General features: G+C 41.4%; 2 protein-coding genes and 1 pseudogene across 5 annotated transcripts; 2 read left to right on the top strand and 1 right to left on the bottom strand.

Moving 5' to 3' along the window:
• Positions 1–18,214: 18,214 nt before the first annotated feature.
• On the top strand, positions 18,215–57,625 carry SLC25A15 (solute carrier family 25 member 15). 2 transcript variants are annotated; one of them, XR_010936852.1, is made up of 8 exons: positions 18,215–18,349; positions 21,240–21,364; positions 24,551–24,809; positions 34,393–34,530; positions 36,740–36,909; positions 53,261–53,419; positions 55,063–57,138; positions 57,515–57,625. XR_010936852.1 is itself a non-coding variant. In XM_067713150.1 (7 exons), exons 2-7 carry the CDS (start codon positions 21,310–21,312, stop codon positions 55,185–55,187), a joined length of 906 nt encoding a protein of 301 aa, XP_067569251.1. In that variant the 5' UTR covers positions 18,215–18,349; positions 21,240–21,309; the 3' UTR covers positions 55,188–57,625. The 2 variants fall into 2 exon arrangements, 1 of the variants encoding a protein (XP_067569251.1); XM_067713150.1 differs by having other exon boundaries at positions 55,063–57,625.
• Positions 57,626–59,092: 1,467 nt separating this feature from the next.
• Positions 59,093–118,366, bottom strand: LOC137211014 (phosphatidylinositol 3,4,5-trisphosphate 3-phosphatase TPTE2-like). Of its 3 annotated transcripts, XM_067713147.1 has the most exons (19): positions 116,654–118,366; positions 113,702–114,694; positions 112,950–113,012; positions 103,315–103,365; positions 101,969–102,130; positions 100,040–100,159; positions 98,472–98,571; positions 98,266–98,329; positions 97,453–97,517; positions 91,184–91,244; positions 90,108–90,189; positions 89,914–90,002; positions 86,227–86,288; positions 84,467–84,547; positions 81,091–81,196; positions 75,247–75,338; positions 64,353–64,448; positions 63,003–63,073; positions 59,093–59,349 (listed from the first exon to the last, which is right to left on the bottom strand). In XM_067713147.1, exons 2-19 carry the CDS (start codon positions 113,767–113,769, stop codon positions 59,241–59,243), a joined length of 1,542 nt encoding a protein of 513 aa, XP_067569248.1. In that variant the 5' UTR covers positions 113,770–114,694; positions 116,654–118,366; the 3' UTR covers positions 59,093–59,240. The 3 variants fall into 3 exon arrangements, with proteins under 3 accessions (XP_067569248.1, XP_067569249.1, XP_067569250.1); XM_067713148.1 differs by lacking the exons at positions 97,453–97,517; positions 98,472–98,571; positions 100,040–100,159; ... (3 more) ...; positions 113,702–114,694; positions 116,654–118,366 and having other exon boundaries at positions 98,266–98,325; XM_067713149.1 differs by lacking the exons at positions 89,914–90,002; positions 90,108–90,189; positions 91,184–91,244; ... (7 more) ...; positions 113,702–114,694; positions 116,654–118,366 and adding an exon at positions 89,687–89,756.
• LOC137211449 (serine/threonine-protein phosphatase 4 regulatory subunit 2 pseudogene) lies at positions 93,446–94,554 on the top strand (annotated as a pseudogene).
• Positions 118,367–122,224: the final 3,858 nt, after the last annotated feature.

Raw genomic sequence — 122,224 nt, 5'->3', positions numbered from 1 at the left:
CCACAACTAGAGAAGAGAAAAACCGCACACCACAACTAGAGAGGAAGCCCGCACACCACAACGAACATCCCACGCACCTCAACGAAGATTGCACATGCCGCAACTAAGACCTGATGCAGCCATAAATAAATTAATAAATAAATCTTTAAAAAACCCCACAAATTCCAGGAGGAGTGGCGCATTGGGACCATCTTTAGAGACTTGCTACCATCACATCTTTTTCTTTTTTTTTTTTAATGTTCTTAGCAGCATTGTTCTTAATAGCCCAAACTGGAAACAACCCAAAAGTCCACCAACAGTAGAATGGATAAATAAAATGTGGTATACACAATAGAGTATTATGTAGCAATGAGAATAAGTAAACTGCAATTATACACAGTAACATAAATCATTACAGTAAATGAAAAAAAACAAGCTACTAAAATTCCTATAGTGTGATTACACTTACATAAAAGTCCAAAACAGATAAGATCAAATAATACTGTTTAGATATGCACACATAGTGGTAAAACTCTAAAGAAAAAGGAAACGAATTGGGGAGTTGGAGCGGTTATAAGTGGGGTGGGACACGCAGGAGAGCGGGTAGTGTTCTTTTTCTTGAGCTGGAGCTGACTGCATGGATTTGTGTTTATAGTAATTATCTAAACCATAATTTCCGCTTCATGGACTCTCCTGGTCACATGTTATGTTTCATAATGAAAACAATATTTAAAAAGAAGAGGAACAAGGAGTAATAGGAAGAGGGAAGAAGAGAAGAAAGAAGAAGGAGAAGAAGGAGGTGGAAGTAGAGGTAGAGGTGAAAGAGGAGAAGGAGGTCTACCACCACATCTTGGAAAACTTTTAATTAAGCCCATTCACTTTATCAGTCTATTCTGCCGGGGTTCTTTTTTTCCATTTCCAACCACCTTGATGGTCTTTTAAGAAGTTCACATTTCGATTTATATAAAATTTTGCACCCTCCCAGCACATAGATGTGTTCGCCAACTCCAAAGCTCCTGCAGAAGACAATTTTGGTTGATGCTAAATTATCGAGAAGGCTAGTAAACACTGTCCTTTATAAGAATGTCTTATGATTTCAAATGGGGCACACCTGGAGAGCACCAAAGCCAATTTTTTTCAGCAATTACTACTTCTGGACCGAACAGTGAACTTTCATCAGTCAACCCTTATCAGAGAGTCCAGGGAGAATATATTGCTGTTGTTTTTAAGAACTGTAATATATTTCTACATGCAGGTGCTAAAGAAAATGAAATGAAAGAATTTTTTTAAATCAGGAGAATATTGATTCCAGTCAATTCATGGTGCGGCAGACCTCTGGAATCTATGATTCAAAGGCGGAAATCGAAGTAAAAGGAATATTGATATTGCATCAGTTGTGTTATAAAGCAATATGTGCACGTAGCATTCAATATTGAGAAGAGTTTTTCAAATGTTCTGATGATAGTACATCCTTGGGTGAGGCGAGCCTGAGAGTTTAGGAGGGGTCATATCCTGACACATAGATAGGCATTCTTGGCTCTCTGCAGCACGATGGGCAGACAGGAAGGACCAGCTCTGAGAATTAGACCTGCCCTCGGGTGTCACCAGATACAAAGGGAAAGGGTTGGGCCAGCTGCCAGAATACAGTGGTTGAAGCCTGTGCTGATAGCCACCTAGAGTCCAGTGTGATAGTTATATTTATTGCCATGTAACACACACACACACTCCACTCAAATGATATATACTACTCTAATTCCAAAGCACTCCATGAATAAATGATCATTTGAAATTTGTTAGCTAATGGGTTAGAAGTGGGATTCAATAACTGGTGGTTCACTAAACTGTAAAACTCTTATGCATAGTATTAATAATTATATAGAAATATTGAAAACAGGCTAAATTATACACTGTTACAAAAGAGCAACAAAGATATTAAAATAGCAGCTTAGCTTAATGGTACAAGCAATTTCACTTCATCTTCATGAATTTCCTTCCCATACTATCTAATCTACCCCAGATTCATTTCCTACATTATTTAATTACTATGCTAGGGACTTCCCTGGTGGTCCAGTGGTCCAGTGGACTCTGCACTTCCACTGCAGGGGGCCCGGGTTCGATCCCTGGTAGGGGAAATAAGATCCCACAAGCCACAAAGCACGGCCAAAAAAAAAAGTTTTAAACAAAAATTACTCTGCTAATTCTATGAAACACCCTACATCTGAGTAAATAATACATCTGGGAAGTATCTAAATGAATAACACACCTAGAAAGATACAGGAAAATTTAGAAATATCCTGGTAATCTGACATTTGCTGCCAATCTGCTCATGCTAGGGGACCACAATAGGACAAATAGAGAGGCCACTTCTCCCCAGTGCCAGGAGAGTGGAACACAAATGTCACAGCACAGATGAGTTTTACGGGCACTGTGACTACTTGCTCATGCATCCATCAAAATGTTTGCTGCTTGTCTTATTCTACCTTACATTAGACTTGCTCTGTCTGCATATACTTCATTTGCAATCAGATTTAATCTATATTATGAATTGCTTTTCAATCACTAGCATCGCCTGTATATGTGACTTCATTTTCCAATAAATATGTTGCTTTGTTGTCTATTATATACTAGCTTACATTGCTACCAATATACTTATTTTTAGCTATACAATTTTCTATTTTATTTTCAGGGTTGGTAGACATTGTTTTTTTTTCCGTTATGGTTTATTACAAGATATTGCATATAGCTCCCTGTGCTATAAAGTAGGACTTTGTTGTTTTCCTATTTTATATATAGGTAGACGTTGTTGAATATCCAGGATTTATGATTTAATATTTCCATTTCATAGAATCAGTATACTTTATTTGACGTGCAAAATAATCCTTTTTCCCTAAAATCAACTTTAAATCAATTTTCAATGCTTCTATGTAAAAGAGTACAAAAAAGTAAAACCTTTCCAACAGAATTGGGAGGTGCTATATATATCTGCAGCGTAGTAATTAATGATAATAACAACATTAACTGCCGTGTTGAGCACTAAACAATTTATATCTGTTACCTCACTTAATTTTCTTTTCTAAAAAAATTATTGTATTGAAGTATAGTTGATTTACAACATTGTGTTAATTTCTGCTGTACAGCAAAGTGATTCAGTTATAGGTTTATACACATTCTTTTTCATATTCTCCTCCATTACGGTTTATCACAGGATATTGAATATAGTTCCCTGTGCTCTACAGTAAGACCTTGTTGTTTATCCATCCTGTATACAGTTTGCATCTGCTAATCCCAGACTCCCAATGCATCCCTCCCTCATCCCTACCTCCCTCGTGAAAACCACAAGTCTGTTCTCTATGTCTCTCAAATTTCTGAATAACATCTGGATGATCCGAGACAGGGTAATTGTGTGTCACAGCAGATGATGACATCGTGTAACAAGGAGTCCAAGAATTTGAAATATTTGAAAATCCAACTAGCCAGGTCGCCAGAGGCACTGAGGTTTGTTCTTTGTGAAGTAAGCCTGCAGAATAAACCCACTTATGCAGCAGTTTTAGCTAACCATTTCAATACACTTGTGACCCCACTCGCAAAAGTGTTAAATTACCAGGTACCAATGTACCAGGTAAAGACACGGAAAGAGGTAGAGAATGAGGTAGGACGGTTCACCTTGGGGTGAAGCCTGTCCCGAGGTTTTCTGGTCTGGGTGGGGCATGGCTGTGTGGGGCAGAGCGTTAGATGCAGAATTTGTATTCTTTTTTCAGAGGTGGAGTAAGAGGAGTTTTGTCTCCACACCTTCCACAGTGGGAAATTTTTTATCTTTCTCCCTGTATATACATATATTTCCAGCTAATCTAGTTTATAAACCAGGGCAAACTAGAGTATCAAACACAGCCTAAAATAGATGAATAGATGCGTGTACCTATATAAAAGAAATAGAGATATATGGGATCAGCATAAACATGTAGTACTTGTTATGTGAAAATAAGGTTTTAGTCCCCTTGGAATACAAAAATGAGTAAGAATTCATTCCTGCTTCAAGGGGCTGGTGATCTGGGCGTGGTCACAGGTAGGTTAGCAGGTGGTGTGACAAGACACAGAAGGCAGCGGCGCAAAGTGACACAGGCACAGGCTCCTGGGGGGCCCAGGTGGCGGAGCCTGCCCGATGACGTGAGTCTTTTCACAAGGTCTTCAGTGCTCAAAGCCAAGGACAAGGTAAGGGCGGAGGGGGCTTTGAGACAGGCCGTGGCAGCGTTTATGCAAGATGCGATGGAAAAGGAAGTGGTTTTGTGCCCTTCAAATTAGACGTCTAGATGCTTGCCTTTTCCCTCTCTGTGTAAAATGACTCATTCTCAGTATATTTATATATAAAATTGCTTTGGACTTTTAAGTTTATCAAAGACCAGGATCATATGCTAACGTGTATTGCCCAGCAGAAGACAGAGAATTATGGTGAAACAGCGCTTAGCAAGTGATCTCTGGAGATGACAGAGATGTTTCCAGGCAAAACTGTCCTCGGGCCCTGTTCTGAAGTGTCTGAAAGTTCCCCGGTCGCCCCATCCCCACGCCTTTTCATACTCATCCTCTCCAGGCGCCCTTCTCTCTGCTGCCCTCGGGCTTCTCCGAACCACCCTGTTTTGGGCCTCAGCTGGGCCTGGCACCCTGGCCAAAGGCTCCTCTGCAAACGAGCCTTCCCTTCCCAGCTCCTGTCTATCAGACGCCCTCTCTCCCATCCATCCACTGGGAGGACTGGCTGTATCATTTAACTAACTAACAGTAATACATGAAAGCCCAAATTACTGGCTTATTATACGAGCTATCGCAAGAAAATATAATTTTTAAAAGAAGGCGTTTTAAGCTCCAATAAGCAAAGGCTGTAGCTTCAGCTGAGATTGTTTTCTCTTTGCTTTTCTTGCCCTCTCAACTGATGCCCTGCGGGAAACTGCTTCTCTGCCTGAGTTAATGTGCTCTGACCCTTGGAGACATTTGTAACGTTCAGGTGCCCTCTGGCGGCGAGAATAATCTCATGTTACGTAAAACATGTATACCGTGTGTGTGTGTGTGTGTGTGTGTGTGTGTGTGTGTGTCTGTGTGCACGCACATGCGCACACTTCCACCAAAAGACTACAGTGATCAGAGCCTGTGCTGGGGGTCCCATCATCCCTCTTCCCACCATCTAGACCCCAAGTCCAGGCCTTCATTGTCTTGGGCCTTGATTGCTCCACTAGTCACCTGCCTGGTCCCCTTCCCCTCATTCTCAGTCTCCTACAATTTCTTCTCTACCCAACCAGCAAAGTGATCCTTAATAACTTAATTTAGGCCATTTTTCCCACCAATTTAAAATCTTGAAGTCTCCCCCTTGCACTTGGAATTTTTTTCCCCCAGAGGGCAAGATTTCACTTTGTCACTACATCAAATCTCACAAAATAAACCCAACACAGCCAGAAACACTGAGCAGATAAAGTGCCAATCAAAAGATATTTCTATTACACAAGAGTGAGAGCAGCCAACTTAAGAAGCAATCTATTCCACAGACACTGTGAAGTAAGGAAGAGAAAATCTTACCAGGTGGGGTCTGTGCAGGGCAAGCAAATAGGCATAAATGTGGTAAATGACCAGCCTTAGCCTCCTGCTCTGACCTCCTTCCCTACCTCTCTGTACCCCTTGCTCACTGCACCCCAGTAACTTGGGCCCTCTTCCTGTTCTCTGCAGAGCCTTGCTTCAGGACTGTTAGCTTTGGCATGAAATACTCTTGTGCCTGGAATATCCTTCTCAAAGAGTGTCCCATGATTGGCTCCTTCACACCTTGACTTAGCTCGCCAGTCCCTTTGTCAGTCACTTTCACATCTAGTGAAGCCAACCTGCCGGCTTCATCACGTGGCCCTAGCACTCATCACTACCTGAAATGATTTTTCATTCACTCACCACATTCATTGAATGCCTGCAGGGGGCGCTATCTCATGCACTCGAGATACATCAGGGTACAAACAGACCAGCTCCCTGCCTCGTACAGTTTACAGATCTTGTCAATCCTGTTTTTTACTTATTTCCATTAGCCTCCCCGGCTAGGATATGGAAGCAGGGACCTTGGTCAGCCTTGTTCACTGCTTTATCCCCAGAGCCTAGAACAGTGCCTGGTACACCGTTTATGGCCAATCACTATTTGTTGAATGAATAAGCAAACGTTTCTATTTTTTATTAGGGTACACAAAACAACATGTTCAATTCTTATCATTGTGATAAAATTAATTCATTTACTGTAAAAATGAGGCAAACAAGATACCTAATTATCAATTATTCCAGTGATTGATAACAATAGTTAGCATTTATGGACCACTTACTATGTGTCAGTCACTGTACTAAGTGCTCTATATGTATTATCTCATCTTCAGAAAATTCCGTGACACAGGTAGGGCCATTCTCCCCGGTTTTTTGTTTTTTTTTAAATTTTATTTATTTATTTAGGCTGCATTGGATCTTTGTTGCTGCGCGCGGGCTTCCTCTAGTTGCAGAGAGCGGGGGCTACTCTTGGTTGCGGTGCGTGGGCTTCTCATTGCGGTGGCTTCTCTTGTTGCAGAGCACGGGCTCTAGGTGCGCAGGCTTCAGTAGTTGTGGCTCACCGGCTCTAGAACGCAGACACAGTAGTGTGGCACACGGGCTTAGTTGCTCTGCAGCACGTGGGATCTTCTCGGACCAGGGCTCGAACCCGTATCCCCTGCATTGGCAGGCAGGTTCTTAACCACTGTGCCACTAGGGAAGCCCCATTCTCCCCTCTTTAAGATGAGGAATTTCAGGCTTAAAGAAGTTGCCCACCATCAAATGGGAGGACAGGACAGTCCAATTCCAGAGTCCATGCTTTCAACCTCCTCTGTGTGCTACCTCTACACACATCCACATTCACATGAAGAAGGTCTACTTTACTCAATGGCTCCCTCTCCCACCCTCTGAATAAACTCAACACTCTTAGCTGGGCACGTGGGACCCTTACTGAGCAGCCCTGCTCCTGTTTCCCTCACCTCCTACTCTGCACTGAAGCTTCAAGGCTCCCAGACTTCCATGCTGCATTTCTCTCCTTGCAATTGTATGGTTTGTTCCCTCCTTTGAAACTCCTACTCATACTTCAAAACTCAGCTCTCACTTTCTCCAGATGCCCTTCCTGGTTTCCTGGGCTGGGTTATGTGCCTTTTCTCTGTTGCCCCCCAGCACCTTTGACATGTCTCTATAATTCTCAGTAAACTGTCTTCCCTCCCTGCAGTAGAAGCTACTTGGGAGATGAGGCTTTGCTTTTCATCTCCAGATTTCCAGAGCTTAGCACAAAGCTTGGAAGAGAGGTGTTGAATAATGCTTTGAATAATGGATTTTTATTTGGGGATTAGTTGAATGCCATGCTTTAGTATTTTACACACAGTGAGGAAAGGATCCTATGATAAAGAGAGGGTTAGAATGTGGCACGTGGAATTCTTCATTGATGAGACCACATGGAGTGTAAAAATGGGGGGCTGAGAGGCACAGGCATGGGCGGAGTGGTACTTAACGCAACAGTTGGTAGAACTGAATCATTCTCTTTATTCTCACCCCAGTGGAAGAAGAGATACTGGGATTTTCCCCTCAGGCCTCTGACTCCAGAGCCTGTGCTAATCTCTAGGCCAGGTTGCCTCAAATATACTGGGCCTTCCAAAGAATGGGTGTATCCCTTTATTTGTGTATCCTTTCAGTGGTTATATCTGTCTGTGTTTGCAAAGAATAATCAATTTTCTAGAAGCACATTTTTTTTTTTTGGCTGCACCACGTGGCTGGTGGGATCTTAGTTCCCACAGGGATTGAACTTGTGCCCCCTGCAGTGGAAGCACGAAGTCCTAACCACTGGAGCGCCAGGGAATTCCCTAAAAGCACTTTTAAAATGTTCATAAATAGGGCTTCCCTGGTGGCGCAGTGGTTGAGAGTCCGCCTGCTGATGCAGGGGACACGGGTTCATGCCCGGGTCCGGGAAGATCCCACATGCCGCAGAGCGGCTGGGCCCGTGAGCCATGGCCGCTGAGCCTGCGCGTCCGGAGCCTGTGCTCCGCAACCGGAGAGGCCACAACAGTGAGAGGCCCGCGTACCACAAAAAAAAAAAAAAAAAGTTCATAAATAGCTAATTGCCTAACGATGGGTGCACTCTCTTAATTTACTCAAGTTTACACAACGACTAATAGTAGAGCAATTTGCCTCTAGATACTCTTCTCTTAACCACTGGCCTATCTTGTCTTAAAACAACTCAGCCATTCAATCATTTGTTCTACAAATACGTATTGAGCTCTACAACATGCCAGCTGTTGTTCTAGGTCAGCAACGTTCAATAAAATTTTGGTGGTGATGAAATAGCCTGTATCTGTCCTGACCAATACGGTAGCCGCTAGCCACAGACGGCTCTTTAGCACCTCCATGTGGCTAGTACAACTGAAGCACTGAGTTTTAAATTTTACTTCATTGCAATTAAGTTAAACTAAGTAGTCACATGTAACAAGGGGCTACCAAAATGGACAGTATAATTCTAGATGCTAGGGAAACATCAGTTAGAAACAAAGATCCCTCCTCTTGAGGAGTTTACATTTTGGGGATGAAGGTAGAGGTGAGAAAGGAAGAGAAACACAGTAAATAAAACATAATAAATAAGTGAAATATATAGCACATGATGTGCTACAGAAAATGAAGTGTGCAGCAGAGGAAGGAGGGCCTAAGTTGCATTTTAAAATAGGGGGGTCAGGGCTTCCCTGGTGGCACAGTGGTTAAGAACCTGCCTGCCAATGCAGAGTACATGGGTTCGAGCCCTGGTCTGGGAAGATCCCACAGGCTGCGGAGCAACCAAGCCCACGCGCCACAACTACTGAGTCTGCACTCTAGAGCCCGTGAGCCATAACTACTGAGCCCGTGAGCCACAACTACGGAAGCCTGCGTGCCTAGAGCCTGTGCTCCACAACGAGAGAAGCCACCACGATGAGAAGCGCGCACACCCCAACGAAGAGTAGCCCCCGCTCGCGGCAACTAGAGAAAGCCTGCACGCAGCAACAAAGACCCAACGCAGCCAAAAATAAATAAAAATTTAAAAAAATAAAATAGGGTGGTCAAGTTAATGTCAGAACTTTTGGATCCTTTGGTTACGATAATTCAGTCCAATCCAATTTCAACCCCAATTTCTCTTCTCCTCTCCCTCCTCTCAAGCCCCTCAAGGATGGGGCAGGAAGGGGATAGAAACGGCAGTCTTGCCTTTTTTGTTGTTTGTGCTCTTAATTCTAATTCATTTGTGATTGTATTTACATTTAACTATTTAGACACATAGTTAGTATATGAAGCAAAGCAATGCTTCCTAAGGGATGGTGTTCAGGGTCACCGCAGCCCTCTCCACGGTGAAGCACCTCCTCAGAGAAGGGCAGCCAGGCTTCCTTCTGCTGCTGTTAGCTCACCCCCAAATGCCCTCTTCTGGTGGGGTATCACCTCCTTTGGCTCCCTGGGCAGCCCTACGTCTCCCCTTCCTGTACTATTCTCCTTCATGGGGAATCATGGGAACCACTGAGAACCCTGCTACCCTTCCCCAGGCCACTGTTCCTTCGAACCAGCTGGCCAAGCCTCCCCACCTTCAGAATCTCTCTGTGAGAAATAGACACCAGTCCTCATGTTCATGAGACCCCTGTACACCAGCTGTCCCAAGACAAGCTCTTCCAAGACCCCCTCATCATGCTCAGCTCTGCTTGGACAGTAAGTGCACTAGTGGCCAGCTGGGAGAGAGCTAAGTGGATTCCTTTCAATGTCCTGGTGACCCAAATGATTTTGTGAAGGGAAGGAATAGGCGTCTCGACACAAGCCCTGCACCCTCCCTGCCCCCTCTCCCCCAGGTGGCCTACGATTCATGACTAACCTCTCCCCTCACACACTTAATCAATTCCTCTCCCAGTGATGGAACAGGAGGCTGGGATGGCGGAGCTTGGGCAAGGAGGGTCGGGCTGATGGATGAGGAAGCAGCAGGTGTGACACCTCGTGGTTAACCCTACAAGGAGGCGTTATTAGCCACTTGTGGTGGCTCTCTCTAGAATGCCCTTCCCCTAAGCACTGAATCTTAGCATCAGTTTGGACAAGAAAAATCCTACCCAGCACCCCATCATATTTTTGGTGTTAAATCACACGTGTAATTTTTAACCCTGTATTAAATGATCAAGGGGGGGTGGTGGGATGAATTGGGAGATTGGGATTGACGTATATATACCACTATGTATAAAATAGGTAACTAATGAGAATCTGCTGTTTAGCACAGGGAACTCTACTCAGTGATCTCTGGTGACCTAAACTGGAAGGAAATCTAAAAAAGAGTAGATAGGGACTTCCCTGGTGGTCAGTGGTTAAGACTCTGCACTCCCAACGCAGGGGGCCCAGGTTTGATTCCTGGTCAGGGAACTAGATCCCACACACCACAACTAAAGATCCTGCATGAGGCAAAGAAGATCCCGTGTGCTGCAACTAAGACCGGGCACAGCCAAATAAATAAATATTTTTTAAAAAAATAAAGAAATAAAAAACAGTGAAAATATGAAAATAAATAAATAAGTAATCAATATACACAACCTTCTGGGCATACAATATACAGCTTTCCTTCTTGGGTTGTCTTGTTTGGCTCATAGAAGGGGATTCTCCACAAGAGAATAGAGACAAACTTCAAACCTGCCACTGACCACAGTGAACAAAATATTGGGTGGGCCAAAAAGTGCCTTCGGTTTTTTACATAAAAGACATATTTTTCATTTTCACCAAGAACTTTATTGAACAACGTATTCACCCTTTTGTTCCACTACCTTCTGCCATTCTTCAGGCAACTTCATAATTCCATCTTCTGAAAACTTTTTATCTTTTTGAGCAAAGAACTGTTCCAGGTGCCTTTTACAGTCTTCCAGGGAGTTGAAATTTTTTCCATTAAGAGAATTTTGTAAAGGCTGAAATAAATGGAAATCTGAAGGTGCAGCGTCTGGTGAATACAGAGAATGAATCAGAACTTCCCAGCCAGCCAAGCTGTAACAGTTTTGCCTGCTCATCAAAGAAACATGCATTCTTGCGTTATCCTGATGGAAGATTATGCCGTTTTCTGTTGACTAATTCCGGATGCTTTTCGTGCTTTCAGTAGGTCTAATCGGGAGCAGTACTTGTTGGAATTAATCGTTTGGTTTTCTGGAAGAAACTCATAATGGAGGACTCCCTTCCAATCCCACCATGTACACAGCATCACCTTCTTTGGATGAAAACCAGCCTTTGGTGTGGTTGGTGGTAGTTCATTTCGCTTGCCCCACGATCTCTTCCATTCCACATTGTTGTACAGTATCAACTTTTCATCGCCCGTCACAATTTGTTTTAAAACTGGTACATTTTCCTTACGTTTGAGAAGAGAATCGCATGCAGAAATACGATTAAGAAGGTTTTTGTCGCCAAACTTATTGGAACCCAAACATCAAAGCGATTCATATAACCAAGCCGGTGCAAATGATTTTCAACGCTTGATTTGTATATTTTGAGTATGTCAGCTATCTCCCACGTGGTATAACGTTGATTGTTCTCAATTATTGTTTCAATTTGATCGCTATCAACTGCAATTGGTCTACCCAACCATGGAGCATCGTCCAACGACAAATCTCCAAGCACAAAACTTCGCAAACCACTTTTGACACGTTCGATCAGTCACAGCACCTTCTCCGTACACTACGCAAATCTTTTTGTGTGTTTCAGTTGCGTTTTCGCCTTTCTTGAAATAATAAAGCATAATATGCCGAAAATGTGGCTTTTTTCCTTTCCATGTCCAATATTAAAATGGCTACACAACAATTCACCGATTTTGATGTCTTTTTTTTTAAATACACACTGATATGACAGCTGTCACATACAATCTAACAAAATTGTTTCGAATGAAGTTAAAGACATCTAAGTGCTACTAGAGTCATCTTACGGAAAAAGACGAAGGAAACTTTTGGCCCACCCAATACGTGAGAGAAGAAGAAAGATTTAAGAACTGTGAGCTTGATGCAGAGCATGATGGGTACCAAGGCAACTCTTCTGCCATCATTTGTGTCACCTGCCCTGCTCTGGTTAATAGTGACCAAACTAGGAACTGTTCCCCCAGATCTGACCGTGAAGATACTATATATTAAGTCCCCGAGCTGATGGCGGTACTTCTTTGATAGTTCAAGCTGAATTTAATGCTTGTTGCCTCGGAAAACTTGAAGGCATATACCTGATTGCTGTAGATGTGAAGATGAGAAAGGACAAGGGGAGCCTACAGGAGAAAATGTATTCATCAGATACTTTTGATATATTTGTATTTTGAAGATAATAGAACCAATAATAAGTAGATTTTGCAGATTTTAATAATCGAAATAGAAAAAAATAAAGGCAAAAAGAAATGGCCTTTACAGTTACTTTGTTTGAAAAATATATAAAATGCTTGCACTGCCTACTTTGGCTCATTAATTTGGTATAAGTGTAAACGATCGGCAAGTTTGATAATGTTTTCCATTTATTTTACGATGAGATGGATTCTTGTTCATTCTATTTCTCAAGCCATATTTTATGACTTTTTAAAAATGGTTTTGATCTTACATTCAAATGGAGGCATCATCAGAGAATACGGACGCGGCTCTGAAAGTTAGTAATTGAATACTTCTCATACTGAAAGCAGATTAGCCTTTAGAAGAGTATCCGTTGGAGATAGGCCCAGTTGTGGGGAAAGACACATGTGTACACAAGCACACACACACACAAGAGAACTGTATACACCGGCAACTTTCATACTGGTAAATTTTACAACAATGATGCAATCCAACAGATTTATTATAATGATTCATATCAACAGATAGTGACTAAAACCCTCCATGGCCAAAGCCCTGGGCCAGGCAAGGTGTAAATCACAGCTTCTGTGCCTTAGCTGGGGACACTGAGTAGATTAGAGAACAGCGGCCCTGAGAACTCTGCAGGTGGCTCCTTCCACCTCCGAGCCCCACCTGCCAGCACTCCCTGCTTTATACTCCAGCAGAGCCAAACTGCTATAGTTCCCCAAACGTGCTGTCCTGTTTCATACCTCTGTGCCTTCAGACGTGCCGTTTCCCCAGACAGGAATGCTTGGCCCATCTGGAGTGGGCATGTGTCATGTTTTCTGGCTGCTTAAACTTGTCTGAAAACACTACCTACATTCAGGGAACTTCCTAACAAGCGAGTCCTTCCTCTCCAAGACAGAAGCCAGAAACCCCACACTCCCAGCCCTCCCTTTACAGATCAGGGTCCAGGCACGTGACCCGGACTCCAACCATCAGCTGTATCTACAGGAGACATCAACTTGGAATGAGAAACACAAGGCAGTGAACATGGCGTGGCAGTGATTTACTGGGCAGAGCTGGGAACCAAGGTGCCCAGCTTTGGAAGAGCAGTAGCTACAAGGCTGAGGCCCTGGCACAAATGGGACAGTGGTACAAACGATAACATCTACAGCTCGGAAGGAGCTGCAGCATGGGTTCCACGGATGACCAGCTCTGCAGTGGGTTTGAGGACTTGTTTCAAGTTCTTCAGGAAGTACCATCTCCCTACTCAGCAGTGGTGAGAGTCATCCAGCATCCTTTTAACCAGCTGCTTTTGTGCTCCACCAGCCAGAGATAGCTTCTGTTGATTGCAGCTAAGAGCCCTGGGTGGTACATCAACAGACTTTCATCCTCTTAAAAAAGGGCCACTTTTTCTTTCAGAACCCACCCTGATACGGGGGTCTCCTAGGGGCCTCCCCTGAAACCCTCTTTTCCATCTTTTATTCATGCCCTTCTCCGAGATGCTACACTACCCATACCCCTCTTGCTGCACGCTCTCCCTGAATTATAATTATTTGTTTCTTCCTCCTCTGCTTGGACTGAGGTCTCTTTAAGGCTAGCCATTGTCTCTTTCATTCTGTATTTCCAGCACTCAGTTTGGGTTGACAAAGAGCCTAGCACATGATCGGTGCTAAATTTGTTAGGAAAGTTTGATAGGAAGCAGTGATCTAATTTGTTTAGGAGGACCAGGGACCAGGAAAGGCATTTGAGGAGCCATGTCTAATACAGGTCTTGGTGAAGAGCGGGGGTTTCAACGGGCAGGATTAGTTGGGATCATCCAGTCCATATTGACATGTAATCTGCCTTCTAAAATTTATATCCTGAGCATTCTTCCATATCCTAAATACACGGTAGGGGACCTTCTTGATTGCCTAATAGAACCCTGCTTTATTTTATTTTGCTTTTTTAAGGTCTGCAGTGGTGATGTCTCCGGGAAGGTGGGTCTCTCCTTCTTCCCAAGAGGATAAACCAGAGGTTGACAAATCATGGCCTGCTAGCCAAATCTAGACCGCCACTTACTTCTTTACGGTCACGAACCATACAAAATGGTTTTCATTGCTTGTTTCTGTTTTTTACAGTTTTAAATGGTTGACAGAAGTTAAAAGAAGAAGAATGTTTCGTGACAGGTAAAAAGTATATGAAATTCAAATTTCAGTGTTCATAAAGTTTTATTAGAACACAACCACACTTACCTGTTGGCAGCGTCTATGGCTGTTGCTTTACAACAGCAGAGTTGAATAGAGGCAAGAGATTGTATGCCCTGCAAAACCTAAAATATTTCCTAGCTGGTCCTTTTCAGAACAAGTTTGCTGACCCCTGTTCTAAACCAATCATGTTAACTTCATTCTCTTCCCAATGTTTATGTTTGGGGGAGCATGAGACCCAGTTCTGGGCCAATGAAGTATAAGGAGAAGTTTGACAGAGGGCTTCTAGGAAAATATTTTTCTCTGATAAAAAGTTAGTATGGGAGAATGCTTCCTGCCTTTGGATGTCTCATGTGAGAATGTGATCAGTAGAGCTGTGGCAGCCATTTTGTGGTCATGAGGAAAAGCGAAGAGAATCACAGAGAAGGGGGCCCAGATACTTTTGAGCTGCTAACTTAATCAACCCTGGAACTTCCTACTTCTAGATATATTTTTATATTCAAAATAAATATACTGACAGTTGGACATTCTATTACTTGCAGCCAAATATGTACTACAACATATGAGAATATTATTTTTAAAATTATGGCATAGTATTTCCTCTTATTGATAACCCATTAAGGTTTAACCATTTATGGGCATTTCTCCTAATTCTTTGTGTTATCTTATTTTTAACACATATTTTACAAATTCAAACTTAAGGCTCATAAAACGTGCACATTTGCTGACTTCCTTTTTCTTATTTTTGCTTGTACCATTAAAAAGCTGACAAGGAAAAGACAAAAGAAATTGTCCCCCTTTAAAATATGGCCCTAACAACTCTTTCATGAGACACGAATTACCCCCTTATTCCACATTGAAAGACAGAAATCCAAACCCATGTTTATTTCAAATACATACTCTACCTGATTCCAAAAAATTTTGAGGGAGTTTTCAATAAGTTACATCAGCAGCCAGGAATGTTCAATGGGAGTTGAAATTGTGTAATCAAAGCATTTTTTTCTTCTTTCTCATTAACTAAAAGTACCCTTGAATCAGAGATAATTTATATTTTTGAATTATTTGCAACTCCAATTAACACTTTGTTAAAACACACCCACATGGTTTCAGGGTCCAAAGCCTTCAAGTGGTGAAATGATTTCTCCTTTTAGTATCATTAACCAGCACATTGTGAAATTCTGTTGAAACAGCAAAAGGTCCCTTTTCCATGTAACCACTCTGTCTGTCCCCTCACCTCTGACCTGCGTCATACCTGCCCTCTCATCCCAGAGCCAGCCCCACTGATGTTCCTGGATTGTGCAATCCCAAATTCAGCAAACAGATGCCTGGAGCAAAGAGGTCAGTGCATTGACTTATTTGCTGTTTTGAACCTGGATCTGAAATACCATTGGGTTGACTAACCTCTATGGAGAGCAGTGATGCATGACTCTAAAACTCTGTTCTCAAGAGGCCATTGGGTTGCTGGGGAATTACCCTTAGGACAAAGCTTGCATGGACACTTTCATGATTTAATGCCAACCAGGTGGTTTGCCAATCCATTCCCTGAGCTCCTGTGAGATGTTAAGCTTTTCTACATCTACATATTTCTCTATTCCTAAAGCAAAGATAGCAGATAGGGCCACTGCTGTGAAGGATTTTAAGCAGTTGAGGTTATTTTATAAAATATTATGGAGGGAGATCTATTCCAGGAGAAAGGACTTCTGGTTCCTGCAACCCTCTTGCTTTTAAGAGGAGGCCTTCTGGGAGGTATTAATGTACAGTGTAGCAGTTAACAACGCGAACTTGGTTGAGTCCCAGCTCCCCCCTTAGTAATTTGTTTTCGAATTATCTGCCACTCCAATTAACACTTTGTTAAAACACACCCACATTGTATCAGGGCCCAAAAGCTTCAAGTGGTGAAATTATTTCTCCTTTTAGTATCATTAACCAGCACATCGGGCAAGTCACTTGACCTCTTTAAGCCTCAGTTTCTTCACCAGCATCATTGCCAGCCGTGGGGTACAGCAAGCAGGACAGCAGGCAGAGAAGAGTTTGTGCAAAAAGGCAACTTTGCAGATTAGGGGTTAAAGAGTTGCACAGAAGCTTCCTAATTGCTTCTTAGTTTACAGAACTGAGGCTGAGGGTTGTTTAGGGGAGGCGAGGGAGAGAAGAAATGTAAAAGGCTTGGGGAGAGTGATGAGAGTTTGGGACAGCCCTTATGAGGGTAGGAGAGGAAGGTGCTAAAGCCAGAAAGGACAAAGTATCAGGGGGGAGCTGATAGCTCAGGGAGACCCAGATCTGGAGTAGCAGTGCCCTCCCCTGCCCCCATGCTGGATTGCCCCCAAGGCTCCCACAGCAGGGGGTTGCAGAGGAAGCCAAGATACTGTTACGTGATGGCTGGGGTTTAAAAGGGTTAAATGACTCACTAAAGTTCACAGAGATTTTAACACAAGTGGCCTGGCTCCAAGTCCAGCTCTTTCTAATCTGTAATAGGAGATCTAAGCCTGTCCTAATTAGCTCCTTTGGGCCTCATCTTTCTGGTTTGCAAAAGCCAGGTGATACTGAAAGTCCTAGTCCTATAGGACGTTATACCATAGGTTCTGTCCTGATCTGCTTCCCACTTGTTATGTTACATGTCACTTTGGGCAAGTCACTCAAACGCCCTGGCTTGCTTCTGTAATTAAATTTTGTTCCGGAAGCTTGAGTTCTAAAGCGCAGCAGAAGACGGTCTTGGGCTGGGTTGAGGAGGGCCCTTGTTTATCAGGAGCTCTGAACCTTCACAGCACCTCCCCCTTTCCCTCCTTCCCCAAGGTCTATTCAGCTCGGCACCGGTGTTTAAGGACTAACACAAGTCACCTCAAATATTTGTCACTGGCCCTCACCCGAAATCACTTAAGTTACATTGGCCGTAGTCTAACACCACATCCAAACAGGGCAGAAAATTGTAAAAGAAAACGATAGCACGGTTTAAGGAAGAAAACACGGTGTAGAAAAGGAAAATAAATCCATGAGGTTTGAACCAAAGCACTCCGAAGGCCGCGGCTGTTAACATCGAGCAGCTGTCAGTAATAGACCAAGACACTTCCAGCTGTGCGGGTCTTTGCCTGGGCCACTAGAGAAAATTCCTTTACTCCCGGTGCACAACAGACTCCTGCTTTCTAATAAAATTCCAGAGAACCATAGAACTAGCCTATAATTCACTGGAAACTAAAAGGACATTTAGAGTTACAGTTTTCATCGGTGGGTGTGCTTTCCGAAATGTCATCGGTGGAGATGGATGTCCTCGCGGAGGGCGGACTGGGAAATGTTTGGGGTTTTGTTTTTACCAGCAATAAGCAAATTTATTTTTCATCACTACCTTTCCAGTACTTTCGCACTCAATTATAACATAAAATTAAAGCCTTGAGCCCCGAGTCCCTGCAAAGCTAATCAGCCTGAAGACTTCAGTCCCTCGTCCTCACTCCGACACCCCCCGCCCCCGCCCCGCCTGAGGTCGAACTAGAGACGAGCTCACCGAGGGCCTCCGGGAACCGAACGGCAGGAAAGCGACGTGGAGGCCGCGGCTCCCAGCCCTCCCCCCGGCCCCGCCAGCCCCTCCCGCTCCCGGCGCGCCCCCCGGCCCGAGCGCGCCGCCGCACCGCGCCGACTTCCGCTTCCCCGGCAGGCGGGAGGCGCCCCGGCCCCGGCCCCGGCCCCAGCGCAGCCCGTCCCGGCCGCAGGGGTCGCTCCTGAGCCCGCGGGGCGCCTGCCGGCGGCAGTCTGGCGCGGGAGGCGGGGCGGAGGGCCGGCCGGTAGCCCACGTGGGTGTTAAGCGGCCGCCCCCGCCGCCGAGCCGGAGTCGAGAGCTGGCGGCGGAGCGCGAGTAGGACGTGGCCAGTCGGCACGGCGGTGAGCGCAACTCAGCCGGGCGCTCGCGGGCTGCAGGCAACCGGCCGGGAGGAGAGGGAGGGAGAGGGAGCGGGCGGGCCGGCCGGCCGGCCGGCCTCCGCGCCTGGGCGGTGTGACCCTCCCGGGAGGCGGGGTGGAGATCCGGGGTCCCGGGCCCGCCGCGCCGCACACGTGCCCGAGGGCCCGCGGGCGCCGCCTTCCCGCGCTTTGCCTGGGATTCCATGGAGACTCGGGCCCCGCCGCCTCCTGCGCGCAGTGGTCACGTCCCGGGAAAGGTTGCCCTCATTTGCCCGGTCGTAGTGTCATGCCGGCACCGCGCCGGGCAGGGAGGGCGGAGGCGCTTATGAATGGGAGACCCTCGCAGGTTGCTGTGGCAGAGTCAGCGAACGTTTAGGGCCGGGAAGACAACAAAGTTGGAAGTTGTCTCCTTAAGCTGACCCTTGTGCGGATCGGGATCCCGAGCCCCGGAGCAGGAGCTCCCGAGCCAGCTGCTGAGCGGCGAGACTGGTTTGCATCCCAGCGCCCGTGGGTCCCACCAGCTCTGGGCGCTCGGATGGCGGGCGCCAGCTTCGGCCTTGAAGCTGGAATCTTCCCGGAGCAATTCGTGTTACCTAGTGGGGAATGCGGCCTCCTCGGATTCTCCCACACGATAAGTTAATTTCCCGAAGGAATGAAAAAGATACATGGTCTGCGTTGTTTCGTTTGGAGTTTGACTCCGGTGTAGTTTGAAGGAAGGGTAAAGGGACGCTGAAAGGATTCCGTTTTTCTCTTCCAGTTGGTACGAAGGCTCACGAATCAGTTTAATTAACTCAACTTGATCAGTCTGGCTGCCTCCACGCCCCATTGCCTCCTTCAAGCCAAAGCTACGCGTAATTTGAAACAGATGCCCCTTCTGAGTTAATCTGTTAAGACTGTTTGTTAACTGTTCTAATAATTCTACAAGTAGTTATTTGTAGGAGTTGATGTGTTTGTTTGACTTGCCTAAAAGGGTCGAATCTAAAAGGGTTGAATTCGCATTGATGACACAGTACCATCTGCTGTGCCTCTTCTAAGAAAGAAATGTCCACCCCCGCCAAGGGAATGGGCTGCATTGGATGTGACCTGTCTGTGACTCCTTTCCCCCCTTGTCTCCATTTTCCTCTAAAATGCAGGGTTGGGTGTTTTGTTTTCTCTTTTTGGCCAGGTGGGAATACTCTGCTTGATAGAACAGACCCAAAAGGCAAGACTTGAGTTGAATCCTGTCTCTGCCACGGACTTGTTGTATGACCTTGGACAAGTCCTTGTCTTCCTCTGGACTCAGTTTTCCATCTGGAAAAGGAAGAGATTGGGTTAGGACCCTGATATCCTTCTCTAGATACTCGATGGTCGCCGTCTTATCAACCTTAGTAATTGGTACTGCCTCTCCAGGTCTATCAGTAACATAAAGTCAGTGTTTTGTACATCTAATTGTATGTCTAATTTTAGTTGCTTTATTAAGTAGTGTTCTTGTGCTGTTGCTGGTTTTAACATTTTTTGTAAAGATTCTTGGTGTCTAGTCATTGACAACATGCTTCAAGTGGTTAAAAAACTTCTTGGTGGCTAAAATTATTCTCCGCTGCTGCTGATTAGGAAGATGTTGGTATTCATTGGTCATCCAGCCTGCCCACCCCCTCCTCTGAGAGGTGTCCTGACTGGGATCACACAGGTCTTCAGTGTGATGGATAAAAAGCATTCCTTGTTATTCAGGCGTTAAGTCAGTGACATAGCTTGAAAATCATACAGAATTGGTTTCTGTATTGGTTATTTTAATATTCTGTGTGAATGAAACACCTCTCCTTTTCTAGTCAATATTAATTAAGTCCATGCCTTGCCAATGGTTGATTTTTGTCTAAAGTAGAGGAGTAGACCCTGGTTTTCCCAAACTTCTAGGCTCCAGCTCAAACCTACTGAATCAACATTTCCAGGAGAGCAGCCTGGTTATTGGAATGTTTAACAAGTGTCCCAGGTGATTCTTATCAAGCAAATTAGGGGCGCAATGGACCCAGGGGTTGCTTCTCAAAGTATGGTTAATAGCCAGGCATTATCAACTTCACCTGGGAGCAGGTGAAGGCAGGCAGCATTTCTGGTCCCACTTGAAGCCAATCACATCAGAATCGGCCTTTTAACAAGGTCCCCAGGTGATTCGTGTGCATGTTTATGGTTGAGAAGTTCTGGAAGGCCTATGATGATAGTAATGTTTGGTGCTGTGCTTTGTAGTTGTTCTAAGACCTCCTGGTGTGTGTTCACAGTTCATCGTATTTGTCCGATGTGGCTGTTTGATTGCCCTCGTATTATAATGATAGTACTTTTATTTTTCACCTTGTATAGACGGGAACCTCCAGCTTTAGGGGCCCAAAGGGTCACCATACCAGTGGCAGAGCAAGCATTCAGACCCAGGCGTGTGTCACTTGGCCGAGCTCCTAACCCATTCCTTTCCAGGCTACTGTTTTGTGACCTTCTCTTAGGGTCTCAGGCCGCTGTCTGAATTTGGAACAGAACCCAGTGGATTGATGGTTTAACTTAGGCCTCTGAAAAACTGGTTTGATGGGGCTTGGGATGTGCGGTTGGCTTGCTTATTGGCATTCGTTTCTTGAGGGTTTCAGAAAGGTTGGTTGAAGTGCCCTCACCTGTGGCTGTAGCAGTGCTACGTGAGCAAGGTTTTTGGTCTGCGTGCTTTTCATGGGGAGGTGGTGGGCAGGGAGAAGGGGAGGCGGATCACTAAGCTGCTCTGACAGCTCGAGCCCCCTCCTTTGGAGCAACGTAGAGACAGTTTCCCGGTTCCCTGAAGTTCAAGTCCAGTAGCTAGGCAGCAGGCCTAGAGAAAGGGGGGCTGCGGAGGCCTGACTGATGGTGAACTCTTGCCTCCTTCTAGGAATATGAGGTGCCCATTGTAAGCTCGTGAGAGTTGCCCTCCGCGGAACCCAGCAGAGGAGTGGGCAAACATGAAATCCAATCCTGCCATCCAAGCTGCCATTGACCTTACGGCGGGGGCCGCAGGTAATCCCAGAGAAAACCCCTCCTTTGTTCCTCAAATACCTTCTGCAAGTGAGCTCTGGTGAAGACATTGCCTTTGTACCTCCAGAAACGACATGCTTTAACCCTGGAATGAATCCACTTAATACAGGTGTGATACTGTGTTGCAAACACAGCAGAAGGTAGAGTAGTTCCCGCTGTATTAGAGCTATGAGTCAGGGTATGGTGTGGGAGTGTCCCCGGGTGACAGCTGGAACATATCACAGCTCAGAGCTGAAGCCGCTCGTCCATTGCCATGTGGCTGGGATATGCAGGATTCCACCCCAAGCCTGGCAGCCTTCAGAGGCCTTAGAGTGCAAAAATAACACTGTGTCATCTCTCCAGGGAAAATCCTAGTTACTGTCCTTACAACTGCTGGGGGAGAGAAAGGATACCCTTAGAAATGTCATTGGTAAATCAGGCTGACTTTTTACTGTGTCTTAAAGCCCTGAAAGGAGGGGCCCCAGGATTGGCCGAGGAGTGGTGGGCGGGGCGAGTGCTGGGGCGGACTCTGGCCCCACTAGGCACCATCGAGTTCTGGACAGCACCTGCCACCGCAGGCCACTCTTTAGAAAGGTCACCTTTTTTCAGCCTGAGGCAAGTGACAGACTTGGAAGTGCCTGGGTGGTTACTTGGTTCTCCAGATTCCTGGATGATTCTAGGGCTGGAGGAGCGCTGGAATGCCCATACTTCCCAGATGCAGACCCTGGCTTACCTTTGCCTCCCTCACCGATTCTTATATTGGGTCACCGCTCCTTGGAGTGAAGAGGCCAGGGGAGCCGGTTGCCCATTGTCCTTTTATCTGGTGGGACCTCCTGAGTCAACAGATCAAGAGCAGTCAGAGCCGCCTTCTCTCATCCTGTCGTCGTCTTTTTTTTTTTTAATATTTATTTATTTGGTTGCATCGGGTCTTAGTTGCGGCTCACGGGCTCCTTAGTTGTGGCATGCGAACTCTTAGTTGCAGCGTGTATGTGGGATCTAATTCCCGGACCAGGGATCGAACCCGGGCTCCCTGCGTTGGGAGTGTGGAGTCTTTTTTTTTTTTTTTTTTTTGCGGTATGCGGGCCTGTCACTGTTGCGGCCTCTCCCGCTGCGGAGCACAGGCTCCGGACACGCAGGCTCAGCGGCCATGGCTCACGGGCCCAGCCGCTCCGCGGCATGTGGGATCTTCCCGGACCGGGGCACGAACGTGTGTCCCGTGCATCGGCAGGCGGACTCTCAACCACTGCGCCACCAGGGAAGCCCGGGAGCGTGGAGTCTTAATCACTGTGCCACCAGGGAAGTCCCCTGTCGTCTTCTTAATTGTAAAAAAGAAATCATGGGTTCAGGGAAGATCGAAGTATTTTTCCATGAACCAGAAATCGGCCAAAGTAGGCTCATGAGGAAGTCTGCAGACACTGATAAGTTCAGGCGAGGGCGCTCCCAGGTCAGAGACGACAAGGAGCAGGGGAACCAAGGGCTGCCTGGATTCCACCCCACGGCCTCTTACGCGCTGAGTGCCTTTGGGTCAGCCCCTCACCCTGCCGTGGAATCAAGCCCCCCACGCCCTGTGCACCATCCCCGACCCCTTCACCACTCCCCGCTCCCCCAATGCCATACTGCGGAGGATGCTGACTTTGGCAACAGTGGACCCACTTGCTTGCCCTCGGCATCCTCTTACCCTCCCGTGAATGCCTGGGCTCAGTCTGTGTCTCTGCAATAGAAGGGCATTTTACCCCATGAGGGATGCTCAGCTTTTGGAATTTTATATCCTTCAGTCACTCTATCAAAGATAGACTGTAGGATCTGTTGTGATAGAATTAAAATGCATCTAGGTTGTCAAAATTATGAACCCACTTTAAAAATTCTGACATTCACCTCTTTTGGAATGTTTTTTTTTTTTTTTTTTTTTTTTCTGCGGTACGCGGGCCTCTCGCTGTTGTGGCCTCTCCCGTTGCGGAGCACAGGCTCCAGACGCGCAGGCTCAGCGGCCATGGCTCACGGGCCCAGCCGCTCCGCGGCATGTGGGATCTTCCCCCGACCGGGGGCATCGGCAGGCGGACTCTCAACCACTGCGCCACCAGGGAAGCCCGGGAGTTATTCTTAACAGCCCTCCCTCCATCTCTACTTTCCACAACTTCATTGGAGTAACTGTGTATTATGTCTAAGTTATGAAATTGCATTTCTGAAATATGTAAGCCTTCTCTTCAATTTTGCTGAGGTTTTAGTCACCTCATCCAGTGACTGTTTCCTGACGCAAGCACGGGACGTCCCAGGCCCAAGGGGAGGTGGAAGCATTCACCAGTGACAGACAGTTCCCCAAATGCTGACCCAGTTCAGGGTCTGGAGATATTACAGGGTTTAATAGTTCATTCTTCTCCTTACATTCAGAATTTTTATCGAAGTAATTGAATGCAATTCAATGCTTTTGTCGTATAAAAGCATATAAATATATGATTTATACTAAACAGGGGTAAGTTTCAATCCATTTCCTGTCTGAATACAAATCATTTATTGGTAGAGTCCAAATAAGATGTTTTCCCATAGGGTCAAACATTTAGCTCTTCAGGGACTAATTAGACCCTTTGTTTTCTTTATCTGTGGCCTATTCCTCTGTTATTTCCCTGATAGTCATTAGGACCACTGGGCATCAGGCAAAAGCGTGATTAACACCAGACTCTTCCCTTCCCCTTCCTTTTATGTGGACGCACACACAGGCACAGTTAACCGCTGTAAATGAGCCACTTGTGGTGTAGCAGCCAGTATGTTAGAGCCTTATCCTAATCCTCACGTTAACCCGATAGGGAATCGAGGCTCGGAGGTCACGTCGCTTAGCCAGGATTTCACAGCAGAGTCGGGCTTTGAGCCCAGGTCCCTCTGACCAATGCTCCTGAACACACGTCACACCTTCACATCCGGTGGCTTTGACTGTCAGACACACGTCCTCTCCTCTACCGAGTTGAGCTCTTTCAGGGCTGGAGCGGGGTGCCAGACTCATGAAGGACCCCTAGAAGTTTTATTGGACTGAGCTAGGAGGGTTGGCGGGGGAGGGGGGAGGAGGTCAAAATGAAGTGACCCAGAGGTAAGCCCTGCGGTGGGCTGCCTGTCCCTCATCTCCATGGGTCCTCGACGCCGCACTCTACCACGTGGCTGTAGACTGGTGCTGGACGAGGATTCCTGTCCTGGTTGCAGGGGGCACAGCATGTGTACTCACCGGGCAGCCCTTCGACACCATGAAGGTGAAGATGCAGACGTTCCCCGACCTGTACAGGGGCCTCACCGACTGCTGCCTGAAGACCTACTCCCAGGTGGGCTTCCGGGGCTTCTACAAGGGGACCAGCCCAGCGCTGATTGCCAACATCGCCGAGAACTCCGTCCTCTTCATGTGCTACGGATTCTGCCAGCAGGTGGTACGGAAAGTGGTTGGATTGGAAAAGCAGGCGAAGCTGAGGTGAGTTGAGGTCACTGAGACCTCTTTGTCTGAGAAACAACACTTGTGTAGTCAAGCTTTTTATGAGACCTTATGGAGAAGAACATTTCCGTTTTTATAATAACTACTTTCTTTGATTATGAAGTCGTATATTGCCATCGTAGAAAACTGGGAAAACGCACATGTGTTATGCAAAAGGAGAGTTGCCCATAATCCACCGTGTAGAAACAACCACCCCCACGTTCCTTCCATTCTTCAGGAAGATGCTTTTCTTTCTTTCTTTAAAAAATTATTATTATTTTTTTATTATTTTTCTTTTTTTAATTGGAGTATAGTTGATTTACAATGTTGTGTTAGTTTCAGGTGTACAGCAAAGTGAATCAGTTATGCATATATATATATATATATATACACATTCTTTTTCAGATTCTTTTCCCATAGAGGTTATTACAGAATATTGAGTAGAGTTCCCTGTGCTATACAGTAGGTCCTTGTTGGTTATCTGCTTTATTTAGAGTAGTGTGTTTATGTTCATCCCAATCTCCTAATTTATCCCCTCCCCCCATGTTTCCCCTTTGGTAACCTGAAATTTGGTTTCGAGATCTGTGAGTCTGTTTCTGTTTTGTAAATAAGCTCACTTGTGCCATTTTTAAAAATTAAATTCTAAATATAAGTGATATCATATGATATTTGGGGAAGATGCTTTTCAAATTCTGCTGTTGGTGCCACTTCTCTGGGCAGAAGTGCAGAACTTAAACCATAGATGCAACTTGTGACCCGAGTTTTGGGTTTCACGTCATCAGCAGAATGCAGGGTATTGGAAGAGCCAAATAGGTTTGAGGAAGAACTTGGAATTTTAGGAAGGGTCAGAGCATCTGAGAAGATGCAGGTGAACCTACTGTTTCATTGGTCGAGTCTGCCCCAAACATCAGACTTGGGTGTGTATTTGGTCATTCCTTGGGTATTTATTATACCGAGACTAAAAGGAATTCGGAAACCACTGGGATGTTTAGCCTTTACTCCTTTGAACATTGATTTATTTTATAAGTTTTCACTCTTTTTAAAAAAAATTATTTATTTATTTTTGGCTGCATTGGGTCTTTGTTGCTGCATGCGGGCTTTCTCTAGTTGCGGCGAGTGTGGGCTACTCTTCGTTGCGGTGCGCAGGCTTCTCATTGTGGTGGCTTCTCGTTGCAGAGCACAGGCTCTAGGCTTGTGGGCTTCAGTAGTTGTAGCATGCGGGCTCAGTAGTTGTGGCTCGTGGGCTCTAGTGCTCAGACTCAGTAGTTGTGGCACACAGACTTAGTTGCTCCGTGGCATGTGGGATCTTCCCCGACCAGGGCTCAAACCCGTGTCCCCTGCATTGGCAGGTGGATGCTTAACCACTGTGCCATCAGGAAAGTCCCCATTGGTTTATTTTAAATCATTTAAAATTATTGTTATCAGCTTCGTGGTTGCAGAGGGCAGTCTTGCCTGTTGTTTTGGTGGGAATTCAAGACCCTATTGCAAACACAGGTCCCACGTGGCTAAAGTAGGTTCCTTTTGTACTGAAGTCTTTGGGGGTGCCTGGAGATGTGCCCATTTATAGCAGGCATCCCATCTTGATAGATGGAACTTGTTTTTTAAAGGCTTGGGACTGGATGAGATCCCCCAGGGAGACAGTGTTTATAGGACTGAGCACAGATCCTAGGACCCTCCAGCAGGGAGGGGTCAGGAAAAAGAGGAAGTAAAGAAATAAGCAGAAGATAAACCAGGAGAATGTGGTGTCCCGTGGTAGAGACAGACAGGAAGGGCACTGCAGTGACTGCAGCTCTTTGCACTGGAGCGAGAGACTTCCTAGCTGAGGAGACCTGGAGTTGAGGTCTCCTTCAGCATCCTTGGAGAAGGACAGGGAAATGGAGCAACCACAGGAGATTCTGGAGCAGGTTCTGCAGTGAAGAAAGCTTCCTCTTTCACTCGGCCTAACCCAGCACCCACGTCTTTTTTGAACGTGGGGGACAGGCGGGGGGCTGCAGCTTTTTCATCCTGCAGAAGAGTGGTTGCTCATTACCAGTGAGCAAATGCTGCCTGAGAGCTTACGAAGCTCTGACATGCGTGTCGTGCTTTCTTAGCCCTCACCGTGGTCCTGCGCGAGAATCCAGGCAGGTGATGGTATCCGTTTTATAGATGGGGAAACTCTGGTACAGATACTGACGTGCTGAAGATCACTGGGTTAATAAGTGACAGAGCCGGGACTGCAGCCCGTGTCTTCTGCACCCCCAATCCGGCATTCTTCCCTCAAGACCACAGGCAGGGCTCTGGAGTACTTTGTAGGGGTCAGGTCTAGAGAAAACATTAATAATTACACAGAAGCAGGGAAAGGAACTGCTTGTGATCACCTGTTACGAATTTCTGCAGTGATACAGTAAATATTCTCGGTTTGAACACTCCCTGAGTAGCGCTCTCTTTTCACCTTTGGCTGGACGGGCTCTGACACAGCAGGAGTGTTTAGGAACATGTTTGTTGAGTGGGTGACAAAACAGTTGATTCCTACAAAATCCCATCCTATGCCGACTGCCATCTGAGATCCAGTTCTAAACGTTTCTGCTATAGGCACAGCCTGGGGCCCAAGTCCCTCATCTCATGCACTGGTAGGTGAAAGCATTTATTAGAAAGCCAAAGTCCACTGCAGATCTGACTTGGCCCTGGGTTGCCCTGTATCAGCATGCTTGGGGTTCGTTCAGGCGTTACCGCCTCTTGGATGAAACAGGCGTCCATATCTGTCGATACCACCTTTGTTCCAGCGAGACTGGCAAACCCTGGTCAATGACCCTGATTGACTATGGCCTGTCAGCAGGTTGACAGAGAGTCCCAGAGGGAGGCCAAGTATGGATCTGCAGACTGGCCAAGAGACAAACCCTTTAAGCTTTGGTTTTGACAAACAATTTAAGTAGGAGTGAAGGGGGAAGGATAGAGGGGATGGCGTCGGGCACTTCCCACCCCTAGAAAAAGCCGCGTGCCGGTACAGTTGTGGAGCTGGCTCTCCTAGTGACCGTCTGACGCGTCATTCTTTAAAATCGAAAGGAAGGCCACACTGCAGGCGGTGTCTTCCTCCTGAAAGCAGGCCTGCTCCAAGCCAGCTCTTCTGAGGCCTGGCTGTGTTAACAGGCCGGCTCAGCCCTGGGCACCCACTTCACATCCACCTGAGGCACCAAGGCCAGACCACCAGGGATAGGAGATCGGGACCGGGATGGTAGGCAGCCCTTGGCTTTGTGCAGGCACACGTCAGATATTTGAGGTTCGGTTCCAGACCATCTTGCAAATTTTTTGGTTTCCCAGTGCATATAAAGCTGTGTTCACACTATACTGCAGTCTGTGCAATAGTGTTATGTCCCAAAAAGAATGTACCTACCTTAATTTAAAAATACTTTATTGCTAAAAAAAATGCTAACCATCCTCTGACAACTCAGGGTTGCCACAAACCTTCAACTTTGTTATAAAGCAGAAACTAACACACCATTGTAAAGCAATTGTACTCCAATAAAGGTGTTTTAAAAAAAAAAAGAAAAAGGAATTTAAAAAATGCAGTATCTTCAAAAAGTAATAAAGTGAAGTGCGATAAAACAAGGTTTGCCTATAGTAACGTTTGACCTCAGTTTCTATAACTATTAGTTCATTGTAACTTTTTTTATGGTTTCAAAACACTTTTTATAAAACATTTAAAATTTTTTTATTTTATATTGGAATATAGTTGATTTACAATGTTGTGTTTCAGGTGTACAGCTAAGTGATTCAGTTATACATATATCCATTCTTTTTCAGATTATTTTCCCATATAGGTTATTAAAGAATATTGAGTAGAGTTCCCTGTGCTATTCAGTACATCCTTGTTGATTATCTATTTTATATATATGTTAATCCCAAACTCCTGATTTATCCCCCCCCACCATGTTTCCCCTTTGGAAACTATAAGTTTGTTCTCAAAGTCTGTGAATCTGTTTCTGTTTTGTAAATAAGTTCATTTGTATCATTTTTTTTAAGATTCCACATATAAGTGATATCATATGATATTTGTCTTTCTCTGTCTGACTTACTTCACTTAGTATGATAATCTCTAGCTCCCTCTGTGTTGCTGCAAATGGCATTATTTCATTCTTTTTTATGGCTGAGTAATATTCCACTGTATATATGTACCACATCTTCTTTATCCATTCCTCTGTTGATGGATGTTTAGGTTGCTTCCATGTCTTGGCTATTGTAAATAGTGCTGCTGTGAACATTGGGGTGCATGTATCTTTCTGATTTGGTTTTCTCTGGATATATGCCCAGGAGTGGAATTGCTGGATCATATGGTAGTTCTGTTTTTAGTTTTTTAAGGAACCTCCATACTGTTCTCCATAGTGGCTGTATCAATTTACATTCCCACCAACAGTGCAGGAGGATTCCCTTTTCTCCACACCCTCTCCAGCATTTATTGTTTGTAAGCTTTTTGGTGATGGCCATTATGACTGGTGTGAGGTGATACCTCATTGTAGTTTTGATTTGCATTTCTTTAGTAATTAGTGATGTTAAGCATCTTTTCATGTGGTTTTTGGCCATCTGTATGTATTCTTTGGAGAAATGTCTATTTAGATCTTCTGTCCATTTTTTTTATTGGGTTGTTGTTTTTTTGATATAGAGCTGCATGAAGTATTTGTATATTTTGGAGATTAACCCTTGTCAGTCACTTCATTTACAAATATTTTCTCCCATTTTGTAGGTTGTATTTTTGTTTTGTTTATGGTTTCCTTTGCTGTGCAAGAGCTTTTAAGTTTAATTAGGTCCCATCTGTTTATTTTTGTTTTTATTTTCATTACTCCAGGAATAGATCCAAAAAGATATCGCTGTGATTTATGTCAGAGTGTTCTGCCTATGTTTTCCTCTAAGAGTTTTATTATTTTTTTAAAGATTTATTTATTATTTTATTTTTGGCTGTATTGGGTCTTAGTTGCGGCATGTGGGATCTCTCGTTGCAGTGCAAGGGCTCTTCCTTGTGGTGTGCAGACTTCTCTCTAGTTGTGGCACACAGGCTCCAGAGCATGTGGGCTCTGTAGTTCGTGGCACACAGGCTCTAGTTGAGGCACACGAGCTCAGTAGTTGTGGCGTGTGGGCTTAGCTGCCCCGTGGCATGTGGGATCTTAGTTCCCTGACCAGGGGTCAAACCCACGCCCCCTGCATTGTAAGGTGGATTTTTTACCACTGGACCACTGCGCAAGTCCCCTCTAAGAGTTTTATGGTATCTGGCCTTACATTTAGGTCTTTAATCCATTTTGAGTTTATTTTTGTGTATGGTGTTAGAGAATGTTCAAATTTCATTCTTTCACATGTAGTTGTCCAGTTTTCCCAGCACCATTTATTGAAGAGCCTTTCTTTTCTCCATTGTTTATTCTTGCCTCCTTTGTCATGGATTAACTGAGCATAGGTGTGTGGGTTTATTTCTGGGATTTCTTTCCTGTTCCATTGATCTATATTTCTGTTTTTGTGCCAGTACCATACTGTTATGATTACTGTAGCTTTGTAGTATAGTCTGAAGTCAGGGAGTCTGATTCCTCCAGCTCCTTTTCTCTTTCTCAGGATTGCTTTGGCTATTTGAGGTCTTTTGTGTTTCCAGACAGATGAAAAAATTTTTTGTTCCAGTTCTGTGAAAAATGCCATTGGTAGTTTGATAGGGACTGCATTGAATCTGTAGATTGCCTTGGGTAGTATGTCATTTTGACAATATTCTTCCAATCCAAGAGCATGGTATTTTTTTTTTTTTTTTGTGACCGTGCCACATGGCTTGTGGGATGTTAGTTCCCCAACAAGGTATTGAACCCAGGCCCTCTTCAGTGAAAGCATGGAGTCCTAAACACTGGACTGCTGCAGAATTCCCCTGTTTATGTCATCTTTGATTTCTTTCATCAGTGTCTTACAGTTTTCAGAGTACAGGTTTTCTGCCTACTCAGGTAGGTTTATTCCTAGGTATTTTATTCTTTTTGATGTGATGGTAAATGGGATTGTTTCCTTAATTTCTCTTTTTGATCTTTTGTAGTAAGTACATAGGAATGCAAGAGATTTCTGAGTAGTAATTTTGTATCCTGCAACTTTATTGAATTCATTGATGAGTTCTAGTAGTTTCTTGGTAGCATGTTCAGGATTTTCTATGTTTAGATCATGCCATCTGCAGACAGTGATGGCTTTACTTCTATTCCAATTTCGATTCCTTTTATTTCTTTTTCTTCTTTGATTGCCATGGCTAGGACTTCCAAAACTATGTTGAATAAAAGTGGCCAGAGTGGACATCCTTGTCTCATTCCTCATCTTAGAGGAAATGCTTTTCAGCTTTTCACCGTTAAGAATGATGTTAACTGTGGGTTTGTCCTATATGGCCTTTACTATGTTGAGCTAAGTTCCCTCTGTGCCCACTTTCTGGAGAGTTTTTATCATAAATGGGTGTTGAATTTTGTCAAAAGCTTTTCCTGAATCTATTGTTGATCGTATGGTTTTTATTTTTCAGTTTGTTAATGTGGTCTATCACACTGATTGATTTGTGGATATTGAAGAATCCTTGCATCCCTGGGATAAATCCCACTTGATCATGGTGTATGACCCTTTTAATGTATTGTTGGATTCAGTTTGCTAGTATTTTGTTGAGGATTTTTGCATCTGTGTTCATCAGTGATATTGGCCTGTAATTTTCCTTTTTTGTTATATCTTTGTCTGGTTTTGGTATCAGGGTGATGGTGGCCTCATAGAATGAGTTTGGGAGTGTTCCTTCCTCTGAAATTTTTTGGAATAGTTTCAGAAGAATGGGTGTTAACTCTTCTCTAAATGTTTGATAGAATTTGCCTGTGAAGCCATCTGGTCCTGGACTTTTGTTTGTTGGGAGTTTTTTAATCACAGTTTGAATTTCATTAGTTGTGATTGGTCTGTTCATAGTTTCTGTTTCTTCCTTGTTCAGTCTTACAAGGTTGTACCTTTCTAAGAATTTGTCTGTTTCTTCTAGGTTGTCCATTTTATTGGCATATAGCTGCTTGTAGTAGTCTCTTAGGATCCTTTGTATTTCTGTGGTGTCGGTTATAACTTTTTTCATTTCTAGTTTTATTGATTTGAGCCCTCTCCCTTTTTTTCTTGATGAATCTGGCTAAAGCTTTATGAATTTTGCTTATCTTTTCAAAGAACCAGCTTTTACTTTCATTGATCTTTTCTACTGTTTCCTTCATCTCTATTTCATTTATTTCTGCTCTGATCTTTTTTTTTTTTTTTTTTGCTGCACGCAGGCCTCTCACTGTTGTGGCCTCTCCCTTTGCCGAGCACAGGCTCCGGACGCGCAAGCTCAGCGGCCATGGCTCACGGGCCCAGCCGCTCCACGGCATGTGGGATCTTCCCGGACCGGGGCATGAACCCCCCTCCCCTGCATCGGCAGGCAGACTCAACCACTGCGCCACCAGGGAAGCCCTTTGCTCTGATCTTTATGATTTCTTTCCTTCCACTAACTTTGGGTTTTGTTCTTCTTTCTCTAGTTGCCTTAGGTGTAAGGTTAGGTTGTTTGAGATTTTTCTTTTTGTTTCCTGAGGTAAGATTGTATAGCTATAAACCTCCCTCTTAGAAGTGCTTTTGCTGCATCCCATAGGTTTTGGATTGTAGTGTTTCTGTTGTCATTTGTGTCTAGGTATTTTTTTAGTTCCTCTTTGATTTCTTCAGTGATCCATTGGTTGTTTAGTAATACTGTTCAGCCTCCACGTGTTTGTGTTTCTTACAGTTTTTTTTTTCCTGTGATTGACTTCCAATCTCATAGTGTTGTGGTTGGAAAAGATGCTTGATATGATTTCAGTTTTCTTAAATTTACCAAGGCTTGCTTTGTGGCCTAGCATGTGGTCTATCCTGGAGAATGCTCCATGTGCACCTGAGAAGAATGTGTATTCTGCTGCTTTCTGATGGAATGTTCTACAAATACCAATTAAGTCCATCTGGTCTAATATGTCATTTAAGGCCTGTGTTTCCTTATTGATTTTCTGTCTGGATGATCTGTCCATTGGTGTGAGTGGGGTGGTTTTTTGTAACTTTAGGACAGTTGAATATGGTAGGTCTGTTAGGCTTCTCTGCTCACAGATGGAAGAGAAATCGTGAGGGGACCTCGCCACCTGGGCAGGCTGCCTAGGGGGTTACCTTTGGGGGCTCCTGGAGGTCTGTGAGTTCTGGTCGTCCAGTGACAGCCGGATGCTGGCAGTTAACAGGCGAGTGTCACAGCTAGTTGTTGCTGTGAGCAGCTCAGTCCTTTCTGTGGAACTAAAGATCGTCCCCGTAGGTGCCAGCGGTGCTCTCGTGACAGAACGTCCTCCCAAGGCTTGGAGAGGGTCTCCTTTGCTGACCCCCGTGAACTCTCAGGAGTCTTCCTGGCGATTTGTTTCTTGTACTTTCCCCCGTATTCTTTCCAGTTTCACTCCCCTGCTGGTGACTGAGGCTGGTGGTACTGAACCCATGTGAGATGAAGTGAATTCTTGCATTTTTGTACTATGTGCATTCATTTTCCATTTATATCTCCAGCTTCTCCCTTTGCCCTACAACCGTCGAGCTTGCTGACTCACACTGGCAGCACCACTGGCCCACCTCATGCCCTCTGCAGCTGAGGTCCGGGAGGTCATCAGCTGAACTGGGAAATCTTTTTTCAATGAGCAACATTTTGGTTAAAAATGTATCCTGGGTTTTCATCTGCAGCAGTTACATTACACTTGTGGTTGTCCTGGGCTGAATCCAGAGGCACGCAGGGATGGCCTCGAAACCTGTTTTTATTTAAAGCTCAGTGGCAAACACACTGAAGTATTAATAGTGTGTGTGTTGGGGTGGTGGGACCATAGGGAATTTTTTCCCCCACATGGTTTGGTTTGGTTTGGTTTTTCTGTGTCACTTCTGTCTTAGTTCTGGCTCTGCTAGAACAAAATACCCCAGGCTGGGTGGTTTAAACAACAAAACTTTGTTTCTCATAGCTCTGGAGGCTGGAAAGTCCAAGAACAAGATGCCGGCTGATTCAGTGTCTGGTGAAGGTCTTCTTGCTGGTTTGCAGAGGGACAGCTGGCTGTGTTCTCACATGGTGGAGAGAGCGCCAGCCAGCTCTCCGGTCTCTTCTTACAGGGACACCAATCTCATCAAGAGGATTGCACCCTCCTGACCTCATCTAAACCTAACTACCTCCCAAGGGCCTTCCTCCAAATACCATCACATTGGGGGTTATGGCTTCAACTTAGGAATCTGGGGGTGAGGGGCACAAACGTCCAGCCCACAGAGCTATGCCTAATAAAGGAACACGGGCTTGCAATCAGGCAGACCTGGGTTTGAAACCTAGCGTTGCCGCTTAGCAGCTGTGTGACTCTGAGCACAGTTCGTGGCATCTCTAAGCGTCATTTTCGCCATATGAAAATTGGGGTACTGCTGTCACCCTCACAGGGTCGTGGGCTCCTCAGAGGAAGCAACAGGTGCCTCGTGGGCACTGAGGAAGTCTTCTTCTCCCCTCAAGCTTGCTCTCCTTTACCACCAGTGTTTCGGCATGCTGAGACCGAGCGAATGAATAATGGGTGGGTAACCGCCTCCTGTGCTTGCGTCCTTCCAGTGATCTGCAGAATGCAGCTGCTGGTTCCTTTGCCTCTGCCTTTGCTGCTCTGGTCCTCTGCCCCACTGAGCTTGTGAAGTGCCGACTGCAGACCATGTATGAAATGGAGATGTCGGGAAAGATAGCCAAAAGCCAGAAGTAAGTGCTGCTTGGGCACAAACGTGGGGTCTTGTTGCCTTGGTGTATCCCGTATTTTTAAATTTTTAAATTTTTTTATATTTAAATTTTATGTTGTACTAAAATTAAGTGGCAGAGAAACAGTTTATCTAGTCCAAACACCCCTCTCCACCACCACTCTGAGGATAATTTTCTGAACACACTGTCTGTGGTGGTTGGAATCACCATCCACCCCATAGAACGTTGTAGGCAAGTATTTAATATCCCAAAAGTGGAGAAGCAGGGGCGTACACCCCTTCTGGCCTGTGGAGTGCATGAGGCATGACCCCCAACTATACTGGGAGGCACGTAGCAGCGGCTTTGGAATCGAGGGCTGGGCTTTTCCTAGCTGCCAGTTTGGATTCTGGGTTGAGTATTTGCTCACTCCCCAGTCTCCCCAGCACCTGGGCGCTCAGGCTGATCATCCCAGGTTCTAGCAGTGACTTCCTTACCTCCTCCCGAATCCTTCAAGTGCACCTACAAACCAGTCAGCTTCTGAAAACATCCACGCAAACCCTCGTAAGCATAGCAAGTCTTCAGTGATCCAGTCACTCTCCAACTCTGTCTTGAAAACAGATTCTAGTTACCCTGTGAGTGTATGTATCATATAGAATCTGATTTATTATATATTTGAATTGAAAATCAGTTTATTATCCTTGTTAATCTCAAAACTTGCTTATTTATCTAAACTAAAGGTTTGCTCGTGGTTGTTGCTGAAGTTAACTCAAAGCCAGTAAATCTCCTGGGAAAAACCATTAGGTAAACTGACCATTTTTAGAGTCATCACTTTCCATCCAGTGAGGATGGGGTTCATAATAGCGCCCTATTTCCTGCACCTGTGAGATTCATTGCAAGAAATTCAAATCAATTATTCATAGCCTAGAAGTTCAAAACTTTAAGTCTTTAATGCTTTTTTATTGAGATACAGTGTACACACAGTAACAGGAACACACCCAGAAATCACAGGAAATCCTAGGTGTGCAGTTCCACAAGCAGTGACAAAATGAACACGCCTTTGTAAACTGGCGCCTAGATAAAGAAACAGATCATGAGCAGCACCCAGAAAGTTGCCCTTGGGCCCCTTAAAAGTCGTTTACGGTATTTTTAAAGAAAGCAATTGTTAGATCCGAAGGACTTAGGTAGACGGACACTCTGTACAAAAGTAAATATTGGCTAACTGTATTTTAGGTATAGCAGTGCCCAAGCCTGGGATTTGGTAGCTTGGGGTTAAGACCTGGATTGGAAGCAGGCTAAGTGTGTGGAGTGGGATGACTTTGTTTCTTCTTCATTCTATTGATAGAAGGAGGGGGCACTGCAGGCAGGGCCTGGCTAGGGGGTAATGCCTGGGAAGGAAGATCATCAATAAAAGCAGGTGGCCTTTGTTCCTGGGGGCCTGATCCTTCCCTGATCCAAGCCAGGTCACCTGCTGAGAACAAAGTGAGGAGTGAGGGGCTGGCTAAGCTGACGGGTGGTTTGTGGTGCTTCTCCTCCCAGGGATAGGCCTGCGCCGCTACACCACCAGGAAGAGGAGCCTGCACGGAAAGTGCCCGTGTTCTGGCTCCCGCAGGCTCTGATCTGCTTCAAGTAAAAAATGTTTACACACCGACCTCGCTGAGAACTAAATACTGGGTGCATCTAGAGCCTTACAGGAGCTATAGCTCAGCTCTGAGAATTTCTTTTGTCTTGCCTTTAAGTAACATTTAAGGCTTGTTGCTCACTTCCCTGGACGAATGCAAAACAAAACAAACCCTAAACACCTGAACCAATTCCCTCAAAATACACAAGCTCAAAAGAAAGGCTGAGGAGATAGGAATCAAGGCAGGTAAGGGACTGGGCACGTACAGTGCCATTTTATTTGCTCTGAGTTTGGACAATCTCATTGTAGTTTCACTTACTTACTACTGAAAAAATGGGTATTGGCTCTTTTAGATCTTTGACAACGATTTCTAGAAATGTATGCATTCGTTGTCATAAAATATCTTTACACAGACTAGTTCAAGTAATAAAACTTGTTACAAAATAATTGTAAACTTGTCTTTCTCGGAGATATTTCCTTCCCACAAAAACCTTTTATTGCTGGAATTCTGGTTCCTCTGTTTATAAAATGAGCTACTTCCTTGTTGGAGCTCCATCAGGTCTGCTAGTTGGGTGTGAATGCTGTTCTTATCTGTCACCCCGTGTGTCCCCCCAGCACAGTTTGGTCTGTCGTGAAGAGTATCCTTAGGAAGGACGGCCCCTTGGGCTTCTACCATGGACTCTCGAGCACTTTACTTCGAGAAGTACCGGGCTACTTCTTCTTCTTCGGTGGCTATGAGCTGAGCCGATCGTTTTTTGCATCGGGGAGATCAAAAGATGAACTAGGTAAGTGTGTTGGCAGGGACAGCAGGTGGATTCGACGGTGTCTGCTTCCCAGTGGTGTAGTCTCGGTGGCTTCTGTGCACTTCGCCCCTTGTGGGGGTTCCGCTTGGCACTGGGAGTTTCTGGATGCCGGGGAGTACCGTGCAGCGGGTAACAGCGAGCACCATCCTCCAGCCTTGGTAACTTCCTCAGGGCAGAGGCTGCAGCAGGACATCCCCAACTTTTTTTTTTTTTTAACATCTTTATTGGAGTATAATTGATTTACAATGGTGTGTTAGTTTCTGCCGTATAACAAAGTGAATCAGCTATACGTATACATATATCCCCATATCTCCTCCCTCTTGCATCGCCCTCCCACCCTCCCTATCCCACCCCTCTAGGTGGACACAAAGCACTGAGCTGATCTCCCTGTGCTATGCGGCTGCTTCCCACTAGCTATCTATTTTACATGTGGTAGTGTATATATGTCCATGCCACTCTCTCACTTCGTCCCAGCTTATCCTTCCCCCTCCCTGTGTCCTCAAGTCCATTCTCTATATCTGCATCTTTTTTTTTTTTTAACATCTTTGTTGGGGTATAATTGCTTTACAATGGTGTGTTAGTTTCTGCTTTATAACAAAGTGAATCAGTCATACATAAACATATGTTCCCATATGTCCTCCCTCTTGCGTCTCCCTCCCTCCCACCCTCCCCATCCCACCCCTCCAGGCTGTCACAAAGCACCAAGCCAATATCCCTGTGCCATGCAGCTGCTTCCCAGTAGCTATCTACCTTACTATGTTTGTTAGTGTGTACGTGTCCATGACTCCCCCCCGCCCTGTCACAGCTCACCCTTCCCCCTCCCCATAACCCCAAGTCCGTTCTCTAGGAGGTCTGCGTCTCTATTCCTGTCTTACCCCTAGGTTCTTCATGACATTTTTTTTTTCTTAAATTCCATATATATGTGTTAGCATACAGTACCTGTCTTTTTCTTTCTGACTTACTTCACTCTGTATGACAGACTCTAGGTCTATCCACCTCATTACAAATAGCTCAATTTCGTTTCTTTTTATGGCTGAGTAATATTCCATTGTATATATGTGCCACATCTTCTTTATCCATTCATCCGATGATGGGCACTTAGGTTGTTTCCATCTCCGGGCTATTGTAAATAGAGCTGCAATGAACATTTTGGTACATGACTCTTTTTGAATTTTGGTTTTCTCAGGGTATATGCCCAGTAGTGGGATTGCTGGGTCATATGGTAGTTCTATTTGTAGTTTTTTAAGGAACCTCCATAGTGGCTGAACCAATTCACATTCCCACCAGCAGTGCAAGAGTGTTCCCTTTTCTTCACACCCTCTCCAGCATTTATTGTTTCTAGATTTTTTGATGATGGCCATTCTGACTGGTGTGAGATGATATCTCATTGTAGTTTTGATTTGCATTTCTCTAATGATTAATGATGTTGAACATTCTTTCATGTGTTTGTTGGCAGTCTGTATATCTTCTTTGGAGAAATGTCTATTTAGGTCTTCTACCCATTTTTGGATTGGGTTGTTTGTTTTTTTTGTTATTGAGCTGCATGAGCTGCTTGTAAATTTTGGAGATTAATCCTTTGTCGGTTGCTTCATTTGCAAATATTTTCTCCCATTCTGAGGGTTGTCTTTTGGTCTTGTTTATGGTTTCCTTTGCTGTGCAAAAGCTTTGAAGTTTCATTAGGTCCCATTTGTTTGTTTTTATTTCCATTACTCTAGGAGGTGGGTCAGAAAGGATCTTGCTGTGATTTATGTCATAGAGTGTTCTGCCTATGTTTTCCTTCTAAGAGTTTGATAGTTTCTGGCCTTACATTTAGTTCTTTAATCCATTTTGAGCTTATTTTTGTGTATGGTGTTAGGGAGTGATCTAATCTCATACTTTTACATGTAGCCGTCCAGTTTTTCCAGCACCACTTACTGAAAAGGCTGTCCTTTCTCCACTGTACATTCCTGCCACCTTTATCAAAGATGAGGTGTTCATATGTGCGTGGGTTTATCTCTGGGCTTTCTATCCTGTTCCATTGATCTATTTTTCTGTTTTTGTGCCAGTACCATACTGTCTTGATAACTGTAGCTTTGTAGTATAGTCTGAAGTCAGGGAGCCTGGTTCCTCCAGTTCCTTTTTTCGTTCTCAAGATTGCTTTGGCTATTCAGGGTCTTTTGTGTTTCCATACAAATTGCAAAATTTTTTGTTCTAGTTCTGTGAAAAATGCCAGTGGTAGTTTGATAGGGATTGCATTGAATCTATAGATTGCTTTGGGTAGTAGAGTCATTTTCACAATGTTGATTCTTCCAATCCAAGAACATGGTATATCTCTCCATCTATTTGTATCATCTTTAATTTCTTTCATCAGTGTCTTATAATTTTCTGCAGGTCTTATAATTTTCTGCAGGTCTTTTGTCTCCTTAGGTAGGTTTATTCCTAGATATTTTATTCTTTTTGTTGCAATGGTAAATGGGAGTGTTTTCTTGATTTCACTTTCAGATTTTTCATCATTAGTATATAGGAATGCCAGAGATTTCTGTGCATTTATTTTGTATCCTGCCACTTTACCAAATTCATTGATTAGCTCTAGTAGTTTTCTGGTAGCATCTTTAGGATTCTCTATGTATAGTATCATGTCATCTGCAAACAGTGACAGCTTTACTTCTTCTTTTCCAATTTGGATTCCTTTTGTTTCCTTTTCTTCTCTGATTGCTGTGGCTAAAACTTCCAAAACTATGTTGAATAAGAGTGGTGAGAGTGGGCAACCTTGTCTTGTTCCTGATCTTAGTGGAAATGCTTTCAGTTTTTCACCATTGAGGATGATGTTTGCTGTGGGCTTGTCATATATGGCCTTTATTATGTTGAGGAAAGTTCCCTCTATGCCTACTTTCTGCAGGGTTTTTATCATAAATGGGTGTTGAATTTTGTCAAAAGCTTTCTCTGCATCTATTGAGATGATCATATGGTTTTTCTCCTTCAATTTGTTAATATGGTTTATCACATTGATTGATTTGCGTATACTGAAGAATCCTCACATTCCTGGAATAAACCCCACTTGATCATGGTGTGTGATCCTTTTAATGTGCTGTTGGATTCTGTTTGCTAGTATTTTGTTGAGGATTTTTGCATCTATGTTCATCAGTGATACTGGCCTGTAGTTTTCTTTCTTTGTGACATCCTTGTCTGGTTTTGGTATCAAGGTGATGGTGGCCTCGTAGAAGGAGTTTGGGAGTGTTCCTCCCTCTGCTATATTTTGGAAGAGTTTGAGAAGGATAGGTGTTAGCTCTTCTCTAAATGTTTGATAGAATTCGCCTGTGAAGCCATCTGGTCCTGGGCTTTTGTTTGTTGGAAGATTTTTAATCATAGTTTCAATTTCAGTGCTTGTGATTGGTCTGTTCATATTTTCTATTTCTTCCTGATTCAGTCTTGGTAGGTTGTGCATTTCTAAGAATTTGTCCATTTCTTCCAGGTTGTCCATTTTATTGGCATAGAGGTGCTTGTAGTAATCTCTCATGATCTTTTTTATTTCTGCAGCGTCAGTTGTTACCTCTCCTTTTTCATTTCTAATTCTATTGATTTGAGTCTTCTCCCTTTTTTTCTTGATGAGTCTGGCTAGTGGTTTATCTATTTTGTTTATCTTCTCAAAGAACCAGCTTTTAGTTTTATTGATCTTTGCTATTGTTTCCTTCATTTCTTTTTCATTTATTTCTGATCTGATTTTTATGATTTCTTTCCTTCTAGCTTTGGGGTTTTTTTGTTCTTCTTTCTCTAATTGCTTGAGGTGCAAGGTTAGGTTGTTTATTCGAGATGTTTCCTGCTTCTTAAGGTGGGCTTGTATTGCTATAAACTTCCCCCTTAGAACTGCTTTTGCTGCATCCCATAGGTTTGGGGTCGTTGTGTCTCCATTGTCATTTGTTTCTAGGTATTTTTTGATTTCCTCTTTGATTTCTTCAGTGATCACTTCATTATTAAGTAGTGTATTGTTTAGCCTCCATGTGTTTTTATTTTTTACAGATCTTTTCCTGTAATTGATATCTAGTCTCATGGCGTTGTGGTCAGAAAAGATACTTGATACAATTTCAATTTTCTTAAATTTACCAAGGCTTGATTTGTGACCCAAGATATGATCTATCCTGGAGAATGTTCCATGAGCACTTGAGAAAAATATGTATTCTGTTGTTTTTGGATGGAGTGTCCTATAAATATCAATTAAGTCCATCTTGTTTAATGTATCATTTAAAGCTTGTGTTTCCTTATTTATTTTCATTTTGGATGATCTCTCCATGAGTGAAAGTGGGGTGTTTAAGTCCCCTACTATGAATGTGTTACTGTCGATTTCCCCTTTTATGGCTGTTAGTATTTGCCTTATGTATTGAGGTGCTCCTATGTTGGGTGCATAAATATTTACAATTGTTATATCTTCTTCTTGGATCAATCCCTTGATCATTATGTAGTGTCCTTCTTTGTCTCTTTTAATAGTCCTTATTTTAAAGTCTATTTTGTCTGATATGAGAATTGCTACTCCAGCTTTCTTTTGGTTTCCATTTGCATGGAATATCTTTTTCCATCCCCTTACTTTCAGTCTGTATGTGTCTCTAGGTCTGAAGTGGGTCTCTTGTAGACAGCATATATGAGGGTCTTGTTTTTGTATCCATTCAGCTAATCTGTGTCTTTTGGTGGGAGCATTTAGTCCATTTACATTTAAGGTAATTATCGATATGTATGTTCCTATTCCCATTTTCTAAATTGTTTTGGGTTCGTTTTTATAGGTCTTTTCCTTCTCTTGTGTTTCTTGCCTAGAGAAGATCCTTTAGCATTTGTTGTAAAGCTGGTTTGGTGGTGCTGAACTCTCTCAGCTTTTGCTTGTCTGTAAAGGTTTTAATTTCTCCATCAAATCTGAATGAGATCCTTGCTGGGTAGAGTAGTCTTGGCTGCAGGTTTTTCTCCTTCATCACTTTCAGTATGTCCTGCCACTCCCTTCTGGCTTGTAGGGTTTCTGCTGAGAGATCAGCTGTTAACCTTATGGCGATTCCCTTATGTGTTATTTGTTGTTTTTCCCTTGCTGCTTTTAATGTGCTTTCTTTGTATTTAATTTTTGACAGTTTGATTAATATGTGTCTTGGCGTATTTCTTCTTGTATTTATCCTGTATGGGACTCTCTGTGCTTCCTGGACTTGATTAACTGTTTCCTTTCCCATATTAGGGAAGTTTTCAACTATAATCTCTTCAAATATTTTCTCAGTCTCTTTCTTTTTCTCTTTTTCTTCTGGAGCCCCTATAATTCGAATGTTGGTGCGTTTAATGTTGTCCCAGAGGTCTCTGAGACTGTCCTCAGTTCTTTTCGTTCTTTTTTCTTTATTCTGCTCTGCAGTAGTTATTTCCACTATTTTATCTTCCAGGTCCCTTATCCGTTCTTCTGCCTCAGTTATTCTGCTATTGATCCCATCTAGAGTACTTTTAATTTCATTTATTGTGTTGTTCATCATTGCTTGTTTCATCTTTATTTCTTCTAGGTCCTTGTTAACTGTTTCTTGCATTTTGTCCATTCTATTTCCAAGATTTCGGATCATCTATCATTATTCTGAATTCTTTTTCAGGTAGACCGGCTATTTCCTCTGCATTTGTTAGGTCTGGTGCATTTTTATCTTGCTCCTTTATCTGCTGTATGTTTTTCTGTCTTCTCATTTTGCTTATCTTACTGTGTTTGGGGTCTCCTTTTTGCAGACTGCAGGTTCGTAGTTCCCGCTGTTTTTGATGTCTGTTTCCAGTGGCTAAGGTTGGTTCAGTGGGTTGTGTAGGCTTCCTGGTGGAGGGGACTAGTGCCTGTGTTCTGGTGGATGAGGCTGGATCTTGTCTCTCTAGTGGGCAGGTTCACGTCTGGTCGTGTGTTTTGGGGTGTCTGTGGCCTTATTATGATTTTAGGCAGCCTCTCTGCTAATGGGTGGGGTTGTGTTCCTGTTTTGCTAGTTGTTTGGCATAGGTTGTCCAGCACTGTGGCTTGCTGGTCGTTGAGTGAAGCTGGGTGCTGGTGTTAAGATGGAGGTATCTGGGAGATTTTCGCCGTTTGATATTATGTGGAGCTGGGAGGTCTCTTGTGGACCAGTGTCCTGAAGTTGGCTCTCCTACCTCAGAGGTAGAGCCCTGACTCCTGGCTGGAGCACCAAGAGCCTTTCATCCACACGGCTCAGAATAAAAGGGAGAAAAAGTAGAGGGAATTAGTAGAAGTATGAGGAAAGAAAGAAGGAAAGGAGGGAAGGAAGAAAGAAAGAAGCAAAGAAGGAAAGAAGGCAAGAAGGAAAGAAAGGAGGGAGGGAGGGAGGAAGGAAGGAGAGAGGGAAAGAAGGAAAAAAGACAGAAGATACAGTAAAAATAAAAGTATAATAAAGTTATTGAATTAAAAAATTCTTATTTAGAAAAAAAAAGGGACGGATAGAACCTTAGGACAAACGTTGGAAGCAAAGCTATACAGATGAAATCTTACACAGAAGCATACACATACACCCTCACTAAAAGAGGTAAAGGGGGAAAAATCATAAATCTTTCTGTCAGAGACCACCTCCTCAATTTGGGATGATTCGTTGTCTAAAGGAGGGAAGGAAGGAAGGAAAGAAAGAAAGAACAAAGGTAAAGTATAAAAACGTTATTAAAATTACAATTGATTATTAAGAAAAAAATTTTTTAAAAATTTTAAAATTTTTAAAAAATTTTAAAAAATTTAAAACTTTAAAATTTAAACTTTTTTTAAATTTTTTAATTTAAAAATTTAAATTTTAATTTTATTTAAATTAAATATAAATTTAAATTACATTTTAAAATTTAAAATTTTTTAAATTAAATTTAAGTTAAAAGTTAATTTTTAATTTAAATATAAAATTTAAAAATTTTTTAAATTAAATTAAATTTTAAATTTTTAAATTTTTAAATTTTTAAATTTAAATTAAATTTAATTTTAAATTTTAAAATTTTTTAAATTTTTTAAATTTTTTAAATTAAAAATTTAAATTTTTTAAATTTTAAAATTTAAAAAATTAAAAAAAACCATGGACGGATAGAACCCTAGGACAAATGGTGGAAGCAAGACTATACAGACAAGATCTCACACAGAAGCATACACATACACATTCACAAAAAGAGGAATAGGGAAAAAAATCATAGATCTTGCTCCTAAAGTCCACTTCCTTAATTTGGGATGATTGGTTGTCTATTCATGTATTCCACAGATGCAGGGTACATCAAGTTGATTGTGGAGCTTTAATCCGCTGCTTCTGAGGCTGCTGGGAGAGATTTCCCTTTCTCTTCTTTGTTCTCACAGCTCCCAGGGGCTCAGCTTTGGATTTGGCCCTGCCTCTGCGTGTAGGTCGCTGGAGGGCGTCTGTTTTTTGCTCAGACAGGACGGGGTTAAAGGAGCCGCTGATTCGGGGGCTCTGGTGCACTCAGGCCGGCGGGGAGGGAGGGGCACGGAGTGCGGGGCGGGCCTGCGGCGGCAAAGTCCGGCGTGACTTTGCACCAGCCTGAGGTCCGCCGTACGTTCTCCCGGGGAAGTTGTCCCTGGATCCCGGAACCCTGGCAGTGGCGGGCTGCACAGGCTCCGCGGAAGAAGGGTGTGGAGAGTGACCTGTGCTCGCACACAGGCCCCTTGGCGGCAGCAGCAGCCTTAGCGTCTCCCGCCCGTCTCTGGGGTTCGCGCTTTTAGCCGCGGCTCGTGCCCGTCTCTGGAGTTCCTTTAAGTAGCGTTCTTAAACCCCTCTCCTCACGCACCAGGAAACAAAGAGGGAAGAAAAAGTCTCTTGCCTCTTGGGCAGGTGCAGAGTTTTTCCCGGACTCCCTCCCGGCTAGCCGTGGCGCACTAACCCCCTTCAGGCTGTGTTCAAGCCGCCAACCCCAGTCCTCTCCCTGCGCTCCGACCGAAGCCGTGCCTCAGCTCCCAGGCCCGCCCGCCCCGGCGGGTGAGCAGACAAGCCTCTCGGGCTGGTGAGTGCCGGTCGGCACCGATCCTCTGTGCGGGAATCTCCCCGCTTAGCCCTCCGCACCCCTGTGGCTGCGCTCTCCTCCGCGGCTTCGAAGCTCCCCCCCCTCTGCCACCCGCAGTCTCCGCCTGCGAAGGGGCTTCCTAGTGTGTGGAAACTTTTCCTCCTTCACAGCTCTCTCCCACTGGTGCAGGTGCCGTCCCTATTCTTTTGTCTCTGTTTTTTCTTTTTTTTTTTTCTTTTGCCCTACCCAGGTACGTGGGGGAGTTTCTTGCCTTTTGGGAGGTCTGAGGTCTTCTGCCAGCCTTCAGTAGGTGTTCTGTAGGAGTTGTTCCACGTGTAGACGTATTTCTGGTGTATCTGTGGGGAGGAAGGTGATCTCCGCATCTCACTCTTCCGCCATCATCAAGGTCCCCCTATGTCTGCATCTTTATTCCTGTCCTGCCCCTAGGTTCTTCAGAACCTTTTTTTTTTTAGATTCCATATATATGTATGTGTTAGCATACAATATTTGTTTTTCTCTTTCTGACGTACTTCACTCTGTATGACAGACTCTAGGTCCATCCAACTCACTACAAATAACTCAATTTCATTTTTTTTTATGGCTGAGTAATATTCCATTGTATATATGTGCCACATCTTCTTTATCCATTCATCTGTCGATGGACACTTAGGTTGCTTCCCTGTCCTGGCTATTGTAAATAGTGCTGCAGTGAACATTGTGGTACATGACTCTTTTTGAATTATGGTTTTCTCTGGGTATATGCCAGTAGTGGGATTGATCGGTCGTATGGTAGTTCTATTTTTAGTTTTTTAAGGAATCTCCATACTGTTCTCCATAGTGGCTGTATCAGTTTACATTCCCACCAACAGTGCAAAAGGTTCCCTTTTCACCACACCCTCTCCAGCATTTATTGTTTGTAGATTTTTAGATAATGGCCATTCTGACTGGTGTGAGATGATATCTCATTGTAGTTTTGATTTGCATTTCTCTAATGATTAGTGATGTTGCGCATCCTTTCATGTGCTTCTTGGTGATCTGTATATCTTCTTTGGAGAAATGTCTTTTTAGGTCTTCTGCCCATTTTTGGATTGGGTTTGTTTTTCTGATATTGAGCTGCAAGAGCTGCTTGTATATTTTGGAGGTTAATCCATTGTCAGCTGCTTCATTTGCAAGTATTTTCTCCCATTCTGAGGGTTGTCTTTTCATCTTGTTTATGGTTTCCTTTGCTGTGCAGAAGCTTTTAGTTTCATTAGGTCCCATTTGTTTATTTTTATTTCCATTTCTCTAGGAGGTGGGTCAAAAAGGATCTTGCTGTGATTTATGTCATAGAGTGTTCTGCCTGTGTTTTCCTCTAAGAGTTTTATAGTGTCTGGCCTTATATTTAGGTCTTAAATCCATTTTGAGTTTATTTATGTGTATAGTGTTAAGGAGTGTTCTAATTTCATTCTTTTACATGTGGCTGTCCAGTTTTCCCAGCACCACTTATTGAAGAGGCTGTCTTTTCTCCATTGTATATTCTTGCCTCCTTTATCAAAGATAAGGTGACCATATGTGTGTGAGTTTATCTCTGGGCTTTCTACCCTGTTCCATTGATCCATATTTCTTTTTTGTGTCAGTACCATACTGTCTGAATTACTGTAGCCTTGTAGTATAGTCTGAAGTCAGGGAGCCAGATTCCTCCAGCTCCATTTTTCTTTCTCAAGATTGATTTGGCTATTCGGGGTCTTTTGTGTTTCCATACAAACTGTGAAATTTTTTGTTCTAGTTCTGTGAAAAATGCCAGTGGTAGCTTGATAGGGATTACATTGAATCTGTAGATTGCTTTGGGTAGTATACTCATTTTCACAATGTTGATTCTTCCAACCCAAGAACATGGTATATCTCTCCATCTGATTGAATCCTCTTTAATTTCTTTCATCAGTGTCTTATACTTTTCTGTATAGCCGTCTTTTGTTTCCTTAGGTAGGTTTTATTCCAAGGTATTCTGTTCTTTTTGTTGCAGTGGTAAATGGGAGTGTTTCCTTAATTCCTCTTTCAGATTTTTCATCCTTAGTGTATAGGAATGCAAGAGATTGCTGAGCATTAATTTTGTATCCTGCTACTTTACCAAATTCATTGATTAGCTCTAGTAGTTTTCTGGTGGCATCTTTAGGATTCTCGATGTATAGTATCATGTCATCTGCAAACAGTGACAGTTTTCCTTCTTCTTTTCCGATTTGGATGCCTTTTCTTTTTCTTCTCTGATTGCTGTGACTAAAACTTCCAAAACTGTGTGGAATAACAGTGGTGAGAGTGGGTAACCTTGTCTTGTTCCTGATCTTAGAGGAAATGGGTTCTCTTTTTCACCACTGAGAATGATGTTGGCTGTGGGTTTGTCATATATGGCCTTTATTATGTTGAGGTAAGTTCCCTCTGTGCCTACTTTCTGGAGAGTTTGTATCATAAATGGGTATTGAATTTTGTCAAAAGCTTTTTCTGCATTTGTTGAGATTATCATATGGTTTTTATCCTTCAGTTTATTAATATGGTGTATCACATTGATTGATTTGCATATATTGAAGAATCCTTGCATTCCTGGGATAAATCCCACTTGATCATGGTGTGTGATCCTTTTAATGTGCTGTTGGATTCTGTTTGCTAGTATTTTGTTGAGGATTTTTGCATCTATGTTCATCAGTGATATTGGCCTGTAGTTTTCTTTCTTTGTGACATCCTTGTCTGGTTTTGGTATCAAGGTGATGGTGGCCTCGTAGAAGGAGTTTGGGAGTGTTCCTCCCTCTGCTATATTTTGGAAGAGTTTGAGAAGGATAGGTGTTAGCTCTTCTCTAAATGTTTGATAGAATTCTCCTGTGAAGCCATCTGGTCCTGGGTGTTGTTTGTTGGAAGATTTTTAATCACAGTTTCAATTTCAGTGCTTGTGATTGGTCTGTTCATATTTTCTATTTCTTCCTGATTCAGTCTTGGTAGGTTGTGCATTTCTAAGAATTTGTCCATTTCTTCCAGGTTGTCCATTTTATTGGCATAGAGTTGCTTGTAGTAATCTCTCATGATCTTTTTTATTTCTGCAGCGTCAGTTGTTACCTCTCCTTTTTCATTTCTAATTCTATTGATTTGAGTCTTCTCCCTTTTTTTCTTGATGAGTCTGGCTAGTGGTTTATCTATTTTGTTTATCTTCTCAAAGAACCAGCTTTTAGTTTTATTGATCTTTGCTATCATTTCCTTCATTTCTTTTTCATTTATTTCTGATCTGATCTTTATGATTTCTTTCCTTCTGCTAACTTTGGGGGTTTTTTTGTTCCTCTTTCATTGCTTTAGGTGTAAGGTTAGGTTGTTTGAGATGTTTCTTGTTTCCTGAGGTAGGATTGTATTGCTATAAACGTCCCTCTTAGAACTGCCTTTGCTGCATCCCATAGATTTTGTGTCATTGTGTTTTCATTGTCATTTGTTTCTAGGTATATTTTGATTTCCTCTTTGACTTCTCCAGTGATCTCTTGGTTATTTAGTAGCGTATTGTTTATCCTCCATGTGTTTTTATTTTTTACATTTTTTTTCTGTAATTGATATCTAGTCTCATAGCACTGTGGTCGGAAAAGATACTTGATATGATTTCAATTTTCTTAAATTTACCAAGGCTTAATTTGTGACCCAAGATATGATCTATCCTGGAGAATGTTCCATGAGCAGTTGAGAAGAAAGTGTATTCTGTTGTTTTTGGATGGAATGTCTTATAAATATCAATTAAATCCATCTTGTTTATTAATGTGTCATTTAAGGCTTGTGTTTTCTTATTTTTTTCCTTTTGGATGATCTGTCCATTGGTGAAAGTGGGGTGTTAAAGTCCCCTACTATGATTGTGTTACTGTCGATTTCCCCTTTAATGGCTGTTAGCATTTGCCTTATGTATTGAGGTGCTCCTATGTTGGGTGCATAAATATTTTACAATTGTTATATCTTCTTGGATTGATCCCTTGATCATTATGTAGTGTTGTTCTTTCTCTCTTGTAATAGTCTTTATTTTAAAGTCTATTTTGGGGCTTCCCTGGTGGCGCAGTGGTTGAGAGTCCGCCTGCTGATGCAGGGGACGTGGGTTCATGCCCCGGTCTGGGAGGATCCCACATGCCGTGGAGCGGCTGGGCTCGTAAGCCATGGCCGCTGGGCCTGCACGTCCGGAGCCTGTGCTCCGCGAAGGAGAGGCCACAGCAGTGAGAGGCCTGTGTACCGCAAAAAAAAAAAAAAAAAAAAAGGCTATTTTTGTCTGATATGAGAATTGCTACTCCAGCTTTCTTTTGATTTCCATTTGCGTGGAATATCTTTTTCCAACCCCTCACTTTCAGTCTGTATGTGTCCCTAGGTCTGAAGTGACTCTCTTGTAGACAGCTATATATGGGTCTTGTTTTTGTATCTATTCAGCCAGTCTATGTCTTTTGGTTGGAGCATTTAATCCATTTACATTTAAGGTAATTATTGATATGTATGTTCTTATTACCATTTTCTTAATTGTTTTGGGTTTGTTTTTGTAGGTTTTTTCCTTCTCTTGTGTTTCCTGCCTAGAGAAATTTCTTTAGCATTTGTTGTAGAGCTGGTTTGGTGGTGCTAAATTCTTTTGCTTGTCTTTTTTTTTTTTTTTGTGGTACGCGGGCCTCTCACTGCCATGGCCTCTCCCGTCGCGGAGCACAGGCTCCGGACGTGCAGGCTCAGCGGCCATGGCCCACAGTCCCAGCCACTACACGGCACACGGGATCCTCCTGGACCAGGGCATGAACCCACGTCCCCTGCATCGGCAGGTGGACTCCCAAGCACTGCGCCACCAGGGAAGCCCTTTTGCTTGTCTTTAAAGGTTTTAATTTCTCTGTCAAATCTAAATGAGATCCTTGCTGGGTAGAGTAATCTTGGTTGTAAGTTTTTCCCTTTCATCACTTTAAATATGTCCTGCCACTCCCTTCTGGCTTGCAGAGTTTCTGCTAAAAGATCAGCTGTTAACCTTATGGGGATTCCCTTGTATGTTACTTGTTGCTTTTCCCGTGCTGCTTTCAATATTTTTTCTTTGTATTTAATTTTTGATAGTTTGAATAATATGTGTCTAGGAGTATTTCTCCTTGGATTTATCCTGTATGGGACACTCTGTGCTTCCTGGACTTGATTGACTATCTCCTTTCCCATGTTATGGAAGTTTTCAACTATAATTTCTTCAAATATTTTCTCAGACACTTTCTTTTTCTCTTCTTCTGGGACCCCTATATTCGAATGTTCGGGAGTTTAATGTCCCAGTGGTCTCTGAGACTGTCCTCAATGCTTTTCATTCTTTTTTCTTTATTCTGCTCTGCAGTAGTTATTTCCACTATTTTATCTTCCAGGTCACTTTTCTGTTGTTCTGCCCCAGTTATTTCTGCTCTTGATTCCTTCTAGAGAATTTTTCTTTTCATTTATTGTGTTGTTCATCATCGTTTGTTTGCTCTTTAGTTCTTCTAGGTCCTTGTTAAGCGTTTCTTGTATTTTCTCCATTCTGTTTCCAAGATTTGGACCATCTTTACTGTCATTACTCTGAATTCTTTTTCAGGTAGACTGCCTGTGTCCTCTTCGTTTGTTAGGTCTGGTGGGTTTTTACTTTGCTCCTTCATCTGCTGCATGTTTCTCTGTCTTCTCATTTCATTTAACTTACTGTGTTTGGGGTGTCCTTTTTGCAGGCTGTAAGTTCGTAGTTCCCTTTGGTTTTGGTGTCTGCCCCCAGTGGCTAAGGTTGGTTCGGTGGCTTGTGTAGGCTTCCTGATGGAGGGGATTGGTGCCTGTGTTCTGATGGGTGGGGCTGGATCTTGTCTTTCTGGTGGGCAGGGCCATGTCCAATGGTGTGTTTTGTGGTGTCTGTGAACTTATGATTTTAGGCAGCCTCTCTAATGGGTGGGTTTGTGTTTCTGTCTTGCTAGTTGTTTGGCATAGGGTGTCCAGCACTGTAGCTTGCTGGTCGTTGAGTGGAGCTAGGTCTAGCATTGAGATGGAGATCTCTGGGAGAGCTCTTGCTGATTGATATTATGTGGGCCCAGGGGGTCTCTGGTAGTCCAATGTCCTGAACTTGGCTCTCCCACCTCAGAGGCTCAGGTCTGATGCCCGGCCAGAGCACCACGACCCTGTCAGTCACATGGCTCAGAAGAAAAGAGAGGAAAAAAAGAACGAAAAATAATAAAATAAAATAGTTAAAATAAAATTTAAAAGTAATAAAAAGAGAGCAACCAAACCAATAAACAAATCCACCAATGATAACAAGCATTAAAAACTATACTAAGTTAAAAATCAGAAACAAGTCAGTGTCAGACAGCAAACCCGAAGTCCACAGTTGCTCTCAAAGTCCACTGCCTCAATCTTGGGATGATTGGTTGTCTATTCAGGTATTCCACAGATGGAGGTACCTCAAGTTGACTGTGGAGATTTAATCTGCTGCTCCTGAGGCTGCTGGGAGAGCTTTCCCTTTCTCTTCGTTGTTCGCACAGCTCCTGGGGTTCAGCTTTGGATTTGGACCCACCTCTGCCTGTAGGTCGCCCTCAGGCATCTGTTCATGCCCAGACAGGACAGGTTTAAAGCAGCGCTGGTTAGGGGGCTCTGGCTCACTCGTGCTGGTGGGGGAGGGAGGAGTATGGTAGTTATAATTGGAATGTGGGGCAAGCCTGTGGCGGCAGAGGCCAGCGTGACGTTGCAACAGCCTGAGGTGTGCTGTGTGTTCTCCCGGCGAAGTTGTCCCTGGATCCCAGGACCCTGGCAGTGGTGGGCTGCACAGGCTCCTGGGGTGGGTGTGGAGAGTGACCTGTGCCGCACACAGGCTTCTTGGTGGCGGCAGCAGCAGCCTTAGCATTTCATGCCCATCTCTGGTGTTCGAGCTGATAGCCACAGCTTGTGCCTATCTCTGGAGCTCGTTTAGGCGGTGCTCTGCCTTCTGTGGGCAGACAGGGAAGGGGGATCCCCTCTCCTTGCGCACCCTGAACAATGGTCTCTCACATCTCTGGCAGGTCTAGACTTTTTCCAGGACTCCCTCCTGGCTAGCCGTGGCGCACTAGCCCCCTTCAGGCTGTGTTCACGCAGCCAACCCCAGTCCTCTCCCTGGGGTCTGACCTCTGAAGCCCGAGCCTCAGCTCCCAGCCCCCGCCCGCCCCGGCAGGTGAGCAGACAAGCCTCTCGGGCTGGTGAGTGTTGGTTGGCACCGATCCTCTGTGCGGGAATCTCTCCGCTTTGCTCTCCGCACCCCTGTTGCTGCGCCCTCTCTGTGGCTCTGAAGCTCCCCCCACCCCAAGCCCTGCCGCGAAGGGGCCTCCTAGTGTGTGGAAACCTTTCCTCCTTCACAGCTCCCTCCCAGAGGTGCAGGTCCCGTCCCTATTCTTTTGTCTCTGTTTTTTCTTTTGCCCTACCCAGGTATGTGGGGAGTTTCTTGCCTTTTGGGAGGTCTGAGGTCTTCTGCCAGCGTTCAGTAGGTGTTCTGTAGGAGTTGTTCCACATGTAGATGTGTTTCTAATGTATTTGTGGAGAGGAAGGTGATCTCCACGGCTTACTCCTCTGCCATCTTGAAGGTTCCCCCCCACCAAATAATAATTCCAGTTATTTTAATATATAATAATAATAATTCCAGGTTTTACTGGAATAACATTTGTTCATTTGCTCTGGGTCCATTTTAGGGGAGAACACAGACATTATTTTCCCTGTAGGATATCACCAACAATTGGGGAAATCACCTATAAATCATCTTGCAATAAGCTTAGTAATAAATCTTGATAGTGTTTTGAGAGCAGTGAGAAGTGTACTTCTTTCTAGTTTATCCTAATTAACTGCTTGACACAACTGTATCGATGTTTGGCTCACATGAGTGGTTACTTGTTTCTTAAATACCTCCCTTCAGTGTTTTGGACCTATTCTGGGGATAGTCAAGCTCCTAGGCTTAACTGTTAACGTTTAATAACTTTGCTTTTTCATGGCAAAGGAAGAATCAGAGCTGTGGGACATTAATATATTAGAATAATTAAGGGAAAGTTGAAGAAGATGCAGCCTGTGTTTCAGTGGCCTCTGTTCTCACTCCTCATGGTAGGGCGTTGCCATGCTGCTGGGGGCCTGCTGGTTCTTGGGGGGCCAGGCCTCTGGAGGACGGGGCAGGAGGGCCACAGAGACCAGCCTAAATCTGACCCTCACTAGGGCTGCCCCTTGCCCTGGAGTCGTGAGGGACAGCCCCAGGCTACCACACAGAACCTGTGCTCTTAGGCAGTTTGACACTTGCCCCAGAGAACTGTGTTCCGCAGCTTTCGTGTTTGTATTTGCACCTACCTGCAGCCACTACTACACTGACCTCTGGAAATATCACATCAGCTGTTCTTGAGACAAAACACTGTTTGCTCATTTTCTTCTCTAGGCCCTGTCCCTTTGATGTTAAGTGGTGGATTTGGTGGAATCTGCCTCTGGCTTGCTGTTTACCCAGTGGATTGTATCAAATCCAGAATTCAAGTTCTCTCCATGTCTGGAAAGCAGGCGGGATTTATTGGAACTTTCATAAGCATCGTGAAAAATGAAGGTGAGTCTGCCAACTGCTGAAACAGGAGGGACGTATGGGGAGTGGTCATTCGGCCGCTCGTCTTGTCGAAGTCGAGCAGGTGGGTCATCGCTCTCTTCCACCGCCTCGCTTTTCTAACGGTGTATGTAATTCACATTTGTGGATTTGTTTCCAGACCCCTTTCTTTAGCTTACTTCATTACTCTCAAGAATGTTTGTTTATTTATTTTTTCTGTGTTGTCTTTGTTGCTGCGTGCGGGCTTTCTCTAGTTGCGGCAAGTGGGGGCTACGTTTCATTGCGGTGCGCGGGCTTCTCATTGCGGTGGCTTCTCGTTGCGGAGCATGGGCTCTAGGCACATGGGCTTCAGTAGTTGTGGCTTGTGGGCTCAGCAGTTGTGGCTTGCGGGCTCTAGAGTGCAGGCTCGGTAGTTGTGGCGCACGGGCTTAGTTGCTCCACGGCATGTGGGATCTCGCTGGACCAGGGATTGAACCCGTGTCCCCTGCATTGGCAGGCAGACTCTTAACCACTGCGCCACCAGGGAAGTCCCCTCAAGAATGTTTAAAGCTCTGATTCCTAACCTTTGGGCCAGGATTTTGTTTCTAAATAGCCTGGTGGGAATTTTTAAAGTATGTGTTTTGTCTAAGAGGACACATGTTTCAGAGTTAGCACCACTTTTTTTTTTTTGGCTGCACTCTGCGGCATGTGAAACTTCCCCAACCAGGGATCCAACCCATTCCCCCTGCAGTGGAAGCGTGGAGTCTTAACCACTGGACCACCAAGGAAGTCCTGCACCACTTGTTTTTAAACAATATCATCAGGAGATGAGCTCTAACAGCATATCAGTAAGGCATTTAAAAGAACGTACATCCTTAATGATAAGACTTCTGCAATGAGAAAGGCACTAAGCAATTTCTGAAGGTGATTTGCTATCAGTTTTTAGTTATACAGGTAGATAAAGACTTTTAGTGTTTGTATAAAGCCAATTTTATGCCACTAGTGAGTAAAGACCTGTCCTTCCAGCATCCACTATACGTCTTAAAACTTGGATGTGCACTTTTCTGTCTTGATTTTGAGAGAAAGCGAGCACAGTAACAGCATGCAGCAACTGCTTTAACCCCAAATAGAGCACAGACATCTTGTGTATTACTAACAGTAACCCCTTTTAAATTTGCATTACACTTTGTAGTTTTCCAAAGTACTTACACCTCCCTTATCTGCCTGGATCTTCAGAACTGCCTTGGGCAGTGCTAACACTAGAAACAGGTCTTCCACATCAATGTCAGTGCTCTGTGTTCTGGCCCAGTGCCTCGTGGTCCTCGCCCCCCAGGTGAAGCTGCGAAGTTGCTGCCGTCCGTGGCTCTGTGGCTGCCTCCTGTCTGCCCACAGGAGGCCCCCTGCTCTGCCTGACCCGCTTACCAGGAGGTAACAGGCACGGGATCGGTGACTGTACCCGGAGCCTCACCAGCTCTGCTGGCAGACCTGCCCTCGCCCTTGTTTCTACTAGTCTGTCTAGTTCCAGTAGTCCAGGGAAACCTGTTCCATCGCTGCTGGGGTTCAGCGCTGTTGTCTGGATCTGTAACTGTAAAAATACCTGTGCTGTGTGGGTTCGTGCAATATGTCCAAGGAGGGGGAGCTCAGTCTTTGGTCACCCTTTTGTTTTCTAGGAATAACAGCCTTATATTCTGGACTGAAACCTACCATGATTCGCGCGTTCCCTGCCAACGGGGCACTCTTTTTGGCCTATGAATACAGCAGGAAGTTGATGATGAGCCAGTTTGAAGCATACTGAAGTGTTCTGGCAAACCTTGATCAAAGTGAAGCTGTTTGAGGACTGCAGTTCTCAGGGTTTCAAGGAGTACAAGACCAATGTGGAATTTTTTGATTTTGTGGGAAATTTTTTTTTGTCTTCCATTTTTCTACCTTCTACCTTAAACTTTATAGAAGAGCTTCTCTTTTCTATTATATAATTTCTGCCCATAATTGTACTGAAGTGGAAAAGTTGCTGCTCTTGTCCTTGGTGGGACATACAGGGTGGGCTGCTGGCCCGAGGTACCTAATCTGAAAGGCTAAGTAGAGCTATCTTAAGGGCTTTTGCGTAAACCTGTATGTGTACATGCGGTTTAGATGGTTGTGTTGTGAGTGAAGCACAATTTAGTTCCATGTTTAATCTCAGATCTCACTAGAAAAAACCAGAGGTAACCATGTTTCAGGAGGATGGTTATAAATGCTTCATCCATGCTAGATGTGGGTCTCTTTTAAAATCTACTTAGCACATACCCTGTAATAAGTGGTTAACGTTTTTAAAAAGTTTTCCTGTGGTGCTTGAAAACTAAGGCGTCCGTCTAGATTCTAAAGAGGAGAATATATCTGCATAGTGGTGTGGCTTCCATGTTCTTGATTTAAGTTTCAGAGTAAGCATCCTGGATTTTCCCAAGGTGCTCCTCTGTGGAAACAGTGCCACCCATCTTCTTCCAGGTGGGATCCCATTCCACGCCCGGACATATTGTTGGGTGTGGCCCAGAGCCTTTGGGAAGCAGCACGGCCCTCGCCTGTGCCAGCCCCTCCTCCTGTCCCAGGGAGCTCCTCTCTGCTGGGCTCGAGCTCGAGGCAGGGGCTGAGGGGAGGGGCCTGTGGTGCTTTGTGAAGACTGTGGCTGACAGCTGCCCTGAGCTGCTGCCTCTGTGTCCGGGCCTGGGCGGGATTCCAGGGAAGTTGTCGGACCACCTAGGGGCTGCTGATCCACTTTGGACCACGCCCTCCTTGCCTCTGCCAATCGGAAGCCCTTCCAGGGAGCAGAGTGCCAAAGCCAAGAGAGGCCCTGGCTCCCCGTCTGGGGACAGAGTGGTGCTTGTGGGCAAAGCGGTCTCCTTTCAGAGGGAACCAGAGTGTCGTGCTTGCACTCCCCGTGAGTGGTGTCAGGGCTGAAGTTTGTCTCGGGATCCCTCACTCCTTGCCACGCTGGAGCCTTTAATATGGGGTACTGGCTGTCGTGAATTTCAGTGATGGTGGTCTCTGGGGTGTGACTTAATAAATCAATGAAGCAAAGGTAATTTCATTAAACTATGCCGTAGGTATGCACTACTAACAAACCCTGGTTCACCTGACTCCCGTAGACTTGGGATGGGCAGCTGTTCCCTGGCCGTCCGGTTTACGTGAGCCCTTGTCGTCAGCAGTGAAGTCAGCTGCCTCATTCTGTGCTGCCCCGAGACCCCCCAGGCCTCTAATAAAGAGCTCTTAATCCGCCCCTGCGGCTGACGTGTTAATAATGGTCCACACTGGTATGTCCCCCCTTGTTGGCAGGACGGAAGCGTTGTGTGTGAGGCCTCCAGTTTCCATAAGTTTTTGTTCTCCCTGCAGCCTCGGTGGTGACTCCGGCCAGAAGCCAGAGAGGGTCGGGAAGGCCAGCTGCTGGCAGACGTTTAGCGGAGGGGGGATGCCCGGTGTTGTGCCCGACGGGCTCCAGAGCTATGCCTGGTCTTCTGTTTGCCTTTTTTTGAAAAGCAATTTTTCTACCTTACTTTTGTCCGTACTTAAATGGTCAGTAGCTACTGAGTGGTGCTGCTTCTGAACAGGCCTGGATTGAAGCAAAAATAGCAAATGGGACTGGCTTCCCCCAGGAAGTGACCTGCTCCAGAGCCCACCGGGCCCCTGTTGTCTAAGCCCTGTTGGCAGTAGGTCTTCTCACGTGTTGTCCTGTAAAGATTTAACTGAATATCTTCAACAGAAACTGTCTGAGGCAGGTAAGAGTGAGTGGGAGTAATGAATGGAAACTTGAGAGTTGTTTTTTTTTAACGTTTCATTCTGTTTGCTTAATTCATGGTTCAGTATTTGGGTACAGTTTGTACCGTTTCAAATCTGTACTCCGGACAAAAAGAGAGTAACTTGAAATACTGTGTTTAAAGAAATTCTCGTGTTCTATCATTAAATTTGCCTAATAGTTGATTATATGATTTAAGTACTTTATGTGCTAAGAACCAACTGTCAGGAATGTTTGAGTTATGTATGGTGATATTTCAAGGTGATGGTTTTATTGCAACGAGCATTGTTTTTTTTGTCAGCAAGATTCCTGATGTAAAATAACTACTGATATAAATGCATATTCTGTATACACTGCAGTTGCGAAACGTGGCCCACTAGAATTACTCTCCCTCCACCAGGCTGTGTATGTGATGTGACTGATTTGGCAGGATGCCATTCTATTTTTTAAAATAAACTTCTGGATATCAAGTTTTCCAGGTCAGTAAATTCTATTCAAGAAAACCAATATTGTTCTGATATATTATGATCTAAGTTTCTCAAGTTGTTTAACGAATTATTTGCACGGGGTTCTAGGAAAGCAGCCCTGCTGGAGGCCCTGAACAAGTTCTCTTTATGAGCAAAAGCAGAATAGTGTGACAGCTCATAATTGCCAGAAATTTCCATCCATCTTGGAGGGCTACGGAAGAGAAACCCCCAACTGTAATTTCCTTTATTTCAAAAAGCAAGATTCTGAAAAACTGGGGTTTCCCAGCTTTTGCCAGTGTTAAAGGTAGATCTCACTCCTCGCTTTTTTTTCCCGTTCACCTAGGCCTGCCCGCTGATCTGCCCTCCACGGATTACAGCTGCAGGAATTTTAAAGGAGGAACCTGGGCTGCCACAATACATTTCTGTAACCCAAATTACAGGGAATAATGTAGATAACATGGAAGGAGTTTGAAAGGCTGTGTCTCCAAGAGCTCTTCCCCCAAGGGGAGTCAGATTAAGGGGAGTAGAATAACCTTTGCAGCTGCACTCTTTGGGGGCTATTTTGAGGGGGAGAGAAGCCCCTGCATGGCCTTCCACGCTGGCGGCTCGGGGCTCTCCTCCCATCCCTGCTAGGTCGGCACCCACCCACCCTTCTCTATAAACTGTTGCTCTAGTTTCCCTTAAAAAATACTGACTGTGGCAACCTCCAGACCTTGTGGGGCTGCCAACCCAAATGGTCTGTCCCAACCCCCCAAACCCTATTTTTTTATCATGTGCTTTCTGCAAAGTGCAAGGTTTTTCAGGAACGAGCAGTCCGTGTTTTAGCAGAGGCACTGGTTCTCAGCATTTGCTACTTTTCATTTCCTGGTCAGTTCAACTTGGGCTGGATTGTTGGGAGTCTTGCCAATAAAAGGAAAATCACTCAAATAGTAAAGCCAACATAGAACTGTTTTCAAAGACAATTACGGCCTTAAGATAGTGGCAGTGAAAGTACTTAGAATAAAGTAGCACCTGGTACCAAAGAGAAAATGATTCCCTGTGGACACAGGACTAACCAGTGTCTATAATGAAAACTTGACCTTACTTCAGAGTTCCCCAAGCTTAGGTGAAGCTGGTTGTGAGCAGGGGTGATGGGTTTTAAAACGATCTTTGCTGCCATTCTGATGCTCGTTAATAGTTTGTAAATCAAGTAGAAGAAGGAATTAGAAATTACTTTTCTAACAAATCTGAAATTACAAATGTAAACCAAAGTAGGGAATGAATACTTGTCCAAAAATACATAAGTAAATAAACCCACAGTATTGGGGGACAATCACAATTTTTAAATGTTATTTTGATAGGAAAGTTTTATTTCTGAGTTGTTAAGTGATAACTAACGTTCCCGTGTACTGTTTCAAATTTATCTCAATACAAATGAAAACTGTGACATATGTTCTTTCAAAAAAAACTATTGCCATTGACATTCTCTTTTGTATATATTTAATAGAGTTCTCAGGGACATATGTATATAATATGTAAATATATCAGCAAGGAAATAGGTTTAAAAGATATAAATAGGTAGCAAGGATTGGGAAGAACATGATTCTAGCCTAGAAGGGGAACTACACTTAGATACCAGCTACAACTTAACGTCATCAAAATATACCTCGACTGCGAACTCTGGACGGTAAATTTTCCATGCTTTTGGTTTGTGGGGATTATCCAATTCACTTCTTGAAAGATAAAGCCTAGAATAGAAAAAAAATTACATTTTATTGTAGGGCTAACAGAAAAGCCATGCTGTAGGACAGCCTTGTTGCTTTAAAAAAACAAGCCTTGCTGGCCACCATCAGTCTCGACCCCTCCTCTGCATCTAATTAGCTTTCAAAGACCAGCTCTCCCACTTTCTCTCTTAAGACACAAAAATATCATGACCTTCAGTAACAACGTGTCACTGATCCTTTTAATATTGCCTTTTATGGAATTAATATTTAATTAAATTTCTATATGTGATAAATCAGACTAGATGTGTATTAAAACCCAGTAACAAGTGTCTTTTAAATGATGAAGTTGGCATTTTGGGTAAATTAAGTCTCATAATAAAAACAGCTTTACCAAGGAGTATGGAAATTCACATGTTAAATCTTCAGAAACTATAAAAGTGAGGAGAAAAGTGATTTAGCAGGTTGCTTCTCTAATATGAACATGGTGTTTTAAAGGAAAAAACTGTGCCCTTTAGCAAGAACCACTTTTGAGAAGTAGTACCAAATGAAGTTCCACCTAGATGTCTATTTGAGGGACTTTGCTCATGTTAAGTCAAAGTTTTCTGTCTGTACATCCAGGGGAAAAAATTGGCAAAAATGTTCCATCAAATCCAAAGTTCACTCTATCAATATCCACTAAATGTGTGTGCATTGTAGGTGTTTAGGCTAGGTTTTTATTTACTGTCACCTTAGCGGACTTGAGGTGGGATTAGATGCAGTCTACATTTGAAGAAAAGGCTAGGATTGTATGTTATGGGAACTGTCAGTTCATGGCACATACAATCATAACCACTTCTTCAAAACTCTTTATGATTTTTTGAATATTATCTTTCCTTTTGTATTGAATGGTATGGTGATACCAATCTCAAATTTTCAGCACCACAGAATAGACGATGTGGAGAACTTCTAGATTTAGGAATGAGTTTCAGACATGATAGAGATTCTTTGGAATACTCTTCAAATCAATTACTTTTTAAAAACAGATTATCCGATTTAGTTATAAGAAAATCAGTTTTAAATGGGAGACCATTAATTTTTTGAAAGCTGTCTTCACTGATACTTACTGTGTCTTATAACTTCTGCCCTAGATGTAAGTGTGTCAACCACCTTTTAAACTAGCTGAAGCCTCCCTGGATGACACCTTCCTGTGGCATAGAATTTGGTGTTGGTCAGTCATCAGTAAATCAACACATACTGAGGACCTGCCATATTCAAGGTACTGAACAAACTCATATTAAACTTTCATGGGAGGGATTTGTTGCCACACTCAAGATTTGCTTATGGTATGTTTTATAACGCAGTCCTATGGCATGGACCTTGAGGATAATGCAACAGTGGGTCTCAAGAATAGCCATATTTTTACAATCAGAGAAGAAAAGGAATCCAAATCAGAAAAGAAGTAAAACTGTCACTGTTTGCAGATGACATGATACTCTGCATAGAGAATCCTAAAGATGCTACCAGAAAACTACTAGAGCTAATCAATGAATTTGGTAAAGTAGCAGGATACAAAATTAATGCACAGCAATGTCTTGATTCCTATACACTAATGATGAAAAATCTGAAAGAGAAATTGAGGAAACACTCCCATTCACCACTGCAACAAAAAGAATAAAATACCTAGGGATAAACCTACCTAAGGAGACAAAAGACCTGTATGCAGAACACTATAAGACACTGATGAAAGAAATTAAAGAGGATACAAACAGATGGAGAGATATATACCATGTTCTTGGGTTGGAAGGATCAACATTGTGAAAATGAGTATACTACCCAAAGCAATCTACAGATTCAATGCAATTATCAAACTGCCAATGGCATTTTTCACAAAACTAGAACAAAAAATTTCACAGTTTGTATGGAAACACAAAAGACCCCCAAATAGCCAAAGCAATCTTGAGAAAGAAAAACGGAGCTGGAGGAGTCAGGCTCCCTGACTTCAGACTATACTACAAAGCTACAGTAATCAAGACACTATGGTACTGGCACAAACACAGAAATATAGATCAATGGAACAGGATAGAAAGCCCAGAGATAAACCCATGCACATATGGTCACCTTATCTTTGATAAAGGAGGCAAGAATATAAAATGGAGAAAAGACAGCCTCTTCAATAAGTGGTGCTGGGAAAACTGGACAGCTACATGTAAAAGAATGAAATTAGAACACTTCCTAACACCATACACAAAAATAAACTCAAAATGGATTAAAGATCTAAATGTAAGTCCAGACACTATAAAACTCTTAGAGGAAAACATAGGCAGAACACTCTATGACATAAATCACAGCAAGATCCTTTTTGACCCACCTCCTGAAACTTAAAAGCTTTTGCACAGCTAAGGAAACCATAATCAAGACCAAAAGACAACCCTCAGAATGGGAGACAATATTTGCAGATGAAGCAACTGACAAAGGATTAATCTCCAAAATATACAAGCTCAATATGAAAAATGAAGCTCAGTATCAAAAAAAAACAACCCAATCCAAAAATGGGCAGAAAGCCTAAACAGACACTTCTCCAAAGAAGGTATACAGATCGCCAACAAACACATGAAAGGATGCTCACCATCACTAATCATTAGAGAAATGCAAATCAAAACCACAATGAGGTATCACCGCACACCAGTCAGGATGGCCATCATCAAAAAATCTACAAACAATAAATGCTGGAGAGGGTGTGGTGAAAAGGGAACCTTTTTGCACTGCTGGTGGGAATGTGAATTGGTACAGCCACTATGGAGAACAGTATGGAGGTTCCTTAAAAAACTAAAAATAGAACTACCATATGACCCAGCAATCCCACTACTGGGCATATACCCTGAGAAAACCATAATTCAGAAAGAGTCATGTACCACAATGTTCATTGCAGCTCTATTTACAATAGCCAGGACATGGAACCAACCTAAGTGTCCATCAACAGATGAATGAATAAAGAAGATGTGGCACATATCTACAATGGAATATTACTCAGCCATAAAAAGAAATGAAATTGAGTTATTTGTAGTGAGGTGGATGGACCTAGAGTCTGTCATACAGAGTGAAGTAAGTCAGAAAAACAAATACTGTATGCTAAGACATATATATGGAATCTAAAAAAAAGAAAAAAATGGTTCTGATGAACCTAGGGACAGGGCAGGAATAAAGACACAACATAGAGAATGGACTTGAGGACACAGGGAGGGGGAAGGGTAAGCTGGGATGAAGTGAGAGAGGGGCATGGACATATATACAACTACCAAATGTAAAACAGATAGCTAGTGGGAAGCAGCCTCATAGCACAGGGAGATCAGCTCAGTGCTTTGTGTCCACCTAGAGGGGTGGGATAGGGAGGGTGGGAGGTAGATGCAGAGGGAGGAGATATGGGGATATATGTATATATATAGCTGATTCACTTTGTTATACAGCAGAAACCAACACACCATTGTAAAGCAATTATACTCCAATAAAGATGTTAAAGAAAAATAGCCATATTTTTTAAATAACCAGATCACAATAAGGAAGGCAATGAAGAACGGTGACTCAAGGATTTTTTGGTTTCTATAACTTGGGCTTATGGCAATTAGCAAAATACTTGTCATTACCTCTTACATAGACATTCGAGACTAAGCTGTTTCTACTGGATTATACCATAGCCATACCTGTTATTTTGTATAAAAGATGTATGGAACCAAAAGAAAAATGGACAGTCGTCATAGTATTTAGGAAGATCCTAAAAAGACATGGTGAAAAAAGAAAAATTAGTTCTTCGTATCCATTTTACTGTGAAAAATAATCTTTCCAAAGGGATTAAAATTCCGTTATTCATCTGTACGTTCATCAAATAACTGTAGCTATTGAATATGCAGCACTTACCATCAACATTATACTCAAGACACCAAGACAGAGACTTTGAGAGATTGCTGTTCCTTTCTCTCGCCATTTCTAGCAAAATTTTCAAGGAAATGTATTTTCTCTGTGATATTTATAAATTTAGACACTGGTCTTTTAATCTGGTTTGGATAGTGCTAAACAGAATCTACTAAGGACCTATGTCTGTTTCTGCCCCAATAATATCCTCCGTTCCTACAAGGAGCAGCTACATTGGATAATTAACCACGATTGATGATGACAGAAATACCTACGATTTCTGAAAGTGCTTTCATCTCATGACCCTTGACAACCACAAAGGCCAGAAATCACCAACATCCCCTTGGCTAGCGCCCCTACACCAGTGCTTCTGCTTAGAGACCCCTGATTAAGAGAATTCAGACTGGCTCAGTTATTCAAGGGGAGCTATCCCAGCCACTTGCTTCAACACATGTACCATTTCAAACTTAGTAAATTCTCCGCCAACAGGGAGCAAGCAGGGGATGCAGGCGGGCACAGGAAATAAGCTTTAAATTGAGCAAACACAGTTACATGTTGGCAGTTCTGGTTGATGATTTCATAGGAAAATGAAACTACTGGGGCTTAGAAATTTGCTATATACAGAATAATCAGACATACATTTGATAACTGGTCAGCATAAATTATACTGTAATGACAATAGCAGATATTTTTCATAAATATTGGATTAAATATGCTATTTTAAATGAATTATACATCAATTGAGAGGAAAGCAAAATCTCCCTCACTTTCACGTATTTTATAAGTTATGGGGAACAATGTGTTTTAAAAGATACAAACCCAAAATATGATCACTGCTATGTAGTTTATACCTTTTTTAACATCCGGGTTTTTGTATTTTTTTTCTTATTTGAAAATTAATACATGTAAATTGTATACAATTTAGAAAACAAATGAGCAAAAATATATTTAATTACATATTTTCTTTTTTTAAAAAATATTCGATATAGAAATCTGACTTGTTTTGTCTCCCCATCCCTGACTAGGGGTTGACATCTCCTATCATCTCCTTTGTTGGGAATTGTAGCAAAGGAAATCCCAAACCAGAATCATTCAGAAAACTAGACAAGATTGGCAGCATAAATTGTTTGTTGATTACTCACCGAAGAAGAGAGAAATTTCACTTTCACCTCATCATACAGAGGTGGACAGTTGGATAGATTAATTATTACTCTGTCTGTTTCAGCATCATGAACTATCTGTGGATGAACACATGGAATTCAGAATTATAAACCTAACTGATAATGAGACAGCAGTGAAGTTCATGTTCACTTATTGAGGCTTCTTCTATTTAATCAAGTACTCTTGGTCTCATAGCCCAATGACTACATGTATAAATGTTAATATTTGTTTCTATAAAGTTGCAATACTGTTGTTAACATTTTTAACAGGCCATTGTGGTTGAGGGTTATGGTGGAACACTTGAAAAGCAAAGTATTCAATTTTCTGTTAGACTTTAACCAAGTAAACAATAGTGTTGAATGTGTGTCACCTAATTTTCATATGTTGGGAATACATAAGAAGCTCAATTTTAAAGCTAGTACGCATATTTAAAAAGCAATGCCTAGTTGCTCACATTTTATCAAAAATGTGTTTGCTGATGGGATCATAGGCCTTGTCTGTAGCAGACTGCTGGATGGAGTGACCAAAGGTAGGCCAAGTTTCTGGAATGAATGACTTTGAAGCTATACTGATTATTTGTTACGGGTACACCCTTGTATGATAATGACACCCACAGTGAGAAAGGTCTATGCTAGGCCCTGGGAAAAATACAAAAGAAAGTGAAGACTCTGTTGATGCTTCAGGGAGTAAAACACATCAGGAACAATAGCAGAATAGCATAGAACTACGTGTTAAGCTGTATGATCAAGACTATGATCAAGTGCCGTTGTGTGCTTCAGGGAGGCTAACAGGACGCGTAGAATGAGAAAGTGTCACCGAGGAGGTAGAAACTGAGATGGGCATGGAAGGATTTGTATAAATGAAGAGGAGCACTGAGGCAGGATCAAGATGGTGGAGTAGGAAGATGCTCCCACGGACACTCCAAAACTACAGCTATGTGTGCAACAGCTCTGAGAATGACCTGAAGACCAGCAGAACAGCTCTCCTACAACTAAGGATATAAAGAAAAAAAACACATTGAGACAGGTAGGAGGGCAGAGATGTGGTCTCATCAGGACCCGTACCCCCAACATGGCTACCCACAAACGGGAGGGGACCTCACAAACACGGAGGTTCTCCCGAAGGAGAGAGGGGTTCGAGCCCCACGTCAGGCACCCCAGCCCTAGGGACCTGCACCAGGAAGATGAGCCCCTATAACAAACCAGATTACTAGAAATCAGAAAACATGTAAAAGGAAAAATCTCCCTGGTAAAAGCAAACGTATAGTAAAGGCAGTGGATCAATCACTTACAAAGGTTATAAGGTTTAAAGACAAAAGTTGTAAAATCAACTATAACTACAATAATTAGTAGGTATACAAAATCAAAAGATGTAAAATGTATCAAAAACATAAAACGTGGAGTGGGGGTAGTAAAAATGTAGTGTTTTTAGAATGATTTGAACTTAAGTAATCAACTTAAAATAGACTGCTATACACATAGGCTGCTATACACGACCCTCAAATTAACCACAAACCAAAAACCTAATATTGAGAAAAATTAGAAAAAGGAATTCAAACATAATGCTAAAGTCATCAAATTCCAAAGGAAGAGAGCAAGAGAAGGAGCATAGAACTGTAAAAACAACCAGAAAATAATTAACAAAATGGTATTTAGTACAACCTATCAATAATCACTTTAAATGTAAATTCTTCAGTCAAAAGACATAGGGTGACTGATGGATTAAAAAAAAAAAAGACCCATCTATATGCTGCCTACAAGAGATTCACTTCTGATCTAAAGACACACAGACTGAAAGTGAAGGGATATGAAAATATATTCCATGCAAATAGAAACAAAAATTTGGGGTAGCAATACTTATACAAAATAGACTTTAAAAACAAAGGCTGTAGGACAGCTACATGTAAAAGAACATTCTCTAACACCATGTACAACAACTCAAAATGGATTAAAGACCTAAGTGTAAGACTGGATACTATAAAACTCCTAGAGGAAAACATAGGCAGAACACTCTTTGATGTAAATTATAGCAATAATTCTTTGGATCTGTCTCCTAAATCAAAGGAAACAAAAGCAAAAATAAATAAATGGGACCTAATTAAGCATATAAGCTTTTGCATAGCAATGGAAACCAATGACAAAATGAAGAGACAACCTACTGAATGGGGAAAAATATTTGTAAATGATATGACTGATAAGGGGTTAATATCCAAAATATATAAGCAGCTCCTACAACTCAACATTAAAAAAAAAAAAGGCAATTAAATGGGCAGAAGACCTAAATAGAGATTTTTCCAGAGAGGATGTGAAGATGGCCAACAGGCACATGAAAAGATGCTCAACATTGTTAATCATCAGATAAGTGCAAATTAAAACCACAATGAGATATCACCTCAAACCTGTCAGAATGGCTATCATCAAAAAGAAGACAAGCCTCTTCAATAAGTGGTGCTGGGAAAACTGGACAGCTACATATAAAAGAATGAAATTAGAACACTACCTAACACCATACACAAAAATAAACTCCAAATGGATTAAAGACTTAAATGTAAGACCAGACACTATAAACTCTTAGAGGAAAACATAGGAAAACACTCTTTGACATAAACCACAGCAAGATCATTTTTGACCCACCTCTTAGAGTAACAAATAAAAACAAAAATAAACAAATGGGACTTAATTAAACTTAAAAGCTTTTGCACAGCAAAGGAAACCATGAACAAGATGAAAAGACAACCCTCAGAATGGGAGAAAATATTTGCAAATGAAACAATGGACAAAGGATTAATCTCCAAAATATACAAACAGCTCAAGGAGTTCAATAACAACAACAACAAAAATCCAGTTAAAGAATGGGCAGAAGACCTAAATAGACATTTCACAAGAAAGGTATACAGATGGCCAAAAGGCACATGAAAAGATGCTCTACATCACTAATCATTAGAGAGGTGCAAATCAGAACTACAATGAGGTCACCTCATGCCAGTCAGAATGGCCATTATCAAAAAATCTAGAAACAGTAAATGCTGGAGAGGGTGTGGTGAAAAAGGAACCCTCATGCACTGTTGGTGGGAATGTAAATTGATACAGCCACTATGGAAAACAGTATGGAGGTTCCTTAAAAAACTAAACTAAAAACTAAAAATAGAACTACCATATGACCCAGCAATCCCACTACTGGGCATATACCCTGAGAAAACCATAATTCAAAAAGAGACATGGGGCTTCCCTGGTGGTGCAGTGGTTAAGAATCCACCTGCCAGTGAAGGGGACACGGGTTCAAGCCCTGGTCCAGGAAGACCCCACACGCCGCGGAGCAACTAAGCCCGTGCGCCACAACTACTGAGCCTGCGCTCCAGAGCCCACGAGCCACAACTCCTGAAGCCCAGGCGCCTAGAGCCCGTGCTCTGCAACAAGAGAAGCCACCGCGAAGAGTGCCCATGCACTGCAATGAAGAGTATCCCCTGCTCACTGCAACTAGAGAAAACCCATGCACAGCAACAAAGACCCAACACAGCCCAAAAAAAAAAAAAAAAAAAGACATGTACCACAATGTTCATTGCAGCACTATTTACAATAGCCAGGACATGGAACCAACCTAAATGTCCATTGACAGATGAATGGATAAAGAAGATGTGGCACATATATACAATGGAATATTAATCATAAACAGAAACAAAATTGAGTTATTTGTACTGAGGTGGATGGACCTAGAGTCTGTCGTACAGAGCAAAGTAAGTCAGAAAGAGAAAAACAAATACTGTATGCTAACACATATATATAGAATCTAAAAAATATATATATATATGGTACTGATGAACCTAGTTGCAGGGCAGGAATAAAGAGGTAGACATAGGAAATGGACTTGAGAATATGGGGGGGAGGGCAAAGCTGGGGCGAAGTGACAGTAGCATGGACGTACATACACTACTGAATGTAAAATAGTTGGCGGGTGGGAAGCAGCAGCATTAGCACAGGGAGATCTGCTCGGTACTTTGCAATGACCTAGAGGGGTGGGATAGGGAGGGTGGGAGGGAGGCTCAAGAGGGAGGGGATATGGGGACGTGTATGCACATGGCTGATTTGCTTTGTTATGCAACAGAAACTAACACAGTATTGTGAAGCAATTATACTCCAATAAAGATTTAAAAAAAGAAGACAACCAATGTTGGCAAGGATGTGGAGAAAAGGGACCCTTCATACACTGTTGGTGGGAAAGTAAATTGGTGCAGTAACTGTGGCAAATAGTATGGAGGCTTCTCAAAAAACCAAAAAATATAACTATCATGTGACCAAGCAATCCACTCCTGGGTATGTATACAGAAAAAAACCCCACTAATTCAAAAAGATACATGCACTCCAATGTTTATAGCAGCATTATTTACAATTGCCAAGATATGGAAGCAACCTAAATGTCCATCAACAGATGAATGGATAAAGATATATATATACACACACATATATACCACACAGTGGAATACTACTTAGCCATAAAAAAGAACAATTTGCTATTTGCAACAACATGGATGGACTTTGAGGGTATTATGCTAAGTGAAATAAGTCAGAGTAAGACAAATACTGTATGATATCCTTTATATGTGGAATATAAAAAATAAAACAAACTAGGGAATATAACAAAAGAAACAGACTCACAGATATAAAACAAACTAGTGGTTCCCAGTGGGAAGATGGAAGGGGGAGGGGAAAGATAGGGGTAGGGGACTAAGAGGTACAAATTATGTATAAAATAAATAAGCTACAAGGATATATTGTATAACACAGGGAATATAGCCAATATTTTATAATAACTGTGAATGAAGTATAACCTTTAAAAATTGTGAATCACTGTGTTGTACATCTGTAACTTATATAATATTGTCCATCGACTATAATTCAATTTAAAAAATCCCCAAAAATAAAACCAATTTTTAAAAACAAAGGCTGTGGGAGTTCCCTGGTGGCACAGTGGTTAAGAATCTGCCTGCCAGTGCAGAGGACACAGGTTCGAGCCCTGGTCTGGGAAGATCCCACATGCCATGGAGCAGCTAAGCCCATGTGCCACAACTACTGAGCCTGCGCTCTAGAGACCACAAGCGACAACTACTGAGCCCGCAAGCCACAACTACTGATCCCACATGCCACAACTACTGAAGCCCACGTGCCTAGAGCCTGTATTCTGCAACAAGAGAAGCCACCACAATGAGAAGCCACCACAATGAGAAGCCCGTGCACCGCAACAAAGAGTAGCCCCCACTCGCTGCAACTAGAGAAAAGCCATGCACAGCAACGAAGACCCAATGCAGCCAAAAATAAATAAATAAATGTATACAAAACAAAAAAAGGCTCTAACAATAGACCAAGGAAAAAAAAAGCATTACATAATGATAAAGGGTTCAATCCAACAAGAGTATATAACACTTGTAGATATTTATGCACTCAACATAGGCATACCTAAATAGGTAAAGCTAATATTAACAGACATAAAAGAGAAATTGACAGTAATACAATAATAATATGGACTTTAATATCCCACTTACGCAATGAACAGATCATCCAGGCAGAAAGTCAATAAAGAAACTGGCTTTAAATGACACATTAGACCAAATGAACTTAATAGATTATAAAAAACATTCTACGCCCAAACAGCAGAATATAATTCTTTTTAAGTGTACATGAAACACTCTTCAGGATAGATCACATGTTAGGCCACAAAACAAGTCTAAATAAAGTTAAGATTAAAATCATACCAAGCATCTTTTCTGACCACAACAGTATCAAACTTGAAATTGACTATAAGAAGAAAACTAGAAAAAAAACACACACACAAACACATGGAGACTAAACAACATGCTACTAAACAATCCAATGGGTCACTGAAGAAATCAGAGAAAATTTTAAAAATACCTTAAGACAAATGAAAATGGAAACACAACATTCCAAAATCTCTGGGACACAGCAAAAGGAGTTCTAAAAAGCAAGTTCATAGCAATACAGACCAAACTCAAGAAACAAAATCTCAATCTAACCTTAGCCCTAAAGGAAGTAGAAAAAGAATGAAGTCCAAAGTTAGTAGAATGGAAAAAATCATGAAGATCAGAACAGAAACAGATTTTTTAAAAATAGAAAAGATAATTAAACTAAGAACTGGTTCTTTGAAAAGATAAACAAAACTGACAGACCTTTATCCAGACTCATCAAAGAAAAAAAAGGGAGAGGGCCCAAATAAATAAAATCAGAAATGAAAGAGAAGTTACAACTGATACCATAGAAATACAAAGGATCATATGAAACTACAGCAACAAATTAGAAAACCTAGGAGAAATAAACTCCTAGAAACACACAATCTTCCAAAACAATCAAGAAGAAATAGAAAATCCAAATAGGTAGATTTCTAATAATGATATTGAATCAGTAATCAGAAAACTCCCAATAAAGTCCAGGACCAGACAGGTTCACAGGTGAATTCTACCAAACATTTAAAGAAGAGTAAATACCTATCCTTCATCAAAATATTCCAGACTTGGGGCTTCCCTGGTGGCGCAGTGGTTGAGAGTCCGCCTGCCAATGCAGGGGACACGGGTTGGTGCCCCGGTCCGGGAAGATCCCACATGCCGCGGAGCGGCTGGGCCTGTGAGCCATGGCCGCTGAGCCTGCGCGTCTGGAGCCTGTGCTCCGCAACAGGAGAGGCCACAACAGTGAGAGGCCCGCATACAGCAAAAAAAAAAAAAAAAAGAATATATGCAATAAACCCACAGCTAATGTTATACTCAGTGTTGAAAAGTTGAAAGCTTTTCCTTAAGATCGGGAACAAGACAAGGATGCCCACTCTTGCTTTTATTGAACCAAGTATTAGAAGTCCTAGCCCCAGCAATTAGACAGTAAAAAGAAATAACACACATCTAAATTGGAAAGGAAGAAGTAAAACTCACTATTTGCTGATGGCATGTACTATATATAGGAAACGCTGAAGACTCCACCAAAAAACTTCAAATAAATGGATTCAGTGAAGTTACAGGATACAAAATTAATGTATAGAAATCTGTTGCATTTCAATACACTAATAATGAACTATCAGAAATACAAATTAAGAAACTCCCATTTAAAATTGCATCTAAAAGAATAAAATAATTAGGAATACGTTTAACCAAGGAAGTGAAAGACCTGAACTCTGAAAACTATAAGACATTGATGAAAGACGTAAATGTGACACAATTAAATGGAAAGGTATACTGTGCTTATGGATTGGAAGAATTCATATTGTTAAAATGTCTATGCTACTACCCAAAGCAATATACAAATTCAATGTAAACCCTATTAAAATACCAATAGCATTTTTCACAGAACTAGAATCCTAAAATTTGTGTGGAACCACAAAAGACCCCAAATAGCCAAAGTAATCTTTAAAAGAACAAAACTAGAGGTATCAGTTTTTCTGACTTCAAACTATATCACAGAGTCATAGTATTCAAAACAGTTGTTACTGGAACAAAAACAAATACATAGATCAATGGAACAGAATAGAGAGGCCAGAAAAAAATCCACACACTTATGGTCAATTAATCTACAACAGAGAAGACAAGAATATACAAAGTGGAAAAGGATCTCTTCAATAAGCAGTGTTGGAAAAACTGGACAGTTACATGCAAAAGAATGAATCTGGACCACTACCTTACACCACATATGACAATAAAGTTAAAATGGATTAAAAATTTGAATGTAAGACCTGAAACCATAAAACTTCTAGAAGAAAGCACAGGCAGTCAGCTCTTTGACTTTGATCTTAGTGATACCTTTATGGATCCGTCTCCTCAGGCAAGGACAACAAAAGCAAAAATAAACAAGTGGGACTACATCAAACTAAAATGCTTCTGCACAGTGAAGGAATCCTGCAATAAAATGGAAAGCTAATCTATTGAATGGGAGAAGATACTTGTAAATTATGTATCCAATAGAGGTTAATATCCAGAATATAAAAATAACTCATACAACTTAGAAAGGAAACATCAAAAAAAGAAACAATCCAATTGAAAAATGGGCAGAGGACCTAGAACAGACATTTTTCTAAAGGAGACATACAGACGGCCAACGGGCACATGAAAAAATGATCATTACTAATCATCAGGGAAATGCAATTCAAAACCAGAACATCACCTCATACCTGTCAGAATGACTATTATCAAAAGGACAAAAAATAACGTTGGTGAAGGTGTGGAAAAAAAGAAACCCTCTTTCACTGTTGGTGGGAATGTAAATTGGTGCAGCCACTATGGAAAGCAGTATGGAGGTTCCTCAAAAACTTAAAAATGGAACTACCACATGATTGGACAATTCCACTTCTGGGTATTTATCCAAAAAAAAAAAATCGACAACACTAATTCGAAAAGATATATGCACCCCTATGTTCACTGTAGCATTATTTACAATAGCCAAGATATGGAAGCAACCTAAGTCCATCAATAAAGAAAATGTGAGGTATATATGTGTGTGTGTGTGCATATATATATATATATATGCACATGTATGTATATACGAATATTATCCATAACAAGAATGAAATCTTTCATTTGTGACAACATGGATGGACTTAGAAGGTATTATGCTAAGTGAATTAAGTCAAAGAAAAATACTGCATGATTTCACTTACATGTAGAATCTAAAAAACAAATGAACATAACAAAACAGAAGCAGACTCATAGATACAGAGAACAAACTGGTGGTTGGCAGGGGATAGGAGGATGGGTGAAATAGGTGAAGGGGATTAAGAGGCATAAACTTCCAGTTATAAAATAAATAAGTCATGGGGATGTAATATACAGAGTAGGGAATATAGTCAATAATGTAATAACTTTAAATGGTGACAGATGGTAACTATACGGTGATTATCTCATAATGTATATAAAATGTGAAATCACTATGCTGTACACCTGACACTAATATAATATTGTATGTCAATTATACTTCAATTTTTAAAAAAGAGGAGCTCTGTAAAGAGAATCCAGTTCAGACAGGGGACTGGGAGGGCAGGGCTGGAGGAGGGGAAAAAGACCAGCAAAAACAGGAAGCAGAAATTAGAGTGTTGTGTTCCAAGGGCCAGAGGGGACCCAGTCTACCTGGCATGGGGACAGCAGGCCATGTTACTAATGCGAATAAGCTCAGGTATGATAGGGCTATGTCTTGAGAATTCAAGACCCAGGAAAATAAGAATGAAGTTGTTGAAAGTTATAGTGGAGCATTTCCTAGGTGATAAAGCTGGCCTGGTAATTATCACATCTAACATTTATTTAGTGATGTATGACTCACAAAGCAACTTCACATATATTATCTAATTCAATCCTCACAACCCTTGAGATGTAACCTTTATTTTACAGATAAGAATACTGAGCCAGAAGGACTTCCTTGGCGGTCCAGTGGTTAGGACTCCACGCTTCCACTGCAGGGGGCATGGGTTCAATCCCTGGTCAGAGAGCTAAGATCCTGCGTGCCTCACAGCCAGAAAAAAAAAAAAAAGAATATTGCGCCAAAGATATTAACTAGCTTTGACCGTGGGTGCACAGTGTGTCTTCTGCTCTAGCTACAGCTTTTTACAATGAGAGCAGTATTTCAGGATGCGTATTGCAGGACCCTATATACTGCCCTGTATAAGGAGAAAGCAAAGGTAAGGAGAACGTTGTAGAAGTCTAGGCATGAGCAAATGAGGTCCTGGACCAGGTAGTGGCAATGGGAACAGACAGGAAGGGAGCGAGTGAAGAGAGATTCCAGTGGTCTCATCAGCAGGAATTGGTGACTAACTGGATTTAGGGGCCGCGGGCAAAGAGAGAATCAAAGATCATACCAGATCTGAAAGTCTGAGTAAGAGAATGCTGGTGTCATTTGCAGAAGCAGATGAAAAGTTCATTGGATAAATTTGGATTGACAACTGTGTTTGAATTGCTGGGGTAGAGAATGCCCACGTTGCAGCTCCTGCGTCTACCCCGTGTATGGGGCTCATAAATACGTGTCAAGTGAATGAAAGAAGATATTATAATTGAAAGTAGGATGTGTAGGACCAAGAATAGAGTATGTGTGGAGATAAGGCCAGAAAGCCAGGGATGAGGCTTGGGGCGAGTGCCCCCTCCCGGGGGTCAGGGGAGTAAAAAGAAGGAAGAGGAGAGGTAATAGGAGAACTAGAGACCAAAGCCTGAGAAAGAATCTTAAAAGTTTATATTTCTTACACCCATGAAGGAAGCTTTCCTGTTGCTCCAGGAAAGGTCTGTAGTCTTAACCATTTCTTCAGCCTTTAAGAAAACTGACTATTTGGTCCCAAAGAGATTCCTCCCCAATCCATACACCCCTGCATTGTTTCTCACAGTGCAGTCCCACAGGATATCTGAGTTAGAATCACTTGAGACATTGCTAAGTCTAGAGATTCCTGGGTCCCTTTCCGGATTTCCTGAATCACACTTTGGGGGTATAACTTAGGAATCTGCATCTTTACCAGTCTCTAGGTGATTTTCATGCCCATTAAAATTTCAGAATCAGTGCCATATAATAAAAATGACCAAGAAGAAGACAATATGGCTAAAAGTGACCAGATGCATGAATCTAAAACTCTGACAGATTCTGGGAACATGCTTGGCATTTGTGGAAAAGGGAAAGGCAAAGCACCACTCTGAACTGAAAATATATTCTGGAAAACTATTTCCCCTGAAAACTATTTTGAACAGTAAATTTAACTCTTGACTCAGATCCAAACCCAGGGACACCAAGTTGGATGGTAACCAGAAAGCAACACGGCCCCTCCCTGTGGTGAGTGATGGTTTGGGGAGGGCAACATGCTGATTTGACATTGAGATGTAAAACAAACACTAGAATTTTCAGTTTCCATGCTTTCTCTTACCCCACAGTTTTTGGAAGCAGAACAGAAAAAGACAGGCTTTCGTTGCATTATTATTTGTACTTTTAGGTCATTTCCATTGCCTTTTCCAACACCTGAATGAAATTAAAAAGTTAGGCTAGTTAGAGCAAAGATCAAAATGTCTCACCAATTAACAATACAGATTAAAAAGAGAAAAAATTATCCCAGCTAACAATGTGTCAATATTGAATCATTTGGCTCTTGTATGGATTTTGTCTTTGAAAGACAAGGCTTCAAAAGTTCAGTTCTGTCCCCTAAAGCAGAATTTATAAGGCTGGAGAAAAAAAAAAAGACATTGTTCAGCTTCTAAGATTTGGAATCCCATCGCTTCACCTTCATAGAAAAAAAAAATTAGGGAAGGGGACGTGCAACCTTTCTTGTTGATGTGTTGCTTTCTTCAGACTTCTAATTGTGATGTTTCTTAATAATAAATAGTCTAACTTCCTCTTGCCCTAGTTTAAATCCAGTTTATGGAAAATATAGGAGAGCTGTATCCAAACGTTCCTGCTATGTTCAGCATATATTTACAGACAAATGGTTTCTTCTCCCTTTTTTTTTTTTCAATTTAATTGACCCACTTACTTCAGCATTTCACGAAAGGGCTGGTTTCTCAAGCCTCCAATTAATTTTTCCGGCTTTCCTTTCCACCCTGCATATTTCACTTAAATATGCACAGAACTAAAGGTACAGAACTAAAACAAATATTCTAATAAAGTCACATATCCATCATTCTTAATTGTGATATTAAGTTTGTTTTGTGTTCATTTAATTTTGTTCTCACTAACACAATTAATTTGTCATGAGGAATCATGGTTTCTTTGCCTCAGTTCCCTCTGTCCCATCCACCTGCAGAACTTCTTTCTACGGATGTCAACAGAAGTCAGTGAAACGTAGAGCTAAACCAAGTCGAACACTTATCACATGACAGGAAAAGGGCGTTGCTTTATGAGCTTAAATTAATTCCCACACAATTTAAACATTTTTAAAATAATTTAAGTATATTTGCATGATTTAAAAATAAAAGGTATAAAAGGCATGAAGTGAAAAGTCTCCATTTTCCCTATCTCCCACCTGTTTAGTTCTCCAGCCCCAGCTAACCCCTATTACTAGTTTCTAGTTTTTCATGCATGTGTAATCAAATATGAATATAGATTCTCCCAGAGGTTTTATGTGTGTATATACACACAAACAACTGTATTCTCCTTCTGTTTTACAGAAATTGTTGCATGCCATAGCCCTGTCCTGTACATGCATTTTTTAACACGTCAAAAATTTTAACTTATTACTAAGGAACCAGTAAAATGCTACAGCTGTTTCGAAGTACTGCTCATTTCTGGGCAGATAAGGAATGATGAAATGAATTTACAAATAAATACGAAACAGGTCAATAATCAGTTGCATTCTGCTAGACACAACTAATTTGCATTTTTATGTACAAAAGTTATTTGCATTATTATCAGTTTTCTACAATTTAGAGTTGTAAAATAGCTTAAAGACCATGAAAGGTGAAGGTAACCCTGGAGGTGGGCCTAGAGAAGACACTGCCCATTTCAGAATGTATCACACTTTTTCCTGACAGTCTGTTGTGATCATAATCTCAAAGGAAGATGATTCTTTAGGGGGTTTTTTTTGTTGCTGTTCTTTCATTTGAAACATACTCCTTTGTCTTCTCATTTTGTTTACCTTTCTCTGTCTCTATGAAATGAAGTGAATCAGTTACCTAGCCCAGTCTTGAAGGCGTGCCCTTGTGCAGGACTGTGCAGCCTGCGTATGCTCAGTGGCTTTGGTGGGAGAAGTGAGCACAGGTCCCGTGGGCCCCTGGGGTGCGGTGGCAGCCACCACCCTGGTGGGAAGCGGGGCTGGAGATGGAGGGGCTGGAGCCGGAGCCGGGTGCGACCCTGTGTGTGAGAGAGACGGCAGTCTCCACCTGGGTTTGGGATGCAGCGGGGGCTCAAGGGTTTGGGGCTGCACTTCTGTGCTGGTTGTACATTTTCCCCACTGTGCACCCTTGGTTAGAGGCTGGGTCAGGGCCGGAGGGGTTGGTGCCTCACTGCTGAACTGGTTTCTTTCCTGCTGGCAGTGTCAGTCCCTGCCCTGGAGTAGTTTCACTCCTCCTAAATGTGGGCAGCGACCGAGCACTGGCCAAGGCTGCTTTCTCCCTGGTCAGAGTTTTCAGGCTGCTGCGTCTGCCAGGATGGGGGTATAAGCAAGCACGCACTCTCTGAGTGAGGGCTCAGTGTCTTACAGCCTCCCATGAGCCCCACTGGCTTTCGAAGCACTCATCCTCCTGGTGTCAGGCCCCAGGGCTGGGGTGCCAAACGTGTGGCTCAAACCCCTTGCTCCCCAGGGAGGCTCCCCAAGCCCATGACACCCCCCTCCACGTCTGGGTCCCCCACCAAGGGTGCAGGTCTCGACCAGATCACTTCTCCTCCCTTCCTACCAGACTCCGTGTGGATTTTTCTTTACAGCCTTAGCCATAGAAGGGCCTTTCTGCCAGCCTCCAGGTAGCTCCACAGGTAGTTGTATTTTTGATGTGTTCATGGGGGGAGGTAAGCTCAGCATCCTCCTACTTCATCACCTTGATCTCCCTCAAAAGGGATAGTTCTTATTCCAAAAGAAGGCTGCTGTCATTGGGTTTGGCCTGCTTATTTACGTGGGTGCAGCAAGAATTTTGGCGTACCAGGCAGGCCTTCTTAAGTGGGCTCTGCCAGCCGAGGCCCACACCGTAAGAACAGCTGCAAAGGGCACAACTTTCTGTCTGGAAGCCTTTATGAGGGATCTCAAATTAGACTTTTAAAATCCTCTATTTTATGTTAGCCTGAGATGAGGAAACCAAACCCATTAAACTCTCCACCAGTTTTCACCTGCAGTACTTAGAAATCTGCGTTAGTTCCTCTGTTCTCTAGATCTGCACTTTACAGTTTTAACTAAACAATATCTCCACAGAGGTCAAGTAAAATTCGAACTATGAAGAGAGAAGTCACAGTCTTAGGATATGATATCAGACTGGGACAATATATGAAATGCTAGAACTTATTAAAACCATTTTTAAGCTTAGAAGTTTGAGAAACTATTCCTATTCTCACTGTTCACGTTAGAGAAAAAGCATCAAAACTCCATCAGACTAAATGCCTTTTTGCCTGTTTGGAATAGTTTAATACTCACAGAGGTTTGTATAGATACTGTTACAGGGTTACCTCGGAGATACTGTGGGTTCGGTTCCAGACCACTGCAATACAGCGAATATCGCAACAAAGCGAGTCACACGAACATTTTTGCTTTCCCAGTGCACACAAAAAGTTATGTTTACACTATACTGTAGTCTATTTAGTGTGCAATAGCATTATGTCTAAGAAAACTATGTACGTACCTTCATTAAAACATAATTGATCGGGACTTCCCTGGTGGCACAGTGGTTAAGAATCCGCCTGCCAATGCAGGGGACACGGGTTCGACCCTGGCCCAGGAAGATCCCACATGCCACAGAGCAACTAAGCCCATGAGCCACAACTACTGAGCCCGCGCACCTAGAGCCCGTGCTCCGCAACAAGAGAAGCCACCGCAATGAGTAGCTCGTGCACCGCAACGAAGAGTAACAACTAGAGAAATACGGCGAGCAGCAACAAAGACCCAACGCAGCCAATAAATAAATACATAAAATTCTAACACAAACCATTAAATAAAAAAACTTGATTGCCACATTGCTAAAAAAAAAAAACTGCTCACCATCATCTGACAACTCAGAACTGTCACAAACCTTTCATTTTCTGAACAAGTGCAACGTCTGTGAAGCGCAATAAAGCAAAGAGCAATAAAATGAGAGATGCCTGGATTCCCACCGTTAACCAAGAGGACCCTGAGGGAGAGGATACACTCAGGTACAAAACAGGCTCTCACGCCACCAACTTGGCTTTAGAGCTGAGTTTCAATTTCCTAGAGGAAGACACTGCTCCAACAGCCACCTGGGTTGCCTCTCACACTGCACTTTCTGCAGGAAACAATGGAGAGCAAGGCACTGCTATCCCCTCCCACCCACCAGCTGCCGGACAAGCCTGGCTCTACCCTGGGGACATCTGAAGGCAGATGGTGTTCGGAGCGAGGCTCCACTCCAGCCCTGTCCCTCATACGTGACACACACACATCACAGAATGGACCTCATAGAGCACTCTGCAGCCCACAAAGCCTTCGCACAGTTGCTCCTTTATACAGACAGGCAGCCTCCTGCTGGAACAGGCTGTATTTCCAGGGTCTGCCCGCACAACGCTTGTTTGGAAATCTAGACCAAAATTTCCCACAGAAACCATGCTGCTGGGCCGAAGTTTGTTTCCAGAAGCCAGAAACCCATGCACTCTGCTCGTGGTAACTCTCACAGTTCCTCACCCCTGCCAAGCAGTGGCGGCGATGCGGGCGTGTGGAGAGGGGAGAAATACGTAAATAATTTGAAAAAAGCATTTTATATTTTAACAATTGAAATTATTTTGACTATGCAGTTTTTACATATATTCTAAAGGGTTCTCTTATTTCTGAATAATTGGACGAAGCGTTAAAAAATACACGTCTAGATCTTATTTTGTGTGTCTCTTCAGAGGGCTAAAAGCAATAGGCTGTGTGGGTGGACACCAGCGCCCTCGCCCCGCAGCCGGGCCCAGGAGAGGCCCGGTACTCAGCACCGCGCCTCGCGCTCCACAAGCTGCTGTTGCTTTAGGGAATCAGAAGCATCACCTCCTGCTGCGCCTCCACACTGAGGGGTCCCTGTTTCCACCTCCCTGAGGGTGAGCTGTACAGGGAAGCTAGGCGGGTGACAGAGAAATAAAGACATGGCCTTGAGGCCCATTCCTCTCCCCTCCTTCCTTGTCTTTCAAGTCCCAGAGGTGGACGATCTGGCCAATATCTCTGCCTCTCGGGGCGACGGCAGGTCCCCTCTTTCTCCTTACACTCCTGAAGCAGGCATCGTCAGCTCTTTTCAAGTTTATAAGGATTTTTACTCTTGGTAAGAACTGGTAACAGCTAGGGGGCTGAGAGAGCCCCCACCCCCACCCCCGCCCAGAGGCCAGGTTTCTCCCAACCCTTTTTTGTGTTCCTGTAGGTTCGGAAGACCTAAGTGCTGTTCTCCTAGGAAGCTGTCCAACACTGTGGTCAGCTCTTCATCTGTGTACCTTCCTCTCCTCTGCTTACACTCAGGGGCTCCTGAAGGGCAAAGAAACACGAGCAGGGGGCCTGGCCCAAAGCAGTGCTCAGCAGTTATTTGCAAAAAGAATTTGTGGCAACAAAATTCATTTGCTGTTCGGGTATTTAAGACATCCTGATGGAGTTGCTGGGGGAGAGGGGGCTATGGGGGAAGAGGGCTGGGAAAGCGAGAGATCAGGAGATAAGAATAAAAAAAAGGTTTCTGAGAGGATTAGGAAAGAAAATGATACAGGGGTGCATCTCCCAAGACAACCCTGAACCAGAGATGGGCATGAGGAAGAAGTGGTCTCCAGGTCTCATGGGACCTTCCCTCCCTTTACTCTCAGAGGTTCTACTCTGAAAAGGACACCCTGGGCTGAGGCCAGAGCAGCAATGAGAACAGGAGAAAGGGAAGGGGGGGATGGAGCCCCCCAAATTGGTGATGGGAAAGGAAAGGAGAGGACACCTAAGCAGTGGTAACGTGGCCACAGCAGCGCTGGGCTGATGGGCAATTCCAGGGGGAGGGGTTTATACCTGAGGCTACACAAAAAGACAGCTATGCGTTGGGATTGTCTCTGTATGTAACCATGAGAAAACCCTCCCGAATGGTAAGAACATTGGCCCTCCTGCCAATTCTCCAATTAGACATAAAGCACTTACCTTGAATTGAATAAATAATGATTTTTTCCATCGTGAGTTTTTTCACTGGAGGAAGAGTCAAATTGTAGGTATTTTTCACCATTGCAAAATATCCAACAAATCTATTCTGCAAAACAACAGAAGTCTCGATTTAAGTGGAGGTAAAAAGTCCTGATTTTTTTTAAGGAAAATAATTGATGAAGGAAACATTGATCGGGTGCCATTATGGAACTAGGCATTTGTTGCCTCATGACTAAATATCTACCTTAGAAAAAAAATACTGAATGAAGAGCAACAGGCAAGGAACAAGAAAGGAGCCAGGTGTTGCTTAGAGGCTGCTGGGACTGAGAGTGCAACTGACCAGAACCAACAAAACAGCTAGGACAACATGACAGCAAGATGCCATTAACTGCAAATGTGGGAGAGGTCGGCCTGGGGTGGAAGCTTCATTGTGGCTGAGTTAAAGGAAGGTTTGTGCGTTGGGGAGCAGTAGCCTCCTCGCATGAGAGAAGGGAAGATGTAACAGCCCAGCGGGAGAGCTCCATAGGCCAGCAGCACATTCACGTTCTTCTCCAGCCCCAGCCAGTGAGCATCTCTCCACTTCCCGTTTCCCCAATTCCATTTTTGCAAGGAAGCCTGGGGATTCTCTTAGCCTAGTCCATCTCCTGTGGCAAGCCGTTCACAAGGGCTCTCCTTTCTTCTAGAAGTTAAGAGTTCTGGTACAGAATCAACCAGACTGAAAAGTTCATAGACTCTTCCCCATCCATTGGGAAGTGTTAAGAAAATTAACCACCATCCTCTGCATTGGAAAGGACCAGTCAAGCTCTTAACTCAGGGGTGGATGAAATGTATGTAGTGCATTGAATGGCCACACTGCAGGATCAGGAGGGGATGGTGTCTGAGAATTACTGCCGCACACACAGGGAACTCTGTCCTGGGGGCCTCGCCAACACAGCCCTTGAGGCCGGGCCCCTGCACTGCTAGCCCAGTGAATCAGAAGAGACTCAGCTGCAGCCTAGGGTGTGCCAGTCCTGGAGTAAGTTAGAGACACTGCACGTGACTGCAGAGGAAATGGGGAAGGGAAGATGTGCCCGAAGGAGCTACCTCTAACATCCCAGTGGCTCCTGCCACCAGATTCTTGACCTTCCACTAAAGGCTTGTAACCTACCATGGCCCTGTAGCTGCGTTTGCTCTCACTCTTCTTTCCCCTACAGCCCAGAACAACAGGCGCATGTAGCAGAAGTTAATAAAACCAACATCTATTTAGTAAGCACTCACTACAGACAAAGGAGATACTATATGAGGCACTTTGGGCTGCCAGGGTGGAAAGATGGGCAAGACATGGGCGTGCAAAGAGGGTAGAGAAGACACGACTTCGAATAGCTGGAAAATAATGTAAAGCAACTTAGTCCCTAAAAGGAACACAAAGGGCTGTAAGAACTGAAAAAGCAGGAGACTACTTCAGGCTGGGAGGGCAAGGGGACTCCAGGACAAGGGGCCCTTGTGAGCACGTGGGTGTAAAGTATAAACAGGCTGGGAAACGGCGAACAATCCAAACGCGTTAGAGCGTGTGATGCACACAGTGGAAGAAGCGGTTGGAAAAATCACATCTAGATTGGGAGTGCCAGGTTAAAACATATGTGTTGCCATTGGCAGTCAGAAGCCATTATGGATTTTGAGCGTGAAATGGCATGATTCGAGCTGGGCTTCAATAAGTCGATGTATTACTTATAGCCTATGGCTATCTTTTTTTCCTTGTGTTGCTTGAGTTTGGCAGAAAAGTATGAATGGATAAGGCTGAGTTCTTTGATCCCAAATGAAATGTCTAGAGCCAGCAGTTACAGTGTTCTGCTAACTAGGCCAAGGGTATCAGCTTTCATCACTTCACTCAAAGAAAACTCTTCTTCACGGCCACATCCACAATTACTTAAGAATTCCCAACCATCTCTCACTTGGGTTTGAGGGGCCGTATAGAAAAGGCAATCCAAATGAGAAGCTGTGCACAGGATGGGAAATAATGGGCTTTGGAGTCTGCAAGATCTGGATTTGAGTTCTTGGTTCAAAAAGTTAGTTTCCCTGCACCTCGATTTCCCAGTCTATAAAATGGGAATCATAATGGTGCCCACTCATTGAGTTATTGAGAATATTAGATAATGAATGCAAAACCCTTAGCAGGATTCAACAAAGTCTAGAATGTTGTAAACTCTGTGGGATAAACGTCCTGGTTTCTGCAATAAACAATTTACAAGGAAAAAAAAAAAGAGAGGTGGGAAACCTATAAACTAAAAGAGACTTAAGGAGACATAGCAACCAAATGAAATGTGTGCCCTTGTTTGGATCCTGACTGAAACTAAGTTTTAAAAAGATTTTAAGATAAGTATGGAAATTTAAACGAGGACTAGACATTTGATACTATTAAGGTATAATACTGTTAGGTATGTCAATGGTTTTAAGGGTTTTTTGTTTTTTTTTTTAGAGTCTTTATGTTAGATGTCACATTAAAAGGCTTAGGGGATAAGATGATCTGATGTCTGGGATTTCCTTCAAAATAATCCAGGTTTAGTGTGAAAATGAAGCGTGTGTGTGTGTGGAGTGGGGAGGGAATGAATGGTTGGCCACATGATGAAATGATGGCTGAAGCAGTGTGATGAATATAAGGGGATTTATTGTATGACTGTCTCGACTTTTCATGAAAAAGTCCATGATAAAACGTTTTAAAAAGGAAAAAAATAAGGTAATAACATGGGTCACATGGGTTGTCTGAGTATTAAATGAGACAATATATGTAGAAGTATAATAGTGTCTAGTATAAAATAGGTTTTTGAAAAATGTTACTTTTCCCTTTCCTTTCTCCTTTGAAGTGCAGCCCCCCTCCCACCGACTCTGTCTCTTTTTCTGTCACTGTCTGTCTCTCCCTTACCCATGTGCACATGTGTGTGCCCATGCGTGCACACACACACACACACACAATGTTCTACAAGGGCTGAATTGCCCTAATAGGGGTTTGTGAAAGACTCAGTTCCTCTTTACATGGAAATAAAAGGCTAGTGACTTCAGATAATCTTCAGGGGGTCTGAAACCTTAGGAATTGGACCTTCCTACCTTGGGAAGGGAATCAACTCCTGAACTCTGCAAACAATAACCAATTAAAATGGAAGGCAGGGCGCTCTGGGGAGAACTCAGAGCAAAGGTGCAAAGCCAAGCAACACCTGAGGCAGGGCTCCTGGCCTCCGGAAGGGATCAAGGCCTGTCACGAGGCACCCAAGGAGAAGACCACCCAAGGAGAAGATGACCTAAGGAATCACCCAAGGAAGAGAGTCTAAAATGAAACCAGGTAATAGATGCCAATCTTAACCTAATTCCCCAGAGTGACCCCTTTTAAAGAAAGAGCACTTACCTGAGAAGGAGTTTCTATTCCCTGAAATTTACTGCTGGTGGATTTATCTGTTCGTCGTTCTCCAAAATAATAAAGGCTGTCCTATAAAAAAGGGGACAGTCCAGTCATGGGTCATCTGCACGTCCCTTTCCTGTATAAGGCATTCTGAAGTTTCTAAGGGCACGTGATTTCCTTAAGTCAGCGGTCTTTGGGCAGAGGCTATACCCGAAATAACAGAATTAACAAAGCTACAGCAAGGCCTACTCTCATTCAAAGACTCATAAAGACAATTTTAGAGCTGGAAGACTTTAGAGAGAATCTGGTCCTTCTTCCTGTCTTTCCATTTTACAAATGGAGAAGATTAGGACCCAAAGAAAACCAAGTGACCTGCCATGGAGATGCATGCAGCCCGTCAGAGACAGCAAAGGCCTGAGCACCGGCCTCTGGCTCTGTCCAGGGCTCCAGACCAACAGCTTTCAAACTTTATATTTATATATTTACTTATTTTGGCCACGCCACACGGCTTATGGGATCTTAGTTCCCTGACCAGGGACTCAACCCTCGGCAGTGAAAGCGTAGAGTCCTAACCACCGGACCTCCAGAGAAGTCCCTCAAACTTTTTATTTTTAAAGCTACAATCCACATTCATAAACCTGGGAGATACACACACACACATACACACACACACACGCACTCTCTCACACGGAACTGAAACAAAAGTTTCACAAACAATACTTACCTTTTGATATTTCCTATTCTAATTGATTCCATTTTATTTAAAAAATGCGAGTGACAACGCAATAAGTTGATTTCACAACTCACTGATAAACTGTGATCCATAGTGTGAAAAACACTGTCCTACAGCATCCATTTTCCTGACCTGTGTGTCTCAAATTTGAAATAAAGACGACGGTGGAATCAGGGTGCTGGGCCCAGATCAGAACCCCCAGCTTCTCTTATCTGGGCTGCAGGCTGAGCGAGAAGCAGAGCTACTGGGAGCGTGCCCTGTAAGAGGTGACGTTTTAGCAAGATCATGGCAGAAAAAGAGTGGGAACCCTGCTTTAAGACATAGCAACAGCCCATCCTGTCCTCTCAGAAATTTCCAGAGGGCACAGGCCCCACAGATGTTGACTATGCAAAGATATAACATCCAGGAGAGACTTCGTTCTGAGTTGGAAAACGATGCCTTTTACCTACCTAGCACTTGCAAGGATGTTCAAGGTCCTTTAGAAAACTTCCCTAACCCATCTTCTTCTTATTCTCGTGAGAAAGGAGGAAGGCCTGGAGCTGGTGGGATTATGGGTCTCAGGGAGGCAAGTCAAGCTTCTGTATCGCTGAGGTTTTCTTGCACTTTCACAACTTGACCTTACTCATTTCACATTAACCTGGACTCTGTTGTGTCCTGTCTTTGTTTAAAATATTCCTGTTGTATCCACGATGGACGTTTTGGCATTGACTTAGATTTTTTGAACGCTGCACTGGAATATTATTTATCTTAATTACTGAGATTTCTGGCATTCCCTTAAATTTTGTGTCCAAGGTGAGCGTCTCATTGACCTCACCCTCATCCCGTCCCAAAGAAAGAGGCCCTGAGGTCAGTTACTAACTAGTGCCAGTTAAATGAGAAAGTATCCAAGCCAGGCTTTCTAATAATCACCTCTCCAATTACAACTCCATTAATTACCATGACTCAGGGATCATGTTAACATCCCACCAGCGAGGCTTCAGAGCTAGCAAATTCAATCAGCCTAAGACAGCATTGGTAGGAGCATCTTCCATACCTCTGCGGTTGCAAATATTTCACTGGCAAGAAGGTAGGCACAGATCATAGTTCCAGTTCTTCCTAGAAAAGAAGTTAGTTCATGAACCATTGCCCATGGCAGCACTTGGTATAAAACTACTCTCAGAAATATTTAGAGTTCATTTTGGATTGATTTTCTTCCACTCTGAAAGTGCTGGTTCAAAATATTTCAATTCAGAGATAGACAAAGCCCTTACACTGCTTGCTCTGAGGTTCTACCTGGAGTTCTGTGATAATTCTGTGCTAATTCTATGCACGTGTATGTTGTTCTTGAATCATGACCCCTGGAGACTGCAGTAACAGGCAGAGGCAATGAGCTCTGCTCCAGGACTCTAAAGTTAAAGAGATACCTACCAATTAAGAGCTAATTACACACCCTGTTTTCCTACTAATGTAAATAAAAGAAACTATAAAAGATAAAACGTGGACAGAACCCAAAACACCACCTAGCATTTGCCATATCTATTATTCCTTCCATTTTAGAGTTTTTTTTTTGTGTTATAAGACATATATTAAAGTAGAAAGAACAGAATAATGAGCCCCCATATACCTGTTCCCCAGATTCGGTAATTATCATATTGTTATACTTGTTTCTTCCTTTTCTTCCCTCATCCTTCTTTCCCTCCTCCTCTCTACATGCACCCCAGCCCCCCCACCAGCACGTTAAAGCAAATCCTTGATTTCATGCCATTTTATCCTAAAGTCTCATGTTTTTTTCCAATTTATATTTTTGCCCTGCCACATAAAATGTGAGTTAAAAAGTACATTGCATCTATTCTTTCTACAATGATCTGTAGTTTTGTCTTAGCCAGTATATGCTGAACTTTATTTTATGTAATTCCAAACTTATCCTTTTACCTTAAGATGCACCCTATTTTCTATTCTATCCTTTTAAGAAAATGAACAACTAAATTTATTTTGCAACCCATAGTTTGAAAAACAATATTCTAAGCCAAGTACTTCCAAAGAGGACTTTGTACCACCCTGTGCTCTGATAAGGAAAAGCTTCTTGCTAAAGGAGGCTACTGACCATTAACAATGTAGCTCTCTAGCTCTCTAGCATGGATGGTTCACATTTCAATTCTGGAGGACATCTCTGAGTCTTTACAGCCCTTATATATTCCCATTAGAAAAAAACCTTGCAGATTCATGTCCCAGTGGCTATGGATAAGCACAACCACAAAGTAGATGCCCTCTCATCCAGTCAAGTCAGGTATGCAAGGAATCATTAAAATGATTTACACTTGTCTTCAGTATTTTAACTTAAAACATAAACATATATTCATTCACTAAACTTTTGCTCTTGGACAAAGGTTTTAAGTTTTTAACTATGGTGAAAGGAAATCTACCAAAATACCTACCAGGTATATCATATTAATGATGAAATGATGATAACATTCCTCTTAAAGCCAGGAACTAAACAAACTATCCACTATTCACTGCTTCTATTTACTACATGGCTTAGCCAGTATTGTAAGATAAGAAAAACAAAATGTATAGGGATAGAAACAGAAGAAACAAACTCTCATTATTTGCAGACTAGAAAAGTCCAAGTAAATCTATAGGCTAACCCCTAAAACTAATGAAAGAGCTCAGGAAGATACAAGGTCAACACTAAGAAAGAAGCAAAAACTGATAGCTAAATAAGGGATGTCAGTTGAAATCTTTAGAGAAATTACTAAGGAATATAAAAAGAGTATATGACTTCCAAGCAAATGGTGGTGGTGGGAGGAAGGAATTATGCTGCAAAGAATTCAAGCAAACCAAAATAAAATATCAGTAAGGATATAGAAGATTTGAATAAAACAATTAACAAACAACCTAAGGGGCACATATAGAACACTGTTCAGGACAATGCATAACACACTTTATTTTCAAGTGCACAGAAAACATTTGATAAAATTGACCAAATTCTGGGCGATAAAGCAAGTCTAAATACATCTCAAAGAACTAAAAAAAATGCATATGTTCTCTGACCACAATGCAATGCAACCAGAAATATATAAAAATTATAATAGTGTGGTACAGAAAATTCACACAGTCCCAAATACATATGGAAACTTGGTATATGACTGAGAAGGGACTACAAGTTGATGGGGACTACATGAGCATGTAATAGATGGTTTTAGGACAATTGTCTATCCATATGGAAAAAAAATCTCCCTCCCCAAATTCCAATTAGATTAAAGACCTAAATGTAAAAAGCGAAACTTTACTATTTTATAAGGAGAATATCTTCACCACCTCAGCGTACGGGTGGATTTCTTAAACGTGACCAAAACGCACGAACCACGCACACACAAAAGATTGATAAACTTCACACATTAAAAATTAAATACCTCTATATGAAAAAATAAATCATAATCAAATTTAAAAGACAACACAGTGGAAGAAGATATTTGCAATACAAACTGCTAACAAAAAATTAGCACCCAGATTATTTAAAGAAGTCCTATAAATCAATAACAAAATATTTGGGCTATCATGATATTACTGGTAATGTGCAGGCATCAACGAACAAAAAGAAGCAAAACCAAGATGAATGAAAACTTGAAAAAAGGAGCTGCTCTGGTACAGACCAACTGAATACTAGCCTTCCAAACAATCCTAAAGGAAAAGCAATGAAACACACATGAACACAGAATAATGTAAGTCTGCCCTCAGGAAAAATAATTAAATTTGAAATGAAGGTTTTCCTTTAAGCAGGGAATTAACCTGATTAAAAGAAGACTAAAGCCAACTCTTAGATTATAATATTTTGGTTGAGCCATATTAAATGGCCTTTTTTAAAAGTAAAAGATGGCCCAAAGAAAGGCAATTCCATGTGGTTCAACCTCTGTATTCTTCATTTAGGCACAATGTTGTAAATTGCCGTACATACAGAATATTTCGACCTGTGGAACTAAAGATAGAACTTGCCTACTAACTCATGAGCTTGAAACTACTTTTCAAATAAGACTAAAACTTTATTCTACTCAATTACAGAAGGCAGTTTTAAAGTGTGTCTTCCTGGAATTTAATATAAAAAACTGTTTCACAGCCCAACGAAACCATAATTCCTTATTTGTCAAAAATTGTGAAATATGCCTAGATGATTATTAAAAGCCTAAATCTGAATGAGAGAAAATCTGACTCAAGTTAAATTGGTTGAATTCACAACTGGCTTTCCCCCCACCCCCATTTTCCCCCCACCAAAATCAACTTCTATGTATCATTACACTATAAAAATTCCAGTATAATTTTTGGTCTTTGAAATGGCATTGCTGTCGACACTCTTAACTTTAAAAGGTCCTCACAAAGTTTAAGAACAACCTTAAATAAAATGAAAAGTGCTCTGATGGTTTCTAAAGTTAAACAGTGTTTGTATTTTGACAGATATTTTGGCAAATCAAAAATGAAGAAACCCAAATAGTCAATAAACAAGGGAAAACACACTTAACCTTCCTCAGTTCTTCTATTCCTGCTTTCTTCTCTTCTTTACTCTTTCTTCCTTTCCTCCCCGCTTCCTCCCTCTTTCCTTCCCCTTCCTTTAGTCTTGAAGCTAATAGTAAAAAATGTTAACAATGATTAATACCGGTTAATAGCAGAACGTATCTTGTTGGTGTACTTTAATATATTTTTCAAATTTCTTTAGAAGAAGAGAAAGAAAAAGAAAAATGTTTTTTACCTTTGCCCCCCTTACAGTGAATCACTGTGATGTTTTCCTCATCTTGAGCCAGCCACTCTTGTACTTCCTTGGAGAATGCCACCATCTCACTGATTCCAAGTGAAAGATTTTTAGTTGAATGAAAATACTTCCCAAAAAAATCAAGCCCTTTGTATTTAGCCCCCTTATGACAGCCAGCTTGGCATCAAACTTACCTCAAAGAGGGGACATTGTGATCGTCAATCATGTATCGACGGACCCTATCATGGAAGTACTTAGCATCATAAGCTCTTTCACCTGAAATAAATGATGCACGGGTCATCTCTCTAACCCTAATAAACACAGTAAATGGTCAAGGTATAAATAAGTTATACTTTTCTATTTGAAATTCCTCCTCTACCTTTAAAAGGAGCTTTCTGTCTGGCTCCTGCTGCTCTAAAAGAAACGTAAGGGTCTCAAAAATAAAAGTAGGGGCTTCCCTCGTGGCGCAGTGGTTGAGAGTCTGCCTGCCGATGCAGGGGACACGGGTTCGTGCCCCGGTCCGGGAAGATCCCACATGCCGCGGAGTGGCTGGGCCCGTGAGCCATGGCCGCTGAGCCTGCACGTCCGGAGCCTGGGCTCCGAAACGGGAGAGGCCACAACAGTGAGAGGCCTGTGTACCGCAAAAAAAAATAAAAAAATAAAAATAAAAGTAGAGTAGTGTTTTGTCCATCTTGAGTAACATAAGCCCAAATTATTTTGGTTTAATAGGACTTACTTGTACTTTTCTAGCAGGCTACTCACTACATTATCAGAAGGTTACACAGAGCAGAAGCCAATGTGGCCAACCAAAATACTTGCCTCCTGAAAATGTCCATTTAATATACAGGAAGAGGGTCAGCTGGGCTATAATTTGTTTGCTATAGGGTTTGGGGGTTTCTTCCCATGCAGGACCCTGGTCTCCTCACTCCTCATTCCTAGTGGGTTAGAGCATGCATTTGTTGAATTGTCTTCAAAACACAAGCTGGCAGGAAAAAACAAATATTTTCCAAAACCTACTACCACTAGACTTGAGTCTCCTAAAATAGCTCTGCCCCCAGTCTCCTGCCTACCTCACTGGGCACTGTGTGCTGTTGCACTTTCTTTTCCTACCAAATAGAGCCAGCACAAGATGGAGACTTTTAAAAACTCACTTCCCACCACCACCAAATACCTATGATTAAATGAAATGTAAAAACTGAATCACCTTCTTACATGCAGTGAGTGACCTGTTTTCTATCTATAATAGCAAAATATCAAGTCATGTACATACTGCATAGATTGTAGACTCGGTAGTGGTTTTGATGCTTGGTATCCAGGAACCGTACAACTTCCTAAAAAAGACGGACACGTACCTTACATATTCCACATGGCACCAACAAAAGCCTTTTCCTAGGACTAACCTCAAATGATTATCACCCTTCTATTCACTGGTCCGTCACTTAGCACCTTTTATGGGAGATTCAGGGAATAAAAAGGTACATACATTCCAAGTCATATCTAACCCACTGATGGTTTTCAAATAGCCCACAAAAGTTGTGATGACTACTCTGATTAGCCTCTACTGTAAATACACATTGTTTAAAGCTACCAGAGAAGGAAGTTAGTAGGTGGTTAACAAGCTTTAAGAAAACTGTAATTTGTTCTAAAATTTGTATGGAACCACAAAAGATCCTGAATAGCCCATCTTCAGAAAGAAAAACAAAGCTGGAGTTATCACACTCCCTGATTTTAAACTATACTATTGATACAAAGCTGAAGTCATCAGAACAGTAGGGTACTGGCACAAAAACAAACACATAGATCAATGGAACAGAATTGAGGGCCCAGAAAAAAACCCACACATATATGGATAATTAATTTATGATAAAGGAGCAAAGAACATACAGAAAGGATAGTCTCTTTAATATATGGTGTTGGGAAAACTGGACAGCCACATGCAAAAGAATGAACCTATACCACTATGTCACTCCATACACAAAAATTAACTCAAAAAGGATTAAAGACTTGAATGTAAGATGTGAAAACATAAAACTCCTAGAAGAAAACATAGCTGGTAATTTCATTGACATTGCTCTCAGCGATGTTTTTGTGGATCTGACTCCAAAGGCAAGGGAAACAAAAGCCAATGTAAACAAATGGGACTACGTCAAACTGAAAAGCTTCTGCACGGTGGTGAAAACCACGATCAAAACGAAAAGGCAGGGCTTCCCTGGTGGCGCATTGGTTGAGAGTCCACCTGCTGATGCAGGGGACACGGGTTCGTGCCCCGGTCCGGGAAGATCCCACATGCCGCGGAGTGGCTGGGCCCGTGAGCCATGGCCGCTGAGCCTGCGCGTCCGGAGCCTGTGCGTCCGGAGCCTGTGTTCCGCAACGGGAGAGGCCACAACAGTGAGAGGCCCGCGTACCGCAAAAAAAAAAAAAAAAACGAAAAGGCAACCTAGTGAATGGGCAAAAATATTTGCAATTTATATATCCAATAAGGGGTTAATACCCAAAATATATGAACTATACAACTTAAAAACAAAAAAACAACCCAATTAAAAAATGGGTAGAGGACCTGGATAGACAACTTTCCAAAGAAAATATACAGATGGCCAATGGGCACAAGAAAAGATGTTCAGCATCACTAATCATTAGGGAAAAATGCACATCAAAACCACAATAAGACATCACTTCACGCTTATTAGAATGGCTATTATCAAAAAGGTTAGAAATAACAAATGTTGGAGAGGATGTGGAGAAAAGGGAACCCTCAAACACTGTTGGTGGGACTGTAAATTGGAGCAGCCACTATGGAAAACAGCACGGAGATTACCCCCCAAATTAAGACTAGAAATGCCATATGATCCCAGCTATTCCACTTCTGGGTATTTAGCCAAAGAACACAAAAAACCACTATAATTCCAAAAGATATCTGCACCCCTATATTCACTGCAGCATTATTGACAACAGCCAAGATATGGAAACAACCCAAATGTCCACTGATGAATGAAGATGTGATAAATACGTGTGCATGCACGCACACACACACACACAATGAATACAACTCAACCATAAAAGAATGAAGTCCTGCCATTTGCAACAACATGGATGGACCTTGAAAGTATTTGCTAAATGAAATTGTCAGGAAGAGAAAGACAAACACCGTACAATTTCACTCATATGTGAAATCTAAAAAAATAAAACAAATGAACAAACAAAAGTGAACAAAACCAAACATAGATACAGAGAACAGATTACTGGTTACCAGAGGGGAAGGGGTTTGGGGTGTGGCTGAAATAGGTAGAGGCTCAACTGTATGGTGACAGACGGCAGCTAGACTTGTGCTAGTGATCACTTTGTAGTGTATACAGATGTTGAATTTTAATGCTGTACTCCTGCAACTTATACAAAAACAAAGAGAGAGAGAGAATGGGGTGGGGAGGGAGGAAGGGAGAGAACAGGAAGGAAGGAAGGAAGGGAAGGAGGGAAGGAAGGAGGGAGGGAGGGAGGAAGGGAGGGAGGGAGGGAGGGAGGGAGGGAGGAAGGAAGGAATGGTTTGCCTCAGAGCACAGTGAGCAAAGAGTCTTTACAAACTTACAGCATGACGAGGACAAAATTCACAATGACTCTGACATCTGGATCAGGAGTTCCTCAGTCAGCCGTATAGAAAAGAAACATCCAAATGAATATGGTCTGGGAGCTGAGGGACATGAGGTTAAAAAACTCAAGTTTGACAAAGAAGGTGAAGTCAGAGATGACCAAACAACTTCTAGTCACACTTCTTCAGTTATGACAGAAGAAACAGAAGAACCAGTTTCATCTAAGAATAAAGACGGAGAGAAGAGGATGAAGAGGACGAGTGTCTTTAACAACAGAAATGATTCCAGAAAAAAAAAATTCAAGAGAAAGAATCTGATGATGCCTTAACTATAAATGAAGAGAATTCTGTGGAAAATAATCAAATAGAGGAATCTCATCTGTCTCAGGATGAGACAGATTTACATTCCGAAGACAGTGAAAACAGAGGCCCTGCAAGGAGGATTCCAACTGCCATGAAACAGAAGAATTAGGAGGCTCCAATTCCAGTAGAACTGGAGAGATTCTCTCAGAATCTTCCACAGAAAATGACTATAAAGCCACAGAAGTCACTGATGAACCAACAGAACAAGACTATTTAGAAATAGTTACATGCAGTATTTCACACTCAATTCTAGTCTTACACTGTATGAAATTTCTGTGTAATCAAATGGACCTTTAGTTTTGCACAAGTAGAAGGTTGTAAAATAAAGTACTTCATGGGATTAAACCCTGAAAGAGTTGTTCTTGTAGGAACTGTGAGTATCAGCTCTTCCGGGTCCTGCTTACTAAACACTTTTTTGGGGGGGCGGGGGAGGATCTGGTTAAATCAGTGGCTTGTGTATAGATTTTTTTTTTTAATTTAGAATTAAAATTTTCAAACTGGAAGGTAATAATTACAATTTTTTTTTTTTTTTGGAGAGTATCATGCTTAGATTATACATATGTGAAAAGGCTTCTAGTCTTTTTCTAACAGCTCTGGTAGTTTTCATATTTTGGTCATAGTTTCAACATTTACCATATGAATTAAAGGGTTTCATGGTAGTTATATTATTTATATTTATAAATTACATATATGTTCATCTTTTACAGAAACAGAAAAATTAAAAATTTGCTCCCTTAGAATATATGTATATTTATGTGTAACATATTTTATAATGTTATATATGATATAACATGTAATATAACACATATATAAAATATAACATATAACATTATATACAAATAATGTATATAACAGAATTATATATTGCATAAATGATATATAAATTTTAATTTACATTTCATACAAAATATAAATTATATAATTATATAATAAATTATAAATTTATGTTACATATCTATATACTTATAGTATTATATATTTATGATGTTAATATATTCATAATATATGCATACTTATATATTATTGTTATATAATTATGATATGTAATATATAGTTATATAATTTATATATTATATAATTATATATAATAACATAATATACTATATATAAATATATTATTAAAAAGGGGAAATGTTATATTTTTCTGTTTCTATAAGAGATAAGTTTATATTATATATTTATAAATGGAATAATATATTTACATGTTATATAAGACATATACATATAATATATAATTTATACATGTAATTATATATTATTCTGTATAATATATATAAGTATACATGTATTATTCTAAGGGGGAAATGTTATGTTTTTCTGTTTCTATAAGAGATAAGATATATATGTAATATATATTTATAAATAGAATAGTTATACTATATAAAATTTATATGCAGTAATAGATAACATATAATTGTATATAACATATGATATATATTACATTTACTATATTCTAATTTTATATATTATATATTAATATATATTTAATATATACTGTAATATATATTTTATTTAAATATACACTATTTTAAGAGGGAAATGTATTATATATTATATAATTACATGTACAACTATACATTATCTTATATATGCTATATAGTATAGTATATATAATATATATTACATATAATTATATACACATTATTCTGAGAGGGGAAATGTTCTATTTTCTGTCTCTATAAGATATGCATTGGATACTTTTTCTATTGGTAATGATCGAGTCCACATCTTTCAAAGCCGTTCCTTTCTCTAAGTAATTAAAAATCTGGCCCTTGTGAAACCATGGAAACTTTAAGTCTGTTGAAGTATCAGGTTAAACACGTTCTGAGAGATCTGTTCAAACTAAAATTCTTTTGTATACTTTTGTGGTGCTTGAGAAAAAGACTTCACCATTTGTGAGAAAATGTGCTTTATCTTGGAAATTGTGTTCAAACATTAGCTTACTATTTTGTAGGATTGAATATGCTTATGAAGCTGATGTGAGACCGTCTCAGAAGAACTGGGCAGATTCACAGAACTTTGCTTTGCTTTTCTGAACATTTGTGAATACTGCACATTTCTAACATACTCTAGAGTATGCAAATGTCAATGGTATGAAACACAATTACACTGGAAAACTAAATTAATGATGAACTTGAGCTAAATGACTGAAGGCCATATTCACAGATTAAAGTCACGCAAGCCGTACAACTTCCTGTCAAAATTACTGGCTGCCAAATTTATACTTGTTTCTTCAGATGTACCTTTTGATATTTAGAATTTTTGATTTTCTGTAAAAGGGACTTTTTAGAGTGTAATGTGTCTGCTGCCTTTGTGAAGCAATGTATAATTGTATAATTTCTGTAAGTAAACTGAATGCTTCAGCTTTCAATCAGTATTCTAGAAGCAATAAATGTTATTTTATACCATTTAGAAAGAACTACTGTACACCCAACAATATTGGATAAATCCCACAGAATTCATTTTAAGCATAAAAAGCTGGTCACAGAAGATGTAGTCTATGATTCCATTTATGTGAAATTCAAGAAAAAGTAGAACTAATCTGTTGTGACACAAGGGAGAATAGTAATTACCTCCAGTGTGTTGGGGTATTGACTGAAAAAGAGCAAGAAATGTTCTATATTTTGATAGGGGTGTTGGCTGTATATATACCTATATATAATTTTATCAAGATATACATGAGATTAGCACAATTTACATGCCTCAAAGTATAATTATATATACACATACTTATATATAGACATACACACATATACATACAAAATTACAGTTTTATTGAGATAGAACAAATACTGTAAATTGCACTAATGTATACACACCCACACACATATGCAAACTTCTTAAACAATGACTTTTAACTGGCATTTCATAGTAAGCATCACTTGATGTTTGAACTTTATTTAATCTACGGGACCTAAAGCAGTATGTATCCACTGTAATTTAGGATCTCAATCTAAGAATACACATTTTAGTTAAAGAATTCTCAATCTTCTTCCCTATGACAGATCATGAAAAACAGCCACAATTCACCACAATTCCTGCCTTCCAGAGACGGCATCTGTCGTCTGCTTGAATCTGAACCGGGTTTGTAGTTTGCTTGTCCAATAGGATAAGGTAGAAGCCACATTATACTAGTTGAGAGCCAGGGCCTCTGCATTCTTTGATGCTAGTGAGGTCCTTGCCACTGCCTTATGTGAACAAGCCTGAGCTAGCCTGTTACAGAATGAGACATCACTTGGAGCCAGCCAGCAATGCCATTTTAGACTAGCCCACCCTCAGATGCCCAGCTGCTGCCCACAGATGCATGAGTTAGCTCTGCTGAAATTAGTTAAGCGTGTCCCTGATCAGTTAAGCGCAACTCAAATTCACAAACCACATTATCACGAGCAAAGTAAATGTTTGCTGTTATAAGTCATTTAAGTTTGCGGGTGATTCATCACAGAGCGAAAGCTAATTGATAGCAATCCATGATAATTTTTTACCTGAAAGAGTAAATTTTTAGGAGAACACTGTCATCTCTGGGCCCACATTATCTCACAATTCCACAGTCTATGCTTACTGAGAAATGTGAGCATTTGTTAGATAAAAACTCTTACCTTAATGGGATTCCTATAGAAAGACTGCTTTCCAGAAGATGGGAATGACATGGCAATAATACGCTCTGGAAGTCAAAACAGTCACTATTAACAAATGTTATAGATGTGAAACAATATATGAGAACTCGACTTACATATAATCAGACTGCTTTCATAGAAAAGAACTGTCAGGATTGAGAATGACAGGAAAAAAGCTAACTAACCCTCAGGATAATCAACTTTAATATCCAATACTGGATATTAAAGTATCCACTATTTTGACCATTACATTCAGTCTTCCCAAGTCTCAACTGGTTCCAACCTTATGCAACAGATTTGCGTTGACTTTTGTCTGGAGGGCCCCCTGTGGTGGGAATTGATTTCTTTTTTAAACACCAAAGAAAAATGAGAGATCTGGGCTCCAGCAATGTTGGGAACTCCTAGGATGCTTTCCAGTGTTCCCCTGACTCAGAAACCCAGACCTACAAAGCAATAACTTCAGCGTTCTAGGAAGAGAACAGGCCTCTCCGAAATCCTTGGGACCGAGGATAACTACTAGAATTCAATAAATTCTAAACCAAACAAATGGAGTCAGCTGAAAATCCATTCAACTTCCTATACTATAAGCAAGTAGCCCTGAATTGAGATGAAAATTAAGATTTTTCCATTTTCAGGGTTAAACTCCAAATATGTCCCACTATCATAGGGGCATATGTCTTCGTGGATAAAAAATGCTTTGAAAAAACATGCCTCAGACAGGGAAAGAACAAAATTAGCATATAATTACTCACACACAAGAAAAATGTGATATTAATATATGAAAACTTCACAAACCAGTAATGTAAGTGAGGTCTAACTCAAATCCATCCTTCTTGTATCGCCGTTTGTTTCCTGAAACCTGAGGGTTTAAAACAATCATTCATTTGTAAAACATAACTCAACATAAAAAAAGAACAATATATAGATATCTACAACCCTTGCCAGTATTTCCTGAAGCACAAACATTTTTTCTGAATCATAAACATATTTTGCCCACTTACCATCCTCCTGGTCAGCATTTCAAGATGTCTTTTTTGATGAGCCAGATGAAAAACTCTTATTAGAGTGATAAGTCGTAGAGGTCGTAAAATAATTGTCGATCTAACAATAAAAGATTCATTTTTGCTTTAGAAACAGAGGATTTTGTCAGTATGGACTAAGTTTAGAGCAGTGGCTCTTAACCAGGGGCAATTTTGCACACGACCCCCTGGCCCAAGCCTCCCGCCCACCCCAGGCATATTTGGCAATGTCCAGAGACATGTTCCGTTGTCACAACTGCCTGCGAGGGGCTGCTACTTGCATCTAGTGGGTAGAGGCCAGGGATGCTGTTCAGTACCGATGCACAGGACAGCTCCCTTACTAAAAATGTATCTGTCCAAAATATCAGTAGTGCTGGTGTTGAGAAACTCTGATTTAAAGAAGAAGTCATATGGTAGACTCTCAGAATTTGTGGGTTTAACTTCTGTGGTTTAAGACATGCATTTTTCAATCTTTTTCCCATCAAAACAGAATTCTTATTCCCCTCTGTTACTCCCATGAGTAACAGGGGTTCACTAGAGCTGTGAACACACATCAGGCAGGTAGCAGATGAGTTACTTCCCAAGTGTGTCTCCTACCATCAGGAAGAAACACGCTGGCAAAGAACTGATGGTCTGGGCTAGCGCTTCTCTAGCTTGAGTGTGCATGCTGATTCAGTAGGTCTAGAGTGGGCCCTGAGGTGTTTTTCTTCTTGTATTTCTGACAAGCTCTTCGGTGATGCTGAGATTGCCTGTCTGAAGACCATACTGGTTTTGGTTATTTTCAAAAACTCCGAAAGCTTGTCACATCAAGTTTTGTTGGGACCTGAGGGAAAGTCCTGAGAAGCTGGAGTGCAGGAAGTGGCAAGCTATCTGACTAAGGAATAGGCCTAGTGAGCCACCCAACAGCTACATCCTAGAACACTTTTGCTCTTTTTCTTCTCACTGCCACAGTAGAAAGAGGAGGAGAAAGAAAAAAGCCATCGGTCTCTCATACACATTTTTGTTTGATCCCTAATGGTTCTAACCTTGCCTCAGCTTTCATCATGTTAACTATACTGCAAAAATTGTACCTCTGTGTTTCTACCCATGTCACCTCGTTTTTCTCTTCCATTTGTTCCTTTTTAGAGAATCATCATTGGAGGCACTCATATTTTTCATCAGCTCAAACCAGTACTCTCTTGGTTATAGGAAAAACCCAGGAATTTCACGTGTAAGAAATTTGTGGTTGAAGCGCAAGTGGGAATTAGTGGGAATTTCAAAATGTAGAGAAGTTCAAGTTGGGACAAGAGGCAAGTCCCCAGTTTCTTCTTTGGGGGCATCATCTTCTTCATTCAACTAAAGGTACTCAGTGTGGACACCCTTCACTGGTCCCTAAACACCACCATCCTTTAGTTTCCAGATATGTGGAAATTTATCTCAACGTTTCATTTTCACGCAGCTCATTTAGCACAGAATTAGCACATTCAGAGTTAAAAAGATTACACAAAATGAAAGCCACAGAAAATATTTTTTAAGAAATAAAAACTTGAAGGGAAGCATATGTTTCTTACTTGGGGAAATCTTTAAGAACCTTAAAGTCATAGAAAATACAAGCAATATTGACCAGTAGAGTCACCACAATAATGGCAGCATCTAAGGAGTTAAATATATCAGAAAAATACCGTCGTATCCTGTAACAAAAAATATATATATATAAGTTTATGCTTCCCCAAAGAAGAGGTAGGGCTATTTTAAAAGCACACATTATTTGACTCATCCCCCTTAAGATTTCTGGTTTGGGATTTCCCTGGTGGTCCAGTGGGTAAGACTGCGCTCCCGATGCAGGGAGCCCGGGTTAGATCCCTGGTCAGGGAACTAGATCCCACGTGCATGCCGCAACTAAGAGTCCGCATGCTGCAACTAAGAACCAGCGCAGCCAAAATAAATAAATATTTTTTAAAAAAAGGAATTCAGCTTTGATGAATGATTCATTTATTTATTTATTTATTTTTGGCTGTGTTGGGTCTTCGTTTCTGTGCGAGGGCTTTCTCCAGTTGCGGCGAGCGGGGGCCACTCTTCATCGCAGTGCACGGGCCGCTCACTGTCGTGGCCTCTCTTGTTGCAGAGCACAGGCTCCAGATGCGCAGGCTCAGTAGTTGTGGCTCATGGGGCTAGTTGCTCCGCGGCGTGTGGGATCTTCCCAGACCAGGGCACGAACCCGTGTCCCCTGAATTAGCAGGCAGATTCTCAACCACTGTGCCACCAGGGAAGCCCTTGATGAATGATTTAAAGTGCATTTACTAGACTAGATTAAGGAAAAAAATATTCATACTCATTTTATACTTATATAGGACAAGAACATCAATACGGCAAGTATAACCATAGTATAGTAAGAGATATAACCAAACCATTGAACAAGAGACAAGCATTGCCTTCACACAGGTGGGAGAGAGAGATGGGATGGTGAGCAATGCTATCGCACAATGGAAGCTGAACATGTCACAGCCCTAGAGAAACGGGCTGTAAGATGTGCATGAAAGGAGCTTGTGAGAGGAAGATGGGTCCACTACTTTGGCCTGCAAACTCATCACCTGGCTTTGCACCCACAGTGGAATCCCAGTGAGCTGGTGTGGCCTCCTCTGTGCAAAGCTGAACTTTCAGCCCTGGCACCTCCTCAACACTAGCTCGTTCAGCCATTGGCACTGGGGCTCCAGGGGAATCATCTTCTAATCCTGGGATAGCCCCTTTAGGCTCTGAGTAACCTGGGAGTGGGCAACTGTCCTCAGCTCAGAGGCACGAGGACAGAGATTCAGCCAGAAAGGAGACAAGCATGTTCCAAAATGCTCTGGATGAAGTGAGGCTGGGGAGTTTAGTCCCTGACTCGCTCTCCCATAGAGCTTAACACAAGTTTTTGTTCATTTATTTTTAAATTTCTCATTTAAAAAAAATTTTTTGGCCGTGCAGCTTGCAGGATCTTAGTTCCCCGACCAGGGATCGAACCCATGCCCCCTGCAGTGGAAGCATGGAGTCCTAACCACTGGACCACCAGGGAAGTACCACAAATTTTTATTTTAACTGAAGTAGGGTTTGCTCATGATCTATTATCTAGTACTTAATATACTGTCAGCTTTTATTTACATTGAACTCAATAAAAATATCAATATTTATACTTCACATACATATTCCTCTTAATAACATGCATGTAGACATATTAGCTGCCTGGCCCCATTTTGCAAACCCTTTAAGCTTTACCTGTTGAAGGAACTATCTAGAATACATGGTTTGGAGACTAGAGTGCCAGTTGCAATAGTAATATTAAAGCTCAGTCTGATAGAAATTGGGATTTGGATTGTTGTTTCTCTTGTGGAGTATGCCTTCAAGGAGAATTATTTTGATAAAGAGGGGCACATTTAGTTGGGTTGACCTGGTAATTCCTTGGGATGCTTCTCATAGCAGTACAAAATAGCTCTATGTGCTTTTAAAAAATTAATCAAACTTACCCTTCTATAAATACTCGAAGGAAAACATCCATGAAAAAAAATAAAGCAATAGCTAAAGAAACTGAACGATATTCCACAGGAATATACATCGTGCTATCAGAGACAACTATGTCTGTAATGATGAGGGACACATCCACAAAGGTCAGCAAAATTCCAAATATTCTACAACAAACAAATAAATAAACCAAATAAGGATAAAGTGGTTTTCACACCTATAGGTAGACTAACTTCAGCCCAATGATCTGATATCAAAATGTCATTATTTGGGGTTAAACTGTTCAGTGGTAGGGAGAACTGCCCTTAGAATCGCAACATAAATGACTCTGCCTTTCACCCAATAGAAGCAGTTGTTAGAGAAATAAATTTCCCACTAAACCACTTCACGATATCATGCCCTTTTATATTAAGACACATCAGACCAACACTCCAAGACAGAAGAGGCAAACTACATTAAAATTACATTTCCAATTGTAAACCCTTCTTAAAATTTAAGAATTTTAGCAGGGTCTTCTACCCATTTCCCTCAATAAATTAAACCTCATTAATCTTGATATTTTTAAAGAATTTAGTAATAAAAACCAAGTGAAAGCATGACTAACATAAGCCCTTAAAAGACTACTTTGACCAGTAAGGCTTCTTATCAGTGAGTGTATCAACAAATATAAGATTACATATCAATGGATGGTTCTGGCACAGTTCTGGGCACGTAAGAAGGAATTCAATTCAATAACTACATACATAATTGAACTCTAAAGTAACTCCTAAGCCTTTTTCCTGTATATGCTAAACACATTCTCTATAAGTTGATTATACTATTTGTGTACTCTATGAAGATAAATTAATCTTAAAGCACTTTTTCACAATTGCAATGCAAATTAAAATATCAATTTAAAAGGAAGCAAGTACATTGTGTGAATCTGTAACATAGTATGAAATCTTACTATCATGTAGAGAAGAAAGATCTAAGTAAAATGTTTCCAGAATTAAGGAGTAATTCTAGGTGAATAAACACCTAGTATTTATTAATATTTACTAAAACACTTTCCTTATAACTATAGAATTTTGAAATGCATGTTTCATTATTTTTACTTTTACAGGTAGAAAAAAACATGTTAATATGTTGATATTAAACTCCGTACATGCCATTTCTTTGCAATTCTTAATGTTTAGCTTCAATTAAAATTCCAAGATAAATTAGATTGCATTAAATGGGGCACAAAGGTTATTTAGCGACATACTGACAGTGGAAATGCTTTTTTTTCCCTCCCAGATCCTTTGCCATTAAAAAATATTGATATTAAATGTAATACATACTTAATTACCTCCTTTTCTGGAGTCTCACATACCTGAAAGTGAAGGATGATACAATCAAGTACACAATTCTCTTAATCTTGCTGCTGCAATAAGAAGTAAAAATAAAATTTCAGAGCTTTCAAGTGTATCAGATTTTTCCTAACATATAGTATGAATTATAACCAACAAAGGCCTTTATAATTTTTAAAGTCTCCTGAAGTGGCCTAACAAAATGCTTTTTACTAATAACTGTAAAAATTTCACCTGGGGCGTCCCTGGTGGCGCAGTGGTTGAGAGTCTGCCTGCCGATGCAGGGGACACGGGTTCGTGCCCCGGTCCGGGAAGATCCCACATGCCGCGGAGCAGCTGGGCCCGTGAGCCATGGCCGCTGAGCCTGCGCGTCCGGAGCCTGTGCTCCGCAACGGGAGAGGCCACAGCAGTGAGAGGCCCGCGTACCGCAAAAAAAAAAAAAAAAAAAATTTCACCTGATTCTTTTTTTCTTTCCTATGTAGAATATATGTGAAAAAAACCACTAAACTTTCCCTTCACTGTAAGGCTCTAATCCCAACGTAATGGTAAGATTAAGCTTGGGGTCATCAACTAAAGCAACAGAGCATGGAGACAGAAGGGAATGGTAGAAGAGATGTGTGTTCCAGCTCTCCCATGAGTGAGCTGTGGGATCCTGGGCAAGTCATCAAACTATGGCCAGACCTGTTCTACAGCAATAGAATAAGGGACTTCAGGGAAGCTCTTGTCTTGTAATATTCATTTCTTGAAACAAGTCACCCCATGAATAAGACAGTTAAGCATTAATGAGACTCACAGCTGGGGTGGGAAGTGCACTTTGGAGGTGAGGAATGTTAGTAAGATACATTTCAAAGGGGAAACACACTGGAGGCTGGGCTCCTTCTGTTAGGAGGAGGAGGAGACGGTTTTATAGCGCCAGCAGTTGTGCCTCATTTTGCCCTATGGCTGGAGACAAGGTAGTCATTGAGGAGCAATTTCTTGCCCTGCTGAAGCCTCCAACACGTGACCCAAATTCCACCCCAAGTGGGATTTAATCCCAAAGCAATGCTCACAGACTGTGCCCAAGACTGGAGAAGAGGGAGGATATATGCCGAATAGAACTGGGGCACTGCCAAGTGGAACGAGCCACAGATGGATACTGTTGGGCTAAGCTGAGCTATAAGATCTCCCCACCCCCTCTAATTTCTCCCTTCTCCATCTGCACCCACTACCTCTGCCCAGGCTTAGCGAGCAAAGGTTGATGTGGATGGGGAACTGATTGGCCAAAAGAGGTGAACCTCCCCTGAGGTTGCCATTCTTTTTTTTTTTTTTTTTTTTTTTTTTGCGGTACGCAGGCCTCTCACTGCTGCGGCCTCTCCCGTTGCGGAGCACAGGCTCCGGACGCGCAGGCTCAGCGGCCATGGCTCACGGGCGCAGCCGCTCCGTGTCATGTGGGATCTTCCCAGACTGGGGCACGAACCCGTGTCCCCTGCATTGGCAGGCGGACTCTCAACCACTGCGCCACCAGGGAAGCCCATGCCATTCTCTTAATACAAGCCCTTTCTGATCCCAGACAGACTATCAGATCTCTGGGTAGCAAAGAAATGTTACAACAAATCAGAACTTACTTGACAAAGTGAATTTACAGAACCATGCCCGACAGAATCATTGGGGCACAAAAGGATGGCTTGGGGTGGCTTTAGGCTCTACTATCACTTTCAGTGCCTCCCAAAACTACCCCAAGTAAATATAGAATTGAGGTTTTTTTTAAAAAGGAGTGTGCTATATAAATGCAGCTTCAAACAATGTGTGTGGAGTTTGCTGGGAAAGGACTGTAACTCGGTAATTATACATTTAGAAAAAGTACTATTCATATTTGGGAGCAACAGACATACACTCCCCAACACCCAGTGCAACCATGTAACTTTCCTAAAAATGACTACTCAGAGAAGTGCTTGAGCCAACTGAGCAAGGAATAAAAATGAAGGAGGCAAGAATAAGGAAGATGCCTTATAGAGAAAAGGTGTCAAGAAATAAAGTCATAAAAATTCAGAACTAAGTCCAAATAATCATTGTTAATGTAGCACATGGAAATGTAAACAAATGATTCTAAAAGCAAAGATAAATAACAAAATTCTCGATAAAAGTATGGATTTAAATTTGCAGGATTTTCCCACATTAATTTGGGTTTCTCAGAAGACAGAAGTAAAAGCATGTTGCATTTCTATCTTCCCAGGTACAAGTCCAGTTTTAAACTGGATATTGATGGAGAAACAAAGGTACAATTATGTTTTCTAAAAATAGGTTTATAACTTTCATATTATTAAAACTTGAATAAAAACAAATCAACTAATAGTATAATGTTAAAAAAATTTAAAGAAAAAATATCAAGAAGTGTTTAATACAGAAAACAAAGTAAAATGATAGCAAATAAAACCAAACATACCTGAAATGATAATAAATACAAACACATTACTCTCACATCAAATACTGACAAATACTTTTAGATAAGTTTAAAAACTAAAGGCACTATATGCTGTATACAAGGACAAAAACTAAATTAAAATGATAGTTTGAAAATAAAGAGATGGACAAAGATATCAGATGCAAATGTTAAATCTCAAAACATTAAAAGTTGTAATATTAATATCAAAGTTGAATTCAAAGCAAAAATATTAACTATGACCAAGACTTATTTTATACTGATAGAAGGTAGACTCTATAAGATACTATTAAGACCATGCTGAACAGGGGTGGGATCTGCATTGCGGGCAGGTCCTATCTTTCCCATTGGACACTTATTTCTCTGCACAGATGGTGGAGGGAGGCACGTGGTCATACTCAAAGCATTAAAGGCACTGGGATGATTCTTTGGTTTTCCTGCTCTCACTCCAGGGCTCTGGGTCCCCCCACCACCAAACTATCCACAACAGACAAGGCTATATTCCTAGATTAAACTCAGGTTGAAGAGAGCAGAGTCAGGCTTTAGATCTGAGTCCAACCTAAGTTAGCTCATTAGGATTCTTTACTGGGACTTAGAGAGGAACCTCCAAAGTACCTACAAGTGTCCTTTGCCCAGCTTGGTCCTCAGGGATATACTTTCCTTTGGAGTGGGTGTTGGTAGCAAGGATAAGCTCTGAGTGTCCCTGGTCAAACACTATCCATTTTAAAATATATATATATATTTATTTAAAAACTATATATATATATTTTTTCTATTGTGTAGATAAAACATATTTAAAGCATTTCTATGAAATTTTAAAAGAAATTTATCCTACAAGATAAAAAAAAACTTTAATGGTATTCTAAAATATAAAAATTATTCAGACTACATTTTCTGACCACAATTTAATAAAACCAGTGAAGTGGAAGAGTACTATACAAGATATTTAATTGCATTTTATCACTACAGAAATTTTAAAGGTGCCACATATGACAACTTAGATTAAATGGAGATATTGTTTGAAAGACACAAACTACTAAAATGTGCTCAAGAAAAAATAGATAACCTGAATAGCTTAAAAGGTAATATATCTAGTAGAGAAATTGAACTTGTAGTTTAAAACTTTCCAACAACAACAAAAAAGTCCAAGCCCAAGTGACTTCACAGGAGAATTCTACTTAATTCTTTAAGAAAGATACAAATCTAAACAAACTCTTCCATAAAACAGAAGAATAGGGACTGCTTCCAAACTCATTTTAGGAGATTAGCATTACCCTGATACCAAAACCAGTAAAGACATTACCTGACAAGAAAATTACCAATATCCCTCATAAATATAGATACAAAAATCCTTAACAAAACATTAATAAATTGAATCTAGCAGTATATATATATATATTTTAAATTCATGACCACTTGGTGTTTGTTCCAGGAATTCAAGGATGGTTCAACATTCTAAAAATAATGTAATTCGCCATGTCAACAAACTAAGGAAAATAAAACATATGATAATCTCAATAGAGGTAAAAAATTTTTTAAACAAAATTTAACATCCATTTATGATAAAAACTTTCAGTGAACTAGGAAAAAAGGGAACTTCCTTAACCTGACAAGGGGCATTTATGCCCCCCCAAAACAAACAAACAAACAAACTATGGCTGATATCAATCTTAATGGTGAGACTGAATGTTTTCTTCCAATGATTAGGAATCTAGGATGTCAGTTCACATTTCTTCCACTCAAAATTATATTGGAGTCAATGTAATAAAGCAAGAAATGGCCTATAGATTGAAAAGGAAGAAATAAAACTCTATTTGTAGATGAGATGCTTGCCTACCTAGAAAATCCCAAGGAATCTACAAAAAAGCTAACAGAACTAATAAGTGAGTTTAACAGTTATTGTATAAAAGGTCAATATACAAAATTCAACTATATTTCTATATACTAGCAATGAATGATTGAAAAGTAGAAATTTAAGCAACTGAACCATTTATATTAGCACCAAAACCCATGAAATACTTTTATTATAAAGTAACAAAATACGTGCAGGATCTGTATGCTGAAAATTACAAAACTTGACGAAAGAAAATGAAAACCTAAAGATAAGAAGAGATGTGAAATGGTACTGCCATTTTGGAAACTATTTCTTATACAATTAAACATACACTTTACCATAAGTATCAGCAATCCTATTCCTTGGCACTAACCCAAGATAAATGAAAGCTGTGTCCACACAAAAAACTTGTACATAAATGTTCATAGCCACATTACTCATAACAGGCCCAAACTGGAAATAATCCAAATGCCCATCAATGGGTGAATGGATAAGAAAATATGGTACATTCACAGTGATGTCAGAAACATGACAGAGTGAAAAACTACCTTTGTCTCTGCCCTTCAATCTACAACCAATAAAACCCACAACTCAACAAAGGTGCCACTGTCCAACACAACAGTTTGCCAGAGGGCTCCACACATCTGTACATCTAAAGGCGGGTGAATTGGAACATAGAAGAGATGGAACGAGGGAACAGTGGAATCAGTGCCTGCAATCCTGGCCCTCTGACCACAGCAGCCGTGCCCACAGCTTCAGAGAACACAGTAGCAGCAGGGGAAGCAGCACACATGACTACAGGCTCCAGACCACACCAGCACCCATGGCTACATGTAACTGACCAACAATGGGGCCTGGGATCCTGTCCCTCCAGCCGCCGAGGTGACCACAACCTCACTGCCACTCCCCCACCTGCAGTGGCACAGCCCATGAACTTAATGAGATATAAGAAAACTCAGAGAGGTAGTTTAATGAGCTCAGGAATAAAAATGAATGAACAGAAAGAATATTTTACCAAAGAGACTGAAACTCTAAAAAGAAACAATTGGGAGATTGGGATTGACATATACACACTACTATATATAAAATAGATAACTAATAAGAACCTACTGTGTAGTACAGGGAACTCTACTCAATAGAGTGGATATATATGTATAGGTATAACTGATTCACTTTGCTGTACAGCAGAAATTAACACAACATTGTAAATCAACCATATGTCAATAAAAAATAATTTAAATAAAAAGGAACCAAAAAGAAACTCTGGAGCTGAAGAACTCAATAAATGAGATGAAGAACACACATTAGAAGCACTGGAAACAGAGCAGACAATATGGAAGAGAGAATTAGCAAGCTGGAATATAGCAATCTACAAATGATACAAGTAGACGGGGAAAGAGAAAAAAGATTTTTAAAAGGAAGAAATCCTGAGAGAGTTATCTTACTCTTTCAGGAAGGACAACATTAGGATAGTGCATATCCCAGGAGGGGAAGAGAGGGAAAAGGGAGCAGAGAGTTTATTTAAAGAAACAATAGCTGAGAACATCCCAAACTTGGAGAAGGAACTGGAGTTACAAGTCCATTAAGCTAAGAGAACACCTAATTACCTCAATGCAAAAAGACCTTCTCCAAGACACATAATATTAAAATTGTTAAAAGTGAATGACAAAGAATTTTAAAATCAGCCAGGGCAAAAAGGATGGTAACCTACCAGGGAACCCCCACTATTAGGCTATCAGCAGATTTCTCAGCAGAAACCCTACAGGCCAAGAGGGAGTGGAATGACATTCTCAAAATACTGAAAGAAAAAAACTGTCACCCAAGAATACTGTATATAACACAGGTATCATTCAGATATGAAGGAGAAATAAATGGTTTCCCAAAGAGAAGCTGGAGTTCATCAACACTAGACCTGCCTTACAAGAGATGTTGAAACGAACCCTTCTATCAGAAACAAAATGACAAAAATACACAAAACTTTGAGCAAGGTGATAAATAGAACCAGAAAATTGCCACTCTTTACCAAGATAAGTTTTTAAATACTTTATTATAGTATAAAGGTTAAAGGGAGAGAAAAAAAGAAAGCAGAAAAATAACTATAGCTATCTACAGTTTGGTAACAAACTCACTAAACAAAAACAGGTAATTTGAGACTACAAAAACAAAAGGGGACGAGGAAAAGGATGGAACTTATGTTTTTAAAAAATGTTTTAGTTCACTATAAATTATATCATAATGTGTGAAAAGCATGCTGAAATCAGAAGGCTAGAAAAATGATTAAATAGATTCTGGAAAGACCCAGTGTATAAAGATTCATAACATAATAGAGATGGATTTTAAAATCTTTGAACAAGATATAAATGTTTTCAATAATGGGTTCATTCATTCAACCAAACTCACTGAGTGCCTACTATGTGCCATGGCACTGTTTGAGGCACTGGAGATACGGCAGTTAAAAAAATGGACAAAATTTTCTTCCATCATGATGTTTAAATTCTGTCTCGTGCAGACCATAAATATAATAAATAAATAAGGTAGTAAGTTATAAGGTGATAAATGCAATAAGGATCATTAAATCAGGGTAAGGACAATGGAGGGGGATGCAACTATGATGCTGGGGAAACTAAGTAGTCACCTGGGAGAAAAGTAGACTCCTACATTTTATACCTTAATACAAAATAAATCCTGGGCAGATGTTTTATTTAAATATAGAAAATAAATTCAAAGCATAGATGAATTTTGGTGAATATATTAAAATCTTAGGTAGAGAAAGACTTTCTGACACTAAAGGCATCAATCATAAAGAAAAGGACAGATGCATTCAACTGTATGAGGATTATAAACTTCTATATAGTGAAAAGCTAGGCAACCTGGGAAAAAATACTTGCCCTATCTATAATATAAAAAGGATATATTTAACTTTTCTATCCAATGGCAGTGATAAACACCCCGATTTTAAACGGGCAAAGGTAGTTTGCAAACAATGAAATACAAGTTCTATGAAAAAAAGTATAAACAAAAACAATGTCAAATGTGCATTAGAACAAACATATTTACTAACATTGAAAAGATGAGCAATGGCTAGCGTGAAAGGGGAAGAAATGTACACTGCATCTTGGTGTGGAAAGTGTCAAAATCAATAGCCTCACAAACGTTCCTTTTGACACAGAATTTCCACCTCCGAGAATTTTTTTTTTTTGGTGGTATGCGGGCCTCTTACTGTTGTGGCCTCTCGCGTTGCGGAGCACAGGCTCCGGACGCTCAGGCTCAGCGGCCATGGCTCACGGGCCCAGCCGCTCTGCGGCATGTGGGATCTTCCCAGACCGGGGCATGAACCCCCCTCCCCTGCATCGGCAGGCGGACTCTCAACCACTGCGCCACCAGGGAAGCCCTCCGAGAATTTTTATTATAAAGAAATAAAATATACAGAGGTTTGGTCTCAAAGTTATTCATCATTTTTTCTAAGAAGTCACAGCTTAAATTGTCCAGAAATATCTGACAATTTAAATGAATGACAATTTAAACATCTATACCATGAAATATTATACAGCTGTCAAAAGGAATGTTGCAAATTTAAAAATCAATAAAATCAAATACAGGCAGAACTTCAGGCAACAATAAAAAATCTGAAATTAAAAAATATATAATGTTGTAAATGCAAATATAAATGCATGGAAATATAGTCATGATATGTCACTAAGTAATAAGGTTATTTTTAAAACAATGTATTATACCATATCCATAAACAAAAAGCCTAAAGAACCTTGAAGGGCATCTATTAAACATTAGGAATGCCTATTAATGGGAGGATTTATGGCTTGTTTGTATTTTCTGATTTTCCTAATAGTGAAATTTTATTGCTTTACTTTTGGTTTTTAGTATAAAAATTATTTATGGTGCTTTAGAGTTTTAAAATCACACTGAATAATGTGTGTGTACATATTACTCCACATTTATTTTTAGGTTTTTATTATACTACACCTAGCACCCAGTAGATAGATATTGTAGATAGCATTATTACCAGTTTACAGATAAAAGACCTAAAATTTAAAGTAGTTTAGTATTTTGCCAAGTGTCCAGTGCATATTAGATGACAAAGCCAAGCACTGATTCCAGGTCTTACTCCAAATCTAATACCATCCCCCAGTCTGAAACACCAGTGTCTCTCACACAGGGACTATTACAAATGCCACCCAAATCTCTACCATAAGCATTTGTCATTTAAAAAACTAAACACTTTTTGTTTGTAAGAAGAAGGAAATGCTTGCCTTCCTCAGTCTATTCAAATTTTGCCCCCGCCCTGGGCAGCCTCATTGCAGAAAATATATAGTTAATATGCAGACATATCATTTAATTAAGTAGCAGAGTGAACTCTTCACTGATGGCCCATGATGAAAAAACAGAAAATGGAAATTCATGGGTAATTTGAAGAACTACTTGTATTCATTAGTCGCCCCTTTATTTTTCATGTTGTTTTTGTCTGGACACCAACAGATTACAACAGTAACCAATTCATTGCCTCTTTAGCAATACTCACTCCCCAACATTAATTCAAGTTGGTAAATGGTTACTGGCCATTTGCTGGTAAATGGTTACTGGCCAGTAACTGGCCAAGAGAGTAGCAGAAGAAAAATTGCATGAATAATTCTGCAGTCCAGACATATGGGCTTTTTTTTTGAAGTACAATTGATTTACAATATTAGATTAGTTTCGGGTGTACAACATAGTGATTCAATAATTTTATAGATTATATTCTATTTAAAGTTATTACAGAATAATGGCTATATTTCCCTGTGCTGTACAATATATCCTTGATGCTTATTTTATACATAGTAGTTTGGGGGAGGGAGAGTCAGACGTGTGTGATTTTAAGAAGGTATCGTGTCCCTGTCATTGAGTACTGGTAAAAATGCCTTCAGATCAGTGCAACAGGAAGTACTCTAGTGAGATTACTCAGAAACAAGTCAAAATTAATAAAAGCCCAACGGACATTAAGAGGTCTTTAATCAGCAAAACATGTTTGCTTTTGCTCTCGTCCCATTTGCTCATAGACAAAATCAACAAAACTAGGAATCAGAACATATCCAAGAAAAATGAGAAAGGAACACAAGTGAAGAGAAGTAGCATTCTGCAATCCTCTGTTTAGAAAGAAACTTTGTAATAAAATTAGTCTCTACTAAGGATATTTTCACATTTTCAAACTGGAACACTTGTGAATATGTGGAAATATTTTTTCAAGTATGGTACTTACATACAAATACAAATGGAATCATTTTATACCCTTCCTCCCAAACATTTTGCTATCTTTTCCATAGCTCCTTTTTTTTTCACCTCAACATGAGCCCCATCTTCTAAAAGATAAATCCATCAACAGCTCCCTCCCTCCGAACTTCAAACTGACTTACTAATGTGAATTGAGAAGGTCAATGTCTTCACCATCATCTATCTTGGACAGCTGTTCCGTCATACTTTAACCGCCAACAAATGCAAAAATATATCATTAGAGATTTGCTACATGGAACAGTGATATGAAAAACTTATTTGAAGAAAAAGAATTCCTTAAATCTAAAGGAACCATGACTTAGCTCACTGGATGACCCAATCTTACAGAAAGAAATTTAGAATCACTGTCTAGAAAACTCTGTATTCCATGGATACTTCTAAGACTGAATTTTGCAAGTCTTTCCCTCTCTGTTTCTCCCTATGTCTCTGTCTCTGCTTCTGTCTCACTCTTTCTATAAAGATAGAGATTAATAATATATAGATAGCACTGATGCAAGTAAATTATATCAGCAGCCTTGGAAGGCACCATAACTAAAAGGCAAGATATATCAAAGTAGTCAAAGACCTTTAATGTCAATTTATTTGGGTCACTGTGAAGGATTAAAAATGTACATAGCACGAAATGACTTCTTTTTTTGGCTGAAATTGGATACACTTGCTCTAGAACTTATAAACTGGTTGAACTCTAAAAAAATTATGTCAATTAGTTATTTGGAACCTGGGTCCCTGCACCACCTACTTTTCACATACCATGGGTATCGTTTTCTCCTTGAATAGGTTTCAAATCACTGCCTGAGACAAGGACTCCATAACTAATTGGGTTTCACAAATCTCAATATCCTCCCTCTTCCCCCTCTCTATATTTATATCTCACCTTTTATCTCTGCCTCTCAATTCACGAGTCAGGGCTAAAGGATTAAAATGTACATAGTAAGACTCCATGTGTCTTATAGATTTATTTTTAAATGCAATTTAGCTATAATTACTCTGCAATTTATAATTTAGTTGCCCTAAAAATAACATTCTAATCAGTTATTTAAAACCTGGTATTTAATTTTTCTGTAGAAAATAACTTTATATGTAGGTAATAAAAATCTTAGTCCTGTGGGAAAACTTAATAAATCAAATTTATGTACATTTCTTTACTCCCAAACCTAACCCCCAAGTGTAAACACCATTTTGTGATTAAATTTACTTCAAATTCAGCTTGAGTTTGTAGGTACTCATCTCACTTGTCCTATAATTTTCTGCCTTCTCAAGTCCCTATACCACCTAGTAACTCTTCACAAATCATAGATGTCTTTCCTGCCCTTCAGACAGGGTCAAGACAAGGCAGGGGCTCCCTCCAATGTGATGGTGGGTTTGGGTTTGGGGCACCAGCCTCACATGGTGGCAGAGTTCCGGAAGGTGAGGGACACATCCAGGATCTATCAGATCCATTTTTTTCTGCTGAGGGTTCCCCTCTGCTCTCTATCCACTGAGACCTTCTCCTAACTCCTATTATGATTCTGTCCTCTCTCGGCCCATGCATGGGCAATCTGATACTTTCCTAAAGGAAAGTATCAGATAGTGGCTGCTCCTAACTAAGGGTAACAGACATACTAGGGGTAAGAACACTCCCTTTTATGACCTGTTTTTTTCCCCCCAAATAGATCCAAAAAAGAAAGAAAGTGACATATTGAGGCTGGCAAAACAAACAAAACCCTTAGATAAAGCGTCCAAGAAACTCTGTATTGCCATAGATGGTCCCCAGAATAAATTTCACAAATCTCAATATCCCCCCTTACACTATCTATCTATAATTATATCTCACCTTTCATCGGAGGGTTCAACACAAATTACTTTTTCCACCTCGCTCTGGTCATAGCTAAAGGATTATAAGACTTCACATCTCCCTAGACTTATTTTTAAGTGCACATTAGCTACAAGTGCTCTACAATTTATAACCTAGTTGTCCTAAAAATAACATTCTAATCAGTTATTTAAAACCTGATATTTCATTTTCCCCTGTAAGTGAGGCTTTATACATTTGTAATGAAAATCTTAAGTCCTGGGGGGGGAAGTCATGAATCAAGTTTATAGACATTTCTTGACTCCTGAACCCCTTCAGGAGTACAACTTTCTCCTTGCAAAATAAGTTTCTCTCCTTTCTTGGCCCATTTTAGTAGAGCCTCATACACAAGCATTTGGATAGTTTCCCTAGGGGTTTCGGCTGCATCTAAGAGTGATAGATGAGTAAGAAGCATCCCTCTTATGACCTGTTTCTGTTTTATCCAACTAGATACAAAAAAAAGAAACATACTTACATAGGCTACAGTAAAAAGATTTAGAAACAACGTCAAAGACACGCTGTTATGTCATGAATACTCCTAAAAATGAACCTCCCAAATATAATCAACCTCTCTCCCCTTTCCTCTGTTTCTCTCATTCTCGCATGCTCTCTCTCTCTGCATTTATATACACATATATATATATTGTTGACATCTATCTTTATTTCTATCTCACGTATTAGTGGTGGGTCCATCAGGTCTTCCTGTTGTCAATTCACTCAAAGCAGTGCTAAAGGACTAAAAAGGCACAGAGTCAGACACCCTATAATTTTCTCCGTTAAACTTTCTGGTTCAAATTAGTTTAAATTAATGCTTTCACTTATAAACTAGATGACCCTTTAAAAACTGACATGTAAATCGATTGCTTGAAACCTGGTAGGTCATTTTCCCCAGAAATGAGGCTTTATGTATTTGTAATGAATATCTTACACTTGTCAAAAAGGTAATGACTCAAGATTGAAGTACAGTTCTTTCCAACTGAACCTGATCCAATGTGTAACAACCTTTTGGGGTGGCATTTATTTCAAATTCAACTTCAGGGTGTAGGTACCCAACCTTCTTGACCAATCTAACTTCCTGACCACATCTGTGCTCCACAGGAGGCATGCTTGTCTTTCCTGCCCCTGACATAGGGTCAAGTAACTACAGGTCTGAGTCCGGGGCTCCATCTGATGTGAACATGGGTCTGGATTTGGGGTATCGGCCTCACATGGTAGCTGATACAATTTATTATTATTCTCCTTGCTCCGGACGGCTTTCACCTTCCCCACACCCACTCCAGGAGAGTCTCATACACAGGCAATCTGACAGTTTCCCGAGAGTTTGGCTGCTACTAACTGAGAGTCAAGACTGGGAGTAAGAAGATTCCCTCTATGTCTTGTGCCTCTTTCTCTACCTCAATTCAAAAGACAAAGACTATTCCACATAGAATCTTACCACGAGCGGACGTGAGGAACAGTATCGAGGGAACTCTATATTCCCATGGGTGCTCCTAAGGGTGAACATCCCAAATCTCAATGTCTCTGAATATGTTATGTTCTGTATGTTTGTATGTGTGTACACATTATACATGTATTTATTTATCATATCTTAGTTTGCCATGAAGAATCCTCCTGCCAATTCACTCAGGGTAGTGCTATGGTATGTTTTGGTTTTTGTGCTATGGTATTAAAAACAGACATAGTAAGATACCACATGACTTCTAGACTTTTACATTTTTAGTTCAAATTAGCTATAATTACTCTTTTTTTTTGGCTGCACTGTGCATCCTGTGGGACCTTAGTTCCCCAAACAGGGATTGAACCTGGGCCCTCAGCAGTGAGAGTGTGCTGTCCTAACCACTGGACCGCCAGAGAATTCCCTGCTACAATTACACTTAAGCTTATAAACTGGTTGGCTCTTAGGAAATTCACATGTAAATCAGTTATCTGGAACTTGATATCTCATTTTTCCTAGAAATGATTCTATATACATTGTAATGAATATTTTTGACCCACCAAAAAGTTAATGACTCAAGGTTGGTTCAAGATGGTGGAGTAGAAGGACGTGCTCTCACTCCCTCTGTGAGAACACCAGAATCACAACTAACTGCTGAACAGTCATCCACAGGAAGACACTGGAACTCACCAGAAAAGATGGCCCAAATCCAACGACAAAGGAGAAGCCACAGTGAGACGGCAGGAGGGGCGCAATCACAATAAAATCAAATCCCATAACTGCTGGGTGGGTGACTCACAAACTGGAGAACACTTATACCACAGAAGTCCACCCGCTGGAGTGAAGGTTCTGAGCCCTACGTCAGGCTTCCCAGTCTGCGGGTCTGGCAACGGGAGGAGGAATTCCTAGAGAATCAGACTTTGAAGGCTAGCAGGATTTGATTGCGGGACGTCGACAGGACTGGGGGAAACAGAGACTCCACTCTTGGAGGGCACACACAAGGTAGTGGGCACATCGGGACCCAGGGGAAGGAGCAGTGATCCCATAGGAGACTGAACCAGACCTACCTGCTAGTGTTGGAGGGTCTCCTGCAGAGGTGGGGGGTGGCTGTGACTCACCGAGGGGACAAGGACACTGGCAGCAGAAGTGCTGGGAAGCTCTCCTTGGCGTGAGCCCTCCCAGAGTCTGCCATTAGCCCCATCAAAGAGCCCTGGTAGGCTCCAGTGTTGGGTTGCCTGAGGCCAAACAACCAACAGGGAGGGAACCAAGCCCCACCCATCAGCAGACAAGTGGATTTAAGTTTTACTGAGCTCTGCCCGCCAAAGCAAAAGCCAGCTCTACCCACCACCAGTCCCTCCCATCAGGAAACTTGCACAAGCCTCTTAGATAGCCTCATCCACCAGAGGGCAGACAGCAGAAGCAAGAAGAACTACAATCCTGCAGCCTGTGGAACAAAACCACATTGACAGAAAGACAGACAAGATGAAAAGGCAGAGGGCTGTGTACCAGATGAAGTAACAAGATGAAACCCAGAAAAACAACTAAATGAAGTGGAGATGGGCAACCTTCTAGAAAAAGAATTCAAAATAGTGATAGTGAAGATGATCCAGGACCTCGGAAAAAGAATGGAGGCAAAGATCGAGAAGATGCAAGAAATGTTTAACAAAGATCTAGAAGAATTAAAGAACAAACAAACAGAGATGAACAACACAATAACTGAAATGAAAAATACACTAGAAGGAATCAATAGCAGAGTAACTGAGGCAGAAGGATGGATAAGTGACCTGGAAGACAGAATGGTGGAATTCACTGCTGCAGAACAGAATAAAGAAAAAAGAATAAAAAAAAAATGAAGACAGCCTAAGAGACATCTGGGACAACATTAAACGCAACAACATTCGCATTATATGGGGTCCCAGAAGGAGAAGAGAAAGAGAAAGGACCAGAGAAAATATTTGAAGAGATTAGAGTCGAAAACTTCCCTAACATGGGAAAGGAAATAGCCACCCAAGTCCAGGAAGCACAGAGAGTCCCATACAGGATAAACCCAAGGAGAAACATGCCGAGACACGTAGTAATCAAATTGGCAAAAATTAAAGACAAAGAAAATTTATTGAAAGCAGCAAGGGAAACATGACAAATAACATACAAGGGAACTCCCATAAGGTTAACAGCTGTTTTCTCAGCAGAAACTCTACAAGCCAGAAGGGAGTGGCATGATATACTTAAAGTGATGAAAGGGAAGAACCTACAACCAAGATTGCTCTACCCAGCAAGGATCTCATTCAGATTCGACGGGAGAAATCTGAAGCTTTACAGACAAGCAAAAGCTAAGAGAATTCAGCACCAACAAACCAGCTCTACAACAAATGCTAAAGGAACTTCTCTAGGCAAGAAACACAAAAGAAGGAAAAGACCTACAAAAACAAACCCAAAACAATTAAGAAAACGTTCATAGGAACATACATATCGATAATTACCTTAAATGTGAATGGATTAAATGCTCCAACCAAAAGACACAGTCTCGCTGAATGGATACAAAAACAAGACCCATATATATGCTGTCTACAAGAGACCCACTTCAGACCTAGGGACACATTCAGACTGAAAGTGAGGGGATGGAAAAAGATATTCCATGCAAATGGGAATCAAAGGAAAGCTGGAGTAGCAATACTCAGATAAAATAGACTTTAAAATAAAGAATGTTACAAGAGACAAGGAAGGACACTACATAATGTTGATCCCTCACACAGGGTCAACAACTGCAGGCCTGAGGCAGTGATGGCTCCAGCCACTTCCACTGCCATCACAGGTTTGGGTCTGAGGACCCTTACATAGTGGCAGAGCTCTGGAGGGTGTGGGACAGATCTAGGGTCTGTTAGCTCCATTCTCTTCTTTTGAGGGCTCATCTCTTGCCAGGCCACTGCTAGCCTTCCCCTTGTTTCCAAATATGAATCTCTCCTCATTTGTCCCACATTGTAGGCTGAATACTATCCCACTAAAATTCATATGGTGAAGTCTTATCCCCTTTAACTCAGAATGTGACCTTATGGAGAGTAGCATTGTTGCAGAAGTAATCAGTCAAGATGTGGTCCTACTGGTTAGGGTGGGTTCCTAATCCAATAGGACTGATGTCCTTATACAAAGGAAAGAATGCCATGTGAAGATGAAAGCAGAGATTGGAGCGATTGACAGCAGCCACCAGAAGCTAGGAGGGAGGCATAGAAGAGATTCTTCCTCACAGCTCTCAGAAGAAACCAACCCTGCCAACATCCTGATACCAACTTCTAGCCTTGAGGATTGAGACAAATTTTTGTTGTTTAAACCACTCGATTTGTGATATTTTGTTACAGCAGCCCTAGCAAACTAATACAACCCATTCTAGCAGTCTCACACAGGCAATCTGACAGGTTTCTAAGAGTTTTGGCTACTAGTCACTCAGATGGGAGTAAGTCTCCCTCTTCTGATCTGTTTCTCTTTTATCCAACTAGATCAAAAAAAGAATGTTACATACAGAACATGCCAACATTTTAGAAAAAGCATACAAGAAACTTAGTATTAAATATCTCTGTGTGTGCATCTTTACATATCTATCTATCTGTATATAATCTCACCTTTCAGTGACGGCTTCCTCACTAGTTACAGATATCAATTCATTGGGCTCACAGCTTAAGGATTAAAATGTACAGAAACATCATGTGATTTCATAGACTTACTTTTTTCATTCACATTAGCTAAGTTGTAGAGAGAAACAAATTTTCAATTATGAATTGAAAATTACAAATTCATGTGCAATTTGGTTATTTGGAAATAAGTATTTCATTTTACCCTAGAAATGTGGTTTTACATGGTGGCAATGAAATTCCTAGGCCTGTAAAAGAATCCTCACTGGATCAAGATTTAAAAACATTTCTTTACTTCTGCACCTAATCCCAAGGTGTAACTGGTTTTTGTGTTTGCAATTATTTCAAATTCAAGTGTAGTTTGCAGGTACCATCCCTCATACAGTATTATTAGTATTATTCACTGTAGTCACCATGCTGTACATTACATCCCCAGGGTGACTTATTTTATAACTGGAAGTTTGTACCTTTTGACTTCCCTCACCCATTTCACCCACCCCCTCCGCAGCCCTCACCCCCCATTTCTGGAAACCACCAATCTTTTCTCTTATTTATGACCTTTTTTTAAGATTCCACATACAAGTGAGCTCATATGATATTTATCTTTCTCTACCTTATTTCACTTAGCGTAAATGTCCACAAGTTCTACCCATGCTGTTGCAAATAGCAAGATTTCATTCATTTTTTTATGGCTAAATATATTCCATTGTATACATATATACCACAACTTCTTTATCCATTCATTGGTCAACAGACACATTGTTGCCATGTCTTGGCTACTGTAGATAATGCAATGAACACGGGGGGTGCAAATGTCTTTTCAAGTTAGTGTTTTCATTTTCTTCAAATACCCAGAAATGGAATTGCTGGATCATATGAAAATTCTAATTTTTTGAGAAATTTCCATAGTGTTTTTCATAGTGGCTGTAACAATTTACATTCCTACCAACAGTGCACAAGCCTTCCCTTTTCTCCACATCCTTGTCAACACTTGTTATTTTTTATCTTTCTGACAATGCCATTCTATACATACATATTTTTAAAATTTATTTTATTTATATTTATTTTTTTGGCTGCGTTGGGTCTTTGTTGCTGCACACCGGTTTTCTCTAGTTGCGGCGAACAGGGTCTACTCTTCGTTGCAGTGCGTGGGCTTCTTATTGCAGTGGCTTCTCTTGTTGAGCACAGGCTCTAGGTGTGTGGGCTTCAGTACTTGTGGCACATGGGCTCAGTAGTTGTGGCTCATGGGCTCTAGAGCGTAGGCTCAGTAGTTGTGGCGCATGGCCTTAGTTGCTCCACAGCATGTGGGATCTTCCTGGACCAGGGCTTGAACCTGTGTCCCCTGCATTGGCAGGCAGATTCTTAACCACTGTGCCACCAGGGAAGCCCAACAATGCCATTCTAACAGGCATGAGGTGATATTCCTTCGTGGTTGTAAATTTTTTTAAATCGTTTATTTTTTAGAACAAGTTTAGGTTTATAGAAAAATTAAGCAGGAAATAGAGTTCCATATACCTCCTTCTCCCTAACAGTTTCTCCTATTAATATCTTGCATTCGTCTGGTACATCGGTTACAACTGATGAACCAACATCGATCCGTTATTGTTAACTAATGTCCATAGCTGAAACTGGTGTTCACCCTTTGTGTTGTACAGGTCTACTGATTTTGCCAAATGCATAATGCCATGTAGCCACCATTACAGCATCATACTGAATTGTTGCCCTGCCCTAAACATCTCCTGTGCTCTGCCTATTCATCCCTCTGCCCCCCCAATCCCGACTCCTAATATTTTTACTGTCTCTAGAGTTTTACCTTTGCCACAGGTGTCATATAGCTGGAATCACATAGTATGTAGCCTTTTCAGACTGATTCCTTTCACTTAGCACTTACGCATTTAAGGTTCCTCTGTTTCTTTGTATGGCTTGATAGCTCATTTCTTTTAATTGTGGAATAATTTTCCATTATATATAGCTATCAGTTTGTTTTTCTATTCATCTATGACATCTTGGTTGCTTCCAGTTTTTGGCAATTATCAGTAAAGCTACTAAAATAGTTGTGTGCAGGTGCTTGTGTAGACAAGTTTCCAAAGCATTTGGAGCATAATTTCTGAATCATGGCAAGACTACATTTTGCTTTATAAGACACTGCCAAACTGCCTTCCAAAGTGGCTACACCATTTTGCACTGCCATCAGCAGTGAATGAAGTTTCCTGCTGTCCACACCCTCACCGTCATTCGGTGTGGTCAGTGTCCCAGATTTTGACCATTTTAAGAGGCATGCAACGAAATTTGTTTTAATTTGCAATTCCTGAGTGACATGTGATGTTGAGCAGCTTCTCATATGCTTATTTGCCACCTGTGTATTTTCTTTGGTGAGGTGTCTGTTCAAATCTTTTGCCCATTTTTTAAAATTGGATAATTCATTTTCTGATGAGTTTTAAGAGTTCTTTAATTTGGATAGCCGTCCTTTATCAGATGTGTCTTTTGCAAATAATTTCTACTAGTCTG

This window comes from Pseudorca crassidens, chromosome 18 (assembly GCF_039906515.1).
Source record: "Pseudorca crassidens isolate mPseCra1 chromosome 18, mPseCra1.hap1, whole genome shotgun sequence".
NCBI lineage: Eukaryota > Metazoa > Chordata > Mammalia > Artiodactyla > Delphinidae > Pseudorca > Pseudorca crassidens.
This window is presented reverse-complemented; position numbering and strand designations above follow the sequence as displayed.

Coding starts and splice junctions, on each gene's coding strand:
- SLC25A15 (XM_067713150.1), top strand. CDS start 21,310: ATGAAATCCAATCCTGCCATCCAAGCTGCCATTGACCTTACGGCGGGG. Junction 21,365..24,550: donor CCTTACGGCGGGGGCCGCAG/GTAATCCCAGAG, acceptor TCCTGGTTGCAG/GGGGCACAGCATGTGTACTC. Junction 36,910..53,260: donor GAGATCAAAAGATGAACTAG/GTAAGTGTGTTG, acceptor TTTCTTCTCTAG/GCCCTGTCCCTTTGATGTTA.
- LOC137211014 (XM_067713147.1), bottom strand. CDS start 113,769: ATGGAGTCTTACTATGTACATTTTAATCCTTTAGCCCTGACTCGTGAA. Junction 91,245..97,452: donor TCTATAGGAATCCCATTAAG/GTAAGAGTTTTT, acceptor CGTCTTTTTTAG/GAAGTTGTACGGTTCCTGGA. Junction 64,449..75,246: donor CTGCTTCCAAAAACTGTGGG/GTAAGAGAAAGC, acceptor GTTCATCCACAG/ATAGTTCATGATGCTGAAAC.